This window comes from Prenolepis imparis, unplaced genomic scaffold (genome assembly GCF_030444845.1).
Source record: "Prenolepis imparis isolate NDT839.2.m4 unplaced genomic scaffold, iyPreImpa1.0 SCAF_8, whole genome shotgun sequence".
NCBI classification, from domain to species: Eukaryota; Metazoa; Arthropoda; class Insecta; order Hymenoptera; family Formicidae; genus Prenolepis; species Prenolepis imparis.
In genome coordinates, this window is record NW_028141166.1 from 1,703,011 (window position 1) to 1,847,189 (window position 144,179).

General features: G+C 37.0%; 11 protein-coding genes and 1 long non-coding RNA gene across 13 annotated transcripts; 5 read left to right on the top strand and 7 right to left on the bottom strand.

Moving 5' to 3' along the window:
- Positions 1–1,966: 1,966 nt before the first annotated feature.
- LOC145939255 (uncharacterized) lies at positions 1,967–3,191 on the bottom strand. Its single transcript, XM_083043496.1, has 3 exons — positions 2,896–3,191; positions 2,687–2,810; positions 1,967–2,584 (listed from the first exon to the last, which is right to left on the bottom strand). Exons 1-3 carry the CDS (start codon positions 3,189–3,191, stop codon positions 1,967–1,969), a joined length of 1,038 nt encoding a protein of 345 aa, XP_082899622.1.
- Positions 3,192–24,547: 21,356 nt separating this feature from the next.
- Positions 24,548–25,627, bottom strand: LOC145939256 (uncharacterized). Its single transcript, XM_083043497.1, has one exon. The coding sequence runs from the start codon at positions 25,625–25,627 to the stop codon at positions 24,548–24,550; it is 1,080 nt and encodes a 359-aa protein (XP_082899623.1).
- Positions 25,628–26,122: 495 nt separating this feature from the next.
- LOC145939257 (uncharacterized) lies at positions 26,123–29,449 on the bottom strand. Its single transcript, XM_083043498.1, has one exon. The coding sequence runs from the start codon at positions 29,447–29,449 to the stop codon at positions 26,123–26,125; it is 3,327 nt and encodes a 1,108-aa protein (XP_082899624.1).
- A 13,694-nt stretch (positions 29,450–43,143) lies between these two features.
- Positions 43,144–44,567, bottom strand: LOC145939258 (uncharacterized). Its single transcript, XM_083043500.1, has 2 exons — positions 44,347–44,567; positions 43,144–44,281 (listed from the first exon to the last, which is right to left on the bottom strand). Exons 1-2 carry the CDS (start codon positions 44,565–44,567, stop codon positions 43,144–43,146), a joined length of 1,359 nt encoding a protein of 452 aa, XP_082899626.1.
- A 140-nt stretch (positions 44,568–44,707) lies between these two features.
- Positions 44,708–45,097, bottom strand: LOC145939259 (uncharacterized). Its single transcript, XM_083043501.1, has one exon. The coding sequence runs from the start codon at positions 45,095–45,097 to the stop codon at positions 44,708–44,710; it is 390 nt and encodes a 129-aa protein (XP_082899627.1).
- Positions 45,098–45,238: 141 nt separating this feature from the next.
- Positions 45,239–48,247, bottom strand: LOC145939260 (uncharacterized). The gene is made up of 4 exons (XM_083043502.1): positions 48,165–48,247; positions 47,775–48,118; positions 46,344–47,674; positions 45,239–46,228 (listed from the first exon to the last, which is right to left on the bottom strand). Exons 1-4 carry the CDS (start codon positions 48,245–48,247, stop codon positions 45,239–45,241), a joined length of 2,748 nt encoding a protein of 915 aa, XP_082899628.1.
- Positions 48,248–69,979: 21,732 nt separating this feature from the next.
- Positions 69,980–70,686, top strand: LOC145939261 (uncharacterized). Its single transcript, XM_083043503.1, has 2 exons — positions 69,980–70,068; positions 70,151–70,686. Exons 1-2 carry the CDS (start codon positions 69,981–69,983, stop codon positions 70,684–70,686), a joined length of 624 nt encoding a protein of 207 aa, XP_082899629.1. The 5' UTR covers position 69,980.
- Positions 70,687–71,196: 510 nt separating this feature from the next.
- LOC145939527 (uncharacterized) lies at positions 71,197–73,093 on the bottom strand. 2 transcript variants are annotated; one of them, XM_083043876.1, is made up of 5 exons: positions 72,776–73,093; positions 72,580–72,618; positions 72,349–72,493; positions 72,090–72,252; positions 71,197–71,845 (listed from the first exon to the last, which is right to left on the bottom strand). In XM_083043876.1, exons 1-5 carry the CDS (start codon positions 72,802–72,804, stop codon positions 71,613–71,615), a joined length of 609 nt encoding a protein of 202 aa, XP_082900002.1. In that variant the 5' UTR covers positions 72,805–73,093; the 3' UTR covers positions 71,197–71,612. The 2 variants fall into 2 exon arrangements, with proteins under 2 accessions (XP_082900002.1, XP_082900003.1); XM_083043877.1 differs by having other exon boundaries at positions 71,684–71,845; positions 72,122–72,252.
- Positions 73,094–73,453: 360 nt separating this feature from the next.
- Positions 73,454–81,732, top strand: LOC145939528 (uncharacterized). The gene is made up of 5 exons (XR_014425838.1): positions 73,454–73,546; positions 79,946–80,439; positions 80,522–80,599; positions 80,686–80,917; positions 81,176–81,732. It is a non-coding gene; the product is annotated as an uncharacterized LOC145939528 (long non-coding RNA).
- LOC145939525 (uncharacterized) lies at positions 76,830–79,041 on the top strand. Its single transcript, XM_083043875.1, has one exon. The coding sequence runs from the start codon at positions 76,854–76,856 to the stop codon at positions 78,984–78,986; it is 2,133 nt and encodes a 710-aa protein (XP_082900001.1). The 5' UTR covers positions 76,830–76,853; the 3' UTR covers positions 78,987–79,041.
- Positions 81,733–82,381: 649 nt separating the features above from the next.
- On the top strand, positions 82,382–83,116 carry LOC145939262 (uncharacterized). The gene is made up of 2 exons (XM_083043504.1): positions 82,382–82,494; positions 82,693–83,116. The coding sequence occupies exons 1-2, from the start codon at positions 82,382–82,384 to the stop codon at positions 83,114–83,116; spliced, it is 537 nt and encodes a 178-aa protein (XP_082899630.1).
- A 26,716-nt stretch (positions 83,117–109,832) lies between these two features.
- Positions 109,833–110,276, top strand: LOC145939263 (RCC1 and BTB domain-containing protein 2-like). Its single transcript, XM_083043505.1, has one exon. The coding sequence runs from the start codon at positions 109,833–109,835 to the stop codon at positions 110,274–110,276; it is 444 nt and encodes a 147-aa protein (XP_082899631.1).
- The last annotated feature ends 33,903 nt before the right edge of the window (positions 110,277–144,179 follow it).

Below are 144,179 nucleotides of genomic sequence, written 5' to 3' on the forward strand. Positions count from 1 at the left end.
TATATAAATTCGATATAAACTTAAATATTAACTCGACACGTATAGTCGTAAACATAAATCTTTTTTATGTACAAAAATATGTTAATGTGCGCTATATATGATTCACTTTCAAAATTTTGTCGGTTATGCTTTTGTTGTTATTTTAATTATATTATTTTTAATAGATTATATTTATTACATTATTTAATGCTTGTCTAATAATTGCTTTAATTTATTTTTATCTTTCTCCTAACAATTATAAAACAATGTCATATTAAATGTAGACTGTATAATAGTCATAAAAAATAGAACCATTAATTTGATTTTATTTTCTTAACTACGCTGTAGATACACATTCTTGCATTAATTGTAAGATCAAATAAATATACAAGGGGTGTTCAAGTCAAACCGGAACTTTTAATCTCCCGAGCATAAGAAAAGAAAAGTCCCGGTTTGACTTGAACGCCCCTCGTACATTCTATATTTGTAAAAGTAGTGGCAAATTTATATATGTCGAAATTAGAAATGTAGAAAATACAGATAAAAAATATACAACAGAAAAAATACAACTTCTTATCCTATATTAAAAATAATGCAAAATGATTTCTTCATCTTACAATTAACTATATTTCTCACTTTTTTATTATTCTATTCCAGTAATATGTGGGCCACTATAGTGAGTCAAAACAAACCCCCACCACTCGGCCACTGGCGCCAGAGGGGCGTGGATAGACAGGGCTTTTCGATCCGTGATTGGTCGATCCGTTAATAGGGGTCCTTAGGCCCAGGGCTCTGATAGGCCTAACTATAGTGGCCCAGCACTCTGATTGGTTGATTTTGTTTTTGAGAAGAGAGTGGGAGAGTAGGCAGGGTTTTTGAAAAAAGCCGACAAAATGGCGATAAAATATCGTGGTATAGCGTAGCAGGCGTGGGGATTATGACACCCCACCCCGTCTATGATAGGCTCTATAGTGGCCCAGCACTCTGATTGGTTGATTCTTTTTGGAAGGGTAGGGGGTGAGCAGACAGCGTTTCTGAAAAAAGCCGAGAAAATGTCGATAAAAAAACGCGGTATAGCGAAGCCGTCATAGAGCGGTTGGGCCCCGGTGATCGTGTATAGCGCTGAAAAAAGATAAATAAAAAACGCACTAATTTCGGCTGACCGTCGTTACTCGGCGTCGCATTGACGGGTAGCGTCGGCATCGTCGTTAATAAAGAAAACAAAAAGATATATAAAAAGTACATGCGGCTAGCCTCCGCTTTCAATTTAGGCTAATTATCGTCACCTCAGGTAACAAAAAGAGGACTAATAGAAAACACGTGCATTCGAGTTCGCATTCTAGTGACGCTACGTAAAGGTTTTATTGCTGAGAAGAATAAAATTATTTCGAGGTAAAGGAAGAATAGAGAATGAAAATGTAAAACAATTTAAGGTACAAAATTTTACTTTATAGTAGTTTTTAAATAAAATCGATATTATTACATAAACATGATACATAAAAATATATTTCTTTTATAACATATTACATTTAAAATAACAGGAATATGACATTTTATTTTTAAATTTATGTTACAATTGCAGAAAATTATTACTAATACTATATACATATACTTTTTACAAAAATTTACATTGCTTTCCTAATAAATGTATAAAATACTTATATATAATATTGAAGAAAATACGCGAGAAAAGAATTATTTCGATGATAAATATCCGTACGGAATCGAGTAACGGCTATTAATAAATCTACGTTTCACCAACACTGGTGCGTATATTTTCGTCTCGTCTCGCGTTACAATTTCATGAAACGCAGTGCGTCGAATTGCGCTAAAACGTAAATTTATTGTAGTTTTATCTTCTTCTTCGTTATCTTCTTATTCTTTTTCTAGATTCTTTTCTCGCGCTAATAATAATTTTTTAATGCTATTAAAATTAACGCGCCGTGAGTTCTCGTAATTGAGGGTTATTCTCTTAACTTTACAGGTTTCATATTCGACCCTCGGGTGTTCGCACGATGTAGGCGTAAAATTTTGGGCCACCGGACATGAACTCTTTGATGTAGCTACCGCGTCCGTAGCTCTCGAGTTCATCGGTCATATCGCTTAGAAAATTACCCGTGTGAGGTTCATATTCAGTCGGATCACCGGTGCTCGTATAAATACAGGAATCGGTATCGTAATATAACACGCGACGATCTAAACGCTCTAAATATTCGTATAATTTTAAACGTGCTTGCGCTGTCGTATGTGCGGCTATCACTATGTTGGTTATCGGCGAGGGTACGACAGCCTCTTGTCGCAACCGCCACGAAACATATATTACCTCATCGTTTACAGGTAATATATCGGTTATCTCGTGCTCGGGACTTGTTAATAACAACATAAAACGCTGATGTGTCTTAACGACTTCGGTGTTTGGTAAATTGGATCGCTGGCCGAATTTACCCCAGAATGAATTCAGACAAAGCTTCGCGACCGAGCGTAAACCGGGATTTCGCGCGATGTTACGCTTATCGAGAACAATACCCTCGGTTTCCTCGTACTCCCGCAGGTATCGCTCTTTAGCGTCATCGTCCTCGCATTCGCCCGGCCACCCGTTTGCTTCCTGTTTAAGTTGTAGAAATGAGTTTATATATTCTGCGAACAATCCACCTTGCTGTGTTTCACGATTATATTGGCTAATTTTATATTGCCAAATTTCATTTACTTTTGTCACGAGATAACCTTTTTCGATGGCCTTGCGTAATTCGCAGGTCACCCACGTGCCCTCGAATTCGCGTTCGCTAGGACGCTCGTGCGTACACGACGTCAGCAAAAATGTTTCGCAGCAACTGCGACATAAGACGAATAACAATTTTCCGTGCACGCGATACGGGAGTACTGGATGAAATAAATCGCGCGGTGGAAGTACCGTACAACGTACGAGGCCTTCGAGTATCAAAATCATAATTCGGAGCCGTTCCGATTAAAGTGGAACATTCATCGCCGACATAAATATCGGGATGGCCGATAGGGAAAGCACCCGTCTTCAATACATATGGGTACAAAGAACTTACATCCACGTAACGTATTTTCTCCGCATCCGTGATTTTGTAAAGAGTCGCGATATTTCCCATACGTCCACCGAAAAATGCGTCGCGAGGATCGAGCGGTGCTGTTTCCACCATCGGATGGCTCTCGAGAAATTCGCGCATCTCGCGATTGTCCCGCATTTCCCGATCGAAGGTACACTCTCACTTTTCTGTCACCAAGTACCCCCGCTGTCGCAGTCGCCACGAGATCGCGAGAGTTCGTTCGTATCGCGAGTCAATCGTGTCTTTACGGTCCATAGCCGACGAAAGCGTTTTATCGCGATTTATCGGAAAGCACGATGTACATCCGTGCCAAAAGCAGCCGTGGAATTGCAGCACGTGACGCGACGTTACTCCCGTTTCCGATGTTTTTTTCATAATAACCATCGACGAGTGTGCCGTTGATCGTACGATTCGCGCGCACGCCCTGCATGGTTTATAGGATGTCCGTGCTCGCGCTCCTTCCATACCAGCCACTGCAGAGCTTTACGCGAATACATGTTCGCTTTTCTGTGCCCGCCGGCTGGAATGACACCTATTGTATTCAAGTGTAAGAAGTTTTTCCGAAAAACTGTCATACACGTCGAAGCGATAGTTGTACATTCCTCGAACGGACATACATTTCCGCGATCTATAAAAATTTTTCTAAACGCCATGCACGCTCGTCGAAGTATATCAACAACGGTACGGCATATTGCACTATCTCGCGCTGTAAATCAAACACGGCGTTTTTTAGCCGCATGTCCGTGTGCCACGTGAGAAAGCGTTCGCGCTCTTTCGATTTCATAGTTTCGGGGGAGTAGTAATGTGCGGTGGGTAATGGTCCGATATACGATTGATTTTCGATAGTATTGAATAAATGCGGAAAAATGCCTTTATCCGACGTATCCTTCAACCCGAAAGCCTTCGGTAAATCAGATAATCGCATCGGCATATAATTCACGCTATCGATAAACTTTGTACGTCCAACCGTTAATACGACGATCTTTGTCCCGTTCAAAATCACTTTCGGCTCGAGATTCACGCGATTTTCTACAATATATTTTAAAATAAATTGAGCGTCGAACGCTTTCGCATTGTGTGCTATGCACATGATCTGTTTGAAATATTTCGTCTTTCGCGTTGTGAAATCGACAAAATGTTTCACCGGATCGTTACGAAACACGAACTCTCGCACTCCGCACCAGTGACAACGCACTGACATATCGTTGTTTTGCGCGCACACTTCGCAAATTTGTTGCGCGACGCAGAGTGTCGGAACGTGTTTTTTTACGACGTCGTACCTTCGATCGTTTCGTCCTGCCGCGTTTCAAAATCGTAAAACACGAATGCTACGCGTCCTTTTCTGCCTTCATATGCAAATTTGCTCGCTTCCTCGTTATCAATTGCGTTTTCTTGGCGCTCCTCGGCGGATATACCTACCGTCGACGCTTCTATCACCGGATGTGATGTCGACGACGATGATCCGGCGGAGGAATTAACGTCGCGACGAAGAGGTCTCATATAGCATAAATGATTTCGAGGTTGCGCCGAATGACATAATCTACAGTAAGAAACGCCGCATTCGTGTTTCGCTTTCGCTTTAACTACACAGCCGCATTCATCGCAAAATCGTATGACACTACAAACACTCGCGTGCGATCTACCGTCATATGATTTTTCTCTACGATGACGCTCGAAACACGATGCACCGTAAAACGTCCGATTGCATGCGTCGCATTTTACGATTTGCGCGTCGAAGTAATCGCACGCTGGCACGACAAAACAACGCGGACATTTATTTGAACACCGGTGACCGCTACCTCTATCGTTTCGAAAGCCTACATTACACGCTACGCAATAATTACGAGAACCTGCGGCGGCTTTTAAATTTAATACAGGGTTGAAATGACACGAATCCTCATAATACATAATATTTAGCCGATGAGAGGATTCGCGTCCGAGAGAAGGGAGTATCGCTGTGCCGTCGTAGAACGGTTTCTCGCCGCGACCAAAAGTACTAAAATTATATACAGCGATAGCGATATTATCAGCGGCGAGATATCGCTGGAAGCGCTTGATTTCATTAATCCCGCATCCTTCTTCGGGTATTATTACACCAGCATTTCTTGTTAATTCTAACGCCTATTCGCGTTGTAACGCCGATTGCGGATGCCTAACTCTATTCCATTTATCGTGTAATTCTCCCGTACGTATGTTACTGCGTTCACAATAAATTTGCGCTACTACGAGAGAGCGCGGAAAACACAAGTTGTCAGAATTAGCTATTTCGATTATCGAGCGCTTCGCGATATTTTCACGCGTTAATGCGACACGCCCGCGACCCGAAGGAACAGCGATGTTGAAAATATGTACATTAATTCGGCGATATCGAGTCCACCCGCGCTCTGCGCTACCGCGCTCACGAGACCCCAAATATCCTCGTGGGTCAAGTCGCGCATCGGACGAAAAGATAAACCGTGCGATAAATTCGCCGAATCGAACGATAATCCTACATAATCGCCCGGTTCACTCGAATTTGTCGCATACGCGTGAATTTCTCGAAACGCGTTTTCTAAGGAACGATAAATATCCCCGCCTTCGGGTAGCGGACGTATCGCGAAACTCGCTTCTCTGCCGATTACCCCGAATCTTCTAAATCGACGTGCATTTTCTCTAAGCAAAGTTATATAATTAAAATTATCGCTGACCTAATGTTGCTGTTGTCGCGCCTGCTGTTGCGAATGTCTATGCTGCTCCTCTTCCACCTCCTCTTCACCCTCTTCCGCCTCCGATGAAACATTATCCTGTTCATGCTCTTCCCTCGCGATTTCTTCTCCATTATTCTGCGAGTGCGATAATAATACTCTCTCAGGCGCGTCGCTTTGCTCACTTCCTCTACTTCCTCCGCCACTTTGTACTATTGAAAAAAGAAAATTGTTAAATCGAATATACATTATATAAAATACTAAGATATTGCTTTTCTCTTATGCTCGAATTTAATCTTCGCGCAACTGCTAGCGTTATAATACAACGAGATAACTCACCTTTTGGTGGTAATCGGCGTATCTCGAGTAACGCTTATCGCTCCCCCCGCCGCTAATATTCCGGAGAATAGTTAACCGACAAGCGACGAATTGCTAAAAATTTAAATCCGTTTAAGATTAAATTCGAACATAAAAATTTGAAAAAAGTAAAATAACTCCGTTACCTTCCACACGAGGATCGTATTCATCTTCTTCGTCCTCCTCGTAATTTTCTTCCTCCATTTGTTCTTCCTCTTCATAATTTTCCTCTTCCTCCTCCTTGTCTTCTTGCTCATCTTCCTCCGGTTCCTCTTCCCGTTCCATTTCTACTATTTTAACATTTGAAATTTTGTTATAAAAATAATATATAATATATAATTTAAAAGTTTTATATTACTTTGTATTTAAATTTTTGCAGAGCTATGTAAACTTATATTTTCTAAATATCGTCTTACTTTGTGTGAACACCTCGCTATCCGCTGAGCTTACAGCAATTATAGAAGCGGCGTCGTCGTCGACATTATTATTATTAATAATATCATCTTCGTCATCTAAAATAATATATTTATATATTAAGATTACTAATTTTTTATATTAAAAAAAAATATTTTATTATTTAAAAAAAAATGTTAACTTACCAGATATATCGATAACAGCAATCGGCAAGTTTTCCGACGAGTGTATTCGTGCTCTTCCTGAAAATATTTAATTTTTTATCAGTAACTGTTATATATTTTACGAATAATTATTATACATATATGTTTAACGTTTGCAAACTTACGCGAAGGTCCTGCCTCGGGCTCTTCTTCCGCTCTGCGTCTTCGGGTGGGGGTGTACTGTAGCTAATTTTACAGGAGTGTTCCTCGCTACGAATAATTAATATCGATTAAAAATTTAGGCTTATAATATAATTACTGTTTCATATTTTTTCTCATCGAAAGGAATAAAATAATTACCTGTTAATTGTTTTCTTTGATAATCCGCCAGTAGATAGGCTGCATATCCACCCACATCCTCTTCTTCGTGTTGAAAAGCCTCACGCATTAATATTATTTCAGCGGCGGCGTTTAATAATTCTCTATCGCCGCCGAAATGCCCCAATCTATATAATACTCCAAGTAACGAATTGGAGATCAAGCCCGCGAATTTTCTAAAAATATTATAATTATTACACGGCTCTTCCGTCAGCCGTGATAAATACGACACGGCATTTATCGTCGGCGACAAATTCGCGGTCAAAGTTATGCATTCAGAAATTAACTTTTTCTGAGCTGCCATTTTTTATTTGCACTTAACGTTTGCATTCACAACACTAATGCTGGGATTACAATGAACTTAATGTAACGGGACGCGACGGGACGTGAAGTGACGTTACGTGAACGTATCGGTTGAACTTATCTGTGAAATTATGATCGCCGTAACGTGCCGTATAAAAAAGTGAAAAGTTGTTTAATAGCGTTGTAAAGGCGTAGTGTCAAAATTTTCTCTTATAAATATTTTCTTATTGTCATTCTCGTTGATAGTTTCTGTTAGACAATTCAAAAATGAATTCTAACATAAAGAATTATCAATTTTTTTATTTAATTTCGGCTGTTTATTTATATATGCAACTGCGGAAAAGAAAACGAGTGCGAACCGTTGGTGTGAGAGAGTTTTTTCGGAGAAGAATCCAGTTTGGTGACATAATTTATTAGAAGAACTCCGTTTCAGTGATCCCCACTTTTTTTTTATTTACACAAGGATGAATGTCGAAAGGTAAGATTTAATGATTATCTGGCACAAAATATAATCATTTTTACAAATTAATATGTCTGCTTTCCTACATGCTGGTACCTCTTGATCTCGCTAGGTCTATTAATAAAGAAGCGCAAAGATTAATGATTTTTTGGCACAGAGTTTATTTTTACAAATTATATGTTTGCTTTCTTAGATTCGAGTACCTTTTGAGCTTAGTTGGTCCTCTGTTAAAAAAACGAGATATATATACTGCTCTTTTACCCGCTCAGAGGCTTGCTATGACATTAAGGTAAGATGACCAATGTTTACTTTATTTAACTTTTTATCAATTTCTCAGAGTCAATTCAATTTGTAAGTTTGATTTGTAAATTTTTGGCAGCAGGAGACAGTCAGGGTACTCTGAGCTTTTCTTATCGATGTAGCCAGAGCACTGTCTCTAAGATTTTGGCTGAAACCAGCACTTGTGAGTGCTTGTGAGTGTTTTAAAGAATGTATATGTGAAGCCTCCAGCAAATGAAGCGGAATGGCGTGAGGTAGCTGCTGGATTTTGGGAAGAATGGCAGTTTCCCCATTGTGTGGGCGCCATCGATGGGAAGCACGTTCAAATGCAGGCCCCACAAGCTTCACAAAGTTTTCTTTAATTACAAGAAGACATTTAGTATGATTTTACTGGCAGTTTGTGATGCATATTACAATTTTATTATGCTGGATGTAGGAGCAGAAGCCTCACAAAGTGATGGCGGAGTTTTTCAATCGTCTGTAATGGGTCGACGATTGAATAATGGCTCCATTAATTTACCAAAATCAAGTAATCTACCAGGAACTGACATTGACATGCCCTACTTCCTTGTCGGAGATGCAGCTTTCCCTCTGAAGCCTTTCCTCATGAAACCCTATGGCGAACGCAACGTATCCCATGATAAGTCTGTTTATAACTTCAGGTTGAGCAGAGCAAGAAGAGTTATTGAGAATGCCTTTGGAATTTTAGCAACTCGTTGGAGAATTTTCCGTCACCCTATTATTGCTTCAGAAAACAATGTGGAAACTATTATTGAATGTGCTGTTTGCCTCCACAATTTCATTCGCAAGACAGGCGACAGAAAACTCAACCTGGAGTACTGCCCCCCTTCTTTAATTGATTTTGAATTGCCAACTGGCGAATTGATAGAGGGAGAATGGCATGACATTATCGCTGAAGAGAATGAAGCTATTATTAATGGTCCACGGATGGGTGCAAGAAATGCTGCTCTTCGAGTTTTACAACAGAGAGATGCACTGAAAGAATTCGTGAATGGACCTGGGGCTATACGCCATCAAGATATTATAGTGAGAATCCGGCAAGGAATTATCCCCCCTCAAGATCTACGCAACAATTAATTTCTATAGATAGTTTTAAAATGAATTAAATCAAAGTATAAAACATGAATAAAACGTTTCTATTTTCAAATCAACACAGATAATATGTACTAGTAACAACAAAATACTTTAACACGTAATTAATCAGATATTTTTAAACCTTCAGTCTCCTCCTCACAATCTTGAATGATCGATCTAAATTTTCTCCTGTACTTCAATTTTAGTGCCATATTTGTTAGACTTTTGAGGCAAGACTCAACATTTTTACCAATTAAGATGTCTGGATCAATTGAAAGTGATGGTGGTGGTGGTGGTTGAACAGGAACACTGGATGCAGCTATGGATTTATTTAGATTGGCAAGAGTCTCTTTAAACATCTCAGCCGTTTCGTCCATCTTTGGCTTCTTACATCGACTCGTAGGCCCTAAGTAGGGCATACTTGCAGCTGATGATGAGCTGCACTCAGGTGAAGGCGACGACATGGGAGGACAGGTAGCAATAACTTTAAATAGAGCGCTATTATCATTCAAAGTCTGCTCGTCCGATATCATTTCTGTGCTGCCTGATGGAGATACTGACAGAAACATTTCTTCATCTGTTGATGATAATGTTGGTGAAGGTGTGGGTGCAGGCACCAACGTCTTTGGTGGAAAATTGTCCACAGATCTGCAACCAGAAATAATTGAAAGAATTTTACCGCAATCATTCGAAAATACGTAGAACAAACCATCATATATTAAACTTACTTTCTTTTCCTAATGTGAGGTGTCAGAAATGACATGACACTATATAGGGGCCATTCTGGACGGGTTGAAGCCGCTGCTCCAGACCTTCCTTCTTGTTCAAAAATACGCTTTTCCTTAGCAAATCTATCGCGAAGGGTATGCCACCTGGCCGTACAATCTGTCGCTGAAATCATGACATAAAAGATATAGAAAATGTATATAAACAATAAAAAAAACGTATATGCAATATAACCTACCATTTACTGTTTCGGCGACAATCTTCCATGCGGAGTCTTTTATTCCGGCATTTTTGAATCCTGCATGTCCTTTATCGTATATTTCGGGATGCGCTCGCACACACTCTATCAATAAAGTGTCATTGATCGACATCTTCTACAACGTGCTCCGAATGCGCAACAGAATGTCAAATGTCAAACTCGAGTGCAGCGCGCGCAAGAAAAAACAACGGAAAGTAAAAAACATTAAAATATTTTTAATGTAAAATATTTAAATTAAATAAAATAAATAATGAAATTGATTAATTAAATAATTATTATTAAATAATAATAATAATTAAATAATTATTCAATAATAAATAAATAAATTAATTAATTAAATAAAACTTTCAATAAATTTTTCTTTAATTTCAACAAAATTTTCAATGTAAATTTCTCAAGTGCAGCGTGCACAAGAGTCGAAAAAGTGTTGAGTCGTCACGTGAAAGGCGTTCCATGACGACTCAACGCGACGTTTGACATTGGCAAGCTTTCACGTTACGTTAAGTTTTGATACTTCACGTTACGTTACGTAAAGTTGATCGTAAGCTCTTCTTCGCACACTAAGAAGATACACATTGGTTTGCAATCGAGGAACGACGGTGGTGACTTCGTACCGATTGTTAAATTATCAGGCAATTATGCCGATGGAATTTGCTTCGACATCGACACGTGGCAGAAGTTTCAAGCCAATATGGAGCATATGAATCTATACTTGAATGAGACTCAAAAGATTAAACCTGATCCCATTATTATCGAGAATATTTCGATCAACTTCACTACTGCTTACGGAGCGAGGGCTGTACTGGTGACATACAAGGAAAACAAGGTTCATGTTGCGAATGATAAGGTGGAAGAAGAATCGCAGCCGCCGTTGAAGAAACGAAACGCCGTTGCGATAGTGATGCAGAAAACTACTTTCCTCGGCTTGGAAAATATTAGAAAATGCGTGGATGCGCATTTGACGCAGTTAGTTTCTATAGTCGATACTGTTAATGTAACTGCAAGATATTTAATTAACGAAATAGAATTAAAACTTCCCTTGTCTTACATTGATCGCGAAATTATAAAACTTACTGTCAAAGGCAATTATCAGGAAATTGCACGTAATGTACAAATTAATTTATACACGCAAATAAATAACTTAACATTTTTAGATGTTTACTTTGACATTGTATTTGTAGAATTATTTTCGCTTCGATTTAATGAAATTGTTCGTATTATTTTGCTAAAACGCGAATCTTAATTTTATAAAAAACAAAAATTATTATCAATAATAAATGAAATTGTTTCTATCTTCAATCAGAACATTTTCTTTTATCCTTCCTATAATATTGCCTCCTTGTGCCTACTGCGAGCGTAGAACATCGCGACGTAAATTATAGTTTGATCCTCGAACGTTAAACGAGCTTATCATTTCCGTCACGAGTGAGCGGCATGGAGAGCACCGCGTACATAAGCTCATAAGTAGCGGTGCTCGGAGAAAAACGCTGGCGCAAGCGCATCTCCGCGAAAACGCTTACTCGCGTCGCTCCTGCGGCAACGTATCGGCTAAATGGGCCGCGGTGCTCTTCGCTCGTACGCGTGTAAGAAAACGTTAGCGCGAGCTTGCGGCCGCCGCGGATGTGGCCACCGAAACGCGAGGATAAGCTTATGACACGGACAAAACTACCTCTTCAATATTTTAAAAATATATGCGACACGCGCGTACGTTTTTAACACGCACACGCACGCACACACACGCACACACACACACACACACACACACACACACACACACACACACACACACACACAATAGTTACTAAATCGCATGCGTTAACTTTTTCATTTATGAACTCGTGAATAGAACCTAAATTAATCACTCGCGAAATGGACGTACGATGGAAACATCCGTGGACGTCGATCGTCTGCGGCCCTACGGGATGCGGAAAAACAATTTTCGTGAAAACTTTTCTTCGTCATTTATCCGGCATGTCCGATGTTCGGTTCGAGAGAATTTTATTTTATTACGCCGAATGGCAAGATGCGTATCAGCGCCTACAATGCGACACGAGTAAAAATAATGAAGAAGAAACAAACGATGTACATAAGAACGGATACGGTGATACTTTGCTAAAAATGAAGAAAAATATAATCGAATTTTGCGAGGGGTTACCGCGTCCAGAAGATTATTCAAACGATCCGCTATCTCCAAAATTAGTGATAATTGACGATCTTATGAGGGAATCGTCATCGTGCGACGCTATCGTAGATCTATTTACCAAAGGAAGCGAGGGTCTATTCACTCAGCTATTGGATGTACACGTGATTACAAAGTACAATTGATTACAATTGATTACAATTGATACGATGTGATTACAACTACTAAAGTAATTTTATACGACTGTGTGAAATCGATTGTGATTACAGCTGATTTCATTGTGATTACAAATGATATTACAGTGATTACAAATGATATCATTGTGATTACAAATGATTTCATTGTGATCGCAAATGATTTCAATATTATTACTGGTTATTATTGCTAATTTCAATGTAAATAATGTTAGAAATTTATCATAATTTTAAATTATAATATATAATAATAGAAATCATTAATTAATGCTTTAAATAATTTTAATATGATTGATTAGATTTTATTTAACTTTTGAAGCAACATGCCAATTCTTTAAAAAGTTTAAAATAATAATAGATATAATATTATACGAGTAATTTGTATTAGTAAATATATGTACATCATGAAAAAGTAAAAAAAAATAAACAGTATTTTGTCTTCATAAACTTTATTTAATTCACAAAGTAGATGGTTATAATAATCATAACAAAGTTTTAAAAGTATGATATATTAATTATAAATACTTTTTTATGTTTTCAAAAACATCATGGCTTAGCCTTAAATTTAAATCAGTCATGCATGGAGCTGAAATAGTTATAACATATTGTTTAACATCTATGTACCCTTGTATTTCCATTTGCACTGGATTTAAGCATTCTTCCTTATTATCTACAGAGTACCAATGGCACAGTGCTCCTACAATATTTTTATTGCCTTTAATTCGCGCAGTGTTACTGGAGTATTCTCTTGCCTTCCAGAATTTTTTTTCCATATAGGCAAATCCAAGGACAAGACCTATTAAGCATTTTTTTATTTCAATATTTTTAAATAAGCACCAGTCTCCAATCTGTATTTCCTCGCGAGTTTCGCAAAAACTAAGACCAGAAGTCTTTTGAGTCATCAAACGATATTTAGAATATTCGCATTCTCTTACACGCTGTAATCTGTCACTGCTTAAATTACAATTATTTTGGTTTAATAACCAACATATGGAAGATTTCCGAACAACAATCTCGTTATTCTGTCCATCTTTTACAATGGTAAAAGGACTGTCAGATTTGATGTCAGTATTTTTATCGTAATCACGAAGGTTCAACGATCCTTCAATACACGATAAAACAGTCAAATCTTCTAATAAATTAAAATCATCAGATTCATTGTCCAGCATACTTTGCGCATCAGAATTGTGATTAGAAGTCGGATCTCTATCCTGATTGTATAATGAAGGATCGTTAGCATCATCTTCTAAACGTATAATATTGTCGATTTCAATGTTTTTTATGTTAATGAACTGTGACTTTGATATGTCAACATTCATACCTAACATTGAAATATCTGAAAATGCTTCTAGTTTCGCTTTTTCAATAGTTTGCTGTATCTCTTTAATGCTTGGAAGTGATAAATTTATTACATCAGAAGTCGAACTAACTTTTTAGCACGCGGAAAGCTGAATCCTTGCTCAGTTGCAACAGAGCTCATTGACGATATGTCACTCTGTAACTGTATACGTTTAATTCTATGAATACTTTCCAGGAGACTGCAATTGACAATTGTTGAGCAAGTAGAACTCATTGATCGTAAGTGACGAAAAAAGCTTTCGCATGGTTGACTGCTAAATAAAAATGGTACAAAAAGTTCGGGTTGATTCATCTTATTTAATATTAAAATCACATTTAAGAAATTTTGTCCATTGATTTCTAAACATACGTATGTATTGAGAGTAATAAAATTGTCCGTTATAGAATATTCCGGTATATCATTCAAATAAGCTCTCCATAAACGTAAAAAGAAGATACAATACCATATATTGAAAACGCGTTCCAAAAGGGTCATCAATTTACATAAAAACGCATTAAGAGCCCGATGAATAATATTTAAATATGCTATTGTAGCGTCACTTCCAGGGACATTAGTTTTTAAGAGCTCGCGCACTCTTGGATGAGAAATTTTTAAGACAGCATCAAAGTTCATTTTATCCTTCAGTGATAAGTCTTTTTGATTTAAACAGTGTTTATCTTTGGAAACAGTTTCGTAAAGAATTTTTAAATAACTTGCTGAAGCAATGTAATTACCCATTGGCAATACGATAGAATTCTTTAGAAGTCTTGTTCTCAATTTAGTGCCAATATGCACAGTGTCTTGAATGAAAGACGTATTCGACATAATCGAGTTAGGATTTGAATCCAATTTTAATACTGGTGAAATTGTTTGCCTTTCTCCTGCCTTCCTAATAATGCCAATGTTTGACGATATTTTCATTGCTTTAAGTAACCTCGGATCTCCATCAGAAGAAATGCCAAGTACTGTTATGCCAGCATCTTTTAATTTTTGAATCATATAATTCCAACGCTTAATTACATCATCAGCTGTAAATTTGTTATCAGAACTGTATAAACATAGGCAAAATGAAGGAGCATTTTCTACTAATGCCATAATCACGTACAGTAAATTAGCTGCTGTGTTATTAATAAAATACTCCTCAATCTGTTTTGCAGAAGTAGCCGTAAAAGAACTTTTTATAGGCATGCCATTTTCATCTAATGGCAAGGAAAAACCTACAAGTTGATTCGTTTTACAATCATATTGTACCCGACCTGTTATTTTGGTTGCGTCTTCGCTAAGCCATAGAACTGTAGGTAAATTTCTTGACCGTAAGAAATTTACTAATTCTGCAACACGAATATCGCCTTCAATTATTATTGCACTTGAGTCATCTAAAGTACGGCTTACCGTGCTTAACGAAGGCAGTGGCAAATTTGTACACAACGTTTCGTATAGCATTCTACCCCCTATAATGTATAGATAAGTTGCAAACAGCTTAAGAGTATCATCATACCGAGCACTCTTCTTTTTGCCTGTGTTTTTATCAGCAATATCTACTAAAGATTTTAAAAACGAAGATTGTGTTACGGTTGATGCCGGATCAAATTCTTTATTAGAATTATTGCTCGACTTTTCCAAAAAAAGTTTTAAAGCATTACTTAATTCTTTATTTTTTTGAAGTTCTATCTGTAATTGATTAAGGACCGGAAAGTACATAGAAATTCGCGGTTGGAACTCATCTACCGAAAACAATTTTCGCTTTTTTCTTGCCAAGCGTGTTTGGCGCAAAGAACTACGTGGTCGAATCTTGGGTCGAACATTTGTTATAGAAATTAATTTTTCGCCGAGATGATTTGTTCGATAATCATCTCGGGTTAGCATTCCCCCGTCGCTGTTCCATCTTCTATATTATCCTTTTTTGATGAAGACATAGTTGACTGCGATGTTGAAGTTGAGGCCTTTAGAGGAACTATCAACATATTTGTATCTGTAAACTCAACTGGCATTGATGCAATAATAGAAGTGGTGGAGACATCCTCGGAGACATCGGTACCTTTTGAAAACAGCAGCTCATTATTCACTATGGTGTATTCAGCTTCAGCAATTACATCTCGAATTACATTGCTGTTAGAATCGTAATTCGTTTCCTTTTGAAGAGCGGGTGATTTGGCGGACGCTTGCAGCAAGTGAAGAACATTACTTGAGGACTTGTCTCGCTTTTCAGTAAGTTCAGTAGATTTCTGATGTTGGTAAATGTGCCTTTTGAAGTTGGAAATTATCCATCTGGAACTTTTACCTTTTGTTGTTCCACATTTTGTGATATTGATCACAAATGAACACGATGGACAAGTAATTCCAGCAACATATGTAAATCCTTGAGGGTAAGTTTCTCCATCATAAATTTCCTTAATTGAAACTTCGATCTGTACGTATCCTTTCAACAAGTTATGCATTTTTTTATTTAGATTTTCGTCTTGACTAAAAGATTTAACAAGCTTTGTTAATTTGTTAATTTCTTCCCTGATATTAGGATTCTTCTTTTCATATAGTTCAGATTTTTTCTCGGATTTTAAAATGTGCTCTTCAGGTTTAGAAAGTGCTCGTTTTTTACAAGACGGTTCTCCAAATTTTTCGCAGTCTGTCGATGGCAACTTCCAATAATCCTTCGGTGCTTGTTTAACCATTTTAACCAGCTCCAAGATTAGATGTCTGTCTCCAATCATAAAACGAAATTTTTCAGGCATGTTGTGAAATATTCCGAAATAGTCCTTCATATTGGAGTTGGGTTCGATAAAAGATATCATCACAGTTTGAGCAAAGATTTCGATTTCTTTTAATACATCTTCCGTAATGTTCCGAAACGAAAGGGGATTGTCCATGTTATTTAAACGCATAATGTTTTTAATAGCTGGGGATATGTATGCTCCGCTATCCCTTTCTAGTATATTCCAGAAATTATATCGTCGTTCATCATTGGTAACTCGGAAAACTAGAGGAAAAACCGAAGGAGAAACATTATTTTTCTCCAATTCTTTATCTTTCTCACTCGCTTCGTCCATTTCTCTGTAAAGATTATACATATTTAACTTCAAATTGATAATTCATACGACAATTACATAGACTTCAATATAAGACATTAAGTAATATATAGTAGTATTTAAATCGAGATTTAAATCGTAATGAATAATTTAATGTATAGAAATGAATTATATAAAATTTTAATATCCCCAGCCAGTACAGACAGGGACATCCTAAGAACGTCCAGAGAACGTTCTACGTTCCTAGAACGTTCCTAGAACGTAGAACTTTCTGTGCTGGCTGCGTATTTATTATTCATAATCTGCTAGTTGTTATTAAAATATAGAACAACACGTCGTGTTGTAAATAAAACCATGACCACCATTCATGTAGTATTATATTTTATATATACTTTAATATTTAAAAGGAATACTTTTTGTGATGGACTCTTCTTTTAACTAAGCTCCCGACTAAGCTTTATTAAACTTATTTACAAATGTCAGAACTAAACTTGGTAAATCTGCAGTATAACGGCAACCTCTCCGATTGTTTTGAAATTTTTATATTTTGTGTATTTTGGGTCGTAAAAAAAATTCTGAGAAGGAAAATCGTCGTTCATGTTCCGTTTGTTTATAATTAATATTTTAAATATCACCGTGTTAGTAAGTAAGAAAATGACCATTTATGGATATACAGATTGTCTGACAATGAGACCACCCGTACACCCCTTTTCTTTCAAAAACTAAGCATTTTAGAGAAAAACGGTTTAGACAAAAATTGTATCTGAATTTGTAATTTAAAAATTGTATGGTTTTGAGGGGAACATAAGATGGTGTCATTGGTTACACCCTCAATAGTCGTTTGAAGGTCACGTAAAAGTCACTTTCAATTTCTTAAATGGAACTCCCTTTTTATTGCATATTCTTATAGCTTATCTCAAGAGCTTTCCAAAACACTATAATTAAATATTTTTTTATGAAGTACTTTTTGAGTTACAAGATTTGAAAGTTACAGTAATCTGGACCTTTCAGGATTTGTAGCGCGGAAACGGTTCATAGGATCAAGTTGTATCCATTGAGACATTTGTTCAGAATGACGAGAACTACAAAAAAATTTGCCAAATCCACCGAAAAATAATTTTCCTATAAGAATGGTGGAAAAGGTCTTTCGGTAGATTTGGCTAATTTTTGGATGTTGTAGTTCTCGTCATTCTGAACAAATGTCTCAATGGATACAACTTGATCCTATTTTACGTCGAATTCGGTCGAATTACACACAACGAAAGTCTCTCTGACACCCGACGTGCGCGAAGTCCCTATGCGCACACGCATAAGCGTCTCGTGGGCGCATGTTATCAAGACTGATTTCGTGATTTCGTTCTGATTTCAAACGAATCGCAACGATTTCACGCGATTTCTTACTTATTTTTCTTTGATTACACTGATTACGCTTTTAGTTTAATTTAAATGATTTCAAAATATATTGCAAGATTACACGTGATTACGAATTGATTTCACTGTTGATTACACATGATTACAAATCAGATGTACACCTGATTTCATTAGTGAATAGCCCCTCGAAAGGAAGTCATCATAAGAATCTTAGCGTTATACTTATCTCGCAAAATCTCTTCCACCAAGGTCGCGGACAACGCGATATATCTCTCAACGCTAATTATATAGTAGTTTTCAAAAATCCACGCGATCGTGCTCAAATTCGTCATTTCGCGCGTCAAGTAAATCCCGACGATCCGAAATTTTTGGAAGAAGCATACTACGACGCTACCTCGCGACCTCACGGGTATTTATTGCTCGATCTGAAACAATCGACTCCAGACGAATATCGATTTCGCACGTGCATTTTTCCCAGCGATACGTTGCATTACGTCTACATTCCTCGTAGATCGATTAGTCGAGCAGTAACGGAGGACGTATAAAAGGTCAGCATTTATATGTGAGACTTGTCAGTTGCGCAACTTTAGCGTAATAGTAACACGCGGAAAAAGACAGCAAAAAGAGACGTCGACGACGTCAAAAAATTCATCCGACGACGCGATAAAAATCACCAGATGTTCCATCGGTGAGAGAAACGGCTGCCTTTTGAAAACTCTATGTTATCTGAAGAAAACTCAAAGAGCGTCGTTCTTACGTACCGCCGACAATAATCTCATAAAGTGTATTCAAGAGTGTATTTATAATACTCTTAAAGGTAACGTGCCGCTCAATAATCACGAAAAAACACGTTTAGTCAAGCATAAATATATTCTTCGACGCGTCGCTGCAAAACGCGGCAATTGGAAAACCAAGAGAAATCTGTTGGTTCAGCGCGGAGGTTTTTTGCCCTATCTTATTGCTCCTTTGCTCAGCGTTGTATTATCCCGGATTATCGGCGAGTAAAAAAAAAAAATACAACTCTGCAAATATTTGGTTTTTCCGTGACTAGAAAAGAAGTAATAAAAAGATTTGAAGCGATCTCGTTCGCCATATGGAATAATGGACAGAGCAAAAAAATGGTACTGATTTCTACGGAAAATCTTGAAAGAATGCGACAAACGCAACATTATCAACAACAACCGGAAATAGCGAAGACTACAATAATGCTGGATAACTCGCCGAAGAAAGAAAATACAATGATATCGAATGAGGAAAATGCTAATAATAATAACACTGTATGAACTCCTGGAACCCCTTTATCGCGACTCGACGCGGAAATGTGGCGTATTCTCAACCTCGCGACTCCCCTCGATGAAGGCGAAAGATGGAAATTGTATAAAGAAGTACTTCAGCGTTATCTTTACTTTGTTCGAGAAACGAAAAGACACTTACGCAATGATTCGCGCAACGATACGCGCAATAATGCCGACGACGCTAGTAATGTTGACAATGACGGGGGCGAAGACGATCAGGATAAAGATACCGAGATGCCCTTAGATGACGAACTTATGGAAATACAATCTTATGGAAATACTTCAATTAGCAGTGATAATACGGTTAGCGAAAGTAGTTTCGGGAAGAAACGTGCACAATCAGCGGAAAAAATCAAAGAAATACTCAACAGCGTGCCGCAAACTTATCGTTCCAAAGCAAACGCCTTATTGAAATATTTGTTAAATACCCCGTCATCGAAAATTAGTTGGGATAAACATGGACTCGTGACTATAGACGGCGTCGTTGTAGCGGGATCGAATATTAGTGATCTTATAAACGACGCGATACGCGAGAGAAAAACGATAAAAGCAATCGGGAGATTTCAGTTTGCGCAATTACTGCGCGACATAGGTACACCCACCAATCTTATAGGGAATCGCGATTTATTGGCTACGTCCGCACGTAGATCCCTGCGTATTGAGAAAACGTTACCGCGTGGAAGCTCCACTCCGAAAACTTTACTGTCGCGTTCAAAGTCATACGGTCGGGAGTTAAACGAGACCGAAGGAGACACGGTGTTTTTATCCGCCACTGACGACAGCGACGATAATAAAACATTAGTGCCGAATTCTTCGCCTAAGAAAAAGAAGGGTTTATTTCGCTGGAGTAAACTCGAATAATGGAACTCGAAAAATTGTATTACGTTCCTTCGCATTACGCAGGCTATTCCGCGACGGAGAATTTATCTCGCGCTGCTAAACCAAATTTTACGCGCAACGATGTCGTCGAATGGCTTAAATCGCAAGATGCGTATACGCTACATCGACCAGTACGACGAAAATTTCCTCGTTTACATTACAACGTGACAAATATCGACGATTTATGGGAAGCAGATTTGATTGATCTTCGTAATCTTAAGAGCTGACGGATATTCTTATTTGTTGATAATTATAGATGTCCTTAGTAAATTCGTTTGGGTAGAACCTTTACGCGACAAAACAGCTACCTGCGTAACAAAAGCCTTTCAGCGTGTACTTTTGAAAAACAAAGACTGCCAACCTGTTTATCTGCAGACGGATAAAGATAAAGAATTTATAGCGCAGCCTGTACAGAAATTCTTAAAAGAAAAAGACATTCGTTTTCGCGTAGCCCGTAATCCCGATGTTAAAGCAGATGTAGTGGAGCGATTTAATAGGACGCTCAAGGAACGGATGTGGCGTTATTTTACACATAAAAATACGCGACGCTACATCGATGTTTTACAGGATATCGTTCGCGCTTACAACCATACTCGTCATACCTCTATTAAAATGCAGCCCGCAGCCGTTACGCGGGAAAATGCACGCATCGCGCGTGAAAATATGAATCGCCGATGGAAGGACGACAACGAGAAGAAAAAGAATCGTGGCGATAAACAAAAGGTTAAATATAACGAGGGCGATCACGTGCGTGTCAGTAGGGCAAAAGTAGTCTTTGAGAAAGGATACGAGGCAAAGTGGAGCGAAGAAATATTTCGAATTCGCCGCGTTCTCGAATGGAGAAAACCACGCGTATATGAATTAAGCGATTTAGCGGGTGAGGATATAGACGGAATTTTTTACGAACAAGAATTAACTCCGGTCAATAAAGATTTGCAAGGGGAAGAATTTATCGTCGAGCGGGTAATAAAAAGCAGGGGACGTGGCCACAATAAACAATTACTAGTTAGTTGTCAAGGATATCCCTCCAAATTCGACTCTTGGATACCTGCTTTGAGTTTAAGATCTTTGAGTTAAAATGAGTGTTCGAAATTGCAATAATATATCCGCTTTAATTTATTTCGGCTGTTGTGATAATATTTCGCGGTCGAATAAATAGCAGAAAAAAGTTCACCTAGCTAGGAATAACTATGTCATAAATCATCGAGGCAATTAAACCGTCAATAATAAATAACAAATACGCAACGGTTACCGCACTGAGTTACAACTACCAACGTCGCGAAAAACATGCGCAAAACGATCACGTGATTTCCGAGGGCCAATCGATGGAACAATCGATTGCCTCGCGCATGTCAGGCCCGTGCTTACTCAGCGCGGATTGCGCGGCAGCCAATGGCGCCAGACGCCCTTGCGTCACCTCAACAACTTTAAATTTGTTGAAAATTGATTGGCGCGTGGTGACGTGACGGGCTCCTGCACCGAGACAATAAAGGGAGCGCCGACAAAATTCTAAGGGCCTTATCTCAGTATATCGCAGTCAAACCGCATATCGCATCTCCGCTTATTATTAAAACCGCAAATTCGTTGACGACCTCCGCTTACCATTATTACGTTTTCTCTTTGATTTATCGCTCTGAAAAGTATTCAAGTTTTGTATTAATATTGTGCGTGTTCACTTTTGTTAATTAGTGTATGTCAATTAATTAAAAGTCTTTATATACAAAAAACGGTGACTTTTCTATCCAGCGCATCCTATCTTAACGACGCGCGTTCTCGAACATATTTTTGGTCCTTCGAGCCGGAGAGCGTCGTCGCGCCGGCACCCGCAAGTTCGTGAGCGTGACTTTTCGAGTGGAGTGCAGTGAGTGTCCGCCAAAGCCGAGTGCAAGCAACAATGATGGATGTGGCCACGTTGATTGACTCTCAACGCGAGATCCAAGTCCGCATCTCACGCTCGGTGGAGTACCTGAGAAAACTGGGCAACGCCAACATCACCGCCAGTGCCATCACCACACGCACCAGAATCGTCGATCAGTTGTGGACGAAATTTGAGGCTCAACATGACCGCATTCGCGCGGCCCTGAAAGACAAATTTATTGACAGTGATTATTTCAAATCAGAGCTGCATGAGGATACAGAGAACCTCTACGTGGCGCAGCGGAGCCTGCTGGATGGCTACGCCGAACTATTCCGAGAGCCGCCCGTGCGTCCAACTCACGATGTCGCATCGAAGTCCTCGCTGCCGCGCATCAAGGTGCCGCCGTTCTCGGGCACCTATGCTGATTGGCCATCCTTCCGAGATCTCTTCCTCTCCGTCGTCGGGAACAATGCGTCGATTTCAAACATCGAGCGCTTCCACCACCTCCGCTCGAGTGTGACAGCGCAGGCTGAAAAATTAATCAGATCATTACCTGTCACCGGTGATAATTACGATCGCGCTTGGGCGATCTTGAGCAAACACTACGACAACAAGAGAGAGCTTATCCGCTCCAACTTTCCCACGTTCGTCAACGTGTCAAAGATGAAGAGAGATATCGCCGATGAGCTGAGCCGCATCCACAACGCCGTTACCACCGTCGTCAACGCACAGGAGAGCATCGGTCGCCCAATCGACACGCACGGGATGGACCTCTTCAACTACCTGGTCACTGACCTATTCGACGCAACCACTCGCTTAGAATGGGAGTCTTCCACTTCGGGATCCGTCGAACCACCATCGCACGAGACACTTCTCGACTTCATCAGCCGACGGATTTTGACACTCAACGCCGCACGACCGAAAGGGGTCAGCAAAACCTCGGGAAATGCACCACGGGCCGCCAAGTCACACGTCGCGAAGCACGGACCGGCATCTCCACAATGTGCACTTTGCCGTGAGAAACACGTACTAATGGCCTGCCGCGAGTTCAAGGCCAAAACCGCTACGGAGCGAAAGATGTTCGTTGAGACGAACAAGCTGTTTTAACTGTCTGGGGAACCACTTCCTCGCACGGTGTCAGTCAAAAAAGAACTGCCTCACTTGCAACGCACGCCATCACACCATGCTGCACGGAGCACACACCGCATCCTCGTCGCCCGAGGTCCACATGTCTGCCGCCACATCAGCTTCCACACTTGCCACTACATTGGCCACTACACATCAGAGCGAGGATAGAAAGGCCATCCTCCTGGCAACAGCACGCGTCATCATCGCCGACCGGCATGGATCCCCTCACGCGGTACGAGCCCTAATCGACCAGGGTTCCGAGCTGTCCATCGTCTCCGAGACCTTGGCTCAACGGTTGCGAGTGTATACGGGGCTGTCCATCTTTGGCGTCGGAGGAGCCCGTCCAGGACTGTTCGGAATCTTTAAGGAGTAGTCACAGCGGTAACGCGCGCGCACGATAAAGTCAGGTATGCACACAGACTGACGACACAAAAAACTCGAAGACTTGATTTTACACAAAATTCAACAGCACTATATTTACAGAATGTAATTTACAGAAGTTTTGCGCGACGAACTAAGGTCGCGCCGACGCGGAGCGCAGTTGCAAGAAGTGCAACAACGAGAAAGGAGTATTGCCCGTGAAAAAGCGCGGTACAAAGTACTTCTTCGAGAGAACGCTCGTTATCGATCCGCACAGAAGACCTCAAGACAAGAGAGTGTTTGTTCGACGGGCAAACGGCTTTATCCCGCTGACCTTCGAGAAGGTTCCGAGACGAAATCAACGAACTTTTGATTTCGTTACGTGGCGATATGGAACCCTCTCGAAAGTCGGAGGACAAAACCGTTTGTTATCATCGTTTGTTTGTGTTTTAACGACGATTCTAACAGCGACGGTATTTCGAGCGCGGGAAAGCGCGCTACGGCGCGCGGTGGCGATTGGCGCACCGGCGGCGCCGCGCAACTTATTTTCCTCTCTCACTCTCTCTCTCTCTCTCTCTCTCTCTCTCTCTCTCTCTCTCTCTCTCTCTTTTCTCAACAAGGACCAACCCGCGGCAAGGTCACGTTGAATGTCACTTCAGACGTGACCAACGCTGAGTTCTCCGTGGTGGCGTATGTATTACCGCGTCTCTCGATACAACAAGGCCGCACATCAAGGGCCGACCACCGCTGGTCCCATCCGAGGACTCCAGCTAGCCGACCCACGGTTTCAGGACGACGATCCAGCGGAGCTACTCCCTGGCCCAACGCTGCCACAGGTGGTCGCGCATCTGTTGCAGCAGACGCCATCGGCTCAGTCGGTTGGGCCCCACATCCACCAATGACGGCTCCGGGATGGCGAGCAGGGGGCCACCCACCAGGAAGTGCCCCGGGGTGAGGACGCCGAGGTCCTCGGGATCGTCGGACAAGGCCTGGAGCGGCCTTGAATTAAGGCAAGCTTCGACCTCGGCAAGGAGCGTAGTGAGCTCCTCGAAGGTGAGCTTCGATTCGCCGATTGTCCGGCGCAGGTGGTGCTTCACGCTTTTCACGGCCGCTTCCCAAAGGCCGCCGAAGTGGGGTGCTGAAGGTGGGTTAAAGGACCACTGGATTCCCTCGTCGGGGAGGCGCCCGATGATTGTGAGAGCCTCGCGGCCGGCTGCCCTGAAGAGCTCCCGTAGCTGCCTGTCTGCGCCTACGAAGTTCGTGCCGCAGTCACTGTGCACGATAGTGCACAGTCCACGGCGCGACACGAACCTACGGAATGCTGCCAGGAAGGCGTCGGCGGAGTAATCGCTGGCGACCTCCAAGTGCACAGCGCGGGAGCTGAAACAGACGAATACTACGAGGAAGCCTTTGTAGGCCTTGTGCCCGCGGCCTCTCGAGGTTCGAAGCCAGACAGGTCCAGCAAAGTCCACGCCGGTGAACTGGAACGGCCAGCTCGGGCTGACACGCTCCCTCGGCAGGTTCCCCATCATAGGCTGCATGGTCGCCGCCCGCCATCGCACGCATGGAGGACATCGGTGGATGTGATGACGCACCAACTGACGGCCCCTCGGGATCCAAAAGCGCTGCCGGACGTTCGCCAAGGTGGCTTGGACCCCTCCGTGCAGCGTACGTCGGTGACAGGCATCTAGCACCAGGTAAGTCAGGTGAGACTCCGAAGGTAGTAGCATAGGGTGACGTTGGTCCTCGTCGAGGAGCGAGTGTTTCAGGCGTCCTCCAACCCGCAGAATGCCCTTAGCGTCCATCATCGGGTTCAATTTGCGAAGTGGGCTGCGACCTGGCAGCGGTCTTCCTGCACGTAGGTCCACCAGCTCCGACTGGAAAGCCATACGTTGGACCACTCGGATCCAGCGAGCGAGGGCCGCCTCCAGCTCTTCAGCAGCAAGGGGCGCTGGTGCGGGTTCTTGGTTTGCGGCGCATAGCCGATGTCTTCGCCAACGCCATAGCCACGCCGACACGCGAAGCAGGCGGCGAAGGCTCGAGAATCGCAAGAGCTCGTCAGGTTCATGTTCCTGGGCGGCCGCGAGGCATCGAGGCAGACGTCGCTCCGGCTGGTCCTCATCGTCGATGAGCCTAAGATCCGTCGGCCAGGTCGTTTGAGGCTCCCGGAGGTAGCACGGACCATGCCACCACAGCGGATGATCCAGAAGTTCACTCGGCGAGATTCCCCGGGAAGCGCAGTCGGCTGGATTCTCCCGACCAGGTACGTGGCGCCAGGTGGCGTCTGGGTTGATCCTCTGAATCTCACTGACTCGGTTTGCCACGTATGTACTCCACCTTGCAGGATGGCCGCGCACCCAGCTGAGCGTGACCGTGGAGTCTGATCACAGGTGTACTTCCGAAGGTGGCAGATCCAGGAGGCTACGATAGTGCTCGGCCAGTTTGGCTAGCAGGGCTGCGGCGCAGAGCTCCAAGCGGGGGAGCGAGACTCGCTTCAGCGGCGCGACCTTCGTCCGAGCGGCGACCAGGCTGACAGGGACGTCGTCGCCGGCCCGCAAGTAGATGACGGCGGCATAGGCGAGCTCCGAGGCGTCTGCGAACCCATGGAGCTGCAGCGTGCTCCTGTGGTTTTTGCAGCCAAACCAACGCGGCTGTCGGACCCTTTCCAGCAGCGGCAGTTCCTCCTCCAGTTGGGTCCATGCGGCGGCTTCCTTCTCGGCTAGCGGAGCGTCCCAGTCGAGGTGCTGGATCCACGCAGTTTGCACCAAAAGTTTGGCTCGGATTATGATGGGAGCCAACCAACCCAGCGGGTCGAAGAGACGAGCTGTTTGCGAAAGGATCGACCTCTTCGTGGGCGTGATGTGTGGAGCCCGTTGGATAGCGAGCGCAAAGTCGTCGCTCGTCGGATTCCAGCGCAGCCCCAGGACGGAATGCTCGATCGACGGCATCTGAGCGCCGTTGGTGTTCTGCAAACGGTGCTCGAGGGGAACGTCCTTCAGGAGCGCTTCATGGTTTGCGGCCCACTTTCGCAGAGGGAAGCCGCCCGCCATGCAAAGCGCTGACATCTGCTCTGCTAATTGATGACCTGTCACCACGTCGTCCGCTCCGGTAAGTACGTCGTCCATGTAGACGTGTTGTCTGATCGCGTCGGCCGCGAGCGGGAACCTCTCCCTCTCGTCCTCCGCGAGTTGATGCAACACACGTATAGCGAGATACGGCGCGCTAGCTAGCCCGTACGTCACGGTGTTGAGGCGATATTCTGATGTCTGCTCTTCTCCCCACAGGATACGCTGAAGATCGCGGTCCGCAGGATGTACCGCGATTTGCCGGTACATCTTCTCCACATCGGCGGCGAAGACGTAGCGGAAGCGGCGCCAACGTGTAAGGACATCTGACAGCGCCGGCAGCAGGTTCGGTCCAACGTGAAGTGAGGCGTTGAGTGACGCACCGGCCCTGGTGCGCGATGACCCGTTGAAGACCACGCGAATCTTGGCCTCGGACCCGGAGCCTCGTAGAACACCGTGATGCGGCAGGTAGCAGAGCGGTGTCCTGGGAGCCAACGGTGAATCGGTGACCGGCGACATGTGTCCGAGCGCGGCGTAGTCGCTCATGAAGGCGCGATATTTGTCACCGAAATCATGGTCGCGAGAGAACCGACGCGACATGACCTCCAGGAGACGTGACGCGGCGCGGCGAGTGGAGGTCAGATCGGGCAGCTCTTGGCGCACAGGTAGGCGCACCTGGTAGCGTCCATCGGCCAGTCTATCGTACGTACGCGAGAAGTGTTCCTCGCACTCAGTTTCATCGGCGGTCAGCGGTAATGGGGCGCGTGGAGGCTCTTCGGCTTCCCAGAAGCGGCGCACTAAGTCACTGAGTTCGTCGACGGCTGAGCACTGCACCGACGACACGGTAGTCGCGGCGTGGGCGACCCCAACGGAGCCGATCAACATCCAGCCGAAGCGAGTCAGCTGGGCACCCGGCTCCAGCGGTGATCCGCGGAGCAGGTCCGGTAAAGCTAGGTCCAAATATACGTCGGCACCGAGAAGCAGTTCCACGGGGTCTTGGCGGCGAAAATCAGGATCCGCGAGGTTGAGGCCGTCGAGGTGAGGCCAAGAACGCGCCCTGCCTTCCGACGGGCCGCTGTACACGGCGAGACGCGGCAACACGAGCGCTGAGACGGCGAGCGCGAATTGTCCGTCGCGAGAGGCCACGGAGAGCGCGACTCGACCGCGGGAGACACCCGACTGGACGCCACCCACCCCGAAGATGGCCACCGAAGACGGAGTTCGCGGCAAGCGGAGTCGCTGCGCCAAGGACTCGGCGATCAGCGACGTCTCGGCCCCGGTGTCGACTAGCGCGCGCACTACGTGACGGGTTCTGGCGCGGTCATCCACTAGGACGCGGGCGGTCGCGAGCAACACCGGTCCGCACTCAGCGGGAGGACGTTCAGCCACATTCACTGTCGCGGATGCACTGGGTTCACTGGCTGTCAAAGCGGCGACGGCGAACGACTCGTGCAAGGTCGTGTGGTGCCGACCCGAGCACTTGCTACACACCTTAGTCGACGAGCAGGCACTCAAAAGATGTCGTCCGAGGCAGTTCCAGCAGCGCTGGTGAGTCCCCACTAGTTCTCGTCTCTCCTGAGCCGTCTTCCTCTTATAGGTATCGCAGTATGCGATAAAGTGTTCTTTCTTGCACAGGGGGCAGCTGCGATTCGAGTCTGGCCCCTTGCTTCCGACATGGTTGGCACGAGCTGAGCGGCTAGACCTTTCCGGCTTGGACGGCTTGCTAGGCGCCTCTGCTTCGACTGCTAGGAGGACGTCCTGCGTCATCAGCTGCTCCTGCAAGAACTCGCGGAGCGTGTCGTACGAGGGGGGCTCGGGTGACTTCCCGAGCGAGCTCTCCCACTCGCGCCTGGTCTCGCTGTCCAGGAGTCCCACCACCAGGTGCACGAAGAGGTCGGTGCAGTTGGTGATCGGCCTATCGATGCCCTCCAAAGCTCCGACGGTCGTGAGGACGCAGTGGAAGATCCGGCGGAGTCCAGCGGCTGAGGGCGTCTTCATACGTTGCAGCGACGTGAAGGCATTAAGGTATGATCTTACCAAGAGCCGCTTGTTTTCAAAGTGGGAGCTCAGCATGTCCCAGGCGCGCTCGAAATTGTCCTCCGTGGTAGGTAGGTTCTTGATCAAATGTTCGGCGTCACCTTTCACACTGGTCTTTAGATATTGAAGCTGATCGACCTTTGACAAGGAGGGCTCCTCAATCACCATTGATCGGAAGAGGTCGCGGAAAGACGGCCAGTCTTCAAACTTGCCGGAGAACTGAGGAAGCTGCATCCGCGGCAGCGGTTTGCGCGACGATGTAATGTCTCGCACCCTTTCGGCAGGTACTATCTCCGTCGGTGCGGTAAGTCTCCGCTCCATCTCGCCAAGGTCGGTGCGCTGCTGTATATACGCGACCTCCACGAGACTGAAGAAATCCTCCGTCTGATACGCATGTTTTTTCAGCTCCTTCCAAAAGTCTGTACGAAGCTGCTTGTGCTGTTCGGTGAACGCGCTCCACTTCTCGTCCAGGAGGCGTATAGCAGCGTGAACGCTGTCTACGGACAACTTGGCCGACCCGATCTTCCGAAGGTTGTCGAGGGTCCGCGATATACGCCCGTAGATCTCGTGCTGGTCATCGACCATCTGCTCCATATCGTCGTTGTCCATACCCACCGCTGACGACTACGTACACGAATGCTGGCTGCGTCGGAAGCGCGAAAATATCCGGCTCGAAGGACCAAAAGATGTTCGGAATCTTTAAGGAGTAGTCACAGCGGTAACGCGCGCGCACGATAAAGTCAGGTATGCACACAGACTGACGACACAAAAAACTCGAAGACTTGATTTTACACAAAATTCAACAGCACTATATTTACAGAATGTAATTTACAGAAGTTTTGCGCGACGAACTAAGGTCGCGCCGACGCGGAGCGCAGTTGCAAGAAGTGCAACAACGAGAAAGGAGTATTGCCCGTGAAAAAGCGCGGTACAAAGTACTTCTTCGAGAGAACGCTCGTTATCGATCCGCACAGAAGGCCTCAAGACAAGAGAGTGTTTGTTCGACGGGCAAACGGCTTTATCCCGCTGACCTTCGAGAAGGTTCCGAGACGAAATCAACGAACTTTTGATTTCGTTACGTGGCGATATGGAACCCTCTCGAAAGTCGGAGGACAAAACCGTTTGTTATCATCGTTTGTTTGTGTTTTAACGACGATTCTAACAGCGACGGTATTTCGAGCGCGGGAAAGCGCGCTACGGCGCGCGGTGGCGATTGGCGCACCGGCGGCGCCGCGCAACTTATTTTCCTCTCTCACTCTTTCTCTCTCTCTCTCTCTCTCTCTCTCTCTTTCTCTCTCTCTCTCTCTCTCTCTCTCTCTCTCTCTCTCTCTCTCTTTTCTCAACAAGGACCAATCCGCGGCAAGGTCACGTTGAATGTCACTTCAGACGTGACCAACGCTGAGTTCTCCGTGGTGGCGTATGTATTACCGCGTCTCTCGATACAACAAGGCCGCACATCAAGGGCCGACCACCGCTGGTCCCATCCGAGGACTCCAGCTAGCCGACCCACGGTTTCAGGACGACGATCCAGCGGAGCTACTCTTGGGAGCAGAAGTCTGCTCCTTCATCATCGAGGAGTACGCAAGGGCGGACCAGAGATGCCGATCGCCCAGCGGACCATCTTTGGTTGGATTCTCTCCGGGGGTTCCGATGCAGCGTCAACCGAAGATCACCGCCGCACATTCCGGTGCACCGCCGATTACGACCTCGCCAACCTGGTTCGGCGATTCTGGGAGCAGGAACAGGAGCCCAAGGCTGTTCCATCACTCACTCCCGATGAACAAAGATGTGAGGAGCTCTTTGTGCGCAGTCACACCCGCACTACCTCTGGGAGATACGTGGTGAGGTTGCCTTTCTCCTCACCACCGACGACACTCCAGGAAACCCGCAAGCCAGCTGAACGCCTCCTAACAGCTATGGAGCGACGTTACGTCCAGGATACTCGCTTCGGTGACCTCTACCGAAGCTTCATGCGGGAGTACGAAGACCTGCAACACATGACGATGTCAAACACTGCGTCAACTAGGGATGGGCGATACAATATCGATATACTTATGTATCGATACTTTTGATGTCAAATATCGATATTTTGTATCAATATTTTATGGTCCCGATATCTGTGTGTATCGATACATAACCTATCAGTATCGAGCTTCGATACTAACCAATTTCAGAATTTAGTTGTGCTTTGTGTTCGTTCCGGATTCGTTTGATGTTTGATGTCTACCTTTTAGAAAAAAAACGAAGACGTGCTTGAAAGGTAAGGCCCGTTCTATAATATATCGTATTGTAGAATGGGACTAAGAGCGAATTCATATCTTGACAGAAAAGCAGAAAAGAGACCAATCCGAACTCACACTGATAATAAAAACTTACTAAGCAGTAAACTTAATGTGAGTTTTGATTGGCTTCTGCTTTTCTGCTAAAAATTCGCCCTAACATTTCATTTAAAAGCAATATATGTATATTTTGTAATATTTTTATTGTTGATTTTTACAGTTGATTAATAAATATATTTCTAACCTCAACGTCGAACGCCCAGTTCCAGTTCCAGTAGTCAGTCTCAAAGCATGCACAAAAAAGTACGTATATGATGTAGTCTATCCTTATTTTTTCCATAACTTATTTCCGCTATATTATTGATCACATTTTCCACCTTTCAGTGCCACCAACAAGTGACATTTGGAAACATTTTGTGAAGGGTGATATTACATCCAGATGTAAACTTTGCGGAGTGGAAGTAAAAACATGTGGTAATACCACAAATCTGAATTTTCATTTGCAACGCAATCACCCTGAAATAAAATTACCTAATCTGGAGAAATCTAAAAAAAATCTAAAAAAAATGGATTGTAGAGCTGAATTGAATACTAATAACCATTATGATCAACTGCCTCCTTCTCCATCAGGATTAAGTGATTCATCCAATTTATCAACAGCAACGGTTAATTTGGAAAAAATAAGAACAATTTCAAATAAACAAATGAAATTGGATGTAGCTTTCACTACTCAGAAATCTTTTCAAGGTAATTTTAAAATATAAACATAATTAATAGAATATTGTAAAGTTATTAAGTAATTAAATTTTCTACTTAAAAACTTGTTTATTAAATAAATAAATGAATCAAGAATATACAGTTTGAATTAATTTTTTTGATTCTACTTATAAATTTTCTAGCAAGTAATAATTTTATTAATAATTTTGTTAGCATAAAATAATTATCTATATTGTTAAAGTCTTTTCATTTTATTTAGCTTACCTTTAAATATAAAAATTATTATTGATATCTAAATTAAAAAATTTATTTGTTTTTACAGACGGAGGAGTAAAAGCCACCGAAATAACTAATGGAATTTTATTTTTCATCGCTAAAAACAATTTACCGTTTGCTCTGGTAGAAAGTGAAGGGTTTCTAGTATTAATGCGTAAAGTAGCACCTTTATATAAAGTTCCGAGTCGAAGAACTGTCACAAGATTAATAGAAGAAAGATACGATAGTTTGTCGACTCTTGTAAAAGAAGAACTTCGTGAAGTTCACGATATATGTTTAACGACTGATGTATGGACGGAATCTAGCAATACAAAAAGTTTTTTGGGTTTAACAGCCCATTATTTAGTTAATGAACAGCATAAGAGTGTTACCATTGGCGTGGAAGAACTAATGGATAGACTTACAGCAGATTACTTAAGAGAAAAATTGTTAGATGTTATTTCACAATGGAATATAAGAAAAGAAAGCGTCGTAGCAGTAGTTTCAGACAGCGCAGCTAATATCAAGAAGGCTATAATAGATTCATTTGGAGTTGACAGGCATTTACCATGCTTTGCACATTTACTTAATCTAGTTCCCTCGAAAATTATTGAGAATGATGAGATTGTTAGTCCTTTAATTATTAAAATAAAAAATATTGTAACATTCTTTAAAAAATCTGTAGTTGCTGCAGATAAGCTTAGGCTTGAATCAGATTTAAAACTTATACAGAGTGTAGACACACGCTGGAATTCTTCGTATGAGATGCTAACAAGATTCGTCGAATTAGCTGATAAAATATCAGTGATTCTTTTACTTATGGACAGTGGCCCAGAAATGTAATTGCTGCTGAATTAAAGATTATCAAAGAATTTATTCAATTATTAGAACCTTTTTATGAAGCTACACAAATTATATCAAAAGAGAAATATTTCACTGGAAGCAAAACTATTCCAGTAATAAAAACTATCAAAAATAAATTAAATATGTTAAAAACAACTACAGAATCAGGAACACGCCTTAAGAAACTTTTGCTTGAAGAATTCTCTAAAAGATTTGAAAATATTGAGCAAATATCTATATTGGCTACTGCTACTCTTTTGGATCCTCGGTTTAAAAAACTTCATTTTGAAAACCATCTGGCATATTCAAATGCGCTTAGGAAACTGATAAGAACATTAAATTCTATGTTTGAAAGTAATGTACATGCAGACGCAAAGGAAGATGAGATTTCAGAAATATCAAATTGTGATGTTAATAACTTTTGGTCGTTTCATGAAACGGTTGTGAATATTAATAAATCTAAAAAAATTGAACTTCAAGATCAAAATGAGATGCCCGAGGATCTACGCTATTATCTGCATCAGGAGGTTGTAGAAATAAAAGTAAATCCCATTACTTTTTGGAATCATTATCCACAATCCTATTTATCGAAGATTGCAAAGCGATATTTAACTGTTATGGCCACCTCTGTCCCTTCAGAACGTCTTTTTTCGAGAGCAGGCAATGTTATGATTGACTGTAGAAACAAACTCAGTAGTTTACATCTGCAGCAACTACTTTTTTTAAATTCTCTATCATTTGAAGAGTGGAGAATGTAAAAAAAATATATTATTGTACTAAAAGCTAAAAGATTTATAATTTCATTTATGTACGGGTGTTTTGTATTTAAAAAAAAAATTATGTTTTGTATTTTTAAAAATAAATTTATAATAAATATAAAATTTTGTTACAATTCTTGACGATTACGTGTAAAACAATTTTACAGGCATCCGGAATATATCGATACTGAGAGTATCGATATTTTTGACCAGATATTTTAAGTGTATCGATACTTGAATTTTTGATACGTATCGATACCTTGTATCGATACTTTTGAAGTGTATCGCCCATCCCTAGCGTCAACTGCCAATCAAAGCAAGTGCTACCTACCTCATCATGGAGTCTTCAAGGAATCCAGCATCACCACCAAGTTGAGGGTCGTCTTCAACGGGTCTCAGCGCACACGAGCAGGGGAATCGCTGAACACGCACCTCCTCACTGGAGCAAATCTTCTTCCAACACTCGCCGACGTGCTGCTCCGATGGCGTCAATACCATTACGCCTTCGTCGCTGACATAGAGAAGATGTATCGACAAATTCTCATCCAGATGACTGCAGCTTCCAGACGATCCTGTGGCGGCATTCTCCTGACGATGAAGTGCAGGAGTACCAGCTGCGGACGGTGACCTATGGTCTCGGTTGCGCTCCATTTCTCGCCATACGGACACTTCAACAACTGGCCAAGGACGAAGAAGAACGTTTTCCTCGCGGCGCTGTAGCGTTGCGACGGGATTGCTACGTCGACGATGTGGTCACCGGAGCAAACACCATCAACGAAGCGATCATCCTCCAAGCGGAGCTACGCAACCTCTGCATGGCGGGCGGATTCCCGTTAAAAAAGTGGGCAGCCAACGAAGAAAGAATCCTGACGGGCGTTCCACACGATCATCGCCTGCAGCAGTCACAGCACTCGTGGGATGGAGAGGGCCACTCAACGTTGGGACTACGGTGGCATCCTCAAGGCGATCAATTCTCCTTCGTGCTGCATCCACCTGCTATCACGGAGTACACGAAGAGACGTGTTCTCTCTGAAACCGCACGTCTCTTCGATCCATTGGGTTGGCTCGCTCCAATCGTCATCCGCGCGAAGATCCTCATCCAGACTACATGGCTCCAGGGGTTAGACTGGGATGCCCCACTGCCGCCAGCAGACGCTCATCGTCAGCAGTTGCTGGGTGAACTCCATCATCTCGATCGCCTAAGAATACCTCGCTGGCTCGGCACTGGACTTGAATACTCATCGCTGCAACTCCATGGTTTCGCCGACGCATCCGAACGAGGGTATGCCGCAGCCGTGTACTTCCGCATCGCTGGAAAAGACGGAACTTCAGTACAATTGTTAATGGCCAAAAGCAAGGTGGCACCTGTCAAACAAGTGACCTTGCCGAGACTTGAGCTTTGCGCTGCCACATTACTCACCACGTTGACACAGCACGTTCAGCACACACTCGACTTGAAAGACGCAACAACTCATCTGTGGTCAGACTCGAAGGTCACACTCCAGTGGATCCAAGGACACGCATCACGGTGGAAGACCTTCGTTGCCAACCGGGTGTCTCACATTCAGACGCTGCTGCCAAATGCACTATGGAGACACGTGGCTGGTCGAGATAACCCTGCGGATTGTGCATCAAGGGGCATTAATCCGACGGAACTAAAAAATCATACGTTATGGTGGACAGGACCTACCTGGTTGCTGGAGGATGAGACTGCATGGCCGAACACCGAGGTGGACACCCGAGAGGACGACCTTCCTGAGAGACGAGCCACTAGCCTGCTGACGAAGAGCTTGGCCGTCATGGAACCTGAGCTCCTTCTTCGCTTCTCGTCGCTGCACCGCCTGTTACGAGTCACAGCGTGGTGTCGTCGCTAGCTACGCCCGGCAGAACCAACTGTCACACCTGGACTGCTACTGACCTCGGACGAATTGGATGCGGCACTATCACACTGGCTACGAGAAGTACAATCACTTCACTTCTCAGATGAGGTCGCCGCTGTCACTGCAGGCCGCACTGTTGCAGCGCGCAGCCCGCTGGCCAAACTGTCACCATTTATCGACGATCATGGCGTGCTGAGAGTGGGAGGACGACTAAAAAATTCGCTGTTGTCGCAGGACGAGAAGCATCCGATGATTGCTCCAACGGCTTCATGGCTGACCCGACTGCTGATCGATTCCTGTCACCGCCGGACCTTGCACGAGGAGTGCAACTGACGCTTGGACTGCTTCGATTGCGCTTCTGGGTACCACGAGGACGCTCAGCTGTTAAGCAACGACTTCATCGCTGTGTCACCTGCACAAGGTGGCGAGCGACGACACCACAACCACCGATGGGCGATCTGCCACGCAGCCGGGTCGCTCCAACACGGCCATTTCTTCGCACTGGACTGGACTACTGGCGGGACCAATCCTCATCCGGACCAGCAAGGGTCGTGGCCACCGCGCCTAAAAGGGCTATATTGCAGTCTTCATCTGCTTCTGGTCGAAGGCTGTTCACCTGGAGCTCGTCTCGGACTACTCGTCTGAGGCCTTCATCGCCGCCCTCCGCCGATTTGTCTCCCGCCGGGGTCTCTGCACCGACATCTTCAGCGACTGCGGCACGACCTTCGTTGGAGCTGATCGCACCTTGCGAGAGCTCTTCGTTGCAGCGTCGTCAGAGGGTCACGGAATCGCACGCGCAGCAGCCAAGGAAGGAATTCGCTGGCACTTTAACCCACCGGCAGCGCCGCACTTCGGTGGATTATGGGAGGCCGCAGTCAAATCCGCTAAGTACCACTTGCGGAGGGTGATAGGCGAAACCACCCTCACCTTTGAGGAGTTGAAAACACTTCTCACTCAAATTGAGGCATGTCTAAATTCTAGACCGTTACAGGCACTATCAGACGACCCAGACGATGTTTCAGCGCTCACTCCTGGACATTTCCTGATCGGGACACCTCTTCTCGCCATCCCTGAGCCGCTGCAGGAGGATAAACCTGGAATCACGAGGTCACGATGGCATCATTTACAGCAGATGAGAGACCACTTCTGGGGAAGGTGGTCTACAGAATATATACACGGACTCACCTCTCGCTCCAAGTGGTTGAAGGACGAGACGGCACCCCGCATCGGAGCACTCTGCCTAGTACGCTCCGAGATTTCTCCTCCAAGCCGATGGCCTCTCGCCCGGATCACGAAGTTGCATCACGGAGCCGACGGCGTCGTGCGTGTGGTCACCGTCCGGACCGCTGCCTCCGAGCTCGTGCGGCCGCTCGTGAAAATCGTTCTGCTTCCCGGCGTTGAAGCAGACGTAGCGAACACTGACATTTAACACACCACTCATTCAACACAAAATCACACCTCTCACACTTTACACAACACACTCGATTCACACACACTTCCGGTTACACTATCTCAAATTCACTAAACACGTGTCGCACATACCACAGCTGATCGAACCTCGCGTGACACGCGATCACCACGTGCGTCGTAACGCGCAGCCGCACCGTTACAATCACCGACCAATGAAGCGCGCTCTGCGACCAGCGATCATTAGCAAATTATTTTGTCACGACGTAACAAGGCGGGCGGGATGTTCGAAATTGCAATAATATATCCGCTTTAATTTATTTCGGCTGTTGTGATAATATTTCGCGGTCGAATAAATAGCAGAAAAAAGTTCACCTAGCTAGGAATAACTATGTCATAAATCATCGAGGCAATTAAAGCGTCAATAATAAATAACAAATACGCAACGGTTACCGCACTGAGTTACAACTACCAACGTCGCGAAATACATGCGCAAAACGATCACGTGATTTCCGAGGGCCAATCGATGGAACAATCGATTGCCTCGCGCATGTCAGGCCCGTGCTTACTCAGCACGGATTGCGCGGCAGCCAATGGCGCCAGACGCCCTTGCGTCACCTCAACTTTAAATTTGTTGAAAATTGATTGGCGCGTGGTGACGTGATGGGCTCCTGCACCGAGACAATAAAGGGAGCGCCGACAAAATTCTAAGGGCCTTATCTCAGTATATCGCAGTCAAACCGCATATCGCATATTATTAAATCGCTTTTTATTAAAACCTCCGCTTATTATTAAAACCGCAAATTCGTTGACGACCTCCGCTTACCATTATTACGTTTTCTCTTTGATTTATCGCTCTGAAAAGTATTCAAGTTTTGTATTAATATTGTGCGTGTTCACTTTTGTTAATTAGTGTATGTCAATTAATTAAAAGTCTTTATATACAAAAAACGGTGACTTATCTATCCAGCGCATCCTATCTTCACGACGCGCGTTCTCGAACAATGAGGGAAGAAGAATTTTACATGATTCTCCCGAGCAACAGTAGCATGCGTTACTTTCCGGAAAATACAACCACATGTTTCACCACTGAATTACCCCAGCGTATAGAATTACACGGACGTTGGGAAGTAGCGCTCACGGAGATTCAGTTTCCGTGTAGTTTTTTACATATACGAAATAATAAAGGTTTAATCAGATTCATCGATATTAACGAGCGCGATAAGGCAATTAAGTCTATGAAATCTCAGGTACCCGCGGGTATTTACTTAAGTATGCGCGATATTATCAAGTGTGAATTACGCCGCTAAATCTGTCGATTCGCATATCGTTTGGCATTTCAACGTCTTCATGGGTGGTAAAGTTTTCATGAAACTTGCCTGCGAAGAAAATAAATGTAGTATGACGCATTATGTAAATTTTTCCGACAAACTTCGCCGCATACTCGGCTTTGATATACACATCAAGCGCAGAGATCTTGTTCAACTCGATAGCGAACCCACTGTACCATCTCCGTTACCCGCGTGGTTTTATAATGAAATCGGTATCGAAATGTACAATAACAACGAAAAGCTAGTTAAAATCGAAAGTAGTTCCGTTATACCCGACGTTTTACCTTCGTGGGTCTATGATGAAGAGATGCATTCTCTGCTATTTTACGAACTCACGCACTTTCGTATGATAATAGCCGACGAGCCGGGTAGTTTGTTGCGAGGTATTCCCGACAAACTCTTTGTCTATTGCGACATTTGCGAACCTTACATTACCGGCGATGTACAATCTCCCCTTCTTCGAATAGTCGCGCTTGACTCGCGAAATGATTACGCGTTCGCGTCAACTCAGATAAGACATTTCTCGCCCGCTCAATACATCACGCTGCGTCAAACGTGTTTCCGTACGATCGAAATAGATATAAGAGATCAGCTGGGTCAAAGTATACCATGCGAATTCGGGACGCTGACGGTGACATTGCACTTTAGACGTATCGAATAGATATCGTAAGAATACTCGGTGTCTATGACAGAGAAAACGAGAAAGAGAAAAGAAAAGAAAAAAAAATTTGTTCGTTTGTTCTCTGTTGATGGATTATTACTCGACGTATTACGACGAATTACAGAACGGAGGAGCTCGCGGTGGTGGAATTCCACGAGTTTTCGTCGGATCGCCCTATCAACGAGGGCACGGTATCGGGAGTTTTCTCGGAGGATTATTCAGGCGCGTGCTGCCTTTTTTACTGCTGCGCGGGCTGTGGGTAAAGAAGCTTTACGCACGGGCGTTAATATAATCGATGATGTAGAAAACAATACTCCGTTTAAGGTAGCGGCCAAACATCGCTTTAAAGAATCGCGTAACAATCTTAAAAGACAAGCTAAAGAAAAAATAACTAGCCTCATGAAAGGTTCGGGATATAAATCGGATGCGAAAATGCACGTAGCTCATTTTCCCCTTGTTGGGCTTGACACGCGCATCGTTAAACGCCGTCACTCGAGTAAAAAAAGTTTATCGAAAAGCAAGACGAAAAAGAAGACGAATACAAAATCATCGAAGAATAAGAGGAAGAAAGCCCGTACGACGGTAAAAAGACTTAAGACGTCCACGACGTGAAATCGGCAAGAAGCGTATCGTATACGATATATTTTCTTAATCTATTTTAATTTACACGCATTTAACCGCGACGAGGACAGCGATGACGAAACAATTGTCGGAGAATAAGTATGTCTTTTCTTCACACACATTCGAGCGAGTGTTTAAAGATTGAACTCGATCTCTTTTCCCTGCCGCCCACACAAACTAGTATCGAGAGTTCACAATGGATTCATTACAAGCCCGTGACCTCTCTCTCGGACGATTCACCGATAGAATTCGTCGTCCCCGGTCACGGAGAAGAATATCTAGATCTCACGCATACTCTGCTGAGTCTTCGCGTACGCGCGAAATCAGGCGACGAATCAGCGGCTCGAGCTCCAGGAACAAGCGGCACAACAGCAGATACCGCCGTAGGTCCCGTAAATCATTTCCTTCATTCCATCTTCAATCAGGTCGACGTGTATTTCAATCAAAAGCTCGTGTCGCCTCCAAACAACGCTTACGCGTACCGCGCGTACATCGAGGCATTGTTAAATTATTCTTCACCCGCAAAAACTTCCCATCTAACGTCATGTCTATGGGACGCGGATACACCGGGTCGCATGGACAAAACGCTGGAATCGAAAGGCAATACCGCTCTAGCGAGACGCGCCCATTACATTCGCAACGGGCGAGCTTATAGGACATCTCCATTGCGACGTTTTCAATCAAGACAAATTCTTAATTAACGGAGTGGAAGTACGACTGAGACTCGTCCGCTCGAAAGATTCATTTTGCCTCATGGAAAGCAACAGCGCGTCAAAAATACATATTCTCGATGCCAGCTGGATAGTGAGAAGGGCGAAAATAAGCGCCGGAGTGTTACTCGCGTATGCTCGAATGCTGAGTAAAGTTACAGCTAAATATCCGCTTACGAGAGTCGAGGTTAAAACATTCACGATTCACAGCGGTGTTGTGGGCGAATCATTACATAACGTAATACTCGGACAACTACCGAAACGAATAATAGTCGGATTTGTTAATAATAAAGCATTTAACGGAGATAGAAAATTAAATCCGTTTAATTTTAAAAATTACGGCATAAGTTTTTTCTCTCTGTACGTCGACGGCACGCAAATTCCTAGTAGGCCATTACAACCGGTTTTCTCGCCGGAAGAACCGCTTTACGTCGATGCTTATCAAACGCTCTTCTCGGAAACGGGCATCCATTTCTTAAACGAGGAAAATTCCATAAGTAGAGACGATTATTCCAAGGGATACACGCTTTTCGCTTTTGATCTCACACCCGATTTGTCCGCTAATTGCGCCGGGCATTGGAATCTTGTGAGACACGGCAGTTTACGATTAGAGGTACGATTCGAAAAAGCGCTCACCGAGACAATTAACTGTATTGTTTACGGCGAATTTGATAATGTAATAGAAATAGACTCGTCTCGTCAAGTCATCGTCGATTTTTCCGGTTAAATTTTTTATCGCGGCATTTACATGTCTCGTCGCAACGTACGATTAAAAATTTTTTGTATTTTTCTTATCCCCGCTCTCTTCCACTTCCACTCGCCGACGCGTTTCACGAGAAGAAAAACTTATAATGTAACAAAAAGAAATATCAGTTTCCTTCGAGACGCGTTCGTCGACGGTTCGTGAAAAACTTAAACCTCGCCAACGAAAGCGTATAAGTTTTTCTTCGCAATATGGATATAGTCATTGACATTCAAGGCTTCCGCGATGCGAGCGAGAAGTTTCTTCCTAAGGATGTCGCGGTTGTCGCGATTGACGCACCGATCGTTGACCATTGGATTATGATACCGCCCTATACGTTCGCTGAATTACCCGAAAAAGTAAGACGACAAAACTGCTGGCTCGCACGAAATTATCATGGGATCGAATGGTTTGATGGCGAGGCTAATCCAAAATATTTTACGCGGCATTTACGTGAAATTATAAGGCACACGCGTCACATTTACGTTAGAGGCAGTGAAAAAGCACATTACTTGCGAAATCTACTTTCCAGAGAGATATATAATTTGGAAGGTATCTCTCCAGCATTCAAAAATCTATTGTTGGAGGAAGAGTGTGGACAATATTGCGCTCATCACGGATTTCGACAGATATTTTATTACGCCTTACATAACGCTTACAAATTGAAACGCTGGCTACTCGATCGAAATAATACCGGCAGCAGCGATACTCTCAGCGTTAGTCAGCCCACTACTTGTAGTTCTCCCGAAAATTATCAATTGAGTGACGACGACGACGACGACGATGATGATGGCTACGAAAGCGTGAAAACTGACTGCGACAAGGATTACGCTGCTAGCAACATAAATGTCAATCCCGTTCTAATTCGTAATATTCAAACTCAAACGGATAATATAATAGAGACAAAAAATTTGTCAAGCGTCGAGCAGACAATTAAAAAAGAAGAAGAAAAAGAAGAAAGATTTGTGGAGAAATAAAAACCGAAGTTATTCAAATAATACCAGGATCGACGCGTTCGTCTTTGTGTTGAAAAAATGAACTCTTGCGAAATTCTACGAGCATTGCGCCATTTCGATGCCAAGCATGTGGGTGTCTATCCCGCCGACAGAGTTCCGAGGGTGTGGACGAGGTCGACGGCTATCGTTGCTAATACAGACGATCATAAACGACCTGGAGAACATTGGGTCGCCTTTTTCTTCGATGAACACGGAACAGGCACCTACTTCGACAGCTACGGAATACCGCCTCTGGAGCCCGGATTTCTCCTTCGTCTTCGACGAAACTCCATCATCCATCGATGGAATACCCGACAACTACAAGGATTTTTCTCACAAACTTGCGGACAATATAGCTGTGTATTTCTATATTACATGTCTGTCGGTTACGATCTTAATCAATTTCTTACTCTATTTACCGAAAATTGTGAACACAACGACCGATTAATCGTACATTTAATTCGCAAAATCTTTCTTCGTTGAAATAAGAAACGTGTTAACGTAGTTGCTAACCGATATCATATTTAATTCAGTAATTTTAATAACATACTTTATGTATCGCTTTTAACTTTATGTATTTGTAATATCAATATATATTGTTGGGTACAGAATATTGAAATTGATTGCTATAATTTAATCTTTAATAAATCAAATTGTTTAACCGCGTACATTGAGTCTTACTGACAGACAGATCGCAAAGAATACATTTTCCTTCTTCTCTTCGTCCTTCTATCCTAGCGCCACCGCGCGGTCGCGCCGATATCACGTGATCACGATACCGTTCCGAACATACCGCCCACCAAATTAGGCCCGCTAATTTATATCCTCGCAGTTTGCAGACACCGGCAATTTGCAAAGTTTAATGATCGCTCGCTTAGATCGACCGCTCTCCGTTTTTATCGACACCACGCGGACTAGATTACCGTCGCCGGTGACGATACCACGCGAACTCCACCACGCGACCTAGCTTCCATTTTAGGGGTGGAAGGTGTTCGTCGCGCACTACCACTAAGTCTCCAATTTGGAGATTAGCTTGTTTTTTTTCCATTTGGTTCGACCTTGCAAGGATGAGACGTATTCGTCCGCCCACCGTTTCCAGAAATCTTACGCAATTCTCTGTACCAACCGCCAACGGTCCAAGCGGTTGAGCTGCATACCGGTTACGTCGGGGTCCGGAAGACTTGTCATGGATTCTCCCACGAGAAAATGGTCTGGCGTGAGCGCCTGCATATCGTTAGGATCGGTAGATAAGGGAACGAGAGGCCTCGAATTTAGGCAAGCTTCGATTTGCACTAAAATTGTTGACAGCTCTTCGAAGGTGACTAATGCATTCCCCATCAATCGCCTCAGATGATATTTGCAGGACTTCACCCCTGCTTCCCAGAGTCCGCCCATATGCGGACAAAAAGGGGGTATGAACTTCCACTCAATGCCCTCATCGACAAGCGTTCTTCCCATGCTGCCATTTGCTTGAGCCTTGGCGAATTGATGCATTTTTTGTAGCTCTCGGTTCGCTCCAACGAAGTTTGTGGCGTTGTCGCTGTACATAGTACTAGGACGTGCTCTTCTTCCTATGAAGCGACGGAACGTTGCGAGGAAAGCCGCAGAGGAGAGTTCACTAGTGGCTTCCAGATGGATGGCCCTCGTGGCGAGACAAACAAACAAGGCGATGTACGATTTGTTGGTTTTACGGCCTCGTCCCTTGTTAACGAGAGTAGTAATAGGGCCGGCGAAGTCGACTCCGGTAGCTGCGAACGGGCGGCTGGGGCGCACGCGATCACTCGGCAGGGGGCCCATTATTTGAGACAATCCTCTGGGACGGCTTCTCACGCAGCGGACGCACTCATGGCAAATTTGTCTGGCCAAGTTGCGACCCTTGAGAGGCCAATATCGTTCTCTTATAGACGAGAGCAAAAGCTGCTGACTTGGGTGTAACAACCGAAGATGCTCCCTTTCAAATAGTAATTTTGATAGTCGATTTCCAGCTGGTAAGATTATCGGATGTTTACGCTCAAATGTCCACGATAAATTCTGGAGTCGACCGCCCACCCTGAGAATTCCTTGTTCGTCTAGGAATGGATGCAACTGTAAGATTCTGCTGGTCGTCCTCAATACGCCCTTGCCCCTTAGCTCGGCGATGTCGTCCGCAAATTCGGTGGCTTGTGCGTGGCGGATGAGACTAATATGAGCCTCTCGAATTTCAACGACAGTCAATCTTGATCGATCACGCTCGTCCGGGGCTCTTCGGAGATTAGACAGCGCAGACAATGGGCCAATATTCGTTCGATTCGCGTTAGCGAAGAGTACCTGTTGATCAATTCTTGAAGTATGGAATTCTCGCTGCCAGCTAGCGCGCAGGTCCGCGAGTTTCTTCGCTCTTCTACTTGCACTTCCGAGTAGTTGATTTCGGATTCGAAATCTTTATGCCCTTCGGAAGTTAATGAGAATTCTTCCTTCAACCACTGAGGGCCCGTCCACCATAACTCTGAGCCTCTGAGTTGATTCAATGTTGCTCCTCGTGATATCATGTCGGCAGGGTTTTCGATCCCCTTCACGTGATTCCAATGTTTCGCTGGTAATAAGTCGACGATCTCGGTTACGCGATGCGCAATGGTTTCCAACGGGATGCGTCACCATGAATCCACCAAAGTACGACTTGAGAGTCTGATCATGCTCGTACGCCTTCGATGCTTATCCTCAGCATTCGTTGAACGTCAGTGATCAAATGAGCGAGTAGGACCGCACCACACAACTCCAATCGGGGAATAGATGTCAGCTTGATCGGCGCCACTCTTGATTTCGAGCACAGCAATCTAGATGCAAGTATTCCGCGCTCATCCTTGGCTTGGACATAGACGCACGCTCTGTAGGCGTTCTCGGAAGCATCGCAGAATCCCTGTAAATATATACTAATTGTAGTCTCGCTCGGAGTAATCCGTCTTGGAATGACGACCGTTTTGGCGGCATTTAAATCTTGCCGGAATCTTTCCCATTTCTCCAACAATAGGTCGGGCAGCGGCTCGTCCCAATGGCAGTCTGTTCGCCACGTCTCTTGCATGATAATCTTCGCGGACGTAATCACGGGTCCTATGAGTCCGAGTGGATCGAATAGCTTGCTAATAGTTGACAGAATCTCGCGTTTAGTTTTAACCGCCTCGGTTCCGTGTACAATAAATTGGAATTGATCGTCTCTGGGACTCTACGCAAGTCCAAGCGTTTTAATAGTATCGCTCGCGTCGATGCTGAGATGGGATGTGTCCTCTCTCAAAGGCAGAGCTATATTGTTCAAGGCTTCTACGCGGTTGGAGCACCATTTATGCGTTTCGAACCCACCCGATCCCAGCACCGCAGCGAGCTGCTCTTGCAATAGCCTTGCGGTCTCGATGCAGTCGGCACCGGCCAAGACATCGTCTACATACGTTTGTTCGCGTAACATTAGCGATGCAGCTGGAAGACTAGCTTCATGCTCTTTTGCGAGCTCGCAAACGCACCTTATTGCTAAATAAGCCGAACTCGCTTGTCCATAGGTTACGGTGTTTAAACAAAATTCCTGCACCGGTTCGCCTGGAGACGCTCTCCACAGTATCCTCTGACAATTTCGATCGTCCTCGTGTACAAGTACCTGTCGATACATCTTCCGAATGTCTTCGGTTAGCGCGACGTTATAGAAACGGAATCGAATTATAATGTCAAGCAGATTGCTTTGTATTGTAGGCCCGACGCGAAGGATGTCATTCAAAGACCTTCCGGTACTGGTCTTACTCGATGCATCAAAAACTGCGCGGAGTTTAGTAGTCGTGCTTGTTTCCTTGACAACGCCGTGATGCGGCAAATAAACTACGGGATGCTCAAAGCTTCGGTCAGCATCGGTCACTGGGGACATATGTCCGGTTTCGAAGTAATCAGTCATAAACTCCGCATATCTTTCGTGCAATATCTTGTCTTTGTTAAAACGCCGTTCCAGCTGCATCAATCGTTTGTAAGCTATCTCCCGCGATTCACCTAGCGTTTTCGGATCATCGATGAACGGAAGCCTAACTACGAATCGACCGCTGTCGTCACGCGTAGTCGTTTTTTCGAAGAACTCATCGCTCTCTAATACCTCCTTCGAGTGAGGTAATTTAGCGTCGGATCGATAGTTTTCAATTTCCCAGAATCTGTTCAAATTCTCATTGAGCGTCTCATAATGCTCCAAAGAACATGTCAGTGTCGTTACAGTATCATGATTACAAAGAAGAGAGAGGGCTAGACGCGCTCGCGAATGTTCCTGCAACTATCCATCCAAGCTTAGTGTTCTGCATTACTATGCAGTCGGTTTCGAGCTCGATTTTACCTGCCACTAGCCACTCGAAAAAGAATTCCGCTCCTATTAGCATGTCAATAGCGCCGCGTTTGTAAAATTCCGGATCCACGAGTTTGACATTCGATGGAATTTTGAACAATTGGCGCTCTATTTCAACCGACGGTAATTCCTTGGTAATTTTCAGAACGATTAGACTACGTATAGTGGCACGAACATTGGTGTGTCTCGATTGTACGACGACCTCGCAACATTGCTTTACGATGTTTTTACATTCGCTTAGTCCCGTAATAATTTCGGTAGTGCGATCGCGTTTTACTCCTAATCGGTTGCACGCCGCATATGTGATAAAATGCGCTTCGCTCGCGCTGTCGAGAAGGACGCGCAACGGCACTACTGCTCCATTCGGGCGCGCCGCGTTGACCAATGCCGTGGCCATGAGCACGTGTTTTTTGACAGGCTCATGTACTGAGTGGTGGACAGCTGAGTCGTGGTCCGCCTTTCCGCTCGAGTTCGCCGACGACTGTTCGACGATACCTCCGTTGCCTGGGCCATTCCCTTCCATGGCGGGACAGTGACATAGTGTGTTGTGCCTTCCCGAGCATTCTCGACACGATCCCATATTGCATGACTTCACAAAATGGTCGTTGCGAAGGCAGTTTGTACAGAGTTTCAGCCGGCGAATCTCCTTGATTCGCTCGTCAACCGACAATGCTAGAAATTTGTCACAACGATACATGAAATGATCACCGTGGCACAAATAGCACTTGCCTGACTCCGTCGAGTTAGCCAAGGTTGTCGTTTTCTCATGGATTCTAGATCTTTGTTTGTCAGATTCGCTCTTTCGCGAACTCTCCCTTGTTCTTGCTTCAATCCTCTCCAGCGTTTGACATCTCTTTTCTAGAAAGTCAATTAAAATCGTAAAGGTAGGATCGGTAATACTTACGTTTTGCTCCCAAGCGCGCAGCGTGGCGGTGTCAAGCTTTGCCTCGATCATATGTATCACAAGCTCGCCCCACTCATCAGTCGGCAAGCTCAATGACTTTAATATGCGCAGGTGCTTCAGCATATAATCCACCAAGCCTCGGATGGCGGCGGCTGACTCCTTATCCACATTCGGCATCGTAAAGAGACACTGGATATGCTTCTTCTTGATCGCTCTCGGATCGTCGAATCGCCTTTTCAGCAATTCCCATGCGACCTTGTAATTCGGGTCGGTCAACTCGATCGACTCGATAATCTTGGATGCATTGCCGCTCAACGATGACACCAAATATTGGAATTTTTGAATGTTTGGAATATTTTCGTTGGAATGTATCATGGATTGGAAGGTTTCTGAAAAGCGTTTCCACTCCTCAGTTCGCCCGTCGAACGTCGGAAGCTTCACTACCGGCAACTTAACCTTTGATTCTTGATTGGTATTTCCGCTCGCAACCTGCGAGATTGCGCAGTAACTGTGTCTGTTGCTCGAACAGTCTCATAATAGCGTCGCCGTTGCTGTTGTGCGCTTGCGCGTCTTCGTCTCGCACGCTCATGGGTCTTATAATTTCACCTTGCTGCTGCACTAAGCGAGCCAATACTTCATCGTTTACTGAAGCACGCGACTCAGATAGCTGTGTGATTGTGTCCTTTGACCATCGCTTTAACTTGATCTTTAACCCTAGATACCTTTCTTCGAATTCCTCGTCCTCTGCTGTGTCCGCGGAGTCGAACTCGCTGTCGACGCAAATGTTGATTTCATGCTGTATTTTCTCGAACTTGCTCTGTACTTCTTGGAACCTTGCAAGATATGCCTCGATTTCCTCTCGATTCACTTGATCCTCACTTAATCGATCGGTTTGTCTCAAGTCTAGTTAATTTCGCCTTGATCCATCCGCGTTGTTTGCGAAGTTTTCCTATCTCGGCCATGGTTTTTTTTTAACTAACCTTACTTTTCTCGCGTATCTCGATTTTGTGGACTGTATCACTACCTTTGACTACCCTCTTTTATCTCGTATCCGGCTCGAAGGACCACTTTTGTTGGGTACAGAATATTGAAACTGATTGCTATAATTTAATCTTTAATAAATCAAATTGTTTAACCGCGTACATTGAGTCTTACTGACAGACAGATCGCAAATAATACATTTTCCTTCTTCTCTTCGTCCTTCTATCCTAGCGCCACCGCGCGGTCGCGCCGATATCACGTGATCACGATACCGTTCCGAACATATATGAAAAATTTATAATAAATATGTGTGAAACTTTTTTACTTGAATTCTTTTATATTTTTCCCACATCTTCTACCCTTTACCTCATAACGAAATAGAAACTCGATCTTTTTAAAAACTTTAGCGTAATTTACGGTCTCGGCAACGACATTTGTCTAAATATTGCGTCTCAGTCTCCGATGCCCGAACATATTTTGTTTTATTACCCGCCCATTGTCAGCGAATGCTGCCCTTCCTATCTGTTCCTACGTATCGTTTACTAGAATGCGAACTCGAATGCGCGTGTTTTCTATTAGGCCTCCTTTTGTTACCCGAGGTGTCGATAATATCCGACAACGCGACGCTGAAGCGATTAGCCGAAATTGTAAGCGGGCACTAGCCGCTTGTACTTTTTTTATTTTTTTCAGCAATAAAACCTTTACGTAGCATCACTAGAATGCGAACTCGAATGCACGTGTTTTATATTAGGCCTCTTTTTGTTACCCGAGGTGACGATAATTAGCTTAAATTGAAAGCGGAGGCTAGCCGCATGTACTTTTTGTATATCTTTTTGTTTTCTTTATTAGCGACGATGCCGACGCTACCCGTCAATGCGACGCCGAGTAACGACGATCAGCCGAAATTAGTGCGTTTTTTATTTATCTTTTTTCAGCGCTATACACGATCACCGGGGACCAATCGCTCTATGACAGCTTCGCTATACCGCGTTTTTTTTATCGACATTTTCTCGGCTTTTTTCAGAAACGCTGTCTGCTCACCCCCTCCCCTTACAAAAAAAATAATCAACCAATCAGAGTGCTGGGCCACTATAGTTAGAGCCTATCATAGACGGGGTGGGATGCCATAATCCCCACGCCTGCTACGCTATACCACGATATTTTATCGCCATTTTGTCGGCTTTTTTCAAAAACCCTGCCTACTCTCCCACTCCAAAAACAAAACCAACCAATCAGAGTGCTGGGCCACTATAGTTAGACCTATCAGAGCCCTGGGCCTAATGACCCCTATTAGCGGATCGACCAATCACGGATCGAAAAGGCCTGTCTAGCCACGCCCCTCTGGCGCCAGTGGCCGAGTGGTGGGGGTTTGTTTTGACTCACTATAGTGGCCCACATACTACTCATATGTATTTATTTTAGAATAAGTCCTCTTTTTTTCATCTATTAAAATATTATTATTAAAATTATTATTAAAAATTATTAAAAATTATTATCATTAAAATATTATCATTAAAATTTTAATAATAGAAAAAATAATTCTCTCTCTTTCGCGTACGCCTCGCGCTCTCCTTCGCCGCGTCATCTCTCGCAAACACCTATCTCTCGCGCTCTCCTTTGCCGTGATATCTCACCTCGCGTTATCTCTCGTGTGCATCTTGCGTCATCTCTCGCGTGCGCCTCGCGTTATCTTGTCGCTGTGCTATCTCTCTTTCGCGTACGCCTCTCTTTCGCGGATCCGAACCTCACGTTCCCCCACCCCGGCAAGGACCACGCACGCAGATTTCGCGGATCCCCTCCTCGCGGACCCCTCGCGGACCCTAACCTCGCGGACGCCTCCTCGAGGAACCCCTCGCGGACGCTAACCTCGCGGACGCCTCCTCGCGGACCCCTCATGGACGCTTTCCACTCCCCGCATTCCCCTCGCGGACCAATCATGCAGAATTCGTGGATCCACTCCCCTCGGACCCCTCGCGGACAAGGACGCCTTCCTGCGTGACGTCATTCCCTCGCGCCACGGTTGCGAACGCCTCCCCCACCCCCCGCATGACGTCATTCCAGCACGCCGTCGAACGGGTAAATGACCTAAACTGCGTTAGATCTCTCCTAGACCTACTACTAACAATAATAACTTAAATTTATTATATTATTAATGTTATTGGCATTTGACATCTTTATTGATTATTTGATTTTTAGTATAATTGATTTTATATAACTTAATATATTATATAATAATTATATATAAAATAGCTACATGAAAGAGTCGTTTTTCGACATATTGCTTTTGTTAAGGATTGACAGGAAACAATGAAAATACATTAAGAAACTTGAACAAACTGAAATAGTATAACACCATAAACAGAAAAATGATATAGATTTAAGGAGACGACTCATTTTCACATACTGATATTTTATTTCATTTTTTCCGTGATTTCATTTTATCATGTAGAGATCCCTATCTTCGAGGAAGCATCCCTCGCCCTTGTCAATTTTGTGCTATGTAAAAAATTACAAAAGCACGTGGAAAGCATGATGCAGAATAAGTTTTTCTTAGCTAAGTTATGTGTCACAATTACTAAAATATAAAATAAGGTTATATTCCATCTATATACATATATTTACGTAAATTATAATTACATCATTTATTTCTAATAATCTATAATTTAGGGGGGAGAGAGAGGGAAGGAGTATTTGAGGTTTCTGGATATCGCTTCCGGCGATTCGTCCGCGAGATCGATCGTTTCGATGTCGCGAAATTCCTCGGGTTCCTCGAGATGTTCGAGAGGAACGGGTGGATTCGGGGGACAGGATGATCAGGGTGATACCCGGTGTTCGAGAGGTGGTGGAATGGCAGAGGGGATTTTCTGAGGTATGGGAGAGGAAATCGGGGGGTAATGCGATGTGTCGCGTTTAAGTCTGTTAAAATTATTGTTGTTAGAGTGGCCGTTAATAATATTAATATGGTCCTTAGTCAATATTTCTAATTTTACACGAAGTAAATCGTGGTTATCGTTTGTTGTGATTAGATGGAGAAAGCTCGTAGAAGTCTTTATTTTAATGCCAAAACTTTCAGTTTTATTCAAATATATCGAATAATCTGGTTTTTGTCCATGGATCAATTGCCTACGATCTAGAATGACAACTGCTCCTGTAACTCTATGATCTGAAATATGTCCATTTTTTCTAAATTAAATCCTGCAACCTGCAACATTAAACTTATCTCTATTTTTTAAATAATTCTCAGTAATACACACTAAATCATATTTATTTAAATACTTAAATAGCAGCAGTAAGAACAAGAGGCATATTTCTATCCATCAATAAGTACGCGCAATAAACATGTATTCATTCAAATAATACGCAACTGCGCCGCTAGATGGCTCCGTAGCGACAAACTTATCCGATAGTGAAAAACCACTTTCTTGTTTTATATAAAGCAACCAAACCGCTTCGATTATATTATTAACAATGGAGTTGTTGAAGAAACTGTTGAACTATATCGGTTTATACAACGAAAGTAAAACCGATTTTATAAGGGAATTGCCTCTCGAAATATCAAGCATGATAATGGCTATGTTAGACTACAAATCTATTCAATCTGCTAAAATGGTTAGTCGCAGCTGGAGACGTGTATGCATACACGAATTTAAACATAGAAGACTACTGCGACAGACTCAAGCAAACAAATATTTTTCTAATAAATTGAGGATAAGAAAAATTCTGAAGTCAACTGTAGAAAGCAGCGGCAGTATTATATCACAATGTATATATCATAAATCAGTGCAAACACATATATTTGTCGCGTTCAAAACAGCAAATGCGTCGAATCATCAGAGACGAAGAAATATACGGCTGTGATATTTAAATGTATAATGTAAAATTCATATTTTTTAATCGTTTTGTTAAAAACAAAAATGCAATAAAATAATAAACAATAATAACATAAAATTTATTATATTATTAATGTTATTGACATTTGACATCTTTATTGATTATTTGATGTTTAGTATAATTGATTTTATATAACGCTTAATATAATGATAAAATTATTGTTAGAGTGGGCGTTAATAATATTAATATGGTCCTTAGCCAGTATTTCTAATTTTTCACGAAATAAATCGTGGTTATCGCTTGTTGTGATTAGATGGAAAAAACTCGTAAAAGTTTTTATTTTAATGCCAAAACTTTCAGTTTTATTCAAATATATCGAATAATCTGGTTTTTGTCCCTGGATCAATTGCTTACGAGCTAGATTGACAACTGCTCCTGTAACTCCATGATCTGAAATATGTTCATTTTTTCTAAATTAAATCCTGCAACTTGCAACATTAAACTTATCTCTATTTTTTAAATAAGTCTCAGTAATACACACTAAATCATATTTATTTAAATACTTAAATAGGAGCAGTAAGAACAAGAGGCATATTTCTATCCATCAATAAGTACGCGCAATAAACATGTATTCATTCAAATAATACGCAACTGCGCCGCTAGATGGCTCCGTAGCGACAAACTTATCCGATAGTGAAAAACCACTTTCTTGTTTTATATAAAGCAAGCAAACCGCTTCGATTATATTATTAACAATGGAGTTGTTGAAGAAACTGTTGAACTATATCGGTTTATACAACGAAAGTAAAACCGATTTTATAAGGGAATTGCCTCTCGAAATATCAAGCATGATAATGGCTATGTTAGACTACAAATCTATTCAATCTGCTAAAATGGTTAGTCGCAGCTGGAGACGTGTATGCATACACGAATTTAAACATAGAAGACTACTGCGACAGACTCAAGCAAACAAATATTTTTCTAATAAATTGAGGATAAGAAAAATTCTGAAGTCAACTGTAGAAAGCAGCGGCAGTATTATATCACAATGTATATATCATAAATCAGTGCAAACACATATATTTGTCGCGTTCAAAACAGCAAATGCGTCGAATCATCAGAGACGAAGAAATATACGGCTGTGATATTTAAATGTATAATGTAAAATTCATATTTTTTAATCGTTTTGTTAAAAACAAAAATGCAATAAAATAATAAACAATAATAACAAAATTTATTATATTATTAATGTTATTGACATTTGACATCTTTATTGATTATTTGATGTTTAGTATAATTGATTTTATATAACGCTTAATATAATGATAAAATTATTGTTAGAGTGGGCGTTAATAATATTAATATGGTCCTTAGTCAGTATTTCTAATTTTTCACGAAATAAATCGTGGTTATCGCTTGTTGTGATTAGATGGAAAAAACTCGTAAAAGTTTTTATTTTAATGCCAAAACTTTCAGTTTTATTCAAATATATCGAATAATCTGGTTTTTGTCCCTGGATCAATTGCCTACGAGCTAGAATGACAACTGCTCCTGTAACTCTATGATCTGAAATATGTCCATTTTTTCTAAATTAAATCCTGCAACCTGCAACATTAAACTTATCTCTATTTTTTAAATAAGTCTCAGTAATACACACTAAATCATATTTATTTAAATACTTAAATAGGAGCAGTAAGAACAAGAGGCATATTTCTATCCATCAATAAGTACGCGCAATAAACATGTATTCATTCAAATAATACGCAACTGCGCCGCTAGATGGCTCCGTAGCGACAAACTAATCCGATAGTGAAAAACCACTTTCTTGTTTTATATAAAGCAAGCAAACCGCTTCGATTATATTATTAACAATGGAGTTGTTGAAGAAACTGTTGAACTATATCGTTAATAATATTAATATGGTCCTTAGTCAGTATTTCTAATTTTTCACGAAGTAAATCGTGGTTATCGCTTGTTGTGATTACATGGAAAAAGCTCGTAGAAGTTTTTATTTTAATGCCAAAACTTTCAGTTTTATTCAAATATATCGAATAATCTGGATTTTGTCCCTGGATCAATTGCCTACGAGCTAGAATGACAACTGCTCCTGTAACTCTATGATCTGAAATATGTCCATTTTTTCTAAATTAAATCCTGCAACCTGCAACATTAAACTTATCTCTATTTTTTAAATAATTCTCAGTAATACACACTAAATCATATTTATTTAAATACTTAAATAGCAGCAGTAAGAACAAGAGGCATATTTCTATCCATCAATAAGTACGCGCAATAAACATGTATTCATTCAAATAATACGCAACTGCGCCGCTAGATGGCTCCGTAGCGACAAACTTATCCGATAGTGAAAAACCACTTTCTTGTTTTATATAAAGCAACCAAACCGCTTCGATTATATTATTAACAATGGAGTTGTTGAAGAAACTGTTGAACTATATCGGTTTATACAACGAAAGTAAAACCGATTTTATAAGGGAATTGCCTCTCGAAATATCAAGCATGATAATGGCTATGTTAGACTACAAATCTATTCAATCTGCTAAAATGGTTAGTCGCAGCTGGAGACGTGTATGCATACACGAATTTAAACATAGAAGACTACTGCGACAGACTCAAGCAAACAAATATTTTTCTAATAAATTGAGGATAAGAAAAATTCTGAAGTCAACTGTAGAAAGCAGCGGCAGTATTATATCACAATGTATATATCATAAATCAGTGCAAACACATATATTTGTCGCGTTCAAAACAGCAAATGCGTCGAATCATCAGAGACGAAGAAATATACGGCTGTGATATTTAAATGTATAATGTAAAATTCATATTTTTTAATCGTTTTGTTAAAAACAAAAATGCAATAAAATAATAAACAATAATAACAAAATTTATTATATTATTAATGTTATTGGCATTTGACATCTTTATTGATTATTTGATGTTTAGTATAATTGATTTTATATAACGCTTAATATAATGATAAAATTATTGTTAGAGTGGGCGTTAATAATATTAATATGGTCCTTAGTCAGTATTTCTAATTTTTCACGAAATAAATCGTGGTTATCGCTTGTTGTGATTAGATGGAAAAAGCTCGTAGAAGTTTTTATTTTAATGCCACAACTTTCAGTTTTATGCAAATATATCGAATAATCTGGTTTTTGTCCCTGGATCAATTGCCTACGAGCTAGAATGACAACTGCTCCTGTAACTTTATGACCTAAAATATGTCCATTTTTTCTAAATTAAAACCTGCAACCTGCAACATTAAACTTATCTCTATTTTTTAAATAAGTCTCAGTAATACACACTAAATCATATTTATTTAAATACTTAAATAGGAGCAGCAAGAACAAGAGGCATATATCTATCCATCAATAAGTACGCGCAATAAACATGTATTCATTCGACTAATACGCAACCGCGTCGCTAGATGGCTCCGTAGCGACAAACTTATCCGATAGTGAAAAACCACTTTCTTGTTTTATATAAAGCAAGCAAACCGCTTCGATTATATTATTAACAATGGAGACGTTGAAGAAACTGTTGAGCTATATTGGTTTGTACAACGAAAGTAAAACCGATTTTATAAGGGAATTGCCTCTCGAAATATCAAGCATGATAATGGCTATGTTAGACTACAAATCTATTCAATCTGCTAAAATGGTTAGTCGCAGCTGGAGACGTGTATGCATACACGAATTTAAACATAGAAGACTACTGCGACAGACTCAAGCAAACAAATATTTTTCTAATAAATTGAGGATAAGAAAAATTCTGAAGTCAACTGTAGAAAGCAGCGGCAGTATTATATCACAATGTATATATCATAAATCAGTGCAAACACATATATTTGTCGCGTTCAAAACAGCAAATGCGTCGAATCATCAGAGACGAAGAAATATACGGCTGTGATATTTAAATGTATAATGTAAAATTCATATTTTTTAATCGTTTTGTTAAAAACAAAAATGCAATAAAATAATAAACAATAATAACAAAATTTATTATATTATTAATGTTATTGACATTTGACATCTTTATTGATTATTTGATGTTTAGTATAATTGATTTTATATAACGCTTAATATAATGATAAAATTATTGTTAGAGTGGGCGTTAATAATATTAATATGGTCCTTAGTCAGTATTTCTAATTTTTCACGAAATAAATCGTGGTTATCGCTTGTTGTGATTAGATGGAAAAAACTCGTAAAAGTTTTTATTTTAATGCCAAAACTTTCAGTTTTATTCAAATATATCGAATAATCTGGTTTTTGTCCCTGGATCAATTGCCTACGAGCTAGAATGACAACTGCTCCTGTAACTCTATGATCTGAAATATGTCCATTTTTTCTAAATTAAATCCTGCAACCTGCAACATTAAACTTATCTCTATTTTTTAAATAAGTCTCAGTAATACACACTAAATCATATTTATTTAAATACTTAAATAGGAGCAGTAAGAACAAGAGGCATATTTCTATCCATCAATAAGTACGCGCAATAAACATGTATTCATTCAAATAATACGCAACTGCGCCGCTAGATGGCTCCGTAGCGACAAACTAATCCGATAGTGAAAAACCACTTTCTTGTTTTATATAAAGCAAGCAAACCGCTTCGATTATATTATTAACAATGGAGTTGTTGAAGAAACTGTTGAACTATATCGTTAATAATATTAATATGGTCCTTAGTCAGTATTTCTAATTTTTCACGAAGTAAATCGTGGTTATCGCTTGTTGTGATTACATGGAAAAAGCTCGTAGAAGTTTTTATTTTAATGCCAAAACTTTCAGTTTTATTCAAATATATCGAATAATCTGGATTTTGTCCCTGGATCAATTGCCTACGAGCTAGAATGACAACTGCTCCTGTAACTCTATGATCTGAAATATGTCCATTTTTTCTAAATTAAATCCTGCAACCTGCAACATTAAACTTATCTCTATTTTTTAAATAATTCTCAGTAATACACACTAAATCATATTTATTTAAATACTTAAATAGCAGCAGTAAGAACAAGAGGCATATTTCTATCCATCAATAAGTACGCGCAATAAACATGTATTCATTCAAATAATACGCAACTGCGCCGCTAGATGGCTCCGTAGCGACAAACTTATCCGATAGTGAAAAACCACTTTCTTGTTTTATATAAAGCAACCAAACCGCTTCGATTATATTATTAACAATGGAGTTGTTGAAGAAACTGTTGAACTATATCGGTTTATACAACGAAAGTAAAACCGATTTTATAAGGGAATTGCCTCTCGAAATATCAAGCATGATAATGGCTATGTTAGACTACAAATCTATTCAATCTGCTAAAATGGTTAGTCGCAGCTGGAGACGTGTATGCATACACGAATTTAAACATAGAAGACTACTGCGACAGACTCAAGCAAACAAATATTTTTCTAATAAATTGAGGATAAGAAAAATTCTGAAGTCAACTGTAAAAAGCAGCGGCAGTATTATATCACAATGTATATATCATAAATCAGTGCAAACACATATATTTGTCGCGTTCAAAACAGCAAATGCGTCGAATCATCAGAGACGAAGAAATATACGGCTGTGATATTTAAATGTATAATGTAAAATTCATATTTTTTAATCGTTTTGTTAAAAACAAAAATGCAATAAAATAATAAACAATAATAACATAAAATTTATTATATTATTAATGTTATTGACATTTGACATCTTTATTGATTATTTGATGTTTAGTATAATTGATTTTATATAACGCTTAATATAATGATAAAATTATTGTTAGAGTGGGCGTTAATAATATTAATATGGTCCTTAGCCAGTATTTCTAATTTTTCACGAAATAAATCGTGGTTATCGCTTGTTGTGATTAGATGGAAAAAACTCGTAAAAGTTTTTATTTTAATGCCAAAACTTTCAGTTTTATTCAAATATATCGAATAATCTGGTTTTTGTCCCTGGATCAATTGCTTACGAGCTAGATTGACAACTGCTCCTGTAACTCCATGATCTGAAATATGTTCATTTTTTCTAAATTAAATCCTGCAACTTGCAACATTAAACTTATCTCTATTTTTTAAATAAGTCTCAGTAATACACACTAAATCATATTTATTTAAATACTTAAATAGGAGCAGTAAGAACAAGAGGCATATTTCTATCCATCAATAAGTACGCGCAATAAACATGTATTCATTCAAATAATACGCAACTGCGCCGCTAGATGGCTCCGTAGCGACAAACTTATCCGATAGTGAAAAACCACTTTCTTGTTTTATATAAAGCAAGCAAACCGCTTCGACTATATTATTAACAATGGAGTTGTTGAAGAAACTGTTGAACTATATCGGTTTATACAACGAAAGTAAAACCGATTTTATAAGGGAATTGCCTCTCGAAATATCAAGCATGATAATGGCTATGTTAGACTACAAATCTATTCAATCTGCTAAAATGGTTAGTCGCAGCTGGAGACGTGTATGCATACACGAATTTAAACATAGAAGACTACTGCGACAGACTCAAGCAAACAAATATTTTTCTAATAAATTGAGGATAAGAAAAATTCTGAAGTCAACTGTAGAAAGCAGCGGCAGTATTATATCACAATGTATATATCATAAATCAGTGCAAACACATATATTTGTCGCGTTCAAAACAGCAAATGCGTCGAATCATCAGAGACGAAGAAATATACGGCTGTGATATTTAAATGTATAATGTAAAATTCATATTTTTTAATCGTTTTGTTAAAAACAAAAATGCAATAAAATAATAAACAATAATAACATAAAATTTATTATATTATTAATGTTATTGACATTTGACATCTTTATTGATTATTTGATGTTTAGTATAATTGATTTTATATAACGCTTAATATAATGATAAAATTATTGTTAGAGTGGGCGTTAATAATATTAATATGGTCCTTAGTCAGTATTTCTAATTTTTCACGAAATAAATCGTGGTTATCGCTTGTTGTGATTAGATGGAAAAAACTCGTAAAAGTTTTTATTTTAATGCCAAAACTTTCAGTTTTATTCAAATATATCGAATAATCTGGTTTTTGTCCCTGGATCAATTGCCTACGAGCTAGAATGACAACTGCTCCTGTAACTCTATGATCTGAAATATGTCCATTTTTTCTAAATTAAATCCTGCAACCTGCAACATTAAACTTATCTCTATTTTTTAAATAAGTCTCAGTAATACACACTAAATCATATTTATTTAAATACTTAAATAGGAGCAGTAAGAACAAGAGGCATATTTCTATCCATCAATAAGTACGCACAATAAACATGTATTCATTCAAATAATACGCAACTGCGCCGCTAGATGGCTCCGTAGCGACAAACTAATCCGATAGTGAAAAACCACTTTCTTGTTTTATATAAAGCAAGCAAACCGCTTCGATTATATTATTAACAATGGAGTTGTTGAAGAAACTGTTGAACTATATCGGTTTATACAACGAAAGTAAAACCGATTTTATAAGGGAATTGCCTCTCGAAATATCAAGCATGATAATGGCTATGTTAGACTACAAATCTATTCAATCTGCTAAAATGGTTAGTCGCAGCTGGAGACGTGTATGCATACACGAATTTAAACATAGAAGACTACTGCGACAGACTCAAGCAAACAAATATTTTTCTAATAAATTGAGGATAAGAAAAATTCTGAAGTCAACTGTAGAAAGCAGCGGCAGTATTATATCACAATGTATATATCATAAATCAGTGCAAACACATATATTTGTCGCGTTCAAAACAGCAAATGCGTCGAATCATCAGAGACGAAGAAATATACGGCTGTGATATTTAAATGTATAATGTAAAATTCATATTTTTTAATCGTTTTGTTAAAAACAAAAATGCAATAAAATAATAAACAATAATAACAAAATTTATTATATTATTAATGTTATTGACATTTGACATCTTTATTGATTATTTGATGTTTAGTATAATTGATTTTATATAACGCTTAATATAATGATAAAATTATTGTTAGAGTGGGCGTTAATAATATTAATATGGTCCTTAGTCAGTATTTCTAATTTTTCACGAAATAAATCGTGGTTATCGCTTGTTGTGATTAGATGGAAAAAACTCGTAAAAGTTTTTATTTTAATGCCAAAACTTTCAGTTTTATTCAAATATATCGAATAATCTGGTTTTTGTCCCTGGATCAATTGCCTACGAGCTAGAATGACAACTGCTCCTGTAACTCTATGATCTGAAATATGTCCATTTTTTCTAAATTAAATCCTGCAACCTGCAACATTAAACTTATCTCTATTTTTTAAATAAGTCTCAGTAATACACACTAAATCATATTTATTTAAATACTTAAATAGGAGCAGTAAGAACAAGAGGCATATTTCTATCCATCAATAAGTACGCGCAATAAACATGTATTCATTCAAATAATACGCAACTGCGCCGCTAGATGGCTCCGTAGCGACAAACTAATCCGATAATGAAAAACCACTTTCTTGTTTTATATAAAGCAAGCAAACCGCTTCGATTATATTATTAACAATGGAGTTGTTGAAGAAACTGTTGAACTATATCGTTAATAATATTAATATGGTCCTTAGTCAGTATTTCTAATTTTTCACGAAGTAAATCGTGGTTATCGCTTGTTGTGATTACATGGAAAAAGCTCGTAGAAGTTTTTATTTTAATGCCAAAACTTTCAGTTTTATTCAAATATATCGAATAATCTGGATTTTGTCCCTGGATCAATTGCCTACGAGCTAGAATGACAACTGCTCCTGTAACTCTATGATCTGAAATATGTCCATTTTTTCTAAATTAAATCCTGCAACCTGCAACATTAAACTTATCTCTATTTTTTAAATAATTCTCAGTAATACACACTAAATCATATTTATTTAAATACTTAAATAGCAGCAGTAAGAACAAGAGGCATATTTCTATCCATCAATAAGTACGCGCAATAAACATGTATTCATTCAAATAATACGCAACTGCGCCGCTAGATGGCTCCGTAGCGACAAACTTATCCGATAGTGAAAAACCACTTTCTTGTTTTATATAAAGCAACCAAACCGCTTCGATTATATTATTAACAATGGAGTTGTTGAAGAAACTGTTGAACTATATCGGTTTATACAACGAAAGTAAAACCGATTTTATAAGGGAATTGCCTCTCGAAATATCAAGCATGATAATGGCTATGTTAGACTACAAATCTATTCAATCTGCTAAAATGGTTAGTCGCAGCTGGAGACGTGTATGCATACACGAATTTAAACATAGAAGACTACTGCGACAGACTCAAGCAAACAAATATTTTTCTAATAAATTGAGGATAAGAAAAATTCTGAAGTCAACTGTAGAAAGCAGCGGCAGTATTATATCACAATGTATATATCATAAATCAGTGCAAACACATATATTTGTCGCGTTCAAAACAGCAAATGCGTCGAATCATCAGAGACGAAGAAATATACGGCTGTGATATTTAAATGTATAATGTAAAATTCATATTTTTTAATCGTTTTGTTAAAAACAAAAATGCAATAAAATAATAAACAATAATAACATAAAATTTATTATATTATTAATGTTATTGACATTTGACATCTTTATTGATTATTTGATGTTTAGTATAATTGATTTTATATAACGCTTAATATAATGATAAAATTATTGTTAGAGTGGGCGTTAATAATATTAATATGGTCCTTAGCCAGTATTTCTAATTTTTCACGAAATAAATCGTGGTTATCGCTTGTTGTGATTAGATGGAAAAAACTCGTAAAAGTTTTTATTTTAATGCCAAAACTTTCAGTTTTATTCAAATATATCGAATAATCTGGTTTTTGTCCCTGGATCAATTGCTTACGAGCTAGATTGACAACTGCTCCTGTAACTCCATGATCTGAAATATGTTCATTTTTTCTAAATTAAATCCTGCAACTTGCAACATTAAACTTATCTCTATTTTTTAAATAAGTCTCAGTAATACACACTAAATCATATTTATTTAAATACTTAAATAGGAGCAGTAAGAACAAGAGGCATATTTCTATCCATCAATAAGTACGCGCAATAAACATGTATTCATTCAAATAATACGCAACTGCGCCGCTAGATGGCTCCGTAGCGACAAACTAATCCGATAGTGAAAAACCACTTTCTTGTTTTATATAAAGCAAGCAAACCGCTTCGATTATATTATTAACAATGGAGTTGTTGAAGAAACTGTTGAACTATATCGTTAATAATATTAATATGGTCCTTAGTCAGTATTTCTAATTTTTCACGAAGTATATCGTGGTTATCGCTTGTTGTGATTACATGGAAAAAGCTCGTAGAAGTTTTTATTTTAATGCCAAAACTTTCAGTTTTATACAAATATATCGAATAATCTGGATTTTGTCCCTGGATCAATTGCCTACGAGCTAGAATGACAACTGCTCCTGTAACTCTATGATCTGAAATATGTCCATTTTTTCTAAATTAAATCCTGCAACCTGCAACATTAAACTTATCTCTATTTTTTAAATAATTCTCAGTAATACACACTAAATCATATTTATTTAAATACTTAAATAGCAGCAGTAAGAACAAGAGGCATATTTCTATCCATCAATAAGTACGCGCAATAAACATGTATTCATTCAAATAATACGCAACTGCGCCGCTAGATGGCTCCGTAGCGACAAACTTATCCGATAGTGAAAAACCACTTTCTTGTTTTATATAAAGCAACCAAACCGCTTCGATTATATTATTAACAATGGAGTTGTTGAAGAAACTGTTGAACTATATCGGTTTATACAACGAAAGTAAAACCGATTTTATAAGGGAATTGCCTCTCGAAATATCAAGCATGATAATGGCTATGTTAGACTACAAATCTATTCAATCTGCTAAAATGGTTAGTCGCAGCTGGAGACGTGTATGCATACACGAATTTAAACATAGAAGACTACTGCGACAGACTCAAGCAAACAAATATTTTTCTAATAAATTGAGGATAAGAAAAATTCTGAAGTCAACTGTAGAAAGCAGCGGCAGTATTATATCACAATGTATATATCATAAATCAGTGCAAACACATATATTTGTCGCGTTCAAAACAGCAAATGCGTCGAATCATCAGAGACGAAGAAATATACGGCTGTGATATTTAAATGTATAATGTAAAATTCATATTTTTTAATCGTTTTGTTAAAAACAAAAATGCAATAAAATAATAAACAATAATAACATAAAATTTATTATATTATTAATGTTATTGACATTTGACATCTTTATTGATTATTTGATTTTTCGTATAATTGATTTTATATAACGCTTAATATAATGCTAAAATTATTGTTGTTAGAGTGGGCGTTAATAATATTAATATGGTCCTCACTCAGTATTTCTAATTTTTCACGAAGTAAATCGTGGTTATCGCTTGTTGTGATTAGATGGAAAAAACTCGTAAAAGTTTTTATTTTAATGCCAAAACTTTCAGTTTTATTCAAATATATCGAATAATCTGGTTTTTGTCCCTGGATCAATTGCTTACGAGCTAGATTGACAACTGCTCCTGTAACTCCATGATCTGAAATATGTTCATTTTTTCTAAATTAAATCCTGCAACCTGCAACATTAAACTTATCTCTATTTTTTAAATAAGTCTCAGTAATACACACTAAATCATATTTATTTTAATACTTAAATAGGAGCAGCAAGAACAAGAGGCATATTTCTATTCATCAATAAGTACGCGCAGTAAACATGTATTCATTCGACTAATACGCAACCGCGCCGCTAGATGGCTCCGTAGCGACAAACTTATCCGATAGTGAAAAACCACTTTCTTGTTTTATATAAAGCAAGCAAACCGCTTCGATTATATTATTAACAATGGAGACGTTGAAGAAACTGTTGAGCTATATTGGTTTATACAACGAATGTAAAACCGATTTTATAAGGGAATTGCCTCTCGAAATATCAAGCATGATAATGGCTATGTTAGACTACAAATCTATTCAATCTGCTAAAATGGTTAGTCGCAGCTGGAGACGTGTATGCATACACGAATTTAAACATAGAAGACTACTGCGACAGACTCAAGCAAACAAATATTTTTCTAATAAATTGAGGATAAGAAAAATTCTGAAGTCAACTATAGAAAGCAGCGGCAGTATTATATCACAATGTATACCTTCTGCTCAAAAAGTATCCGGAATTTGTAATTTAAACGGCGTGCGCTTGAGATATCTCGAATATGTTTTTTTCTCAGATTGGTAGCACTTTTGACGGCTTGTATGTCAATGTTCAAATCAATCTGTCGATAAGTTTGTTTACTGCAGTGTTTGAGTGGATCGATAATTAATACTGTCTGCCAATTTTAAAATGTCGAATTCAGTTGAGCAACGAATTTGCATCAAATTTTGTGTTTCCAACGAATTTTCTTGTTCCAATACGCTTAAAATGCTACAAAAAGCCTACGGGGAATCGTGTATGTCAAAAACACAGGCATATGAGTGGTACAAATCGTTTAAAGAGGGCCGTACCGAAGTTCAAGATTTGCCTCGTTCTGGACGGCCATCCACGTCAACTATCGACGAAAACGTAGAAAAAGTAAAGAAATTGGTGCTCGAAAATCGTCGTGTAAGTGAAAGAGAGATAGCTGCTGATCTTGCAACGTTTGAGAGAGAATATTCGTCGCAAACGGCCAGATTTGTGGAAAGACAACTCGTGGATTTTGCATCATGATAAAGCGCCGTCGCACACATCGCAGCTTGTATGCAATTATTTGACCAAACACTCGATCCATATCATCGAACAAGCACCGTATTTTCCAGATTTGGCCCCGTGTGATTTTTTTCTCTTCCCAAAACTCAAATTGCCGCTTCGTGGTAAACGTTTTGAGACGGTAGAGGCAGTGAAAAAGAATTCGCAGAGGGAGCTGAAGGCCATCCCAAAATCGGTATATGAAAAGTGTTTTCAAGAATGGGTTAACCGCTGGTGTATGTGTGTAGCTCAGAATGGAGATTATTTTGAAGGAGACAAAATAAATATAGAAGAATAATTAACCATTTAATGTTTTATTTACAAATTCCGGATACTTTTTGAGCAGAAGGTATATCATAAATCAATGCAAACACATATATTTGTCGCGTTCAAAACAGCAAACGCGTCGAATCATCAGAGACGAAGAAATATACGGCTGTGATATTCAAATGTAAAATGTAAAATTCATATTTTTTAATCGTTTTGTTAAAAACAAAAATGCAATAATATAATAAACAATATTAACTTAAAATTTATTATATTATTAATATTATTGGCATTTGACATCTTTATTGATTATTTGATTTTTAGTATAATTGATTTTATATAACGATTAATATAATGCTAAAATTATTGTTGTTAGAGTGGGCGTTAATAATATTAATATGGTCCTTAGTCAGTATTTCTAATTTTTCACGAAGTAAATCGTGGTTATCGCTTGTTGTGATTAGATGGAAAAAGCTCGTAGAAGTTTTTATTTTAATGCCACAACTTTCAGTTTTATTCAAATATATCGAATAATCTGGTTTTTGTCCCTGGATCAATTGCCTACGAGCTAGAATGACAACTGCTCCTGTAACTTTATGACCTAAAATATGTCCATTTTTTCTAAATTAAATCCTGCAACCTGCAACATTAAACTTATCTCTATTTTTTAAATAAGTCTCAGTAATACACACTAAATCATATTTATTTAAATACTTAAATAGGAGCAGTAAGAACAAGAGGCATATTTCTATCCATCAATAAGTACGCGCAATAAACATGTATTCATTCGACTAATACGCAACCGCGTCGCTAGATGGCTCCGTAGCGACAAACTTATCCGATAGTGAAAAACCACTTTCTTGTTTTATATAAAGCAAGCAAACCGCTTCGATTATATTATTAACAATGGAGACGTTGAAGAAAATGTTGAGCTATATTGGTTTGTACAACGAAAGTAAAACCGATTTTATAAGGGAATTGCCTCTCGAAATATCAAGCATGATAATGGCTATGTTAGACTACAAATCTATTCAATCTGCTAAAATGGTTAGTCGCAGCTGGAGACGTGTATGCATACACGAATTTAAACATAGAAGACTACTGCGACAGACTCAAGCAAACAAATATTTTTCTAATAAATTGAGGATAAGAAAAATTCTGAAGTCAACTGTAGAAAGCAGCGGCAGTATTATATCACAATGTATATATCATAAATCAGTGCAAACACATATATTTGTCGCGTTCAAAACAGCAAATGCGTCGAATCATCAGAGACGAAGAAATATACGGCTGTGATATTTAAATGTATAATGTAAAATTCATATTTTTTAATCGTTTTGTTAAAAACAAAAATGCAATAAAATAATAAACAATAATAACAAAATTTATTATATTATTAATGTTATTGACATTTGACATCTTTATTGATTATTTGATGTTTAGTATAATTGATTTTATATAACGCTTAATATAATGATAAAATTATTGTTAGAGTGGGCGTTAATAATATTAATATGGTCCTTAGTCAGTATTTCTAATTTTTCACGAAATAAATCGTGGTTATCGCTTGTTGTGATTAGATGGAAAAAATTCGTAAAAGTTTTTATTTTAATGCCAAAACTTTCAGTTTTATTCAAATATATCGAATAATCTGGTTTTTGTCCCTGGATCAATTGCTTACGAGCTAGATTGACAACTGCTCCTGTAACTCCATGATCTGAAATATGTTCATTTTTTCTAAATTAAATCCTGCAACCTGCAACATTAAACTTATCTCTATTTTTTAAATAAGTCTCAGTAATACACACAATCATATTTATTTAAATACTTAAATAGGAGCAGTAAGAACAAGAGGCATATTTCTATCCATCAATAAGTACGCGCAATAAACATGTATTCATTCAAATAATACGCAACCGCGCCGCTAGATGGCTTCGTAGCGACAAACTTATCCGATAGTGAAAAACCACTTTCTTGTTTTATATAAAGCAAGCAAACCGCTTCGATTATATTATTAACAATGGAGACGTTGAAGAAACTGTTGAACTATATCGGTTTATACAACGAAAGTAAAACCGATTTTATAAGGGAATTGCCTCTCGAAATATCAAGCATGATAATGGCTATGTTAGACTACAAATCTATTCAATCTGCTAAAATGGTTAGTCGCAGCTGGAGAGGTGTATGCATACACGAATTTAAACATAGAAGACTACTGCGACAGACTCAAGAAAACAAATATTTTTCTAATAAATTGAGGATAAGAAAAATTCTGAAGTCAACTGTAGAAAGCAGCGGCAGTATTATATCACAATGTATATATCATAAATCAGTGCAAACACATATATTTGTCGCGTTCAAAACAGCAAATGCGTCGAATCATCAGAGACGAAGAAATATACGGCTGTGATATTTAAATGTATAATGTAAAATTCATATTTTTTAATCGTTTTGTTAAAAACAAAAATGCAATAAAATAATAAACAATAATAACAAAATTTATTATATTATTAATGTTATTGACATTTGACATCTTTATTGATTATTTGATGTTTAGTATAATTGATTTTATATAACGCTTAATATAATGATAAAATTATTGTTAGAGTGGGCGTTAATAATATTAATATGGTCCTTAGTCAGTATTTCTAATTTTTCACGAAATAAATCGTGGTTATCGCTTGTTGTGATTAGACCCGTAAAAGTTTTTATTTTAATGCCAAAACTTTCAGTTTTATTCAAATATATCGAATAATCTGGTTTGTGTCCCTGGATCAATTGCTTACGAGCTAGATTGACAACTGCTCCTGTAACTCTATGATCTGAAATATGTTCATTTTTTCTAAATTAAATCCTGGAACCTGCAACATTAAACTTATCTCTATTTTTTAAATAAGTCTCAGTAATACACACTAAATCATATTTATTTAAATACTTAAGTAGGAGCAGCAAGAACAAGAGGCATATTTCTATCCATCAGTAAGTACGCGCAGTAAACATGTATTCATTCGAATAATACGCAACCGCGCCGCTAGATGGCTTCGTAGCGACAAACTTATCCGATAGTGAAAAACCACTTTCTTGTTTTATATAAAGCAAGCAAACCGCTTCGATTATATTATTAGCAATGGAGACGTTGAAGAAACTGTTGAGCTATATCGGTTTATACAACGAAAGTAAAACCGATTTTATAAGGGAATTGCCTCTCGAAATATCAAGCATGATAATGGCTATGTTAGACTACAAATCTATTCAATCTGCTAAAATGGTTAGTCGCAGCTGGAGACGTGTATGCATACACGAATTTAAACATAGAAGACTACTGCGACAGACTGAAGAAAACAAATATTTTTCTAATATATTGAGGATAAGAAAGATTCTGAAGTCAACTATAGAAAGCAGCGGCAGTATTATATCACAATGTATATATCATAAATCAGTGCAAACACATATATTTGTCGCTTTCAAAACAGCAAACGCGTCGAATCATCAGAGGCGAAGAAATATACGGCTGTGATATTCAAATGTAAAATGTAAAATTCATATTTTTTAATCGTTTTGTTTAAAACAAAAATGCAATAATATAATAAACAATATTAACTTAAAATTTATTATATTATTAATATTATTGGCATTTGACATCTTTATTGATTATTTGATTTTTCGTATAATTGATTTTATATAACGCTTAATATAATGCTAAAATTATTGTTGTTAGAGTGGGCGTTAATAATATTAATATGGTCCTTACTCAGTATTTCTAATTTTTCACGAAGTAAATCGTGGTTATCGCTTGTTGTGATTACATGGAAAAGGCTCGTAGAAGTTTTTATTTTAATGCCACAACTTTCAGTTTTATTCAAATATATCGAATAATCTGGTTTTTGTCCCTGGATCAATTGCCTACGAGCTAGAATGACAACTGCTCCTGTAACTTTATGACCTAAAATATGTCCATTTTTTCTAAATTAAATCCTGCAACCTGCAACATTAAACTTATCTCTATTTTTTAAATAAGTCTCAGTAATACACACTAAATCATATTTATTTAAATACTTAAATAGGAGCAGTAAGAACAAGAGGCATATTTCTATCCATCAATAAGTACGCGCAATAAACATGTATTCATTCGACTAATACGCAACCGCGTCGCTAGATGGCTCCGTAGCGACAAACTTATCCGATAGTGAAAAACCACTTTCTTGTTTTATATAAAGCAAGCAAACCGCTTCGATTATATTATTAACAATGGAGACGTTGAAGAAACTGTTGAGCTATATTGGTTTGTACAACGAAAGTAAAACCGATTTTAGGTTTGTTCTTTATTGCTGAACTTTCTGCACTAGTGTACACTAGTGACACCGAAGCGTTCTTTATTGCAGTGCAACGTAGAACGAACCCGTTCTTTATTGCAGTGTAACCAAGTTCAGTGCAATAGTTCAGTGTACTCGCTGCCCTAGGTCTGAGGCAGGGTCAGGCAGTGCAGTGCAAGGACCGGGTAAGTAAAAATGGCCGAAAACATAAATAGTAATATAAATAAAGTAATCACAACAAATTATAAATATTAAATTAACTTATTAAATATTAAAGTAACTTATAAAATATTAAAAAAAGAGAATAATAATCTATTTAAATAGAGTCAGGTAGTTAGGTGTATTTATTGTTTGTAAATATAAAAATAAAGGTTTGTAAATAACCTATTAAATATTAAACTAATGTATTTATTGCATAAAATTGTATTTATAATCAAAACATTGTGAATTATTTACATTATACAGAATATAAAAGAATTTTTATAACTAATGGATCAGCTGAAAGCAAAGTCATGGAAAGTGAAACAGCAATTATACAAAGAGATGCAGCAGGAAATATTTCAATTGATGAAAATGGATTTGTTACTTGCATTTCTGAAGGTAAGTCAAATTATCTATTATATAAAATATGAGAGTAATTAAGAAATCAATACAAATGAAAATTTATATATTATTTTTTTAGGAGGGCTGCAATTTCAAATTTGTTATTCAGAGATCAATTTTAACTGCGACTCCATAAATTGTACGGTAAACAACAAGTCAATGTTCATTCCGTTAAATGATAATAATAATGAAATCAATAAAGAAAATCAACAAGACAACTACATGGAAAATAGAATACCAGAAAACTCAGATAATATAGAAGAAACATTTTCATGGTCAGATGCAAGCACAAAATTATTTTTGTGTTTGTATAAAGAAAAAATACATTTACTTACGACAAGAAAAATTAGAAACAAAAAAGTATTATGGAAAAAAATAGCAGAAGAAATGAATATACAAGGCTATAATGTATCAAATATACAAACTGAAAATAAATTTAAATCATTAGAAAGAGCTTACAAAAATATGATCACAAATAATAAAAAAACTGGCAGAAGTCGAGCAACATCCCAGTCAGCCAAGTCTGTTCGAACAGATTTTGTCAAATGCTTGCAACAAATTGTTGTTAACAAAAAGGCTACAATTTGGCTACAAGAATTATTATTACTTGATTAAGCTAGCAGATTGGCAGCAAAAACCGAGCGAAGCTTGCTGACAAAACTCGACAACAGATTGGCAGCAAAAAGCGAGCAAAGCTTACTGCATGACTTGATGTCAAATTGACGACAAAAACCAAGCAAGATCAGTGCGCGTGAAATCTGACGTCAAGTTGACAACAAAAACCGAGCAAAGCTTGTTGACAAGACTCAATAACAGATTGGGCGCAAAAAGCGAGCAAAGCTTATTGCATAACTTGATGTCAAATTGACAGCAAAATCCGAGCAAGATCTGCGCAGAGAAATCTGACAACAAATTGTCAACAAAAATCGAACAAATTTTGCCGCTCCAAAGCTATTTAAATTTGTCATTTTACACTGCAATAATCGAGATATATATTGATCTTTTAATTTTTTTTCTTGAAATAACTGAAATTATGTAAAAACAATAATTTTAGTTTATATTATATAATATATTAAATTATATAAATTTATTAAAAATAATAGAAATTTCGCGTTTACATTATTTGAAGGCTATATATAAATATTAAACAAAAAATAAAGTACAATATAAAATATGTATTAATAAAATATATAATAAATATATATTTTATATAAAAATATAATATATTTTTGTTCCATACAATTAAAAAAATCGCAATATTAAATTTCCGCGCATCGCAGTATTTATACAATAAATAAATGCAATTATTATTAATATAATTATATATCAATAAAATGTACAAAGTTTGTATCATTTAAGTAAACAATAAATTAATGACAAACATTTTATTGATATTATATTAATTATACGACAAATATATTATTCTAAAATAAATACTGAAGTCAGCATTATTTTGAAGTAATATTATATTTGTCATATAATTTATATAATTATATAAGTTAAAAACTTTGTACATTTTATAGATATAACTATTTAAACATTTAATTCTCGTCGTCTAGCTCGTCCATTTCCTCTGGCTGCTCGTTCGTTTCCTCTGGCCGCTCGTCTCTCCATAAATCACGGTCAATATTTCTTCTTCCACGATTATTTCGCGCACGTGGATCACGTACTCTATGCCTTAATCTTTCTTTCGCCGTTCGGAGAACTTCTCGAAATTGCATTTGAAACTCCGAACGAGTCGGTTTTTCAAAATGCTCATTGGAACATACAGCCTCTGAAAAAAAGAACGTAAATTACATTATTATTAAGACACGCAATAATGGGTGTTTTACATTTAATGACATAAGTCAGCACAAATCTAAGATCTGTTCTTTTTAGTTACACTACTTCAGAGTTTATCTTTTTCCACATTGGAAGGAGTACAGCTAAAAGAGCAAACCTTGATTGACCTTAGTCATTAAATAAAAAGCACCCAATATTTAATTACAAGTTATGAAAAAAAATGAAAAAGAGAGTACCATAAATAGCTATAGTAAGGCGAGCGTTATACAAAGGCCGTTGTTCTTCTTCGCGGCCCCACCAAGTGAACGATGGCGTTATTTCATCTTTAATAGCTTCTTTGAAGCAGAGATTTATAGCTTCCTTCAAATTAAAGCCGCCGATATATCTGAAATAATTGATCTAAAACAAGGTAAGTAAAAATTATAAATTAAAATTTTATATTATGTATATATATATATAATATTATTAAAATCATACGTTTTCTGTTTCACTTACGACATTAGTATAATCTTCCTCATCAATCCTTTCAAATCTCTCCATCTCTCTTATAGTAGATATTGGAAAGATGTCTGGTTTCTGCACTGGATAACGGCGAATCTGCACACATTTCAATATTTTCTGCAGCAAAGTATTCATTCTTCTACAAACAAGAGATCAGTATTACAGAAATGTTATAACAAAGATGTCATACGATGTATTGATAAATACGATACATATTTGACTTACTTCAGTTCTGCCTCCACACGTTCACAATTGTGCGTCTTTCTGCAAATAAGAGTAAATAGCATGTACAGAGGTAAATATTATTACTATAATTTTTATACTATTACATAAAATCAGATAAATAATTCTTATTAAATATATACGTTTTTATTAAAAATGTATAATTACATCTATTTTATACAAATATCTATAAATTTACCTATTATCTATTACGTCGATATGTGTCATAGAATGCCGATCATGAGTTGAGTCTTGACTTCCTTCATACCTTTCATCAGTTTCTGTTTGTGATATATAATTGTGTGTAGGATATGTATGTAACGTATTAGTCTGTAATACATTGGAACGGGCATAAGTGTTATGAGATGTACGTGAATATGTTTTGTTTGGTTGGAAATTTGTGTGTGTTACATTATTGTTTGTGTTGTATAATTGAACGTTTGCGTCTGAGTGTGGTTGATTGTGTATGTGTGTTTATTTATGTCGTGTGCTTTAATCTGCGACTGAATATCTGTATTATGTATTTGAGTATTTTTTGGCGGTTGAAGGTTTGTGTATGTTTTATTGTTTATGTCGTGTGCGTCAATTTTTGTGTGCGATCGAATATCTGATATGTGTGCTTGATTGTGTGTTTCATTGTATACTTGATACATATCTTGTGATTGATTGTGTTCATTGTTTGTGTATGATTCATTTGTTTGATTTGGAATGTATGTGTGTGTGCGAGATGTTGGATTTTGTGTGAGTGATCGAGTAAAAGAGTTTGTTTGATTTATTTCCATATTCGTTTGCGTAGTTCTTCTTAAATCATCGATGTCCTCATCGATATCTTCAATGCTGGCTTGCTGAGATGTAATCCTTCGTTTTGGACTTTCATCCGAAGAAGTCGTCTGATAGCGCAACGGTTTTGCAATATTGCGCTTCGGCCGGGTTTCCATCTGCAAGCCTCTGTACATAAAAAACATAATTAGTAAGTGATACATTTTATGTAATATGTAACAAATGTATTTTTAGTAGCTATATAGTGAGATATATGAAAAATTTTCAATAAATTCATATATGTATAAGATGATTTTCTTATTAAATATTTATTAATTACTGACTTTCTAGCATTTTAAAAGAGAAGCAATATTACAATATTCATGATTACTTTTTTCTCTCAAAAGTATAAGCTTATAAATACATTACTCTTTTATTTTACAATATATTCATGTAAAAAATTTTTTATGTATAATATATATAATAATATAAAATTATAAAATTCTGTACAAGTTATGTATAATTATATATATATATATAATTATACATATTATACAGAATTTTATATACGTCTATATAATTTTATATTGTTATATATGATTTATATATAAATATACAATAAAATTTGTACCGGGACATTACAATATTTATTATATATATATATATATATATATATATATATATATATACATACATATATATATATTATATCTTATTAGAATAGAAATATTTTATGCAATAACTCATCATTCCACAGAAATATTTTATGCTCCATTGTTCATTTAATTTTGCAAATCAACATATATTTGTATAGTCTCAAATGAATCTGTAATTTATCTAAAAAATGTCTCATGCTTTTCAATGTCAAGTGCAATTTAACAAAAAAGAGAATTATCAAAAAGATATTACAAAATAATTTAAAGAAGAAAAATTCGAACGTCAAAGTGAGTTATCAAGCAGATTATGGTGAGAAACATACAATATATAACAAGATTCAGATGATAAATATGTATTTAAGGAGAAAAGTAATAGAAAACGACATATAAGATCATGTAAGAGCGACAAAGTTATTAGAAAGCAAACGAGAGAAAAATATATAACAAAGATTGAGAAAAAAGAACACACGTCCCATGGCCATTCCTATAAAAATAAAAATTAACAGTTTACAGCATAGACACATATCTTACATCTTCTTGCTGTGTATAATTACAGCGATAATGTATTGCAACGTTTCCGAATTTTCTTCATCACTGTCACTATCATCCGTTGATGTGTTGTTGAAAAAAATCATCCTGTAATATTTTGCATGAACTTGATCTGAATAAACATAAAAAAATTTCACTTTTAATGTGGCACACTGATATATCTGAAAAACAGAAAATACCATTCCAACAATGTAAAAATCATGAACCTCTGAAAATGTTTTTGTACAACAAAAGAAATCAAAAACAATGTTGAAGACAATATAGATCATGCCATTACGTAAAATACAACAATTGTCACATATATCTATACCAAATGTTTCTAAATTGAATTTTATATATGAAAGACAATTACTATCATTATTATGTAAAGATACATGAATAGACGAAGTCGTGATTATTACTTTGGTCTATGAATTTCTAACTGCAATTCTATTAGAAAACTGGTGAAAAAGCTAATTTCTTATAATATTTCCTGAAAATTGACATATCTTCATAACAAAATGAGGAAAATAAATCTTAACAATCACAATTGTTGGTAAAATAAAGAAAAACCGTTGATGTTATAAATATTGAATGTTGGACCATAAAGATTTTCATTTTTATAAATAAAGTGCAAGTTCTGCAAAGCTTAAGTTATTGTTAGTAATCCTCGTTTAAACACTTCGTGTATTCTTCATCTGTGCGAAGAGTAGTATGACTAGTGCCATTAACATAACAACTTTCATGACGCATCTCAGAAACTTTACACTTGGAAAAAGGCTGACAAGACATGGCTACGATGATTCAGAATGAAAGCTAGAGGTGGTACGTCAGTTATAAAACATCTTTATTGTATTATATTTTATTACTATGAAAATTAATACCTCTCTACTAGATATAATTTTTCTAATATTTACAATGAATTTTTCCAGGAAAATATTAGGATCGCATGGCTTTTTTACACCTTTATAAATACCAACTACTATTGGCCTTGCGTGCTGTATATTTGCAATTCTACATTGGATGGGCCAGAGTTGAATGCTACCAGATTTATCTAAACTACATCCATATAAAATTGAAAGTATCATATCTTTTATATTTGAAGAAAACGACCAGGAACATTAAATATCATTATTCGACTCTGTATGATTTTTACAGTGAAACAAATGTTGCAAACATACATTTTTCCTACTTTTGTATAATTTTTTCTAAGCCATTGTGAAAACTACAGTGATTTTTTTGCGACATAGCTTACTCATTTTAATTTTATTGTTTTCTTACATTTTCTCGAACGTGATACCACTGCAAGCGACGTAGCCACTCAGCTCCTTGTATCTTCAGTATCGGAAAAAATACTCGATCTCTAATTCTCTTAAAATATATAATTCTTCGTTCACTACTGCTTCGTTCGTTAGTACACGACACTGTAACTAGTGTTGTGAGACGGGCCGGGTTTTCTCGCGCATGCGCGGCGGACATAGCATCAGTGAGGTATATGTACAGATAAAAAGATGTAGCATGATCACATAATTCTGCAAAATTTTTTGTAATATAAGGAAAAATTTGTAATATATAATTAATAATACAGCATACATATGCACAATTATATATATACATATATATTGTATTATTAAATATATATTACATATTTCTCCCGCCAAGAGTGTCAACCGTCAGCGCCCTATCTCCTACCACCTCTTCACTACAGATAGATACATCACTGCTAACAGCCATTATGGCCGCGCATGCGCGAGAAAACCCGGCCCGTCTCACAACACTGACTGTAACAAGTGAACTCGGAATAATCAAGACTCGCGCTTTCTGCACAACGATAAGACTGGATGCATATGCGCGCATTTATCTATAGTTCACGTTACATTTACTATAGAAAGTGCGCGCACATGCGTACCTTACGACCAATCACGAACTTGAGCAACATGGCGTAGCCTATCCGAGGATAATGTTTTGGCGGTATAATTTCCCACCATATATCCGTTTTTGTTTTCGCAATCTCGCCAAGATAAAAATGGCGAGACATTATACCGCCAAAACGTTATTCTCGGAAAGGCTGTGCTATATTGTTCGTTATTGCTCGAAGATTTATCGTTATATTGTGCACAGAGCGGCAGAGCGCCAGCCCTGATCATTTTGAGTTCAGTTGTAACAGCAGGTTATATATTAACGAGTGAAGCAGTGGTGAACGAAGAATATACCTTTTAAGAAAATTAGAGATCGAGTTATATTTTTTCAAGGACACTGAGGATATAAGGAGCTGTAGAGTGGACACGTCGCTTGTAGCAGTATGGTGTATCACGTTCGAGAAAACACGTAAATATGGAAAGAAAGTTAAAATTAAGTATATCGCGAAAATCGATGTCCAGTTTATCCAGAAGGCAACGAAGTAGAATTATGTGGGAAATTAGAAAAAATTTACGTTTGCAATATCGTTTAAAATGCAAAACTGTTGCTATTACAGAGTCTAATAATCGATGTGATATTCAAGATACTCCTGGTCTGTCAATAACCGAATTTTATGGCTCTACTTCAAATATAAATGACACTTGCAATTATAGGGACAATGTTGTGGAAGACGATAAGGTTTCTTCTTCTTCCGTCTCTGATGCTAGTGATGTAATTTCATCATTCTGTAAAATTACTTCCATGGAATTTTTCCGCGAAAGTTTAGCAGCTTGCTTTGTCAATAACAATCTTACGCATGCACAAGGTAATAGCATATTATCTGTTCTTCGAACTCATCCCTGTTTTAATATATTACCAAAGGACGTTAGAACACTTCTTGATACACCACGTGTATGTACTGTTGTGTCAAATGTAGAACCAGGAGAGTATATTCATTTTGATGTAGAAACAAAGATTATTCAACATCTGTCACATATTTCCATCGCATCTATTCATCATGTTAATCAATTGGAACTAGATTTTAATGTAGACGGATGTAGTTTAGATAAATCTGGTAGCATTCAACTCTGGCCCATCCAATGTAGAATTGCAAATATACAGCACGCAAGGCCAATAGTAGTTGGTATTTATAAAGGTGTAAAAAAGCCATGCGATCCTAATATTTTCCTGGAAAAATTCATTGTAGATGTTATAAAAATTATATCTAGTGGAGGTCTTAATTTTCATGGTAATAAAATACCAATACGTTTGAGATGTTTTATAGCTGATGCACCAGCTCGAGCTTTCATTTTGAATCATCGTAGCCATGTTTCTTGTCAGCCTTGTTCCAAGTGTAAAGTTTCTGGGATACGTCATGAAGGTCGTTATGTTTTCAATGGCACTAATCATTCTTTTCGCACAGATGAAGAATATATCAGGTGTTTAGATGAGGATCATCATAAAGAAGGTAGGAGCCCATTATCAATGCTTCCGATAGGTATGGTTTCGCAAGTTCCTTTTGAGTACATGCATCTTGTATGCTTAGGTGTAATGAAGAAACTCTTGTCTGCATGGGTATATGGTAAATATTCACGTCTCTCTAAGTTGTCAGGAAGATCCATCCATATTATTTGTACAAGATTAAATAATCTTAAAGAATATTGTCCCTCGGATTTCGCAAGGCGCCCCAGATCTCTTGATATATGCTCCAAATATAAAGCAACAGAATTTCGCCAATTTTTGTTGTATACAGGCCCAGTTGTAATGTACGGTATACTAGATGAACGATTGTACAAGCATTTTTTATTCTTACATGCAGCAATAAGGGTCTTGGTTTCTAATTCATCGTTAAGACAACACTTAAGCTTTGCAGAACTTGCACTACAAAAATTTGTTCATAGAAGTGAAAATCTTTATGGTCCGACATTCAACACTTACAATGTCCATGGTCTTCTTCATCTTACCAGCGATGTAAGACGTTTTGGTTGTTTAGATTCATTTTCCGCATTTCCTTATGAAAATAATATGTCGATTTTCCGTAAGTATTGTAGGAAACCAGGTTTACCTCTTCAACAGTTTTCCAATAGAATGGCGGAGCTAGAAGTTCATGGAACAAGCAATAATCACGATGTTGATTCGTCTATCCATGTATCTGTGCCGTATAATAATGATAGTAATTGTCTTCAATATCGTAAAATTCAAATTAGAAACATATTATTAGGTATAGATGATGTACGTGACAGTTGTTGTATTTTACGTGATGGATCAATCTGTGTTGTCTTCTACGTTATTAAGGATAATAACTCCTTTCGTTTAGGTGTGAAAAAATTTTTAGAAGTTCGTGATTTTTATGATACTGGCTTGGTATCTTCTGTTTTTCAAATATATAAGTGTGCTACATTAAACAACGAAATATTGTATGTTCATCCAGATCAAGTTCATGCAAAATGTTATAGGATGCCTTTTTTCAACAACACCTCGACAGATGATAGCGACAGTGATGAAGAAAATAATTTGGAAACGTCGCAATACATTGTTGCTGTAATTATACATAGCGAGAAGATGTAATTTGTGTCAATGCTATAAACTTTTAATTTTTATTTTTACAGGAATTGCCACAGAATGTGTACTTTTTCTTATACATCTTCTTTTCATAGTTTTATAGTTTTCATAATTTTATATCATTCTTATTTTTATTTTTGTCGTTCTTTCATGGTCTTGTTACCTTTCTTTATTTCCTTACATTGCATAGATAATATTTATCTATATCTCATTGTATTGTATATTCTTCACAATACTCTGCATAACTCACTATGATGTATGATTTTTTTCTTATTTTTTAACTTCTCTTGATAATCCATTCTTTGTTGAATTGCATTTGATATTGAGAAGCATTTTGTAGATAGATTATAAGTTTACTTAAAGCAACAAAAATCTGTAAACATGGATTTGCAAAAAGAGATAAACAATAGAATTATTGCATAAAATATTCTTGTAAAGCGATAAGAGTTATTGTATAAAATATTTCTGTTATATATTAAGTTATATTATCTGGAAAATATATGCAAGCGTTTCTCAGGTGGGGAACACTACTTCGTAGTGCAATAGGATGCCACAGTCAGGTTTTAGTGAGTCGGGTTGGAACTTTGGAGTTCATCTAACCTCACACTACCTGAAGCCTCCCCCAAGGTGGAGGGTGTTCAACACTAGTGAATTTCCTGACTTTAAAAAAAAAAAAAAAAGTTATATTTATATTTATATATGCATTTATAAACTACTTTTGAAGAGAAAAAAATTATGAATACTATATATATATATATATAGTATTCATAATTTGTATGAATATATTGCTTCTCTTTCAAACACTAGAAATTTAGCAATTAATAAAATACTTAAGTTTCTTAGAAAATCTTATAGATGAATGTATTTAAAACTTTTTTTCATATATTTGAGTATAGCTAGCACAAAATACATGTGTTATACATATTATATAAAATTTATCACTTACTATGTTTTTTGATTTACAGGGATTTGCAGATAAAAACGCGTTCGAAACGCATAATTTCAAAACCATTGTACAACCAAACGACTTCTTTAGATAAAAGTCTTAAACGAAGGAACATCACATCAGCAATTGTCGGAGACATCAGTGATTTGAGGAGAACTGAACAAACAAATATAAGATAATAAGAATTGATTTAATGTTGTGTAATAATAAAAATTATAGTATTATATATTTACCTCTGTGTACATTTCATCTTTGCAGAACGACGTACAATTGTGTAGAACATATGGAGGCAGAATTGAAGTGTCAGATATGTAACATATTTATCAACACATGTGACATCACTTACGCTGTTATAACATTTCTAGAAAATTGATTAATTCTTTGTTTGTAGAATTACTACTTTGCTGAAAAAAATTTAAAAATGCAGGATTGCAGCCATCCATTGCAAAAGCCAAATATCCTCCCATTATATCATCTTTAACAGAAATAGATTCGAAAGATTATTCTAACATCGTAAGTAAAACAAAAAATGTGTATGCTTTTAATAATATTTTTATAATGTAAATAAAATAAATTTTTACTTACCTTGTTTTAGGTCAATTATTTACGTAGTGAAGCTGTGAGGAAGGACAACAACACTTGCATAACACTGGCCTTATTATGAATATTTATGGTACCATCTTTTCTATTTCTTTACAACTGTTGTAATTATATTTCGTATCCTATTAATAATAATGTAGCTTGCTTTCTATTTTTTAGAGACTATTTCAAGTTTCAACCAGTATTTTGAAAAACCGACTTGTTAGGAATTCCAAGTACAGTTTCGAAAAGCTCTCCGAATGGCGAAAGACAGATGAAGCACAGGATACATGATTCACGCGGACAATGAATAACGATCGAAGAAAGAATCATCAACCGAGACTTATGGAACGATGAGCAAAATCACACGAACGAGGATTAACGAGGATATTTAAAAATTGTTAATTTTAAGGTTAGTCAATAGATATTACTTAATGACAAATTTGTGTATGTGTGTGTCTTCTATTTTGTTCCGTTTCTGTTTTGATTGGATACAATTTTCCTGATTTCTTAATCATGGTGTAATGAAAATCTCTATATATAAGCATTAATTGATATGAGTGATAATGTCCAATTAAGATGTGTGCTAACGGAATACCTCATTTATTAAATGCGTATATTTAAAATTTGAAATGCTGTAATTAATGTATAAAAACATTTTAATTTCTAGGAAATCCGAATGTCAAGGATACCTGCAATGGATGGACAAAAGAAGGAAAAAGAAATCATAATTAGCAGGTGGATAGGTTATTGGATAAAAAAAGGGATAGAGGATTACGTAGAATGTATAGATACTACAGCTGTTATTGGATTTCGGGAAGTTCCTGTGACAATTCCCGAATTCCCGGTAGGCAAGCCGTAAAGTAGTTGCCACCAGGGAAAAGTTTTTTAGTAGTAGAAAGTATAATATAGAAGTAGAAATATTTTAATATACAGATTCATATTTTCAAATGTGGATATACTTCATCTTTGAGATAAAAAACCAAAGTGTCAATTGGTTTTTTTCACAAGGGCCGGCTGCCGAAAATGTATAATGCATTTTCTTTTCCCGCTTATGTAAAAAAAGAGAACCAATTAGCATTTTTGGTTTTTTATCTCCAAAGACGAAATATGTCCACTTCATTTTAAAACATGAATCTGTATATTAAAATATTTCTACTTTTATTATATATATTTATATAAGTATAATATGATTTATTTGTAAATATTTCACATATTTAAATTGTAAACGCGATTTTATATTAGTAAAATATTGTAAACTTTAATAATAAGTATTAATATTTATACTTTATAGTATAAATTGTTTTATATTATATAAAAATTTGTATTAATAAAATAAAATCAGATTTTATTTATATAATCTCAATTATTTAAAAAAAAGTAAATTAAAAAGATCAATAATAGTAGAATATATACGTCAAATTTAAATGGCTTTGGAACGGCAAAGTTTGTTCGATTTTTGTTGACAATTTGTCTTCAAATTGTGCGTGCAGATCTTGCTCGGATTTTGCCAACAATTTGACATCAAACCATGTCAGCAAGCTTTGCTCGGGTTTTGTCACCAATTTGCTGTCAGGTTATGTCAGCAAAGTTTGTCAACAAATTACGAGCTTAATGTGGACACAGATGGCTATGGATTTGGTGTGGAATTTTGATCCAATTTGATGCCAATTTGCGCGCAATTTGTAAACATTTTGCTGACTGGGATGTTTATATGAAACGTAAGTTATTATATTTCAACTGAAGAATTAATATAATATATATATATAATAATATAATACATTTATATATACTCATGCACTAAGATTTCTTGCTTTAAATTTTTTCAAATATCTATCTTAAAAAACTTGTAGGAAAATGTTTTTTATAATATAAAATGCATTATTATAGAGAATTGACGGATTTAATTGGGAGTAAACATAATATTGAACCTCTAATCACATCTGGAAATAAAGGCACAATACTGAGAACTGACAGAACTACACCTACGTAAGTTATATTAAGTTGTTTTAATAATTTGTGTATTATTTCTTATATTAGATAATATTATATAATCTTTTACATCATAATTTCTAAAGTTTAGTTAATGGTTAAAGAACATATATGGAAGACATTTCTTTATACACAAATAATATCGTTTACACAAATTGTTTAATGTATTTAAAACTAATTATAATGTCATTATAGGTTCACTACTGGTGTATCTGAAACAGAAAGTAATGCATCAACCAGTCAAGATTTTTCAATATTTGAATCGGGAACAAGCAACCAAGAATCAATAGCAACAACACCAACTATGTCTAATCAGTCTAATCTTAAAAACACACTTTCTGTTGAAGAAATGCAAAGCAGAAGCAAGAGGCAAATGGGCACAACAGCAAAAGTTTTGAAAACGTGTCAAGAAAGTATGAAAGAACTGATAGATCGTATTCAAGAAGAAAAGCACGATAAAATTGAAAGAGAAAAAGAGATATTAGCGGAATATAGACAAATGAGACAATCGTATGAAAAATATTTAGACAAAGTAGAGGAGCAATTAATAATTGCAAACAAAATGAGAGAAGAAAGAAATAATTTATTAAAAGCTTTTCTTGATAAACAAACTAAATAAGTAATTAAGAGTTAAAAAGACTTAAAATTTTATAGTTTATTTTTGTTTTGTTTTTGGCATTATTTATTTTTGCATTATTGCACAATTTAATGCAATACTATTTCTTTTGTTTTGTTTTAAATATTATCTTAATAAATAACTTTTTTATGTAGTAACTGCAATATCTTACTGTAAAAGCTAATGTACATACACATACAAAACTGTTTTCTTGACGTTTGTTTATTATTTGGCAATATAATAGTATTTTATGCATATATATTATAAACATATACGTATATAAATATTCTATATTTTATATATTACAAAATAAAAAAATTTATAATACAAAATATTTGACATTTTCTTTTATCGAGACAGTAAATTACAGATTTCGTCACGAACATGCGTTCCTCTCACATCATCCTCATATTCCCTTGCATTATCGATCATTACAATTGGTCTATTTTGTAATTCAATATCTGGATATTCTTCATTTAGCTGTGGTTCAAAATACTGTAGGTCTTGTACATTCGCAATGTTATGTAATACACAACATGCATGTATGACTTGTACCATTCGTGGTATATCTCGCAATTTGAAATGGTATAACTGACGAAATCTTTGCTTAAGGCAGCCAAATGCATTTTCGATAACAACTCTGCATGAGCTTAGTTTCTGGTTGAATGATCTTTGTGCACGTGTCAAGTGTCCGTTATCCTTATATGGAACAATCAATTGTTTCAAACAGGGATAAGCACTATCTCCCAACAGATAATAATTATCTGAAAATTATTATTATATATGTATATATATATATATATATATATATATATATAATGTATAATCATGGACCTATTATATGTATATGAACTGCTCATGTAAAAAAATTTAGCAGCAGCATGATAGAGATTGAAAATAACTTCAAGCTTTCCCCTCTAAAAAGTGTACACATTGGTTGTCAATGTTTGCGCCAATGGGCGCACTTCTTAAAGGGGAAAGTGTGAAGTTATTTTGCATCTCTTCGTCACGCTGTAGACAATAAATTTCTTTGTTCTAGCAAGGGATGAACAGTTCATATATAATATAGGTCCATGTTTATATTATAAAACCAATTTTTTTTCCAATTTACCTCCACAAAGATTTTGTACATCATTATATAGTGTTGAATTTTTTAAAACTCTTGCATCGTGAACGGAACCTGGATACCCAATAAATACGTCAATAAATTTCATGTCATGATTAACCGTCCCTTGCACATGAATGGAAAAATATTGTTTCCGATTTATATAGGAATCAGGATCTTCCACAGGTTTGTCTATTCTAATGTGAGAACCATCAATAGCACCTGAAAAAGATTTCAATAATGAGAAGATTTCAATGAGCAAAATATTTTACATTAAAAATGTGAGAATATACTCTTTTATATTTACCAATTATATTAGGAAATCCTTTTCGTTGTAGATAAAAGTTTGAGGTTTGTTCTTTTTCGAGATCAGTTGGATATTTAATAATATTATGCGCTAAAACTAAAATAAAATCGGTTACTCTTGTTATTACTGTATGTAACGCACTTATTGCTATTCCGAATCTATCTGCTATATCTCGATAAGATCCTGTTTGATGACCCACAAACCATAAATAACATAAAATATGTTTTTCAGCGCTTATTTTATTATTTTGTACACGTTCTGAAAAAATAAAGTAATATACAAAATAATAAAATATTTTTATTTTCATTTTCTAAGTATTATTTTTACTACTTTGTTGCTGTATATATCTAAGGTTAAATTGATTTCGTTAAATACACACCTTGTATAGAAGTAAATATTTCCGATACTGTAAAATGGTCTATTAATTGATATGCTGCTCTTCTTGACAAGCGAAAATGCATGAGAAAATCAACGTTATTATAATTATGAACAATATGTTCGATATAATTGTTTATTTTCACATGTTCAATTCTTTGCACTAATCCGAAAATTGGATGTAACATGTGTAACTCATAAAAATCTACAAATAAATTATACTTACTAGGTTAGTTTACATTAGGTTAAATTAATTTCAAAAAAATTTTAATTTTTTCATAATATAATAATACATTGCATATAAAATACATACCATCGTCATCGTTACGCATAATAGGTTGAAATGGAAACAACATATTATTTTCTTCATCATCAGAAGAATCAAATAAATCATTTAAGATCATCGCCATGTTGATTATTGCACTGACGCGTTCTTTATACTTGCTCACAAATAACTTGTCCTGCTTGCACTAGTTCCGTTCAGTGCAGTGCAATATGAACTCAGTGTAGCAATAAAGAACAAACCTTTTATAAGGGAATTGCCTCTCGAAATATCAAGCATAATAATGGCTATGTTAGACTACAAATCTATTCAATCTGCTAAAATGGTTAGTCGCAGCTGGAGACGTGTATGCATACACGAATTTAAACATAGAAGACTACTGCGACAGACTCAAGCAAACAAATATTTTTCTAATAAATTGAGGATAAGAAAAATTCTGAAGTCAACTGTAGAAAGCAGCGGCAGTATTATATCACAATGTATATATCATAAATCAGTGCAAACACATATATTTGTCGCGTTCAAAACAGCAAATGCGTCGAATCATCAGAGACGAAGAAATATACGGCTGTGATATTTAAATGTATAATGTAAAATTCATATTTTTTAATCGTTTTGTTAAAAACAAAAATGCAATAAAATAATAAACAATAATAACATAAAATTTATTATATTATTAATGTTATTGACATTTGACATCTTTATTGATTATTTGATTTTTCGTATAATTGATTTTATATAACGCTTAATATAATGCTAAAATTATTGTTGTTAGAGTGGGCGTTAATAATATTAATATGGTCCTTACTCAGTATTTCTAATTTTTCACGAAGTAAATCGTGGTTATCGCTTGTTGTGATTAGATGGAAAAAACTCGTAAAAGTTTTTATTTTAATGCCAAAACTTTCAGTTTTATTCAAATATATCGAATAATCTGGTTTTTGTCCCTGGATCAATTGCTTACGAGCTAGATTGACAACTGCTCCTGTAACTCCATGATCTGAAATATGTTCATTTTTTCTAAATTAAATCCTGCAACCAGCAACATTAAACTTATCTCTATTTTTTAAATAAGTCTCAGTAATACACACAATCATATTTATTTAAATACTTAAATAGGAGCAGTAAGAACAAGAGGCATATTTCTATCCATCAATAAGTACGCGCAAAAAACATGTATTCATTCAAATAATACGCAACCGCGCCGCTAGATGGCTTCGTAGCGACAAACTTATCCGATAGTGAAAAACCACTTTCTTGTTTTATATAAAGCAAGCAAACCGCTTCGATTATATTATTAACAATGGAGTTGTTGAAGAAACTGTTGAGCTATATCGGTTTATACAACGAAAGTAAAACCGATTTTATAAGGGAATTGCCTCTCGAAATATCAAGCATGATAATGGCTATGTTAGACTACAAATCTATTCAATCTGCTAAAATGGTTAGTCGCAGCTGGAGACGTGTATGCATACACGAATTTAAACATAGAAGACTACTGCGACAGACTGAAGAAAACAAATATTTTTCTAATATATTGAGGATAAGAAAGATTCTGAAGTCAACTATAGAAAGCAGCGGCAGTATTATATCACAATGTATATATCATAAATCAGTGCAAACACATATATTTGTCGCGTTCAAAACAGCAAACGCGTCGAATCATCAGAGGCGAAGAAATATACGGCTGTGATATTCAAATGTAAAATGTAAAATTCATATTTTTTAATCGTTTTGTTAAAAACAAAAATGCAATAATATAATAAACAATATTAACTTAAAATTTATTATATTATTAATATTATTGGCATTTGACATCTTTATTGATTATTTGATTTTTCATATAATTGATTTTATATAACGCTTAATATAATGCTAAAATTATTGTTGTTAGAGTGGGCGTTAATAATATTAATATGGTCCTTACTCAGTATTTCTAATTTTTCACGAAGTAAATCGTGGTTATCGCTTGTTGTGATTACATGGAAAAGGCTCGTAGAAGTTTTTATTTTAATGCCACAACTTTCAGTTTTATTCAAATATATCGAATAATCTGGTTTTTGTCCCTGGATCAATTGCCTACGAGCTAGAATGACAACTGCTCCTGTAACTTTATGACCTAAAATATGTCCATTTTTTCTAAATTAAATCCTGCAACCTGCAACATTAAACTTATCTCTATTTTTTAAATAAGTCTCAGTAATACACACTAAATCATATTTATTTAAATACTTAAATAGGAGCAGTAAGAACAAGAGGCATTTTTCTATCCATCAATAAGTACGCGCAATAAACATGTATTCATTCGACTAATACGCAACCGCGTCGCTAGATGGCTCCGTAGCGACAAACTTATCCGATAGTGAAAAACCACTTTCTTGTTTTATATAAAGCAAGCAAACCGCTTCGATTATATTATTAACAATGGAGACGTTGAAGAAACTGTTGAGCTATATTGGTTTGTACAACGAAAGTAAAACCGATTTTATAAGGGAATTGCCTCTCGAAATATCAAGCATGATAATGGCTATGTTAGACTACAAATCTATTCAATCTGCTAAAATGGTTAGTCGCAGCTGGAGACGTGTATGCATACACGAATTTAAACATAGAAGACTACTGCGACAGACTCAAGCAAACAAATATTTTTCTAATAAATTGAGGATAAGAAAAATTCTGAAGTCAACTGTAGAAAGCAGCGGCAGTATTATATCACAATGTATATATCATAAATCAGTGCAAACACATATATTTGTCGCGTTCAAAACAGCAAATGCGTCGAATCATCAGAGACGAAGAAATATACGGCTGTGATATTTAAATGTATAATGTAAAATTCATATTTTTTAATCGTTTTGTTAAAAACAAAAATGCAATAAAATAATAAACAATAATAACATAAAATTTATTATATTATTAATGTTATTGACATTTGACATCTTTATTGATTATTTGATTTTTCGTATAATTGATTTTATATAACGCTTAATATAATGCTAAAATTATTGTTGTTAGAGTGGGCGTTAATAATATTAATATGGTCCTTACTCAGTATTTCTAATTTTTCACGAAGTAAATCGTGGTTATCGCTTGTTGTGATTAGATGGAAAAAACTCGTTAAAGTTTTTATTTTAATGCCAAAACTTTCAGTTTTATTCAAATATATCGAATAATCTGGTTTTTGTCCCTGGATCAATTGCTTACGAGCTAGATTGACAACTGCTCCTGTAACTCCATGATCTGAAATATGTTCATTTTTTCTAAATTAAATCCTGCAACTTGCAACATTAAACTTATCTCTATTTTTTAAATAAGTCTCAGTAATACACACTAAATCATATTTATTTAAATACTTAAATAGGAGCAGTAAGAACAAGAGGCATATTTCTATCCATCAATAAGTACGCGCAATAAACATGTATTCATTCAAATAATACGCAACTGCGCCGCTAGATGGCTCCGTAGCGACAAACTTATCCGATAGTGAAAAACCACTTTCTTGTTTTATATAAAGCAAGCAAACCGCTTCGATTATATTATTAACAATGGAGACGTTGAAGAAACTGTTGAGCTATATTGGTTTGTACAACGAAAGTAAAACCGATTTTATAAGGGAATTGCCTCTCGAAATATCAAGCATGATAATGGCTATGTTAGACTACAAATCTATTCAATCTGCTAAAATGGTTAGTCGCAGCTGGAGACGTGTATGCATACACGAATTTAAACATAGAAGACTACTGCGACAGACTCAAGCAAACAAATATTTTTCTAATAAATTGAGGATAAGAAAAATTCTGAAGTCAACTGTAGAAAGCAGCGGCAGTATTATATCACAATGTATATATCATAAATCAGTGCAAACACATATATTTGTCGCGTTCAAAACAGCAAATGCGTCGAATCATCAGAGACGAAGAAATATACGGCTGTGATATTTAAATGTATAATGTAAAATTCATATTTTTTAATCGTTTTGTTAAAAACAAAAATGCAATAAAATAATAAACAATAATAACATAAAATTTATTATATTATTAATGTTATTGACATTTGACATCTTTATTGATTATTTGATTTTTCGTATAATTGATTTTATATAACGCTTAATATAATGCTAAAATTATTGTTGTTAGAGTGGGCGTTCATAATATTAATATGGTCCTTACTCAGTATTTCTAATTTTTCACGAAGTAAATCGTGGTTATCGCTTGTTGTGATTAGATGGAAAAAACTCGTAAAAGTTTTTATTTTAATGCCAAAACTTTCAGTTTTATTCAAATATATCGAATAATCTGGTTTTTGTCCCTGGATCAATTGCTTACGAGCTAGATTGACAACTGCTCCTGTAACTCCATGATCTGAAATATGTTCATTTTTTCTAAATTAAATCCTGCAACTTGCAACATTAAACTTATCTCTATTTTTTAAATAAGTCTCAGTAATACACACTAAATCATATTTATTTAAATACTTAAATAGGAGCAGTAAGAACAAGAGGCATATTTCTATCCATCAATAAGTACGCGCAATAAACATGTATTCATTCAAATAATACGCAACTGCGCCGCTAGATGGCTCCGTAGCGACAAACTTATCCGATAGTGAAAAACCACTTTCTTGTTTTATATAAAGCAAGCAAACCGCTTCGATTATATTATTAACAATGGAGTTGTTGAAGAAACTGTTGAACTATATCGGTTTATACAACGAAAGTAAAACCGATTTTATAAGGGAATTGCCTCTCGAAATATCAAGCATGATAATGGCTATGTTAGACTACAAATCTATTCAATCTGCTAAAATGGTTAGTCGCAGCTGGAGACGTGTATGCATACACGAATTTAAACATAGAAGACTACTGCGACAGACTCAAGCAAACAAATATTTTTCTAATAAATTGAGGATAAGAAAAATTCTGAAGTCAACTGTAGAAAGCAGCGGCAGTATTATATCACAATGTATATATCATAAATCAGTGCAAACACATATATTTGTCGCGTTCAAAACAGCAAACGCGTCGAATCATCAGAGGCGAAGAAATATACGGCTGTGATATTCAAATGTAAAATGTAAAATTCATATTTTTTAATCGTTTTGTTAAAACAAAAATGCAATAATATAATAAACAATATTAACTTAAAATTTATTATATTATTAATATTATTGGCATTTGACATCTTTATTGATTATTTGATTTTTCATATAATTGATTTTATATAACGCTTAATATAATGCTAAAATTATTGTTGTTAGAGTGGGCGTTAATAATATTAATATGGTCCTTACTCAGTATTTCTAATTTTTCACGAAGTAAATCGTGGTTATCGCTTGTTGTGATTACATGGAAAAGGCTCGTAGAAGTTTTTATTTTAATGCCACAACTTTCAGTTTTATTCAAATATATCGAATAATCTGGTTTTTGTCCCTGGATCAATTGCCTACGAGCTAGAATGACAACTGCTCCTGTAACTTTATGACCTAAAATATGTCCATTTTTTCTAAATTAAATCCTGCAACCTGCAACATTAAACTTATCTCTATTTTTTAAATAAGTCTCAGTAATACACACTAAATCATATTTATTTAAATACTTAAATAGGAGCAGTAAGAACAAGAGGCATATTTCTATCCATCAATAAGTACGCGCAATAAACATGTATTCATTCGACTAATACGCAACCGCGTCGCTAGATGGCTCCGTAGCGACAAACTTATCCGATAGTGAAAAACCACTTTCTTGTTTTATATAAAGCAAGCAAACCGCTTCGATTATATTATTAACAATGGAGACGTTGAAGAAACTGTTGAGCTATATTGGTTTGTACAACGAAAGTAAAACCGATTTTATAAGGGAATTGCCTCTCGAAATATCAAGCATGATAATGGCTATGTTAGACTACAAATCTATTCAATCTGCTAAAATGGTTAGTCGCAGCTGGAGACGTGTATGCATACACGAATTTAAACATAGAAGACTACTGCGACAGACTGAAGAAAACAAATATTTTTCTAATATATTGAGGATAAGAAAGATTCTGAAGTCAACTATAGAAAGCAGCGGCAGTATTATATCACAATGTATATATCATAAATCAGTGCAAACACATATATTTGTCGCGTTCAAAACAGCAAACGCGTCGAATCATCAGAGGCGAAGAAATATACGGCTGTGATATTCAAATGTAAAATGTAAAATTCATATTTTTTAATCGTTTTGTTAAAAACAAAAATGCAATAATATAATAAACAATATTAACTTAAAATTTATTATATTATTAATATTATTGGCATTTGACATCTTTATTGATTATTTGATTTTTCATATAATTGATTTTATATAACGCTTAATATAATGCTAAAATTATTGTTGTTAGAGTGGGCGTTAATAATATTAATATGGTCCTTACTCAGTATTTCTAATTTTTCACGAAGTAAATCGTGGTTATCGCTTGTTGTGATTACATGGAAAAGGCTCGTAGAAGTTTTTATTTTAATGCCACAACTTTCAGTTTTATTCAAATATATCGAATAATCTGGTTTTTGTCCCTGGATCAATTGCCTACGAGCTAGAATGACAACTGCTCCTGTAACTTTATGACCTAAAATATGTCCATTTTTTCTAAATTAAATCCTGCAACCTGCAACATTAAACTTATCTCTATTTTTTAAATAAGTCTCAGTAATACACACTAAATCATATTTATTTAAATACTTAAATAGGAGCAGTAAGAACAAGAGGCATATTTCTATCCATCAATAAGTACGCGCAATAAACATGTATTCATTCGACTAATACGCAACCGCGTCGCTAGATGGCTCCGTAGCGACAAACTTATCCGATAGTGAAAAACCACTTTCTTGTTTTATATAAAGCAAGCAAACCGCTTCGATTATATTATTAACAATGGAGACGTTGAAGAAACTGTTGAGCTATATTGGTTTGTACAACGAAAGTAAAACCGATTTTATAAGGGAATTGCCTCTCGAAATATCAAGCATGATAATGGCTATGTTAGACTACAAATCTATTCAATCTGCTAAAATGGTTAGTCGCAGCTGGAGACGTGTATGCATACACGAATTTAAACATAGAAGACTACTGCGACAGACTCAAGCAAACAAAAATTTTTCTAATAAATTGAGGATAAGAAAAATTCTGAAGTCAACTGTAGAAAGCAGCGGCAGTATTATATCACAATGTATATATCATAAATCAGTGCAAACACATATATTTGTCGCGTTCAAAACAGCAAATGCGTCGAATCATCAGAGACGAAGAAATATACGGCTGTGATATTTAAATGTATAATGTAAAATTCATATTTTTTAATCGTTTTGTTAAAAACAAAAATGCAATAAAATAATAAACAATAATAACATAAAATTTATTATATTATTAATGTTATTGACATTTGACATCTTTATTGATTATTTGATTTTTCGTATAATTGATTTTATATAACGCTTAATATAATGCTAAAATTATTGTTGTTAGAGTGGGCGTTAATAATATTAATATGGTCCTTACTCAGTATTTCTAATTTTTCACGAAGTAAATCGTGGTTATCGCTTGTTGTGATTAGATGGAAAAAACTCGTAAAAGTTTTTATTTTAATGCCAAAACTTTCAGTTTTATTCAAATATATCGAATAATCTGGTTTTTGTCCCTGGATCAATTGCTTACGAGCTAGATTGACAACTGCTCCTGTAACTCCATGATCTGAAATATGTTCATTTTTTCTAAATTAAATCCTGCAACCAGCAACATTAAACTTATCTCTATTTTTTAAATAAGTCTCAGTAATACACACAATCATATTTATTTAAATACTTAAATAGGAGCAGTAAGAACAAGAGGCATATTTCTATCCATCAATAAGTACGCGCAAAAAACATGTATTCATTCAAATAATACGCAACCGCGCCGCTAGATGGCTTCGTAGCGACAAACTTATCCGATAGTGAAAAACCACTTTCTTGTTTTATATAAAGCAAGCAAACCGCTTCGATTATATTATTAACAATGGAGTTGTTGAAGAAACTGTTGAGCTATATCGGTTTATACAACGAAAGTAAAACCGATTTTATAAGGGAATTGCCTCTCGAAATATCAAGCATGATAATGGCTATGTTAGACTACAAATCTATTCAATCTGCTAAAATGGTTAGTCGCAGCTGGAGACGTGTATGCATACACGAATTTAAACATAGAAGACTACTGCGACAGACTGAAGAAAACAAATATTTTTCTAATATATTGAGGATAAGAAAGATTCTGAAGTCAACTATAGAAAGCAGCGGCAGTATTATATCACAATGTATATATCATAAATCAGTGCAAACACATATATTTGTCGCGTTCAAAACAGCAAACGCGTCGAATCATCAGAGGCGAAGAAATATACGGCTGTGATATTCAAATGTAAAATGTAAAATTCATATTTTTTAATCGTTTTGTTAAAGACAAAAATGCAATAATATAATAAACAATATTAACTTAAAATTTATTATATTATTAATATTATTGGCATTTGACATCTTTATTGATTATTTGATTTTTCATATAATTGATTTTATATAACGCTTAATATAATGCTAAAATTATTGTTGTTAGAGTGGGCGTTAATAATATTAATATGGTCCTTACTCAGTATTTCTAATTTTTCACGAAGTAAATCGTGGTTATCGCTTGTTGTGATTACATGGAAAAGGCTCGTAGAAGTTTTTATTTTAATGCCACAACTTTCAGTTTTATTCAAATATATCGAATAATCTGGTTTTTGTCCCTGGATCAATTGCCTACGAGCTAGAATGACAACTGCTCCTGTAACTTTATGACCTAAAATATGTCCATTTTTTCTAAATTAAATCCTGCAACCTGCAACATTAAACTTATCTCTATTTTTTAAATAAGTCTCAGTAATACACACTAAATCATATTTATTTAAATACTTAAATAGGAGCAGTAAGAACAAGAGGCATATTTCTATCCATCAATAAGTACGCGCAATAAACATGTATTCATTCGACTAATACGCAACCGCGTCGCTAGATGGCTCCGTAGCGACAAACTTATCCGATAGTGAAAAACCACTTTCTTGTTTTATATAAAGCAAGCAAACCGCTTCGATTATATTATTAACAATGGAGACGTTGAAGAAACTGTTGAGCTATATTGGTTTGTACAACGAAAGTAAAACCGATTTTATAAGGGAATTGCCTCTCGAAATATCAAGCATGATAATGGCTATGTTAGACTACAAATCTATTCAATCTGCTAAAATGGTTAGTCGCAGCTGGAGACGTGTATGCATACACGAATTTAAACATAGAAGACTACTGCGACAGACTGAAGAAAACAAATATTTTTCTAATATATTGAGGATAAGAAAGATTCTGAAGTCAACTATAGAAAGCAGCGGCAGTATTATATCACAATGTATATATCATAAATCAGTGCAAACACATATATTTGTCGCGTTCAAAACAGCAAACGCGTCGAATCATCAGAGGCGAAGAAATATACGGCTGTGATATTCAAATGTAAAATGTAAAATTCATATTTTTTAATCGTTTTGTTAAAAACAAAAATGCAATAATATAATAAACAATATTAACTTAAAATTTATTATATTATTAATATTATTGGCATTTGACATCTTTATTGATTATTTGATTTTTCATATAATTGATTTTATATAACGCTTAATATAATGCTAAAATTATTGTTGTTAGAGTGGGCGTTAATAATATTAATATGGTCCTTACTCAGTATTTCTAATTTTTCACGAAGTAAATCGTGGTTATCGCTTGTTGTGATTACATGGAAAAGGCTCGTAGAAGTTTTTATTTTAATGCCACAACTTTCAGTTTTATTCAAATATATCGAATAATCTGGTTTTTGTCCCTGGATCAATTGCCTACGAGCTAGAATGACAACTGCTCCTGTAACTTTATGACCTAAAATATGTCCATTTTTTCTAAATTAAATCCTGCAACCTGCAACATTAAACTTATCTCTATTTTTTAAATAAGTCTCAGTAATACACACTAAATCATATTTATTTAAATACTTAAATAGGAGCAGTAAGAACAAGAGGCATATTTCTATCCATCAATAAGTACGCGCAATAAACATGTATTCATTCGACTAATACGCAACCGCGTCGCTAGATGGCTCCGTAGCGACAAACTTATCCGATAGTGAAAAACCACTTTCTTGTTTTATATAAAGCAAGCAAACCGCTTCGATTATATTATTAACAATGGAGACGTTGAAGAAACTGTTGAGCTATATTGGTTTGTACAACGAAAGTAAAACCGATTTTATAAGGGAATTGCCTCTCGAAATATCAAGCATGATAATGGCTATGTTAGACTACAAATCTATTCAATCTGCTAAAATGGTTAGTCGCAGCTGGAGACGTGTATGCATACACGAATTTAAACATAGAAGACTACTGCGACAGACTCAAGCAAACAAAAATTTTTCTAATAAATTGAGGATAAGAAAAATTCTGAAGTCAACTGTAGAAAGCAGCGGCAGTATTATATCACAATGTATATATCATAAATCAGTGCAAACACATATATTTGTCGCGTTCAAAACAGCAAATGCGTCGAATCATCAGAGACGAAGAAATATACGGCTGTGATATTTAAATGTATAATGTAAAATTCATATTTTTTAATCGTTTTGTTAAAAACAAAAATGCAATAAAATAATAAACAATAATAACATAAAATTTATTATATTATTAATGTTATTGACATTTGACATCTTTATTGATTATTTGATTTTTCGTATAATTGATTTTATATAACGCTTAATATAATGCTAAAATTATTGTTGTTAGAGTGGGCGTTAATAATATTAATATGGTCCTTACTCAGTATTTCTAATTTTTCACGAAGTAAATCGTGGTTATCGCTTGTTGTGATTAGATGGAAAAAACTCGTAAAAGTTTTTATTTTAATGCCAAAACTTTCAGTTTTATTCAAATATATCGAATAATCTGGTTTTTGTCCCTGGATCAATTGCTTACGAGCTAGATTGACAACTGCTCCTGTAACTCCATGATCTGAAATATGTTCATTTTTTCTAAATTAAATCCTGCAACCAGCAACATTAAACTTATCTCTATTTTTTAAATAAGTCTCAGTAATACACACAATCATATTTATTTAAATACTTAAATAGGAGCAGTAAGAACAAGAGGCATATTTCTATCCATCAATAAGTACGCGCAAAAAACATGTATTCATTCAAATAATACGCAACCGCGCCGCTAGATGGCTTCGTAGCGACAAACTTATCCGATAGTGAAAAACCACTTTCTTGTTTTATATAAAGCAAGCAAACCGCTTCGATTATATTATTAACAATGGAGTTGTTGAAGAAACTGTTGAGCTATATCGGTTTATACAACGAAAGTAAAACCGATTTTATAAGGGAATTGCCTCTCGAAATATCAAGCATGATAATGGCTATGTTAGACTACAAATCTATTCAATCTGCTAAAATGGTTAGTCGCAGCTGGAGACGTGTATGCATACACGAATTTAAACATAGAAGACTACTGCGACAGACTGAAGAAAACAAATATTTTTCTAATATATTGAGGATAAGAAAGATTCTGAAGTCAACTATAGAAAGCAGCGGCAGTATTATATCACAATGTATATATCATAAATCAGTGCAAACACATATATTTGTCGCGTTCAAAACAGCAAACGCGTCGAATCATCAGAGGCGAAGAAATATACGGCTGTGATATTCAAATGTAAAATGTAAAATTCATATTTTTTAATCGTTTTGTTAAAGACAAAAATGCAATAATATAATAAACAATATTAACTTAAAATTTATTATATTATTAATATTATTGGCATTTGACATCTTTATTGATTATTTGATTTTTCATATAATTGATTTTATATAACGCTTAATATAATGCTAAAATTATTGTTGTTAGAGTGGGCGTTAATAATATTAATATGGTCCTTACTCAGTATTTCTAATTTTTCACGAAGTAAATCGTGGTTATCGCTTGTTGTGATTACATGGAAAAGGCTCGTAGAAGTTTTTATTTTAATGCCACAACTTTCAGTTTTATTCAAATATATCGAATAATCTGGTTTTTGTCCCTGGATCAATTGCCTACGAGCTAGAATGACAACTGCTCCTGTAACTTTATGACCTAAAATATGTCCATTTTTTCTAAATTAAATCCTGCAACCTGCAACATTAAACTTATCTCTATTTTTTAAATAAGTCTCAGTAATACACACTAAATCATATTTATTTAAATACTTAAATAGGAGCAGTAAGAACAAGAGGCATATTTCTATCCATCAATAAGTACGCGCAATAAACATGTATTCATTCGACTAATACGCAACCGCGTCGCTAGATGGCTCCGTAGCGACAAACTTATCCGATAGTGAAAAACCACTTTCTTGTTTTATATAAAGCAAGCAAACCGCTTCGATTATATTATTAACAATGGAGACGTTGAAGAAACTGTTGAGCTATATTGGTTTGTACAACGAAAGTAAAACCGATTTTATAAGGGAATTGCCTCTCGAAATATCAAGCATGATAATGGCTATGTTAGACTACAAATCTATTCAATCTGCTAAAATGGTTAGTCGCAGCTGGAGACGTGTATGCATACACGAATTTAAACATAGAAGACTACTGCGACAGACTGAAGAAAACAAATATTTTTCTAATATATTGAGGATAAGAAAGATTCTGAAGTCAACTATAGAAAGCAGCGGCAGTATTATATCACAATGTATATATCATAAATCAGTGCAAACACATATATTTGTCGCGTTCAAAACAGCAAACGCGTCGAATCATCAGAGGCGAAGAAATATACGGCTGTGATATTCAAATGTAAAATGTAAAATTCATATTTTTTAATCGTTTTGTTAAAAACAAAAATGCAATAATATAATAAACAATATTAACTTAAAATTTATTATATTATTAATATTATTGGCATTTGACATCTTTATTGATTATTTGATTTTTCATATAATTGATTTTATATAACGCTTAATATAATGCTAAAATTATTGTTGTTAGAGTGGGCGTTAATAATATTAATATGGTCCTTACTCAGTATTTCTAATTTTTCACGAAGTAAATCGTGGTTATCGCTTGTTGTGATTACATGGAAAAGGCTCGTAGAAGTTTTTATTTTAATGCCACAACTTTCAGTTTTATTCAAATATATCGAATAATCTGGTTTTTGTCCCTGGATCAATTGCCTACGAGCTAGAATGACAACTGCTCCTGTAACTTTATGACCTAAAATATGTCCATTTTTTCTAAATTAAATCCTGCAACCTGCAACATTAAACTTATCTCTATTTTTTAAATAAGTCTCAGTAATACACACTAAATCATATTTATTTAAATACTTAAATAGGAGCAGTAAGAACAAGAGGCATATTTCTATCCATCAATAAGTACGCGCAATAAACATGTATTCATTCGACTAATACGCAACCGCGTCGCTAGATGGCTCCGTAGCGACAAACTTATCCGATAGTGAAAAACCACTTTCTTGTTTTATATAAAGCAAGCAAACCGCTTCGATTATATTATTAACAATGGAGACGTTGAAGAAACTGTTGAGCTATATTGGTTTGTACAACGAAAGTAAAACCGATTTTATAAGGGAATTGCCTCTCGAAATATCAAGCATGATAATGGCTATGTTAGACTACAAATCTATTCAATCTGCTAAAATGGTTAGTCGCAGCTGGAGACGTGTATGCATACACGAATTTAAACATAGAAGACTACTGCGACAGACTCAAGCAAACAAAAATTTTTCTAATAAATTGAGGATAAGAAAAATTCTGAAGTCAACTGTAGAAAGCAGCGGCAGTATTATATCACAATGTATATATCATAAATCAGTGCAAACACATATATTTGTCGCGTTCAAAACAGCAAATGCGTCGAATCATCAGAGACGAAGAAATATACGGCTGTGATATTTAAATGTATAATGTAAAATTCATATTTTTTAATCGTTTTGTTAAAAACAAAAATGCAATAAAATAATAAACAATAATAACATAAAATTTATTATATTATTAATGTTATTGACATTTGACATCTTTATTGATTATTTGATTTTTCGTATAATTGATTTTATATAACGCTTAATATAATGCTAAAATTATTGTTGTTAGAGTGGGCGTTAATAATATTAATATGGTCCTTACTCAGTATTTCTAATTTTTCACGAAGTAAATCGTGGTTATCGCTTGTTGTGATTAGATGGAAAAAACTCGTAAAAGTTTTTATTTTAATGCCAAAACTTTCAGTTTTATTCAAATATATCGAATAATCTGGTTTTTGTCCCTGGATCAATTGCTTACGAGCTAGATTGACAACTGCTCCTGTAACTTTATGACCTAAAATATGTTCATTTTTTCTAAATTAAATCCTGCAACCAGCAACATTAAACTTATCTCTATTTTTTAAATAAGTCTCAGTAATACACACAATCATATTTATTTAAATACTTAAATAGGAGCAGTAAGAACAAGAGGCATATTTCTATCCATCAATAAGTACGCGCAAAAAACATGTATTCATTCAAATAATACGCAACCGCGCCGCTAGATGGCTTCGTAGCGACAAACTTATCCGATAGTGAAAAACCACTTTCTTGTTTTATATAAAGCAAGCAAACCGCTTCGATTATATTATTAACAATGGAGTTGTTGAAGAAACTGTTGAGCTATATCGGTTTATACAACGAAAGTAAAACCGATTTTATAAGGGAATTGCCTCTCGAAATATGAAGCATGATAATGGCTATGTTAGACTACAAATCTATTCAATCTGCTAAAATGGTTAGTCGCAGCTGGAGACGTGTATGCATACACGAATTTAAACATAGAAGACTACTGCGACAGACTGAAGAAAACAAATATTTTTCTAATATATTGAGGATAAGAAAGATTCTGAAGTCAACTATAGAAAGCAGCGGCAGTATTATATCACAATGTATATATCATAAATCAGTGCAAACACATATATTTGTCGCGTTCAAAACAGCAAACGCGTCGAATCATCAGAGGCGAAGAAATATACGGCTGTGATATTCAAATGTAAAATGTAAAATTCATATTTTTTAATCGTTTTGTTAAAAACAAAAATGCAATAATATAATAAACAATATTAACTTAAAATTTATTATATTATTAATATTATTGGCATTTGACATCTTTATTGATTATTTGATTTTTCATATAATTGATTTTATATAACGCTTAATATAATGCTAAAATTATTGTTGTTAGAGTGGGCGTTAATAATATTAATATGGTCCTTACTCAGTATTTCTAATTTTTCACGAAGTAAATCGTGGTTATCGCTTGTTGTGATTACATGGAAAAGGCTCGTAGAAGTTTTTATTTTAATGCCACAACTTTCAGTTTTATTCAAATATATCGAATAATCTGGTTTTTGTCCCTGGATCAATTGCCTACGAGCTAGAATGACAACTGCTCCTGTAACTTTATGACCTAAAATATGTCCATTTTTTCTAAATTAAATCCTGCAACCTGCAACATTAAACTTATCTCTATTTTTTAAATAAGTCTCAGTAATACACACTAAATCATATTTATTTAAATACTTAAATAGGAGCAGTAAGAACAAGAGGCATTTTTCTATCCATCAATAAGTACGCGCAATAAACATGTATTCATTCGACTAATATGCAACCGCGTCGCTAGATGGCTCCGTAGCGACAAACTTATCCGATAGTGAAAAACCACTTTCTTGTTTTATATAAAGCAAGCAAACCGCTTCGATTATATTATTAACAATGGAGACGTTGAAGAAACTGTTGAGCTATATTGGTTTGTACAACGAAAGTAAAACCGATTTTATAAGGGAATTGCCTCTCGAAATATCAAGCATGATAATGGCTATGTTAGACTACAAATCTATTCAATCTGCTAAAATGGTTAGTCGCAGCTGGAGACGTGTATGCATACACGAATTTAAACATAGAAGACTACTGCGACAGACTCAAGCAAACAAATATTTTTCTAATAAATTGAGGATAAGAAAAATTCTGAAGTCAACTGTAGAAAGCAGCGGCAGTATTATATCACAATGTATATATCATAAATTAGTGCAAACACATATATTTGTCGCGTTCAAAACAGCAAATGCGTCGAATCATCAGAGACGAAGAAATATACGGCTGTGATATTTAAATGTATAATGTAAAATTCATATTTTTTAATCGTTTTGTTAAAAACAAAAATGCAATAAAATAATAAACAATAATAACATAAAATTTATTATATTATTAATGTTATTGACATTTGACATCTTTATTGATTATTTGATGTTTAGTATAATTGATTTTATATAACGCTTAATATAATGATAAAATTATTGTTAGAGTGGGCGTTAATAATATTAATATGGTCCTTAGTCAGTATTTCTAATTTTTCATGAAATAAATCGTGGTTATCGCTTGTTGTGATTAGATGGAAAAAACTCGTAAAAGTTTTTATTTTAATGCCAAAACTTTCAGTTTTATTCAAATATATCGAATAATCTGGTTTTTGTCCCTGGATCAATTGCTTACGAGCTAGATTGACAACTGCTCTTGTAACTCCATGATCTGAAATATGTTCATTTTTTCTAAATTAAATCCTGCAACCTGCAACATTAAACTTATGTCTATTTTTTAAATAAGTCTCAGTAATACACACTAAATCATATTTATTTAAATACTTAAATAGGAGCAGTAAGAACAAGAGGCATATTTCTATCCATCAATAAGTACGCGCAATAAACATGTATTCATTCAAATAATACGCAACTGCGCCGCTAGATGGCTCCGTAGCGACAAACTTATCCGATAGTGAAAAACCACTTTCTTGTTTTATATAAAGCAAGCAAACCGCTTCGATTATATTATTAGCAATGGAGTTGTTGAAGAAACTGTTGAACTATATCGGTTTATACAACGAAAGTAAAACCGATTTTATAAGGGAATTGCCTCTCGAAATATCAAGCATGATAATGGCTATGTTAGACTACAAATCTATTCAATCTGCTAAAATGGTTAGTCGCAGCTGGAGACGTGTATGCATACACGAATTTAAACATAGAAGACTACTGCGACAGACTGAAGTAAAAAAATATTTTTCTAATATATTGAGGATAAGAAAGATTCTGAAGTCAACTATAGAAAGCAGCGGCAGTATTATATCACAATGTATATATCATAAATCAGTGCAAACACATATATTTGTCGCGTTCAAAACAGCAAACGCGTCGAATCATCAGAGACGAAGAAATATACGGCTGTGATATTCAAATGTAAAATGTAAAATTCATATTTTTTAATCGTTTTGTTAAAAACAAAAATGCAATAAAATTATAAACAATATTAACTTAAAATTTATTATTTTATTAATATTATTGGCATTTGACATCTTTATTGATTATTTGATTTTTCGTATAATTGATTTTATATAACGCTTAATATAATGCTAAAATTATTGTTGTTAGAGTGGGCGTTAATAATATTAATATGGTCCTTACTCAGAATTTCTAATTTTTCACGAAGTAAATCGTGGTTATCGCTTGTTGTGATTATATGGAAAAAGCTCGTAGAAGTTTTTATTTTAATGCCAAAACTTTCAGTTTTATTCAAATATATCGAATAATCTGGATTTTGTCCCTGGATCAATTGCCTACGAGCTAGAATGACAACTGCTCCTGTAACTCTATGATCTGAAATATGTCCATTTTTTCTAAATTAAATCCTGCAACCTGCAACATTAAACTTATCTCTATTTTTTGAATAAGTCTCAGTAAGACACACTAAATCATATTTATTTAAATACTTAAATAGGAGCAGTAAGAACAAGAGGCATATTTCTATCCATCAATAAGTACGCGCAATAAACATGTATTCAGTCAAATAATACGCAACTGCGCCGCTAGATGGCTCCGTAGCGACAAACTTATCCGATAGTGAAAAACCACTTTCTTGTTTTATATAAAGCAAGCAAACCGCTTCGATTATATTATTAACAATGGAGTTGTTGAAGAAACTGTTGAACTATATCGTTAATAATATTAATATGGTCCTTAGTCAGTATTTCTAATTTTTCACGAAGTAAATCGTGGTTATCGCTTGTTGTGATTACATGGAAAAAGCTCGTAGAAGTTTTTATTTTAATGCCAAAACTTTCAGTTTTATTCAAATATATCGAATAATCTGGATTTTGTCCCTGGATCAATTGCCTACGAGCTAGAATGACAACTGCTCCTGTAACTCTATGATCTGAAATATGTCCATTTTTTCTAAATTAAATCCTGCAACCTGCAACATTAAACTTATCTCTATTTTTTAAATAATTCTCAGTAATACACACTAAATCATATTTATTTAAATACTTAAATAGGAGCAGTAAGAACAAGAGGCATATTTCTATCCATCAATAAGTACGCGCAATAAACATGTATTCATTCAAATAATACGCAACTGCGCCGCTAGATGGCTCCGTAGCGACAAACTTATCCGATAGTGAAAAACCACTTTCTTGTTTTATATAAAGCAAGCAAACCGCTTCGATTATATTATTAACAATGGAGTTGTTGAAGAAACTGTTGAACTACATCGGTTTATACAACGAAAGTAAAACCGATTTTATAAGGGAATTGCCTCTCGAAATATCAAGCATGATAATGGCTATGTTAGACTACAAATCTATTCAATCTGCTAAAATGGTTAGTCGCAGCTGGAGACGTGTATGCATACACGAATTTAAACATAGAAGACTAGTGCGACAGACTCAAGCAAACAAATATTTTTCTAATAAATTGAGGATAAGAAAGATTCTGAAGTCAACTATAGAAAGCAGCGGCAGTATTATATCACAATGTATATATCATAAATCAATGCAAACACATATATTTGTCGCGTTCAAAACAGCAAACGCGTCGAATCATCAGAGTCGAAGAAATATACGGCTGTGATATTCAAATGTAAAATGTAAAATTCATATTTTTTAATCGTTTTGTTAAAAACAAAAATGCAATAATATAATAAACAATATTAACTTAAAATTTATTATATTATTAATATTATTGGCATTTGACATCTTTATTGATTATTTGATTTTTAGTATAATTGATTTTATATAACGATTAATATAATGCTAAAATTATTGTTGTTAGAGTGGGCGTTAATAATATTAATATGGTCCTTAGTCAGTATTTCTAATTTTTCACGAAGTAAATCGTGGTTATCGCTTGTTGTGATTAGATGGAAAAAGCTCGTAGAAGTTTTTATTTTAATGCCACAACTTTCAGTTTTATTCAAATATATCGAATAATCTGGTTTTTGTCCCTGGATCAATTGCCTACGAGCTAGAATGACAACTGCTCCTGTAACTTTATGACCTAAAATATGTCCATTTTTTCTAAATTAAATCCTGCAACCTGCAACATTAAACTTATCTCTATTTTTTAAATAAGTCTCAGTAATACACACTAAATCATATTTATTTAAATACTTAAATAGGAGCAGTAAGAACAAGAGGCATATTTCTATCCATCAATAAGTACGCGCAATAAACATGTATTCATTCGACTAATACGCAACCGCGTCGCTAGATGGCTCCGTAGCGACAAACTTATCCGATAGTGAAAAACCACTTTCTTGTTTTATATAAAGCAAGCAAACCGCTTCGATTATATTATTAACAATGGAGACGTTGAAGAAACTGTTGAGCTATATTGGTTTGTACAACGAAAGTAAAACCGATTTTATAAGGGAATTGCCTCTCGAAATATCAAGCATGATAATGGCTATGTTAGACTACAAATCTATTCAATCTGCTAAAATGGTTAGTCGCAGCTGGAGACGTGTATGCATACACGAATTTAAACATAGAAGACTACTGCGACAGACTGAAGTAAAAAAATATTTTTCTAATATATTGAGGATAAGAAAGATTCTGAAGTCAACTATAGAAAGCAGCGGCAGTATTATATCACAATGTATATATCATAAATCAGTGCAAACACATATATTTGTCGCGTTCAAAACAGCAAACGCTTCGAATCATCAGAGACGAAGAAATATACGGCTGTGATATTCAAATGTAAAATGTAAATATAAATTAGAAAATAGAAAGGCTACTCGAGCCATACGAGGATGTCGATGCGTCGATTCCAACGACAATTAATTTTCCGTTGAAATTAATTGTGCACGGGGCACGAATTTTGCTTGGTACACCACCAAGACTTTTATTTGGAAATAAATCCATACTCGATTTTTAATTCCCATATTACCCTCTAACCCCCCTACAGAATTATAGGCGAGAAAATTATAGATCCGAAAGTCGCTGAATCGGGAATCGAACCCGAGACCACGGAGCGGACCGGGACCGCCGCGGACGACACCGCTACCCCGAGTTCCGCATAAAATATACACCGCGGCCGCACGTCCCCGTACGGATCCATGGTCACCATTATCACGCATTGCTCGATACCGGGTCCGAAATATCGTTCGTTAATGAACTAACCGCGACCCACCTGACGCAAACGGGATACACCATCGAAGTCTACGACGGACAATTACAGATGGCCAATGGCGCCTCGGCCGAAACGCCGGGGGCCGTCACCCTGCAATCAGTATCCGTGGCCACACGTATCGACACCGCTTCCTCGTGCTACCGTCGTTAGATAGTCCGGTACTTATCGGAGCTGACCTTTGGATCCGCACGGGGATCGCGATACCGCCACCGCGAGCGTCACCGCGACAACCACATACACTAAAATGCAACGCCGCCGGCGGGCTGGCCGTAAGAATCGCCGCGGAGGAAACCCGACTCCGGGAATTTTTGACGGAATCGCTACAAAAATTCGAGGCGATTCGCGGACACACTGAAATGGCGCAGCACGCAATCCGCCTACGCGACGCGACGCCTATTAAACAACGCTATCGGCCGCGAAACCCGGCCATGCAGGCCGTAATTGACAAAGAGGTGGCGGAGATGGAGGCTGCCGGGGTAATCGAGCCGTCGCGTAGCGCCTGGAGTTCCCCGGTCGTAATCGTGAAAAAAAAGACGGCAAATTCCGGTTCTGCATTGACTTCCGCAAGGTCAATGAGGCCACAGAAAAGGACGCGTATCCGCTACCCCAGGTAACCGCCACCCTGGACAAACTTCGTGGCGCGAGATATCTTACGACCCTCGATCTCAAAAACGGATACTGGCAAGTACCGTTAGCTCCGGAAAGCCGACCGATTACCGCATTTACGATTCCCGGCCGGGGACTCTATCAATTCACCGTGATGCCGTTCGGCTTGCATTCCGTGCCCGCTACTTTCCAACGGCTACTAGATCACGTCATCGGGCCCGCTCTCGAACCGCACGTATTCGTATATCTGGATGACATTATTGTCATCAGCCGGACATTCGACGAACACCTACACCTGCTAGCCAAAGTATTCCGCCTACTGCACGCCGCGAAACTCTGCTTGAATCCGGAGAAATGTCGATTCTGTGTCGACCAACTGAAATATCTCGGCCACGTCATCGATCGTCACGGGATTAGGACCGACCCCGACAAGGTCAAAGCCGTTATGGAATGGCCCGCGCCGACCAGCGTCAAACAAGTCCGCCAATTCCTGGGGATGGCCTCCTGGTATCGACGTTTCGTCGCGAATTTCTCCGCGATCGCCTCTCCCCTTACCCGCCTAACGAAGAAAAACGCGCGGTGGACCTGGGCTGCGGAGGCCGACCAAGCATTTCGCGCGTTAAAAACGACGCTCGTCACCGCACCCGTACTCGCGTGTCCGGATTTCAACCGCCGCTTCGTCCTGCAAACCGACGCCAGTACCAGCGGGTTGGGAGCCGTGCTCACCCAATTTTCCGACGAAGACGAGCGCGTGATCGCCTACGCGAGTCGCACCCTGAGTAAATTACAGCGCGACCGAATTAGAGTGTCTCGCCGTCGTGTGGGGAATTCGGCGTATGAAGAGTTATCTAGAAGGGTACGCCTTCACGGTTATTATCGATCATCAATCGCTCAAATGGCTGCAACGGCTTGACACGCCGTCCGGTAGACTGGCTCGATGGCTATTTGAGTTGCAACAGTATGATTTCGAGGTAAAATATCAACGCGGCACTCTAAATCGCGTCGCCGACGCTTTATCGCGGCAACCGATAACTTGCGCCGCCGCCTCGACCCAATGCCGCTGGTACCGCCGATTGTACGACCTCGTGTCACGAGATTCCGTCACCCACCTCGATTACCGTATTACCAACAACCGGCTATTGCGCCACATCCTCCACAGCCTGCACTTCAAGGACACGCCTGCCGACACGCAGTGGAAGGAATGCGTGCCTCGAAACCAACGAACGGACATTATGAGGCAACACCATGACGCCCCGACGGCGGGGCATCTAGGAATTGCCAAAACGATCGCTCGAATCGCGGAAAGATTTTATTGGCCGGGGATGTTCCGCGAAATCGCGGCTTACATCCGCAAGTGCGAAAATTGCCAGGCGCATAAAGCGACACAAAGACCTCCCGCAGGCCTGCTGCACGCCACGGCGGTAGAACGCCCATGGGCGCAGGCGACCATCGACCTCGTAGGACCGTTACCACGGTCGCGCCAAGGGCACACATGGCTACTGGTAGCCCAAGACCGATTTTCGAAGTGAGCAGAATTAACGCCCCTTCGCAAGGCCACCGCCACCGCCGTTACCAAGGCCATTACCGAGCGCATCATCTTACGTCACGGTTGCCCAGAATCCATATTAAGCGACAACGGGAGACAATTCACGTCACACGAATTCACGGAACGATTGACGGCCTTCAATATACAACACCGCACCACGCCGGCGTACGCGCCCCAGTGCAATCCCGTCGAACGGACAAATCGAACCATAAAAACCATGGTCAGTCAGTACGTAGACAGAGATCATCGCACGTGGGATGAACAGATACCCGCCATTCAATTCGCCTTTAACACGGCCGTACACGACGCCACCGGATATACCCCAGCGTTTTTAAATCACGGACGCGAATTGCACGCGCCCCGATACGTAGAACCACCGGACGACCCTCCACCCGAGCCAGATATGGTGAGACGCTCCCTCGAAGCGGCGTACGAATTAGTCAGAGTGAACCTGGCTCGCGCATTTCAACGCCAGGAACGCTATTATAATTTACGGAGACGACCATGGACCCCCACCGTAGGAGAGTGGGTGTGGAAACGTGACCATCCGCTATCCAACCGCGCCGACAGTTTCAACGCGAAACTCGCGCCAAAATTTGTCGGGCCGCTCGAAGTCCGCAGAGTAATATCACCCGTAATCGTGGATCTGCGCAGCCAGCGGGGAAAATGGTACCGACACGTGCACGTAAAAGATTTGAAATCGGCGCACCGAGACGAGCGTTATAACGCCGAAAATAACCGCCGAGAGCGCGATACCGAGGACGACGACGGAGAACGCGAAGAAAACAATAACAATGACAACGTTGTCGAAAACAATGATACCGAGAACGAAGCCGACGACGAGAACCGTTTAAAAAGAGCGATCGCGGGAGAGATCACTCACTCCGGTTCCCGATCCGCTCTCGAGCACACGTCCAGAACCGATTCCAATACAGAACACTAGTAAGCAGCAAATAACGGGGGTCGGGTGTACTCTGCCTCCGATGGGTGTTCCCATCTAAAAACGCCCTAGTGCCTTCTATATACTAATATATACAGACAAGAACTGAGCATAACGCACTCATTACCACTGTACATATTGCGGAGAAATTATTACTATCATGTCTACTACACCGTCGGAAATGTCGTTTAGCGACACAGAAAGCGAAGATACGTTATTTGAAGAGGAAGAAGAAGACACCTCTTCTGAAGACGAAGACATGTCTTCTGAAGAAGACGAAGACATTGAGGAATCAGAGTCATCAGAGTCATCAGCTTCATGGACGAACGAAAAAGAAGAGATGCCGAAAGGAAAAAAGACGAGAGGAAAAATTTGATACGCGATCTCGCGAAGAAGATATATCCGTCGGCTTTTAGAAATTGGCCGATTTTGAGCCTGCTAAAGCCGAAATTTATTTTGCAAATTCGCATGGTTATGGTATATGGTAACTGGGGAAACAGGGCTCTAGTTGTGACAAGACAATACTGCATATAATTTAGATTATAACGAAGATGTGAAAAAATTTATTGGTCTTTACCCCAAAAAGATGGAAATATATAATATCATAAAGACCTTTGCTTCCAACACATATTTTCTCCATGCACTTACAATAGATGGAGAGGTTTATTCCTGGCGATTTAACAAGAAGCACACATTGGGCGACAGTTTATCTGAAATAGAATTTATTCTACATCCCAACTTAAACAACATCATAGAAATCGCATGCGGCAGATTTCATTCTCTCGCTCTGACGAGAGATGGCGAGGTGTATGCTTGGGGAAAAAAACAATTACGGACAAATTGGCAACGGAAACTTATCAGATATTGATTTATTCTGCCAAGAAAGGTTGAATTGGAAGGACAGAAGATTGTCAATATTGCCTGTGGCTCGAACTTTAATATGGTTGTTACTGACACGAGCAAAGTATATGGTTGGGGCGACAACGGAAGCAGCCAGATTTCAAATATCGATAAATATACTAATCGCCAGGCGGAGTTTTACGTGTACCCGCAAAAAATTACTACAGTTTCGACCAAAAGAATAATTAAGGTGGCCTGCGGATTTGGACACACTTTGGCGCTTACGTATAAAGGAAGGATCTATGCCTGGGGTGCGAATGATAAAGGACAAATAGGTGATAATTCTAATCTACCGATCTGCTCCCCTCCGATCCGGGTGAACACGCTCAAGTTGATTGAGGATATTGCTGCGTACGGTAATTTGAGTGTCGCCGTCACCAGTAATGAGATTGTCTATGCATGGGGTGATTGTTTCGGTCATCATACCAAAGTTCCGTTTCGCACGGAATTCCCCAGTATTCAATTTTCGCACTTGCGGACGTAAGCCGCGATTTCGCGGAACATCCCCGGCCAATAAAATCTTTCCGCGATTCGAGCGATCGTTTTGGCAATTCCTAGGTGCCCCGCCGTCGAGGCGTCACGGTGTTGCCTCATAATTCCTCAATTCGTTCCAAAAATGCGAGGGGGTCTTTCCCATCGAAGTGGCAGCAACACTTCCGGATTTGATTGATGGTACGCGTGTCGTCGGGGGGAGTAGGCGGTCGAATCGTTTGTACGAACGGATTCGGAGGGTCGGCGGCCCGCGCGGAAGCCTTCCGGGTGGATGCCATTGCGGACGTTGATGCGTCCATACGAGGTTTGATCCGACGGCGCAGTTCGTCGACCGAACCAGTACATTGGCGCCCAAACAGGGACCCGACCGCAACCGTCTGCGCGAAAAACCAGACGCGTGAAAGCGCACTCAAATGAGATCGCAAATATACGCCTTAAATAAGGACCAACTGACCGCCCTCGCTATCGATCTCGGACTCGATTCTACGGGTTCGGTCGACGAACTACGCCGTCGGATCAAACCTCGTATGGACGCATCAACGTCCGCAATGGCATCCACCCGGGAGGCATCCGCGCGGGCTGCCGACCCTCCGAATCCGTTCGTACAAACGATCCGACCGCCTACTCCCCCCGACGACACGCGTACCATCAATCAAATCCGGAAGTGGGGCTGCCACTTCGATGGGAAAGACCCCCTCGCATTTTTGGAACGAATTGAGGAATTACGTGACGCCTACGGTGTTTCGGAAGAACTTTTATTAAAAGGGTTATCGGAATTACTACGGGGCGAGCCGCTGTTGTGATACCGAAACAACCGATTTGATTGGCAGGGGTGGGGGGACTTCGGCCGCGCCTTTCGTGCACAATTCTTGCCGCGTCGATACCAGGCCGCCCTTCGTCGCGAAATCGCTGACCGGCGGCAAAAAGCGAACGAACAATTCGCCAAATACGCGACCGAGATTCTAATCATGATGAGGCGTGCCGGCGGATACTCTCGCGCCGAACAGCTTGACCGGCTGTATGAGAACATGCATCCGGAATACAAATTATACGTGCGCTGCGATGACGCCGCGAATCTCGCGGAGTTGCAAGCCCGCGCCGCCGAGTTCGAGGAGATTGACCAGCAACGTCGCGCGTTACGAAAAGACGATTCCCCGAAGCCTACCATCGCCGCCGCCTACAGCCGAAATGAATGCTGCTGGCGGTGCAAACAAAGAGGGCACACGCGTTTCGAGTGCAAACGTCCGCCGAAGAAATTTTGCTCCCAATGCGGAAAAGACGGAGTACTAACAAAACAATGCCACCCACAGGCGGGAAACGCGGAGCGGACCGGGACCGCCGCGGACGACACCGCTACCCCGAGTTCCGCATAAAATATACACCGCGGCCGCACGTCCCCATACGGATCCATGGCGACCATTATCACGCATTGCTCGATACTGGGTCCGAAATATCGTTCGTTAATGAACTAACAGCGACCCACCTGACGCAAACGGGATACACCATCGAAGCCTACGACGGACAAGTACAGATGGCCAATGGCGTCTCGGCCGACACGCTGGGGGCCGTCACCCTTGCAATCAGTATCCGTGGCCACACGTATCGACACCGCTTCCTCGTGCTACTGTCGTTAGATAGTCCGGTACTTATCGGAGCCGACCTTTGAATCCGCACGGGGATCACGATACCGCCACCGCGAGCGCCACCGCGACAACCACATACACCGAAATGCAACGCCGCCGGCGGGCTGGCCGTAAGAACCGCCGCGGAGGAAACCCGACTCCGGGAATTTTTGACGGAATCGCTACAAAAATTCGAGGCGATCTGCGGACACACCGAAATGGTGCAGCATGCAATCCGCCTACGCGACGCGACGCCTATTAAACAACGTTATCGGCCGCGAAACCCGGTCATGCAGGCCGTAATTGACAAAGAGGTGGCGAAGATGGAGGCCGCCGGGGTAATCGAGCCGTCGCGTAGCGCCTGGAGTTCCCCAGTCGTAATCGTGAAAAAAAAAGACGGCAAATTCCGGTTCTACATTGACTTCCGCAAGGTCAACGAGGCCACAGAAAAGGACGCGTATCCGCTACCCCAGGTAACCGCCACCCTGGACAAACTTCGTGGCGCGAGATATCTTATGACCCTCGATCTCAAAAACGGATACTGGCAAGTACCGTTAGCTCCGGAAAGCCGACCGATTACCGCATTTACGATTCCCGGCCGGGGACTCTATCAATTCACCGTGATGCCGTTCGGCTTGCATTCCGCGCCCACTACTTTCCAACGGCTACTAGATCACGTCATCGGGCCCGCTCTCGAACCGCACGTATTCGTATATCTGGATGACATTATTGTCATCGGCCGGACTTCGCTCAGTCGGGATCACAAGGTTCGGGAAGACGGTTGAGGCGAAAACACCAGACGGTAATTTAATATGCCACTTTATAAATAGTTTATTCAGTAAAGAAACAAGGCGGTAAACGCTTCCGCTAAATAGATCCGTGATATAAGATTATAATTACATATACAAGACGATAAACGCTTCCGCTAAATAAATCAAAGTAGATCCGCGATATAGTATTAAAATTACATAAACAATGCGATAAACTATTCCGCTAAATACATCCAAATAAATCGGCGAGAGAATATCAATACAGAGATTCGCGATCATATGTTTTCGATCGCGAGGTTATTGCCCCTAGGCTCGGGTAGCGATACTTTAAAGGGCCACTGGCTCAAGCGTGTTTGTGTTATTGCGCGAACGGTGACGGCGCGTGAAGCCGAGCGCGTGGCTCCGGAATTCGCGTTTTTCTACGCGTACTCTCTCACGCCCGAGAGAGCGTTCGATATATCTCGAAGACGCGCGGTATTATACGCGGGCTCTTTAGCGTGTCATTATTCGCGTCCGCGTGTAAGGATGCAGTTGCGCGGAGGATAGTTACCGGCGACGGAAACTCCCGTCCAAGGCGGGGAACTCCCTACCTTGTGATTGATTGCCGGAACCGGGGTACGGAAGGATGCAAACGTTTTTCCGCTAACCGAGAACTCTCGGTAGAGACCGGGCACACCCGACCCCTCTGGTCGTACGCTCAGAGAGAGAGAAGACGGAAGCCACTAGGGCGTTTTTAGATGGGAACACCCATCGGAGGCAGAGTACACCCGACCCCCGTTATTTTCTGCTTACTAGTGTTCTGTATTGGAATCGGTTCTGGACGTGTGCTCGAGAGCGGATCGGGAACCGGAGTAAAAACCATTTTTACTCGTATAAAGTCAAGAACTGTATAATTTATACTCGTATAAAAGTCTTGGTGGTGTACCAAGCAAAATTCGTGCCCCATGCACAGTTAATTTCAACGAAAAATTAATTTTCGTTCGAATCGACGCACCGACATCCGCGTATGGCCTCGAATAGCCTTTCTATTTTCTAATTTATATTTGATATATAGAGAGCCGGTATATTCTTAGTGTTTAATTCACGCCTGCTGAATAAGGCGTTATTTACAAATATTTATTTATCAAGGCAGAGAGAAGTATAGAGTCGAAGGGTCTGAATAGCTCAGATGGTGAGAGCAGTTGCCCGGCAAGCGAAAGGTCTCGGGTTCGATTCCCGATTCAGCGACTTTCGGATCTATATTTTTCTCGCCTATAATTCTGTAGGGGGGTTAGAGGGTAATATGGGAATTAAAAATCTAGTATGGATTTATTCCCAAATAAAAGTCTTGGTGGTGTACCAAGCAAAATTCGTGCCCCGTGCACAATTAGTTAATTTCAACGAAAAATTAATTTTCGTTGGAATCGACGCACCATTCGCGTATGGCTCGAATAGCCTTTCTATTTTCTAATTTATATTTGATATATAGAGAGCCGTTATATTCTTAGTGTAAAATGTAAAATTCATATTTTTTAATCGTTTTGTTAAAAACAAAAATGCAATAAAATAATAAACAATAATAACTTAAAATTTATTATATTATTAATGTTATTGGTATTTGACATTTTTATTGATTATTTGATGTTTAGTATAATTGATTTTATATAACGCTTAATATAATGCTAAAATTATTGTTGTTAGAGTGGGCGTTAATAATATTAATATGGTCCTTAGTCAGTATTTCTAATTTTTCACGAAGTAAATCGTGGTTATCGCTTGCTGTGATTAGATGGAAAAAGCTCGTAGAAGTTTTTATTTTAATGCCAAAAGTTTCAGTTTTATTCAAATATATCGAATAATCTGGTTTTTGTCCCTGGATCAATTGCCTACGAGCTAGAATGACAACTGCTCCTGTAACTCTATGATCTGAAATATGTCCATTTTTTCTAAATTAAATCCTGGAACCTGCAACATTAAACATATCTCTATTTTTTAAATAAGTCTCAGTAATACACACTAAATCATATTTATTTAAATACTTAAATAGGAGCAGCAAGAACAAGAGGCATAATTCTATCCATCAATAAGTACGCGCAGTAAACATGTATTCATTCGACTAATACGCAACCGCGCCGCTAGATGGCTCCGTAGCGACAAACTTATCCGATAGTGAAAAACCACTTTCTTGTTTTATAAAAAGCAAGCAAACCGCTTCGATTATATTATTAACAATGGAGACGTTGAAGAAACTGTTGAGCTATATCGGTTTATACAACGAAAGTAAAACCGATTTTATAAGGGAATTGCCTCTCGAAATATCAAGCATGATAATGGCTATGTTAGACTACAAATCTATTCAATCTGCTAAAATGGTTAGTCGCAACTGGAGACGTGTATGCATACACGAATTTAAACATAGAAACTACTGCGACAGACTAAAGCAAACAAATATTTTTCTAATATATTGAGGATAAGAAAGATTCTGAAGTCAACTATAGAAAGCAGCGGCAGTATTATATCACAATGTATATATCATAAATCAGTGCAAACACATATTTGTCGCGTTCAAAACAGCAAACGCGTCGAATAATCAGAGACGAAGAAATATACGGCTGTGATATTCAAATGTAAAATGTAAAATTCATATTTTTTAATCGTTTTGTTAAAAACAAAAATGCAATAAAATAATAAACAATAATAACTTAAAATTTATTATATTATTAATGTTATTGGCATTTGACATCTTTATTGATTATTTGATGTTTAGTATGATTGATTTTATATAACGCTTAATATAATGCTAAAATTATTCTTGTTAGAGTGGGCGTTAATAATATTAATATGGTCCTTGGTCAGTACTTCTAATTTTTCACGAAGTAAATCGTGGTTATCGCTTGTTGTGATTAGATGGAAAAAGCTTGTAGAAGTTTTTATTTTAATGCCAAAACTTTCAGTTTTATTCAAATATATCGAATAATCTGGTTTTTGTCCCTGGATCAATTGCCTACGAGCTAGAATGACAACTGCTCCTGTAACTCTATGATATAAAATATGTCCATTTTTTCTAAATTAAATCCTGGAACCTGCAACATTAAACTTATCTCTATTTTTTAAATAAGTAATACACACTAAATCATATTTATTTAAATACTTAAATAGGGGCAGCAAGAACAAGAGGCATATTTCTATCAATAAGTACGCGCAGTAAACATGTATTCATTCGACTAATACGCAACCGCGCCGCTAGATGGCTCCGTGGCGACAAACTTGTGGCAACTTTACCGTTAATGAAGAAATCACACTTATCGATTTTACCGATTCAGTTTTATTTGCCGTCATTTTACATTTATACAATTCATTGTTTTATTGATTTAATATTGATTGACAACGATTTTCTTATTTTATTGAAAACAATTCATATTATGATTCATTCTTTATTCGCTTACAGTCCTGTAAAGACATGTTATTAAGGGTCGCAGGAGACATAATGGAGACCTCTGTCGGCCGGCCGGGAATTACGGATTCGCTTTTCCCGAATTATGAGAAAAATATATGAAAAAATCATATAAACCCACGATATTTGTAATCAGGAAGATCATCCGCATTCCTGGACAGAGTCATTTGCTGGGAAAAAGATTAAAATAAAATTTATAATAAATGTGGGGAAACGCGCAGCTAGCAACGGGTCAGTTTGAGTTAGCCGCGAGTCTGTATTTTATTTATTATAAATTTTTAAGGGCCAAAATACAATATCCGTCTCTGTCCAGAACTGCGTAATTACATAAAGAATATATTAAAAAAAGTTTCATGAAGCAATATAATTTCTTCGATGCAAAAAACGGGAGAAGCGGATCTTACTAGATTTATATAAAGAGCAGCTTATGGGGACATTTTCTGGTAACATACTGACAGCTTGACAAGGAGAGAGATAATCGTTCTGTCTTTGTCTCTCTTGCATTACGTATGTAGTAGCGTCCATGTATTATAGGCACAAATACTAATATGTTGAGCACACGGATGCGATTATTGAAAGATAATGTCAACAAGAACCGGCTATCGTATTACCTTTGTTTCTCTGTATATGTAAAACGAGGATAACGCGATATCTTAGATCTTGCTCCTAACAATATCTTCCAATAATTGTATCTTATTGTATGCCGTATCTCGCATATATTATGTATCTCAAATTATAGAATAATGATATTTATTAAATATTAAAATATATATATTTTTTAAAGATTATTATATATGTATAATTTAGAAAGAATATTTAAAATATTTATACGTTTATATATATATGTATATTGTGACGTGGTCGTCACGACGCGCGTCCGCCCCAGCCTAATCGCGGGGCAAAAAGCCAAGCGGTCACGCCAATCGCGAGAGAGCGAGAGAGAGAGAGCGAAACCGAAAATCCCAGAGAGACTGAGCAACACAGTATCAATTGTTATTAATTCGCGTGTATTTTACTTTATTTTTGGGAGCCTGACCGAGAGAGAATATTGTCGCTGGAGAAAGAGAGAGAGAGAGGTGTTGTCGTCGCAGGCGAGAGACAGTCGCGGTTGGAGAGATTAGCGAGACAAACATACCGCCGAGAATCATAAGAACTGCCCTTCCTAACAAAGAAGGAAGCAAATACAGAGCGTCACGTAGGAATTCGGCCTTGACAATCTACTGACAGGAGATCCAGTGAGGCGCCCGACAACAGGCGCCGGAAGGGCCCCTGACCGGGAGGATAACCTTCCTCCCGCGGGTTACCGCTCCGTCGGATACTGGACACAAGGCCACCGCGGGGAGGCCCGCGGCGCGAGGTCGCGAGGGCCTCAAAACCCCGCGTAAATACCGCGCGAATAAATATATTTTGTCACCATCACGAGGGGTGCTGTGAACCCCCCATACGGCCTTGCTAATCTCGCGCGACGACGGTAGACGGCACGGCGCCGTAATTGGTTATCGCGTACGCACCCCGCGTGCACAGCATTGATCCAGCTGTCGATTTCGGGCCGATAGATCCGGCAGATTGATACGACCGCTCAACTTGGCGAGACGTGTGACGACCTGAGATCGATTCTGGCGATAAAGACGAACTCAAGAGGGACCAAGTCGAAGGGAGAAGTACCGGTGAGGCTACCCTTCCGTAAGCGTATCGAATAATTATCACGTCTGTCACGGTGTTAATCCGAGTCTCGTCCGTTCTGACGCGATTGCCTCATTTAGTGAAGTTTTGTCGCGTGGGCTCTGCCTTATTCGGGAAACTATTTGGTGTAAGAGCGATCGACGTCAAGCGGCGAGTACTTTCGCACATTCGGGCAAGTGAATAATATTAACGCGAAATCTTCGTCTCTCTGGGATTCGATCATATATGTCGCGTCTCATATTACACGGTTGTCGCGTCTTTCTCTAATATTACTTCTGTTAGTGCGTATGTTTGTCGGACCTCGTTGTTGTATGCGTTATCCGGCTGTGTCCGGACGTCGCCTTGTGTTAATCTCATCGCGGAGGAATTCGACATAAATAGAGTGAGAGCGCAGTTCGCGACCACCGGCGAGCGCGTTAGAGAGAGATTACGAGCGAGAGAGCGAGCGCAATCGAGCGCGCGAGTGAGAGAGAAAGCGCGCGAGTGAGAGAGATTACGAGCGAGAGAGCGAGCGCATTCGAGCGCGCGAGTGAGAGAGAAAGCGCGCGGAAAAATTCCGGCGCCCTCGGTTCACCTGTGAATTTCGCCCATCGGATCGCGAAAAAAATATTAATCCAGCTATAGTATCACTCTCCAGTCTCGTCGCCGATCCGAACTTCCGATTGTTCGCGATCTAAGTCAGTTCGATAATGCCTATTTATGGCCTAAGTATGGTCGCGGTTATGCTCTCGTATTCTTCTATGCTATCGATGCGCGTATCTCGGACTTAAGCTTGTCGCGGATATAACTCTGTGTTCAATCGTCGACATATTTTCTTTTGTATAGAATTTTGGGTTTACTGTGTCTTGTATATTATCTTCCGTCTTTATAGTCACTTCTTTATTAATTTTATAGTTTTCCATTATACTTCAGTATTATTATCGGTTCCAGTTATATTTTGTTATCTTCAACTCTTATTTATTATCTTTTGTTATATTAAATCTATTCTCTGATTATAATCCGCTATTATATTTTTCTTTTATATTTATTTCTATTACATGGGTTTATAATAAACTTCATTATTTTGCTTTGCTTAACTAAATCGCGTACTGCTTTTCTTTAGTACTGTCAACTTAAATGTCTGTGTCGTAATTTCTGTGTTCATCACATCGCGAAAAGAGTGTAATTTCCTTTCGTTAGAGCAATTTCGGCAACCCCACCCTGCCCCTCTGCCGTTAGGCGAGCTAGTCAGCCCGTAGCGGGATTCCCGGCCAAAATTTTGCGTTTGGTTCGCGATTTGTGGTTTGACGCGTGAAAGACCGCGTCTGGCGCCCAAAACTAGTCTCTCGCGAATAGCACGGCTGGCGTTCTGCTGCGGCTCGCGCGGGACGACCCCGAGCTTAGTTCCCGCCGCGTGAAACATTAAAACCCCTGTGTTTTGACGACGGTCAAGCTCCGTTCTTCCGGCTTTTAATCGAGTCGGGAGAAAAAGACGTCGCAATATATATATATATATATATATATATATATATATGTATGTATATATATATATATGATTGACAAGTATGTGTTATCTTGATTTCTTTTCGATTATATATTGATGTTACTGTATAAAAATATCAGCTGCATAAAGAATAATATAAAGAACTTATGAATAACATATAAATAGCTCAATGCAAGGTGTTCGGTCTATCACCGTGAAAACTCGAGTTCAAGTCTATCGGTATATATTTTTTTTTATATTTATTATTATTTGAATATATAGAAATTATTAAAAATATATATTTTTAAAGGCGATACTTAAGAATTTTTAAATATTGAAAATATTTCAATAATTTTACAACTACAAACACATTGTATATATAAATGCAAAAAATTCGGTAAATAAATTAATCCAGTAATAAATCTATCTCTCTAAATCAGTAATCAATATATATATATATATATATATATATATATATATAAGTTATTGATTTATTACAGGATACATTAATTTATTCACTGAATTATTTTGCATTTTTATGTATATGATAGCTGTAAAATAATTGATATTTTCAATATTTAAAAATTCTTAAAGATAATCGCCTTTAAAAATATATTTTTTAAAATAATTTTTATATATTCTAATATATTATAAAAAAAATCATATTGATAGACTTGAACTTGAGTCTTCAGGGTGACAGACCGAACACCTTGCATTGAGCTATTTATAATATGTTACTCGTATGTTCTTTACATCACGATTTATATGGAGCAAGTATTCTTATACAGTAACATCAATATAATCAAAAAGTAATTAAGTAATACATATTTGTTAGCCTATAAATCTACAATTGCCATTACATGTTAGACAAGAATTAAAATACTCGTTCTCTCCTTGTCTCTCTATCGCGCTGACGATACATAAAATATCGATAAAAAAGTAGAAGTGAAACAGCAATAAATTGCCAAGTCTAATAAGCGCCCGTGTGTTACATGTTGTATATTAGTTCACTCTGCGAATTATTATTTTATCATTATTATTTATCATTGTACAATTTGGAGACATATATATATAAATTTTTGATACTATTTGTTATATATATACGCACATATGTGCATAAGCATATATAAAATTTACAAAAAGTGGGTGCTTATTAGCCTTGCTACATTCCTGCCTTCTGCTACGGAAGGCCAGAAAGCATTTTCAGGCCGTATCTCGCGTGTAGCATGTCACGTGATTAGCACGGTAGAGGAACAAGGATAACGTGATTATTGATCCTTGTCTCTCTACCGTGCGTCCGCGTGAGCAATGCAATGGTGTGTACGTGTACAGACATACACCACTACATAAAGTCTGGGAATTATTTCTCAGCGTTGGCAACACTGAAACCGGAGTTTCGCGTTGTCACCGCGCGAGGTCTCCAACATCAATTCGGAGTTTGCCTGGGTCTCCTCCCGACCCTTAATAAGTAAATAATATATAGTATGAACGTATGTATATATATACATATTCTTATAAATGCATATATAAATGAAAAGAACAATTACTCACCATGCTCTCGATTCGCCATGTTGCAAGGTACTATCGAGTAATTATATCGTTTGCAATCGCGCAACCAATGAAGTGCCATGATTGGTGCGTTGACTTTGAAGCATCGATAACACAACTTATTTGTTTCATGCATTATTGTTTCATGTATTGAGTATATTTCAGTGTAGTTGTTTACTACAGTGCCTTTAGTATTGTAAAGTACAGTGTACACACATAGTGTACACACACATAGTGTTGAGAGAGAGGTTCTCTTCTTATTATAGTATTTATTATTATCTGTGTATTATTTTCTTGTATTATTAGTATTATTTAGGTATATACAATATATATATATATTCATTATGCCAAAATGTACTAACAAGAAAACAACGTCGGCGAGGCGTTTATCTGTAGCACAGAAAATGCGTCGTATGCGACAAGCAAGTGACAGGAATTCTTGTGACAATTCTTTCGTCAATGAAGAAATAATTGAGGACTCCGGAGAAGGTTTATTGGAATGCGTATCGGATTTCAAAGAAATTCCAGGTACGTCACACCAATTATATGCATGCGAGGATAAAAGAAATGTAGATGACGACACGTTGACATCATTATCTTTTATGGAAACATTTTCTCAATTATCTGTCGATGCATGCACGACACAGAAATTTCAATCAGACAAAAATATTAATATTTTCGATGATGATGATTCTGTGGGATCAGTATCAGATGTTCGTAAATTTTGTGAAAATTTGACAAGTTTGTCGACGAACGAGCCGTACGCATATACAGATGAGACAAATGTCATGACAGATAATGATATGTTGACACCGCAGTCGTTGAATACATTTCTTGACAATTCTACAGATTCATGCATGGAATCGGAAAGTATTATGCAAAACAATATCAAAGATATCGAAGACGTTGAAAATGTTGAAGATGTCGAAAACGTCGAAAATGTTGAAGACATCGAAAATGTCGAAGACGTCGAAGATATTGAAAATTTTATTTTGCATACTGTTGGGAATATCGACGCAAATCGTTTGTATTCTGAACAGATTAGTGGACGACGTATCGTCGATTTTGGGCATGTTTTTGCTGAATTGCAGAGACTGTCCACTCATTGGATCGGCGAATGTCGTTTTACTGATCTTGTAATAAGCGAAAAGAAGCGTGACGGTCTGAAAACCAAATTTTCTGTCAAATGTCGAATGTGTAACTTCACTCGTAGCTTTTGGAGTGAACCGAAAGACGACAGAATATTGGATGTCAATAGTGGTATCGTATCCGGTACTATATTGACAGGGACTGGTCATAAGCAGCTTGAAGAACTTCTTGCTGCTGCAGATATTCCATGCATGGTAATAAAAAATATATAAAGCATCATAATGAAATGTCGGAAGCCTTCGCTGCCGCCGCGGAAGAAGAAATGCGCGTGGCTGGCAAAGAGGAAAAACGTTTGGCAATTGAAAGAGGAGATATCATAGACGGAATTCCACATATACCCGTGATAACAGACGGTTCGTGGATGAAGAGATCCTACCATACTGGTAGTTACGATTCTCCATCCGGAGCAGCTATTATTACGGGATATCATTCTAAAAAAGTATTATTTGTTGGTGTCCGAAATAAATATTGTATTGTCTGCGCGAGAGCAGCTAAAATTAATGCAGTAGCAAAAGAACATTTATGTTTTAAAAATTGGGGAAGCAATCAGAGCTCCACCAGTATGGAAAGTGATATAATCCTCGAAGGCTTCCGACTTACGCTGGGTCCACAATAGATGATTTAAGTCCTAAGCCTTAAGAAATTGATCAATCGCAGTCAAGTATGAGGAGAAAACTCGACTGTGATTGGTCAATTTCTTAAGGCTTAGGGCTTAAATCACCTATTGTGGACCCAGCGTTAGTTTAGAAATGCATGGCCTTATTTATAGTAAATGTATCGGTGACGGTGATAGTAACGTATTAAAAAAATTAAGAGATTTTCCACCGTATCCAAATATCGTTGTGGAGAAGATTGAATGCACGAATCATCTTCTCCGCAATCTTTGTAATAAAATACGTGAAGCGGGTAGTACCGGTAGTAGAAATATTTCAAAATTGAAGAAGGCCATTGCGAGCAGCGTTATGAAAATTCGAAACGCTGTTGTAAAGGCTGTCGATTTTCGTCGCAATCGTAAAGTTAGTTGGCAAACAAAAATTTCAGAATTAATTAAAAATTTAAATAATATATCTAGCCATGTATTTGGTGAACATAAAGATTGTGCTTCGCTTCAATATTTCTGTAATGGACAACAGAAAGAAGGCGAGAAAAATCTTGTGTCCCAATTACAACGTGCAGGATTATTACAAAAAGTAGAAAATGCTATGAAACGCATAATAGAAAATGCCGATAGCTTACTATATCAATTTACTAGTAATTCTGTTGAAAGTTGTAATGCAATTATAACTAAATTTATTGGTGGCAAGCGCGTTCATTATGCCATGAAAGGCTCTTATCAAACACGCGTTAAAGCATCCGTAGTGCAATTTAATACTTCGCGAACCTTGAGTTCTGTTTGTTGTGCAATGGATAAAAAACCATCCACACAAACTGAAATAATTGAAAATAGAAATATAAAAAAAATGCCAACCAACTTAAACGAACACGTGCGGCGAAAGATTTAGGTCTCTCTGTTCGTACATCTAAATTTTCTGCTAAAATAACGGCTGATAAAGATTATGGACTAAATGTAGAACGGCCAGATATCGAAGGTAATATGTACGAACAGCTGAGACTTCATTATGAAATGTTATTAGATCAACAACGTAATTGTGCTGTATTGGAGTGTGCTACACGAGATCAGCATGAAAACCCGGAGTAGCACAACGTACGGCGAAATCTTCTCACTGCTTCAAACTTTGGAAAAGTTTGTAGCAGAAGAGAAACAACTTCGTGCCAAAATCTTGTGAAAGCAATTCTTTATCCTCCTCGATTGACGAGCGCGGCTGTTGAGTGGGGTAAAGAAAAAGAGATGATGGCACGAGAGCAATTGCAGATGGAATTAGGGATAGAAATTAATAATTGTGGTATATTTATAGATGAAACTATCCCATATCTTGCCGCGACGCCTGACGGCATTATCGGAGACGATACTATCGTTGAGATTAAATGTCCTTATGCGGCGCGGCATGTGTCTCCTATCACTGCAATGCTCAATAAGATTTCAGATATTTATAGAATATTTGATAAACGGATGACACTCGAATGAATCAAAGACACGCGTACTACTTCCAAGTGCAGGGACAACTCCACATAACGCAAAGAAAGTATTGCATTTTTGCTGTGTGGACACCCTTTGGATTGAAGTACACGATTGTGGAGCGTGATGACAGAGTTTGGGAAACAAAAATGTCAGCACTGCTTAAACGATTCTACGAGGACTGCTTGGTTCCTGAAATAATAGATAGTAGAGTAGCAAGAAATATGCCTATTCGGGAACCGCAGTATGTCATCGAAGCACAAGCAGCTCGGAAAAATGACATAAAAGTGGAAAGTGTTATCGAAAGCACTACTACCACTGTTGCTATTCCAGAAATAGAGCAAGATGATGATTGCATTATAACTGATTACTCGAATGAAAAACGAGATCTAACTGAGGATAACATAAAAAGACTAAGAAAAATGTTAGATGATGTGATACCTTCTTTTTTATTAGTAAAGAATAATGTTTTGCCCATAGATAGTAAATTAAATGATGAATCGTTAGATTTATTTTTACGGATTGTAAGAGAGACTTCTTACTTTGAAACACAAAGTGTGTTATATTTAGATAATGAGAATACCCGCACATAATTGAAGCTAGTCGTAGCAATAAAAGTTTACAAATTATTGGCGGAAATTGCACAGATCATTGGCGATGTATTTATTTTGATGGCACCAAACTTCACGTGTACGACAGCCTACCTGGTACTACGTACGATAAATTGGCTGCTAAAGAAAAAGAATATATTCGCCTTCGTTATCCTAAGATTAACAAATATGATATAATTTTCGAAGAGGTACAAACACAACCGGATTGTATCTCTTGTGGAATTTATGCTGCGGCTTTCGCTACAACTGTAGCCTTGAAAGGAAATCCTTGTAATGAAAAATATTCCAGTGACGTAAAATGCATGAGACGTCATTTAATTAAAATTCTAGAAAGCAACAAATTATTGCCTTTCCCGAATTAATATTTTTCATTATTCCATCTTTGTAAGCTTTTATTGCTGCCATAATGCAAAAATGAGCAAAGATAAAATAAGATGGTAGAAGTTATCTGCAATTGTCATTGTAAAGAACATATAGTAATATGTAATTGTTACTCTATCTCGCATGTGAATTAAAATCTCGGAGATTAAAATCTCGGAGAGATAAAAGGATATTGGTTGCGTTCTCACGGGAATGGGCGTTGGAGGGGCCCATTCTATAATCACAATATTTAATTTTTTAAAAATTATATTATATTTGTTTTTAATAAATAATTAATTTTTAATTATTATTAATATTATTATTATTTGTTATTTTTTATTATTATTAATTATTAATTTAATTTTATATATTATATTTTAGTTTTGAAAATAGTGCATTGCAAATTAGATCGCAATTTGAAGTGAGGTGATTGCGTCGCAAAGTGTTAAAATCAGATAGGTTTTGCTTTGCAATGTACTATTTTCAAAAATAGATCATGATAAGCAGATGAAAATTAAGCAAATAACAAGATATAAGTATATGAGAAACATATATTATAAATAAGCTTGCATGTAAAAGAACAAGAAATATTTTATAGAGTATATACTTCCCATAATATGGTTGAAGTCACTTTGCGACGCGATCATAACTCACTTTAAATTGCGATCCACTCGAATTATTAATTCGTGTTGTTTTTTATTTATTTATTTTTTTTGCGCCTCTGTTGTTGTGTTTCCGACAAGCGCAAAAAATTATTATTTTATTATTACTAATTAATATTCTAATATTATATAACTCACATTGTTTTACTTTCAGATTTAAAAATGAATAATTTCTTTTATTATATTGATATTCTATGTACGCAGCATAGAGTTGTTTATTGTTGCAGAGAGATTGGAGTTTATGTCTGAAGGGCGGATCACTTTAATGAAGAGGCGTGGCTAGCATTGAATCAACGCCATTATATTGCAGCAGGTAACGTATGCACAGTGGGGGTTTTAGTGAGTAAGAATCTCACACTACCCCGGAAAACCGGGGTGCTTTTTGAAGGTTTCCCCCACTTAAAAAGAAAAAAAAAAAAAAAGCACCATCCCAGTAAATACAAAGTAACAGTAACATAACATCAATGTTATAATTTCCCACTTATATTCTTTTTTAATTATAATAATCTGTAAAATAATATTTTTAAATATTTTTATATATTATTCAAATATACTATTATATCATATAAAAATAATTGTTGATTATTAGATTAATTGGATTATTAATTATCGATTGAAGCTTGAGCTTTTAACATGGCATGAACATCTTGTACATTGTCTACATAATTTGTATTTATTTAACTTTTATTTATAAAATATAAAATATATATAAGTTTTTTTACACACACATTGTATATAAATTCAAAATAATTCCGTATATAAATTAATCCAGTAATAAATCAACATAGCAGCTCTGTGTGTGTGTGTTTGTGTGTGTGTGTGTGTGTGTTTGTAGCTGCAATTGATTATTACTGAATTAATTTATATACGGAATAATTTTGCATTTATATACAATATACAATAAATATATATATATATATATATATATATATATATATATATATACCTATATATAGTTACTATACACGTTTTTAAAATATGTTTCTTATTTTTATAAGAATAAGCGAAACATTTCTGTGAAATCTGACGGTTACTTTTTCGTCGCATTATTTTTAGCGGCAGATAGTATCTTATGATAAGCGGAAGGGACCAAGCGAGTGCGCGCCTTTGTATGCACCTTACATGCGCACTTCGAGTTGCGCGTGATCATACCGAAAAGGATCTTGTCGGTACAAGTCGATACGCACACGCAACGTTCGGCGAGATCCAGTTCGTAGAAGTTTTTTCTTGTGTCTTGTGGAATTTAGTTTTGCTAAAATTAGTGTCTTATGGAGTTTAGTTAGTTTTGCTATTGTATCAAAATCATGACGCAAATGATACGGGATATTAATGACGATCAAGAATTTATTAGAGCGACATTAAACGACTGGAAATTATCAAAATGGTATAATCGATTTATTGGTAAGTACTTATACTTATTAAATACGTACATATATTTATATATTGAATTTTGTCACTTTTATCAGATGTGACAATGATTAGCATATCGATATCTTGCTTTAGATTATATATTTAGCATGTTAACATCTTTTGTCTTATTAAAGTATAAACTATGTATATAGAATATGCATTCTTTAGTCTGTTTTTTAGTTCTGTTACCAGGTGCTTGTAAAAATTGCGAGAGTGAAATAATTGAATTATGATGAAAGTGTCCTTATTTAACCTATAATACACAGATTGTTGCATCGGTTAAAACAAGGACCGACTCGTCGCATTCGATTGTTTATACTCTCATGTCTCTCACGATCTTAGCCGGCGCGATAAAGAAAAAAGTGCGCATTTCAGTGTAGTTCAGTATATTTCATCGATTTAGAATTTTTGAGAGATTTATTGCATTTATTGACCGATACGGTTTAAATAATTGTAAATGAAAACAAGGTTAGGTTTAAGTTAAATCGTCAAATATTAATTTTTTTTCATTCTTATGTTTATATCTCATGTATTATATGTGTATAGAGGAAGACATTGATAAAGAAGCTTTTCTGAATATATGTGAAACTGAAGTATCACGAATAATAACTACGATTGGAGGGATTCGCTGTTTTCTTGAGAAAAGAAGGTTATTGATAGACAGCATAAAATTGGTAAGATAAAAATTTCTATGCTCTTCGAAATTTTAATAAACAATAAAGAATAAGTTATTTTTAAATCTATTTGCAAAAATTAATATCAGCTATTTTTATAGGAAAAATTACATGAAGTATCAAATGACGACAATGATGATAATCAATTGATACAGTCACAATGTCAAAATAATGAAAAAGAGCCTCAAGAATCAAATAAACAAAAAGAAGCAAGATTTTCTAAATTATCCTGTAGTGATGCACAACTTTCGGTAAGTTAAATAAAATATTTATTTTCTTAAAAATTTGAATAAATAATAAAAATAAAGTAATAAATATTATAAAATATAAAATATATAAAAATATATATAAAATATATAAAAAATATATATAAATATATAAATCAAGATATAAACAATAAATAATTTTTATTATTTATAAATTATAAATTAAGATATAAACAATAAATATATTTCTTTCAATTAAGTAATTATATAAAATATAATTACTTAATTGAAAGAAATATATTTATTAATGCTTTTGTTTTGTCTTTATAGAAATCATCGTGTGCACAAAGAAATCCCTTGAAAGATAAAACAACACAAATATTAAACACAACTTTAATTGATGACTTTCATAGTGAACATTATAACACTGGGAATATATTAAACGATTCATCAGATGTATATACGAGTAGCGAAGAAGATAATACAAATTCTGCACTGAAGGAATGTGATAATATTAAGGAAAGTGGGTCAAAAAAAAGTGATAGAAATCAGAACAAATTTGACATTTCATACACCTTAAATCATTCGACATCAATTCAAAATGCGGTAATGTTTTCATGTAAAATATAATTTTATAAATATTTTATTAATTTTATAAACATTAATTTAGAAATATAATTTTATAATATTTTACAAATATTTTTTTTATCATATTAATAGGATTTGAGAAAACTGTTATTAAGTTTTATAGATGGACAAATTATTATAAAATTTTATGAGAAGCATGACATACTCGATGAAGCCAAACGTAGAAAATTGACTGAACTTCTTGTTACTCAATTTATGTTTCCAAAATCTGTGGATGAGACAGAAATGTAATTTACTAAATATACTATATATACATATACATATATATATATATATATATATATATATAAAATATTTTTATTCTATACATATATCAATAATATGTATATCATAAATGTATTCTAATGTTCGTAGAGTTCGTTTGGTGAATGCTGATTTTGACATTTTATCGCAAAAAATCAAAAATTTATTTCCAAAAGAGCAACAGGCATTTTATTACGTTCCACCAAAATCTGAAGGACCTTCCCAAAAAATTTCAAAAGGAAAATTATCGGATTTTTACCGAAATAAACTTGATGAATGTCGACAAATTGGACTTGTACCAAAAAAACGAAAGAGAACTAGTGAAAACTTTAATAATTCAGATATTGAATTAAGCATTAATCCTGAAGGTAATAACAATAGAATATAATTAGTTCTGTAAATTATATTTTTTTAGATACGTTACAAATTTAATTAATATTACGATATATCTTGTAAAAGATTTTTAAGTTTAAAATAAAATTATTAAATTGAAATATAAATATAGCTAAACGTGTTTGCGAAACGCACCTGCAATGGTTGCGGTATAATACAGCACCTTGGTCGTCTGTGAAAAAACATTGGAATGGATCTCGTGAACTGAGACAAAGTTTTACAAAACATAAAGGAAATGTTTATGACATTTTTAATGAATATGCAGTACTCAAACAGGAATTCGGTTACATGCTTGTATGTAATGAAAAATTTATTTATTTTTACATATTTCTTTTCAAAAATTTGTATTATATAGGTAGTTCTTTTTTCAGTTGGATGCTGATTATAACGCTTTAATTCATGAAAAATCAAATATTTACAACGAATGGCTCGAACTATCTAAGAAATTAGAAACATTGCTAAAAAATAGAGTCATAAAAGATAAAACTTTTGCTAAGCAACTTGAAGAGATCCAATTATATGAAATAGGAGATGGTAATAAAATATTATTTAGTATATAATTAAAAATAAAAAATTAACTTAATTATTATTTAATTCTGTTGAACAGAATGCAGAGATGCTGCATTGATTTCTTTAATACCGGTATTATGTCCTTCCAATGTGCGATTAAAGATACCAGGAGGAAACAAAATATGGCGATCCACTATAGCAGAATCAATAGATGCTTTTATTTGTCATATTGAAGTGAGAAATTTGTTTAATCGACAATTTGTTATCAGATTCTAATTAAATCAATTAATAAATTTCATCTTTGATTTAAGATAATATAAGTACTAATTATTAATATATTAATAATAAAAATAATAATAAAAATTAATAATAATAATAAAAATTTTAATTTATAGGTTCCAGGGGAATTGGAAAGAGTAAAACGACAAAGACAAGAGAGAGCCATTAAACAGAAAGAAACTCTACAGCCATATATAATTGCAATAGGCTCACAACTAACTGCAATTGAGACATTTTATATCATCATTGATGATATAATGTATAAAATGGAAAATGTGTTGAAAGCTGTTGATATCCTGTACAAGATTTTTCAAGTTCTTAACATCAAATATCCATCTGCCTGTGAACAAGTTTGGCTTTTTATTCAAAAATATATTTATGGGCGAACAACAGAATGGGATAAGTATGACAAATCTGTCATGAATTTAACCGATCTTTTGAACAGAATTTAAAGACAAAATATAAAATATGATATTAATTTAGATTAAGAATTTGATTTATCATTTATTACAATAGAAAATAAGAAATTTTCGTTAATATAAAATTTTAATATTTATGCATTCATTAATTGATTTAATAATTAATTATGTTAACTGTTCAATTTGTAATTTAGTTTATCACAATTTTAAGATAATTGTCATTGTATGAAATTCTATATATTTTATGACGTTATATTACGTATAGTGGTTCGACTGTTTCTAAAAATATATATAGTTTTAAATATCGTTATAAAAGTTTAAAAATAATATTGATATGCATATGTGTATGAATTGCTCTCACGCTATTTAAAATCTTATTTTCTATTTTAATAAGTTTTTCTTTAGACGTAAAAATAAATCTTGCAATTGTAATTGTATCATTCATGATGTTCCGTTGCCATTTATGTACAGAGAATTTAAACATATTGATCCGGTTATTCGTCATTTTTCTGTAATTCACAGATTTGAAACATGCAATCGTTACACATGTATGCAACGATTGTTGATTCTACACGTATATTAGTCAACAAAATAATATTTTCATATCTAAAGCCAAATGTTCTAAATTTTGCCAAAAATGTCGATGCAATCCAGTATAATATTGAGCAAGTCTTCAACTTATTTGAAAATCCATTCGATTCACTTGATTCAGAATTCAAACGGTTTAAATATTTTGAACAACAAGGTACTTTAATAAAACCAGAATCATACGTAATTGGACAACAAACTATTGGAAAAAAAATTGAATCAAATTATGTAATTGTACCCACTAATGTGACCGGTCAATATGTACCTATAAAATCAGTTATACAAAAATTATTTGCTCTACTTGATTTCTTACAACAAATTTTAAGTTATATGCAAAGTTTATCATTGGAATCGAATGGAATTTCAAATATAATTCAAGCTGAATTATTCAAAAAATTACAACAAAAATATCCAAACAGAATAATTATTCCTCTTACATTTTATTATGATGAATTTGAAGTGAATGACCCACTTGGCTCAAAAACTGGCACTCAAAAAATTGGTGCTGTATATTATTCTTTGCCATGTATACCTCAAATGCTCAATCTCACCTTGTTAATATACAGGTTGCATTATTATTTAATAGTAATAATCGAAAAGAATTTGGAAATAGAAACATCTTTTTACCACTCATTAAAGAATTAAAATTTCTACATGCGCATCCAGTTTACACGACGAATGACAATATTGATATTTATGTAAATTGTCTCTTATTTGTAGCAGATAATCTTGGCCGTCATGAAATAGGTGATTTTGTTCAGTCTTTTTCAGCCAATAATCTATGTTCAGTGTGTAAAATATCTCGAAACGAATTACTGAGTGCAACTTATGAAAAATCCGAACTTTTACGTAATATAGAAAATTACAAACTTGATGTTGAAAAAAATGATGTTAGTACAACTGGAATACATGAAGAATGTGTATTTAACGAAATAGAAGACTTTCATATTTTGGAGAACAGTGCCCTTGATATCATGCATGATATTTATGAAGGAGTTTGTGAATACGATTTGTCTCAAATTCTATTACAATACATTGTAAATTCAAAGTTTTTTACACTTCAAGATCTAAATGATCGTATCGGAGCTTTTGACTTTAGCGTAAGTGAATTGAGCAATCGAATTCCTTTTTTGAAGAGAGAAAAATTAAATAATTATCGTTTGGGTTTTTCTGCATCTCAGGTAATACGTTTTATGAAATATTTTGGCCTTATTATTGGCGATCTTGTGCCTCCAGATGATTCTCATTGGGAACTGTATCTTACTCTTCGAGCGATAATTGATATTTTAAATGCTAGATCATTTTCATCGCAAGAAGTTGAATATTTGCAATGTTTGATAACGGAACATCATGAAATTTATGTTAGATTATTTGGAAACACTCTGAAACCAAAACATCATAATATGTTGCATTACACACGACTTATGCTTCGTGTAGGACCTTTAGTTAATCTTTGGTGTATGCAAAACACAAAGAATCTAAAATAGAATCACATATCATTACTAGTAGAAAAAATTTACCACTTACTCTTGCTTTAAAACATTTATTAAAACTGAATGATAGATTACTTAATGAAATTTCATTATCTGATGAAATGTTACTCGGACCAAGTATTTCTGCAGATTCTATATATTTTCATTCTCATTTTAATTTATTTAAAGAATATTTGCCAGAAACTTACACAATTGTTTCATGGATTAAAATCCAAAGCATTTTATTTAAGCCACAATTTGTGTTAACCTTAAGTGTTAAAGATTTATTACCTGTTTTTGGAATGATACATTTTATTTGTTTAAATAATGTAAAAAAACCGTTATTTATTTTGCAAATTTTAGAAACAGTTAGTTTTTCAAGACATTTATATGCTTATCGCGTTTCATTTACAACAAAATGGAAAATTTTAAAATGTAATAATAAGTCAATTATTAATTATAGCGGTGTTATTTCTTTAGTAAAATCGGTTGATGCCGATTATTTTGTAATAATGCACGAATAAAATTCTACCAAAAATATGGTTGTTATTATTATATTTTTATTTAAGATAAGAAAAATATTTTAGTTGTGAGAACTAAATACAAGGAACCAAATTTTTTAGTTGGAACAATAAAATATTTGGTTGATCATATATTTACCAAATTATTTGGTACGATTTACCTAATTTTGGTTAGGTTAACAAAATTCTTTTTTCAGTGTAGGATGTCAAAATAAACCTTATCAAGTAGTTCTGTGTCCTTGTTTAAGTTAATGCTGTTTTTTTGCTCCTTTATATGTATCATTTCTGATATAAGTCGTTTTTGGTAGTTATTTTCAAAGTCTAAAATTTTTATATTGTTCCAGTCAAATGTATGTTTTCTATTTGAGATATATTCGGAAATTACAGAATGTCTTGATGAGTCTAATTTAATATTATTAATATGTTCTTTAAGTCTAGTACGTAACTGTCTCTTTGTCTGTCCCACGTATGATGCATTACAGTCATTGCAATTAATTTTATAAATAACGTTGGAATTGCAAGAATGATTGTTTTTGTCCTTCTGTACATTGACAAATCTGTCTAGTTTATTCAAAACTCTGTATCCCACAGTCACTTCTGGTTTTTTTATCGCTGACGCAATTAGATCAGACATTTTGTTAATGTATGGAATAACAAAAAATGTGTTGTCGCTCTTTTCACTATTAGCTGGCTGTTCAGTTGAATCGTTATCTTTAATATTTAATTTGTTAAAAATTAGATTTTTGATCCTGCGATTGATTACATTAAATGTAACGGATAACCGTTGTCCAACAATATATTAATAATTAACTCTAAGTTCTTTTTATGAAAAGTGGCAATACATGAGTTTATTAAGGATATAGAGAGTAACTCGAAACGCAATAATCTTATAACTATCCGTAATGTCGCCGTTCCCCAATTTTTCCATTACTTACATAATAACAACCCCAGAGACTCAATAAAAGAAAAACTCATGACAATGCACAAATTAATAAAAGAATTTTGTCATCATAATCCCGACATCCTTTTTACACGAGCCGACAAAGGTAACGTTACAGTTGCAATTGACAAAACGGATTACATTAAAAAAGTGGAAGACCAGTTGAATGATGACAATACTTACTCGATTCTAAAAAAAAATCTATATCTAAAAATAGAAAGATCTAAATAATACATTAAAAAATTGGTTAAAAAAAGAATATATCACGAATAAAGAATATTATGCACTACATTCCAGTGACTCACTCTTACCGAAGGCTTACGGTCTTCCTAAAATACACAAAAATAATGTTCCTTTTCGAATCATAGTATCGTCGGTAAATACTGTTCTTCATTCCTTAGCATCCTACATTCATAAAATATTACTTAAGAATCTTCCACGAGCTAATAGTCATGTGAACAACAGTTTTGATTTGTGCAAGACACTCTCTGGTAAAGTGTTGGATGGATCCGACGTTATAGTTTCATTAGATGTTGTTTCGCTTTTCACGAACATTCCTCTAGATCTTGCAATCAACAGCATAAACAACAGGTGGAATTTTATTGAAACTCACACAAAAATTTCAAAAAAAGACTTCATATCGACCATCAACTTCATTTTATCTTCCACCTTTTTCACATTTAATGACAAAATATACAAACAAACTTATGGCACTCCTATGGGCTCCCCATTATCACCCATAGTTGCAGATTTGATGATGCAAGATTTGGAGGAATCTGTTTTAAACAGTCTTGATACGAATTTAGTTTTTTACTACCGTTATGTAGATGATATAATATTAGCAACTCATTCGAAAAAAATTGATGACATTGTTAACAAATTTAATAGCTATCATGAAAGATTGAGATTGAATATGAGGTTGACCGTTGCATAAGCTTTTTAGATCTTAACTTAATAGTAATAGATAATACTCTGTATTTGAATTGGTTCCATAAAAAAACTTTTTCTGGAAGATTTTTATCATACTTCTCAAATCATCCAACTTGTCATAAAACAGGAACCATATATAGTTTAATTGATAGAGCAATACTATTGTCTCATCCTACTTTTCATAAAAAGAACTTAGAGTTAATTATTAATATATTGTTGGACAACGGTTATCCGTTACATTTAATGTAATCAATCGCAGGATCAAAAATCTAATTTTTAACAAATTAAATATTAAAGATAACGATTCAACTGAACAGCCAGCTAATAGTGAAAAGAGCGACAACACATTTTTTGTTATTCCATACATTAACAAGATGTCTGATCTAATTGCGTCAGCGATAAAAAAACCAGAAGTGACTGTGGGATACAGAGTTTTGAATAAACTAGACAGATTTGTCAAAGTACAGAAGGACAAAAACAATCATTCTTGCAATTCCAACGTTATTTATAAAATTAATTGCAATGACTGTAATGCATCATACGTGGGACAAACAAAGAGACAGTTACGTACTAGACTTAAAGAACATATTAATAATATTAAATTAGACTCATCAAGACATTCTGTAATTTCCGAACATATCTCAAATAGAAAACATACATTTGACTGGAACAATATAAAAATTTTAGACTTTGAAAATAACTACCAAAAACGACTTATATCAGAAATGATACATATAAAGGAGCAAAAAAACAGCATTAACTTAACAAGGACACAGAACTACTTGATAAGGTTTATTTTGACATCCTAGATGAATTAGCAAATTTATGATTGTTTAGCTTTTGTATATACATTTTGACCTGATTAATTATATTCCCGCAGTCACGCTAGAGACACGCTGTAAATAAGAAACTAACGGCGGGACTATTTGACATATTGTAAGTTAATTTCTCATAATTTTTTCAACTTTCTATTTTTTTACATATTGTATTACATACAGTTACATTTTAATTAGAAATACCGGCTATTTGATTATTATGGAACTCGCATTTTAATTTGATCTCTACGGACAACTGCATTTAAATTAACATGAAATTTGGACAAATCTTTTCTCGCCTTCCAACGAAGAATGGGTTTACATCTTTCTCATTACCAACATACACGTTCCATAATTTTTCGTTTTTAATTATTAGATACTTTGCTCGCCTCGATCGCTACTTTTAATGTATTATTATCAATTTTTATCGAAATTATGCGTTTTTTAATTTAATTTGATCATTGTACTGAGGAAGACTAAGTAAATCGAAACGTTTATATCATTGTTTATGTTAGGAATTTAAGTTTTATATAATAAACTAATTTTGACATTACAACTTTATTCTTTTGCTCGTAAGTTGGCCTTTTATTTGATTATTTGCTTTGCATTATACGAGCCTTTTTGTCCTTTTTTGTTTTTTACATATATATATATTTTCTACACAATTAAATCCTAATTTTTGAGAATTATAAAAGTTTGTGCGCATAATAAAGTAAACTAAATTTTCAATAACAATATTTATATTACATTTATACAAAAGAAATTGAAAATAACTTTTCATTTACGTTAGCAAATCTGTATGCGTGTATTTTATAACGCTAAGTATAATTATTTACTTTTCTGAGATTACTATAATATATTCAATTTTTACAATATATGATTTTCGTAATTTTACATTATTGTTAGATAGATCTATTCAAAATAGAAGATAAAGGAAAATACTGACAAAATTTCTACATGAACATTCAAAAGCAATATTGTATAAAATAAATTTATATAATTATTCTATGAAAATTTACAACGCCCTCTGTCTAAATATTCGAGAAATAATAACTGCTGTTTTTTTGCTCCACTATATCTACAACGCACGCACACATACGTACGAATCGTAGTTCAAGTTATACTTCTATATTAGGCTTCTAATTCAGATTTAGAGGGTAACAGTGCTTTCTTTCGTGCATCTCAATCCCAGGGAACTTGCCTTTTTATTCATATAAAATGTATATTTATTATACAAAGCACGTATTATGACGAGTTGACAGCTCGAGACGTCATATCGAGATAAAAGAAGGTAACAAAAACTGTAATTTCGTAATTATTTCTCATTTTTCATATAAAATCGAAGTTGCTGAGATCATTGATGTATGTATTGCAATCGTAGAAAAGCATTTTTATTCTGTGAAATCAATGCGACGAGAGACTAGAAGTACGAAAATAGTGCTTCGTCGGTAAAAAAACAGTCGCGAGGGATCCCCTTAACGATAGAAAACCATCTGAATTATTAAGAGAAATTAGATAATTAGTAGGAGGATCAATTTCTGAAAATCTTTTACATTCAATTTGGTTACAACGTTTACCTTCACGTATTCAAGCCACTTTAGCTGTTGTTGAAGAATCTCCTTTAGTTAAGTTAGCTGAATTAGCAGATAAAATAATGGATCGCGATTCAGGATTTCAAGTGGCAACAATAGCTTCTCCTGTTGCGTCAGCTTCTTCAAATTTTGATGATCTGGAAAAAAGAATCGCGGCATTAGAAATTAAACATAAACGCGATAGATCTAAGTTCAGAAGTGGATCTCAAAGAAGATATAGGTCATTTTCAAGGAATAGGAATTATAAAGATAAAGATCAAATTTGTTTTTACCACAAGAAATTTGGTGATAAAGCTAAGAAATGTACAATACCTTGTACAATGTCCAAATCCCTCACAGAAAAGCCGGAAAACTGAACGCACCGTTGAGTATTGAGATGGCTGACAACGGTTCACCCAACGATCGTCTCATAGTTATGGATAAGTCCTCTGGTCTCAATTTCCTTGTAGATACAGGAGCTGATATATCTTTGATTCCCAGAAGACTTGTTCGATGTGCTAAATCTTCACCCTTGAAGCTTTTTGCTGCCAACGGAACAACTATTAACACCTATTAAAACATTTATTCTTAATTTAATAGATTAAAAACATTTATTCTTAATCTTAGTCTACGACGGGAATTTAAATGGAAATTTTGCATAGCCGACATTCAACGTCCAATTATTGGAGCTGACTTTCTGAGTCATTATGGTTTGCTTGTAGATATTAAAAATAAACGATTTTTAGATAGTGTTACTGGACTATCAAATAAAGGGAAACTATCAAAAATCCATCATTTTTCCATCTGCACCACCTCTTCTGACTCACCTTTTCACAGGATTTTGACAGAATTTCCTGAATTGACTCGTTTTTCTCCCATTTCAACGAAGAAGATACATCAAATGGAACATCATATAGTTACTAAAGGCCCTCCAATTGCTTCTACTCCTCGTAGACTGTCTCCTGAAAAATTAAAATTTGCTCGAGATGAATTTAAATTCATGGTGGAACAGTTGAGTTTTTATATGTTAAGGTAATGATCAGGGGGTGAGGAGAGGAAGGTGTACATGTTGGTGGAGATGGAACAAGGCAGGAGAAAAAGATGAAATGGAATAGGAAGGAAGGATAAATTTGGACGAAAGGAGAACGAAGGAGAGGAAAGGGAAAGAAGCTGCTATGATTTTATTCCTTGGTAGTAGAAAATTGTGAGGTCGCAAATGGCCAGGCACGGTGGAGATGATAGAAGATTGTAAAAAGGTTGTGAAAGGTTGAGGAACGCTCCTTTTAAAAGCGCCTTTGCACCCCTTAGGGGAAATAAATATCCATTACATACATACATAGTAGTATAATTATGTATCTTTTATATGCTATTTTTACATATATGAAATGTATTAAGCAGAAACACATTTGTGTCATATACATAAATTAGTTACATATCAATGATACTTTCCAGATATTTTCTGGTTATATAACAGAAAGTATGAGTTATATGTGTGTTTGCTGGGATATGTCCCGCTAAAACGTCCGTCAAGAGTTCGATAATTAGAGAAATTATTGGAAAAGTCTCGTTGCTCGTCATTCCCTGTATGTCTTCGTCTGAGTATTCGGGTTGCATTTGAATTAAATTTACAAAGTGATTGTAAAGGTAGATTTATTTATTATTCGTGAGAGAATGAACAATTATATTAGTGGGCAAATATATTAATGGGCTAAATAATTAGCGTATTCATCTATTAAATATGAGTCTTCGGGAGTTTGGTTTTTTAATTGAGGAATAAGATCTTTAGAGAAAGATAATTCCTGAGGGGCGTTTTCCCTTTGACGAGCGACGAATTGACACAACTCGGCAAACAATAATAATTCCGGAGAGTCTACTGGTGAATTAGAAGGGCTGTCTGTTGCAAAAACGATTATTAGTTCGCAAAGAACATTGGTAGAATTCGTCTGCGTGGACGAGGTCTTCAACTTGCGCAGCGTTTTTGGAGACAAGCAAACAGTCTCACAGAATTTGACACGCGGCTTATTTCTTATTGCGCGTCGCTTAAGCCAGCGCAAAAAGGAAGCGACTCTATTAGCGCATGTTTTTGCACCGGCTCTATGATTTCGTTTTTTCCGGCGTGCTGTTTTATCTTTCAGATTTTTCATCTACAAAGGGATTATTTGAATAGTTAGTATTTATTGTAATTTGATAAAGGTTTTAATATGATTCAAGGGAAAAATATCAATATCGAGTCAATAATTTTAAGTATCTTTAATTTCTAATACAAAAAGGAAGGTCAATTGGTAAAAGGAAAGTGTCTTCGGGCAATCCGAAAATGCTCGTTGACGAAGGAATTATTCAGGGTAATGATGGGAGATTTGCCAAATCAAGGGCATTCCTAGAATGCTGCGATAGGATTTTAAGGATACAGGTACAGTGTTACCTGGGCGTGCACTCGGTAACGGGGTAAATAATGAAAAGGTTGGACCACGTCCGAGCAATATTTAAATTTACTTGAAACAATGCTTATTAAATATTTTGCCTCCTGTTATCGATTTTTTATGAATAGGCAGGGCAAAGGAAAATGTCTTCGGGCAATCCGAGAATGCTAATGCTCGTCGACGAAGGGAATTTGGCAGAGCGATGAGAGGAGAGTTGCCTATCGGGGCATTCCTAGAATGCTCGGGGGCGAAGGGATCCTGAGGAAGCAGGTATAGAGAGTTGCAAGAACTTACATAAAGTACGCTCTGCAACTATAGGTAATTAAAGGTTTGGACCACGTCCGAGTAACAGGAGTTCTAATTGTTACGTTAATGTTATTAAAGATTGATATTGATATTTATTTATAAAGGTAAATAGAAAATTGGATTAAAATTGACTGGCGTTAGGAAACTGTTAGCAGCATGCAGTGCTTAACAGTGGATTACCTTTATTTATTTGTTAGGAGTATGATAAGATAAAAGTTGAAGGATCACCAGTCTAGCGCGATTTATGTAAGGTGGGAGTACGAATTCGTCGGGGTAGTTTGGTACATACCTCGTAATGACGATGAGCTCTTGTCGGTCGATCCACTGCTCGTTCGTTCTCGCTCTCACAATAGGACCTCGGTCACGGGATGCGAAATCAAGAGTACTCGGATACGTTGTACAAGAGTTCTTTATTCTATCTTTACTTCACTTTACAATTCTATGCGCGACTAACAAAATTTAAGAGTCAACGCGGTTGACGACTAACGCGTGACTTTATACAAAACGCAATAACATCGTGGTACAGTGACGATACGCTATGCCGTATAATACTAAAATGTCACCGTACGACGATATAACGCCGAAAATGTCGTACGGTGATGAACTATAGTAAAGCAGTGATGCCGTAAATGCTGTTATGCCGTAGATACTGTTATGCCGTGCAGAAGCTCGTACTTTAGGGGTTTATATACCCGCCAAAATGCGGAAAATCTTCGTGCCGTGTGCAACTTCTTTTTGGTGGGGGTTTCTCAAGAAATTCTTTCTCAGAACCTTTTATAATAAATTATTTAATATAAGGGGGTCACAGCTAGAAGACCAATGAGATCAGATGTACTAGATATCTGACCAAATATGGTCATTCAGTTGTGCGGAGGTGGGAAAAATGTATCTCTTCTATGCAAGGTCGTAAAATCCGGGAGTGTTCGCGGTTTTACGATCGTTAGATTGTCTGCGATTCAGGTACCAGCACCCCATGACACGTGGGAGATGTGAGCGAGCGCGGACCCTTGCTCGTGATCAGAGGGGGATCGCGCCTTCGGCATTTTATAGCTATTGCCTCGTGACACAATTTTAGGAGGGTTCACGCATAGATATGTATACTATATAACTATGTATAGTTTTTATAATTCATTTATTATTCGCCTTCTATGAAATCATTTTCTATATAACTTATTCGAGGTCGTTCAATTTAAATTGTCTTTAAAACTCAATATTTAATATAATAGCATAAATAAGAGAATTTTGTCAAGTTATATATATTTATGATTTCATAGCGCAGCACCAAGAATTCTTTGTTTTGCTAATAATTCGATCTTGTGTTTTCCTGATTATGTCAATGAAAACCTTATTCTCAAATTTATTATTTGGCAATGTAATAATAAGTAATTCGACAGTGAAAATATAATGTAAATGAAATTTGAGTCTTTCAATAATCTCCGATCGTTATTGTGGAGACAAGGTTTCGTAAATATAATTAGCTAGAATTTCGGTAAGTTCTGTATTATAATGCATCGCTTAACTCATAATTAAGAAGAAATTTATGGAATTTCTTATAATTAATTGTTGATCGTTAGGATTTTATTTCCATGTTTATAAATAATTATAGATTCTTATTATTGTAAAATATTAAAGTATTAATTTTAACAATTTATTATATTTAAAATTCCATAAATAATATTGTATTTTTAAATTCTAAACATAACATTGATATTGGATACGTACATATACTGGTTAATTAATCGGAATTAAAGTAATTATGCTAATAGTACGAGGTTTCATATAGTAGTGGTTACACGATCTAGGGTTTCGATATGGCGTTTGATTGGTCGATTAGGTTTGCTAGTGTCACGTCTGGGCACATATGTCTATACACTACTAGATCGCTAACTTGGGGGTTGGCGGACGAAAAAGGTGAGGCCGGCAGGATATCCGGTTTCGGCCATGATACATCGCAACAAAATGGCCACGGTGCCTATATGTGTAAGCAACAGATGTTTATACACTACTCTGTGTGTGTGAAAGTGACCCGGCGTAGTGATCCGTATTTAAGTTATATAAAAATTACGGAAAAATGTCGAGAAGGTGTTGTATTCCAAAGTACAAAAATAGAACTACAGATGGTTTTTATTTATTTAGGTAAATAGAATACAATTATTTGTAATAAATATTCGAGTTTTGTAATTTTTTAAGGTTATTTTTTTATATCTTAGACTTTTTTTTACTCGTCCTGATATCCTAAAAATGTGAATTAATGCCATTGGGAGAGATTTTCAACCAAAGAAAAGCCATTACATCTGTTGTGCTCACTTTGTAGCTGCAGACTTTATGGTAAGACCAAACGCAAGCGGTGTACGTTTAAAAAATCTTGCTGTACCGTCGATATTTTTTTATCTTCCTATACGTACTGTTCCTACGAATGTTACTTCTGCAATTGAGTTTGACACTATTCCTGCGATTGAGTCTGACACTACTCCTGCGATTGAGTCTGACACTACTCCTACGATAGAGTTTGGCACTACTCCTACGATAGATTCTGACACTAGTCCTGCGACAGAGTTTGGCACTACTTCTGCAATAGAATTTGGCACTACTCCTGCAATTGAGTCTGGCATTTCTGCTCGTATACCTACTGAGATTATGCCTGCAATTGCATGGAAAAGTATATTAAAACCGAAAGAAAATGTCTCAACATTTTCCTTTCCAATTTCATTGTCGAATTCAGAATCTGCCAATACAAGTATTAGTACAAGTGTTAATACTATTAAAATGACCACACAAAGGACGAGAAAACTGATGGACAGTTCGCTTATAAAATTGAAGAAGCAAGAAATGAGTCCACGGAAAAAGCGAATGTTGAGTATTATTAAAACATTGAAGCAGAAACTAAAAAGAAAAGAAGAAAAAATATATTCTTTGGAGAAGTTATTGAAACACTTACGGTATAACAAAAAATCTATGTCCCAAAACAATATATATTAGTATAAATAAATAAATAAATAACACAAATTAAAATAAATATTAATATATATAAATATATATAAATAAATATATATATAAATATTAAATAAATAAATGTGATTTTTAATTCCGGCCAATAGAGCCAAGCACGAAAATTAATTCAAATTTTCCAGAACTGTATCTCTTGGTTTGAGATTACTAAGTTCCATCAATTAATAATCCTCGAACTTACAACAGGAGAATAGGCGAGAAAAATATTGGTCCGAAAAGTCACTGAAGCGGGAATTGAACTCGCGTCTTTCGCTTGCCGGGCGACTGCTCTTGCCACTAAGCTATTCAGACCCTTTCGATCCTATATTTTTCATTTGCCTTATAATGGATGTTAGTAAATAGCGCCATGAATTAGGCCCAGACGCGAATATATAAATTAAGAAATATTTTTATCGGCTCTCAGTATTTAATAAATAAATGTGATTTTTAATTCCCGCTTCAGCGACTTTTCGGGGGGGGGATTCGGAGGGAAGTAAGGTGGAATGATGGTGGAAGGTGTCGGAAGAAGAGGAAGTTAGGAGAAGGGGAGAGGAGGAGAACGAGGTTATAATTAAATAGGGAGGATAAAGGGAAGAAAGAAGGAAAAGGGGGGATAGAAGAGGATAGAAAGGAGGAATGGATAGGGGGGAAGTGGGAGAAGAGGGCGTCAGAAAGAAAGAAGAGGCTAGAGGGGAAAGAGAAAGAAAAAAGGGAGAGAGAAGAGTGAGGAGAGGGAGAGGAGAAGAATAAGGAGAAAGAATATAGTATGGAGAGGGTTAGAGGGGGAGGATGCGGAGGAAAGAAGAACGACGATGGAATGGTTAATGACATGGGCACTAGAGAAAGAGGTGAGGGAAGTTAGAGAAAGGACGAGAGAAAGGGGGAAGAAAGTACTGATAGCGGAATTGGAAGAGCAGGAGGATAGGGAAAGGCTGTTAGAAAAGAAGTGGGATTTTAGAAGAATGTGGAGAGTAGGCATAGATGAGGATTTGACGATGGAGGAGAGGAAAATAAGGTGGAAAATGTTAGAATGGGTGAGAGAGGAAGAAAGGAAAGGAAAGGCGGTAAGGGTATGGAATAGGAGGATAGAGATAGACGTGGAGGAATGGGGGTGGGACAGCGAGGGGGAAGAATGGTTCAAAAAATAAAGGAAGGGAGGAGGTAGAGGAGAAGGGAGGGGTAGAT

Bases quoted from the DNA above. Each gene is read 5' to 3' on its own strand.
- LOC145939255 (XM_083043496.1), bottom strand. From the start codon at position 3,191: ATGCGGGACAATCGCGAGATGCGCGAATTTCTCGAGAGCCATCCGATG. The intron at 2,811-2,895 runs GTACGGTACTTC...CTTATGTCGCAG, and splicing joins ACTCGAAGGCCTCGTACGTT to TTGCTGCGAAACATTTTTGC. The intron at 2,585-2,686 runs GTAAATGAAATT...CAACTTAAACAG, and splicing joins AAGGTTATCTCGTGACAAAA to GAAGCAAACGGGTGGCCGGG.
- LOC145939256 (XM_083043497.1), bottom strand. From the start codon at position 25,627: ATGGCTTTCCAGTCGGAGCTGGTGGACCTACGTGCAGGAAGACCGCTG.
- LOC145939257 (XM_083043498.1), bottom strand. From the start codon at position 29,449: ATGGACAACGACGATATGGAGCAGATGGTCGATGACCAGCACGAGATC.
- LOC145939258 (XM_083043500.1), bottom strand. From the start codon at position 44,567: ATGATATCACGAGGAGCAACATTGAATCAACTCAGAGGCTCAGAGTTA. The intron at 44,282-44,346 runs GTACTCTTCGCT...TAATCTCCGAAG, and splicing joins CTTCAAGAATTGATCAACAG to AGCCCCGGACGAGCGTGATC.
- LOC145939259 (XM_083043501.1), bottom strand. From the start codon at position 45,097: ATGCAAGAGACGTGGCGAACAGACTGCCATTGGGACGAGCCGCTGCCC.
- LOC145939260 (XM_083043502.1), bottom strand. From the start codon at position 48,247: ATGGCCGAGATAGGAAAACTTCGCAAACAACGCGGATGGATCAAGGCG. The intron at 47,675-47,774 runs GTTGCGAGCGGA...AACGCTTTTCAG, and splicing joins GTTACTGCGCAATCTCGCAG to AAACCTTCCAATCCATGATA. The intron at 46,229-46,343 runs GTAATGCAGAAC...TGTTCTTTGGAG, and splicing joins AGCTCGAAACCGACTGCATA to CATTATGAGACGCTCAATGA.
- LOC145939261 (XM_083043503.1), top strand. From the start codon at position 69,981: ATGGAAAGTGAAACAGCAATTATACAAAGAGATGCAGCAGGAAATATT. The intron at 70,069-70,150 runs GTAAGTCAAATT...TTATTTTTTTAG, and splicing joins TGTTACTTGCATTTCTGAAG to GAGGGCTGCAATTTCAAATT.
- LOC145939527 (XM_083043876.1), bottom strand. From the start codon at position 72,804: ATGACACATATCGACGTAATAGATAATAG. The intron at 72,494-72,579 runs GTAAGTCAAATA...TCTTGTTTGTAG, and splicing joins CGTGTGGAGGCAGAACTGAA to AAGAATGAATACTTTGCTGC. The intron at 72,253-72,348 runs GTAAGTGAAACA...ACCTTGTTTTAG, and splicing joins AGGAAGATTATACTAATGTC to ATCAATTATTTCAGATATAT.
- LOC145939525 (XM_083043875.1), top strand. From the start codon at position 76,854: ATGGAAAGAAAGTTAAAATTAAGTATATCGCGAAAATCGATGTCCAGT.
- LOC145939262 (XM_083043504.1), top strand. From the start codon at position 82,382: ATGCATTATTATAGAGAATTGACGGATTTAATTGGGAGTAAACATAAT. The intron at 82,495-82,692 runs GTAAGTTATATT...ATGTCATTATAG, and splicing joins ACTGACAGAACTACACCTAC to GTTCACTACTGGTGTATCTG.
- LOC145939263 (XM_083043505.1), top strand. From the start codon at position 109,833: ATGGTTGTTACTGACACGAGCAAAGTATATGGTTGGGGCGACAACGGA.